We start from the raw sequence: 143,174 nt of genomic DNA, 5'->3' as shown, positions 1-143,174 counted from the left end.
GGGGACAGACATGACACGTACATAGTAGGTGTAAAAACATGGTAAATAGGTTGTAGGGTTCCCCTTCAGGACAGGTCCTGTTTTTTTTTTTTTTTTATAAACAGTAGCTTTCCTGGTTTGCTACATATTTATGTTTGTATGTATGCCATTATTGTCATTACAAGTATAGTGAATCCATACGACTGGACATCGGGTGACTGGATGTTAGAATGGGCATAGTCAAAAATATACTTTGCAGAACTTAAAAAAAAAAAAAAATAGGGAAAAAGGTTATGGGTTTATTGGTGACATTAAGCACAAGCTGTTTAATATATTAAGTGATTGTTCGGTATACAATGTGTAAAAGTATTTTTTGGGCATGGAAAATTGGGAAGAATTGTCATATTCTTTGCAGCAGCCTCCACTCTCTCATCAAGACTATTCATTTTTCTCCCAGTGGTGGGATATTGAGTGAAATGAAACACTGGGGGGGGAGAAAGAGATCAATATTTCAGGTGATTTGCAAGCATATGACACACAAGAAAAACCATCGTATTGATTTTTTTTAAAAAACATTTAATTTATGTAGATTACTATGTAATCATAATTAACAAGGTTACTATCATGTCAGAACGATTAAAAAAAGTGATACACCACTCATTCTCATGTATCGCATGACCGGATCTTCCTACTCCCATTAGTCTGGTCATACAAGCATAATCTCTAGTAACAAATGTAACCGTTCTCTTTGATTTTAGGGGGACCGGAGATTGCAGAAGAGGACATTCCGCTGCAGAAAACCTCAGTGCCCGATGGGGAGCAGAAGGACTGCAGCATCAGCGGGAAATATGTCGAAGACAATCATCACTGTCAGTCCACCTGAAGAGCTGATGCCATAACTGAGATGCTACTGATTTTCACTACAATCACTAAAATTATGCTAAAAGTGACATTTTGCGTCTTTTAAATGCTTTTTTTAAGTGTAATACTATATGAAGCAGCAAAATATATAGCTTTTTGAGCTAGGTGCAGAAATACGTAACAATCGACCTCAGCTGTCTTTAAATTACTCATGTATACTGTGACCAGATGAAGGCTGATATATGTAAACCTGCTGACTACATTGGCACAAATGTGTGTAATACCTGGTGTTACGGTAAGTCTCATTGTGGGATGAAATGTTAACTCAATCAAGCTAAGAATCTGCTGCCTGAAATCTTACATGAGAAGATCTACAGCTGCTGAATTACTTTGTCATTTTGCTAGGAGAATCTTATGATGAACCTTTTTAATGAGAACCTTTGCCTTGTTATTTTCCATCTGCTTAGATTGTCCTGGAGTAGTAAATTATAGCACTCACAAAGTGAAAAACTGAAGAACTGTCTGTGATTGTGAGACTTCTTATTTTAATTGTTACAAAGAGATTTTAGCATATAATTTGGCTGTTTTTACTGAAAATATTCCTTAATGGTAACTGTGAAGTCATTGTTTACACAGATTTTTAAATCTTAATTGCTATTGGTAAAATGTTACGTTTTACTCTTGAAGCAGTTTACGGATCCATGTGAAAATATTGTAAAAGGTGTTTTAAACAGTTTTTTAAAGTAGCATTCAGTATTTGAGGAATTGTAAAAACAAATTAATATATTAATATAGTTAAATTTATATTATATTAATGGATTTCTGGACATATATTATGCCCGTCTTTTGACCAAATGATAGTGTTGTTTCTTTTTAATCCAAGAATCTATGTTCATGTAACTCGCTTTTCAAAAATATTTTTTTCCTGATTACTGATTTATGATTTACACATGTATGTTTATAGTTTTGTTTCAGATCACATTACATTTGCTGTAAGGAAAAATCTTGTCACATGCAGATCTCTACATATTTGACTTACTGAAGTGTAATGTAAGTATCAATAGGTTAAGGGATTAAAAAAAACTAATTGTAATTATTTTTAAAAAAATCTTTTTATTAAATTGATTGATATAATAACCCATGTTTATGTTTCATTCTTATGCTGCAAAATTTTGCCTATTTATTCAGTCCCTGGGTTGTGGGATTGGATGTGGGTTCAAATCTGTCACGTCAGTCCAAAGACAAGTGTTTCAGGTGTATCAGTAAGTCTAAACTGAATTTAGCGTGTGTGCGAGTGAATGAATGAGTGAGCATCCTGTGATGGATGGGTGTCCCGTCCAAGGTGAACCTTGTTGCTTTATAAGTCCTGTGGTTCCAGGATAGACTCCGGATGGTCAAAACACATCACTGGAGAAGCAGTTATTCAAAAATAATTGGATACACTTAACAGAAACATACATGTACATCTGCGTATCAGAGAAAAGTGACAATTTAGAAAGAGAAAGAGATGTATATTACTTTAGCTTTTGAGCATGTGTTCCATTTGGATTCATTTTGGATGCACTTTTTTTTCTGAACACAAGGGGCAGAGTTCATTATTCTTTGTTGATCGGCTAGTGTTGTGGCAAAAATTTCTCCAGTTCAGAATTACTTAGTCTGTTGGCAGAGCGTAGTTTAAAACCGGGAATAAAATGATTTATAAGTAGTATTCTGCTATTTGTGGGATTATTTCGTTTTTTTTCGCTCTGGTAAAAAATATAATTGTTACTCGTATTGTGTCAGCCATACAGGCAGTGCAGAGGACACCTGGTTGAAGGGTCCTTACATGCCGAGGGACCGCCTTTGAGGGCGGGGGGGGGGAGAAAAAGTGAAGCCGTACCGTTGTGTACGTCTGAGGAGGTGATTGATTGTAACTCTAAGTCGTTTTTTTTTTGTTGGTAGTCACTGAAAAAGGAGGATTTTGGTGTCCTTCTTGAGGCAGATAGTAAAGGTAGCTTGCAAGCCTTCAAAATGATAACTTCCGCAGGTGAGTGGTCAACTTTTTAAAGTTTTTTTTCTCCTCCCTAGCTACTGTGTTTAGCTTGCGGGTTAGCCGGTTGATTTAGCTGAGTCACACAGCCAGCCTGCGAACTCTCTGCAGTTCTGCGTTACATATTACCTTTTATTTGTCAGTATGATATTATACTCTTCATTGAGTCAATATGTTATTTCTGAGCTGACAGCGAAGGAAGGCTTTTGTTTTTGCCCCACATTGCGAATGTATGGCTGCCGTAGCTAGCAGGAAACAGTAGCGGCATGTTAAGTGTCAATTCCTGTCTTCTTAAAGAAACATTTTTCGTTCAGCAGGAAAAATACTAGTTATCCTTTCTGCTGATGAAAACATGGGCAACGTTCAGTCAGGGCTCTACTTTAAGCACTGTTGTCCTTTTTGCGTGAAATCTAGGCTTGCTGCTAGTCTCTCTGGGCTCTAGAATTTCTCTGTTTATCTCGTTTTCACAAGTCACTTCAGCCAGGTCCTTCATTTATTCTAAGGAATTTTTTTTTCTGTCCAGATACTATGTTAGGTGTCTTTGTGCGTGAATAAAACAGTAAACTTTTCTCCCTTACAGCTGGAATAATTTCTCTCCTGGATGAGGATGAGCCTCAGCTCAAGGTATACTCATTCTTTTCGTGCTGTTTGGATTAATATTAAGAATCCTTCACTCTAATAGTGTGCTGTAATGTGTTGCTGTGTCCTTTTTCAGGAGTTTGCACTGCACAAGTTGAATTCTATTGTGAATGACTTTTGGGCTGAGATATCTGAATCTGTTGATAAAATGTAAGTAATTTTTTGGTGAGGTAACATGAGAAATACTGACTGAGATGTGATTTTAAGTTTGACGACAAAATTTTTTAACAGGGCCAGTCTTCTTTGTAGTTGTTTAATCAGCTTTTGTGTAAAATGTGGTGTTCCTGGAAATAAACTGGCCTGTGTTTTTGTGTTTAAATTGAATAGTTTTATAATCCTGACACAAGTTTATACACCCTGAATGTAGTTTTCTAAAACAGGAGATTGTAGAGTCTAATATGAGAAGATGTTAAATATTTAAATGTATTCATTTTAGAAGATAAGGTCTTATACAGTTACTGTATGACTTGCATTACTTTCTTTTCTTTAGTGAGGTCCTATATGAAGATGAGACATTCCGTAGCAGGGAATTTGCTGCGTTGGTGGCTTCCAAAGTCTTCTATCATCTCGGGGCCTTTGAGGAGTCATTGAACTATGCTCTCGGTGCCGGGGACCTGTTCAATGTCACTGATGATTCTGAATATGTGGAGACAATTATTGGTTTGTATAAAAAATGATTTTTGCATTTGTACCAAATGATCTTTTGTTGCAGCATTTGTGATATTAAGTGTGCTTTTCTCCGGTACAGTACGGACTAGTGAACCGTGCTGCTTGGAGTGATAGTGAGTTCAGTCCAGGCCCTGTTCATTTTTCCTGAAATTACTGGCCAGGCCTATGTAAAGCATAGTTCTGGATTGTTTAATTTTTCTGTAAGTGATTTAAAATAATCAACAATTGGTTCATGGGATGGCAGCTCTCATGGAGGAAAACAAAACTCACTGCTGAAGTCAAGCTGGAAACGATTGTTTGTGAGGGACGGGGCCTGATTCCGAGTGCCTTATACACAGACACAAAGAAATGATCAGAATGTTAACAAGTTATCACTTAGTAATCCTTCAGCACATCAGAAATTGGCAATGACTGTGTTTCAGGAGATATAATCACCTTTTAATGTGTAAACAGCAGATAGCGCATGTTACTTTAGATTAAAAGAATGCATATTTTTCTGGAGGCTATCATGTTATCCATTGCTGTAGGCAAGTGAATTTACAATAGTACTCAACGATATCACTAGTGTATGGAGAAACACTGGAAATTCAATGAACAACCCACTCCAAACAGGTTCTCTATTTTAGCTCTGCCAGAAAATTTCTATTTAAATGTATGCATCTAGCTGATGTTTTTACTCTTCTCTAAAGCAACATACATTGTGTTTTTTTTTAAGATATTTAAGTGATGCAGATATTGGGACTGTAACTGCACTCTGATTCTTAAAAATTTTCTGAGGATTTACCCTTTCATGGAATTTTTACTGTAATTTACTGTAATTAGCATTCACTGTAACTTCAGAGGGGGTGCGGTGGCGCAGTGGGTTGGACCACAGTCCTCCTCTCCGGTGGGTCTGGGGTTCGAGTCCCGCTTGGGGTGCCTTGCGACGGACTGACGTCCCGTCCTGGGTGTGTCCCCTCCCCCTCCGGCCTTACGCCCTGTGTTACCGGGTAGGCTCCGGTTCCCTGCGACCCCATATGGGACAAGCGGTTCTGAAAATGTGTGTGTGTGTGGTTCATATGTATTGTTTTTATCCTGTCTTAAGCAAATTGTTTAATTGTTCATGAATTATGAGTTATGTTTTTATGTTCTTGTATTAACGTACAGTTTTGTAGTAGTTCTTTTTTTGAAGGACATTGCTATGCCACCTGCACATTTAGTATAGACATTTTTTGTATGCAATAATTTTATGTTTTGCTTGCAGCCAAGTGCATCGATTACTACACAAAGCTGCGTGTGGAGAATTCTGAACTGCCCGAAGGCAAGGAGAAGAGGAGCATAGATCCCCGGCTTGAGGGCATTGTCAACAAGATGTTCCTTCGCTGCATAGGTGACCACAAATACAAGCAGGCAATTGGAATTGCCCTGGAAACACGCCGCTTGGACATTTTTGAGAAGACCATCCTGGAGTCTGTAAGAATGTTCTACAAAGCAACATGCGTCTTACTCACATTAATTGGTTCCTGGCCAGTTCATAATTATGTATTTGAGTTGCCTTTTGTGGTGTAGAGATTATCAGAAAACATAGAGTAATGGCAAAGTAGCAATTTAGGCTTTTCTTTTTCTTCCAACAGAACGATGTCAGTGGGCTCCTGGCCTACAGTCTGAAGGTGTGCATGTCGCTGATGCAGAACAAGCAGTTTCGCAATGAAGTTCTCAGGGTGCTGGTCAAGTTGTACATGAATCTGGAAAAGCCCGACTTCATAAATGTTTGTCAGGTATTGCCACCTGGGGATTTTGTGTTTTTTTTTGTAGAGGCAAGAGAGAAAAAGTTTTGCTTTGAAGTGCTTCTCCAAAAGCACAAACAAGCTTCTGCTAACATTCAGTATCTTTTGCACTTAATTGCTTGATGTATGTTTTAATTTTTTTTTTTTATTTCGAGGTTTTAAAGTATGTTTAGTCTTAAGCTGTCTTACAGTTTTTAGTGTTAAATTTTATCCAGTTCAATTATTTAAAAAAATTTTAAGAATCATTTAATATATAGAAGATGTCAGATAATGGTTCATAATAAAATAATGAATCCTTCCATTTTATGGTTAGCATGTAAGTATTTTGTTCTTTTCAAGACCATTGGAAGTGTTTACTAGCAGTCACTGTTCCACTCAGTTTAAAAAAAAAAAAAAAAAAAAAGGTACAATGTGTATTACAATTGATCAGGATTGGTCTATCCTGAGTTTTGCGCACCAACTCATGCGATGAACATCGGTGCATAAAGTGAAAGAAACAAACTAGGTTTACTTAAGATTCACATACCTGCAGCTATGTCTCTCTTTCTCCTAACGTAATGCACAAATTGTATTTGCTCTGAGATGTATGTTGCTTTGGAGAAAAGCGTCTGCTAAATGAATAAATGTAAGTGGTTGGGTATACACTGTACTTGACTTTAGTTTAGTTAGTCTTCTGAAGTTTTTATACCCTGACTGATGTCTTGACTAACACCCAGTCTCTGTTCTGTTTAGTGCTTGATCTTCCTGGATGACCCCCAGGCAGTCAGTGACATCCTGGAAAAGTTGGTGAAGGAAGATAACCTGCTCATGGCCTATCAGATCTGCTTTGACCTGTACGAGAGTGCCAGCCAGCAGTTCCTCTCATCTGTCATCCAAAACCTGCATACAGTTGGCACACCCATTCCTGCTGTACCTGGATCCACCAACACGGGCACAGTAGCATCACACGATAAGGACGGGTGAATGTGGGGAAAATGAGTTTGTGGGGTTTAAGTTGAATTATGTCTGCATGTAAACACTGAGGATTTAAAAAAAAATCTTTTTTTTTTGGTAGAGTCACCTTGGATAGGAGAAATCAATGGTTTTCCTTTCATAATTTGAGGAAAAATTTTTGTGTCATTCTAGTGATGCCATGGAAACAGATGACAAAGCCGGGAGCTCCCCTGCTGGAAGGGCGTCAGAGTCAGTGAGTGATGGGTCTATTCTTTTCACCTTTGAAGATTTTGTGGTATTGATTTTGATTGCATTGTTTTCCCAGACTGGAGTTCTTTTAAAGAGCTTAAAGTTTCTGTGTGCGCTACATAGTGTGTGTGGAAACTGTTTTGTATCTGCTGTGGTTAATGTTAAAATTTCTAGTTTAATATACATAGAAACTTGAATTTTTAAGGCCTCTGTCAATGAATAGGTATGACACTCCAGCTCGTAAGATTTTTCAGCAATTACTTAATAGAGTAATCTCCTCTTTTGTTTGGCTGACTGTAGAAGGATGAACCAAAAGACCAGAATTCCAAGATGATCAAAATACTCAGTGGAGAAATGACTATAGAACTGCATCTCCAGTTTCTCATAAGGAACAACAATACAGATCTGATGATTCTTAAGAACACGAAGGTGAGCAAATGAGGCCAACGACATTTTCAGCTCAAGATATTGAAAAGTGTAATTGGTCATAATTATATCACTTTAGCCGAGCCATTATTAATAGAAGAGGTGTGGTACAGGTCCTCATAGTAAAGTGGCCTGTCTTTATTTATGTAAGGTGTGACATCCTTTTCCTGTGCCTTCCTAGGATGCAGTCAGAAATTCAGTTTGCCACACAGCGACGGTCATAGCCAACTCCTTCATGCACACAGGAACCACCAGTGACCAGTTCCTCAGGTATGACTGCCTCTGTCTTGGCCACAGTGGTGCTCATCAACTAACTCTTTGCTTTTAAAGATCAGAATTTTAAAATTTATCGTTTAATTTTCATCTAAAATTGTAAGTGGGTTATGTACAGTGAAATGGTAAATATAAGAAAAATGATAAATGCCTGGTAATGCTTTTTTTTTTTAACTTTAAAATGGATTTATTGGTTCGAACCCATTTAACATATCAGTTACACATCAAGTTAAATCCTAAAGAACAAAAACATTTAAGCTAGGAAAAAAACAAAGGAACGCAACCTTAATTAGTGGATGAAATTAAACCTTCTAAAATGAAATGTTTCTTTGTCATTTAATGGTGAAGACCAAGAAGGAAAAACCTGAGTGCTGTCTGTTACTTTTCTATTCTCTTTGTTTTTGGACTCTAGAAATTTTCTTAGATGGGTTTCTTTCCTTTGTTTTTAAAAATATTTCTGTGTGCTTTTGTATTAATACCTTGTTGTATGACTACTGTTAGTGTAGAAGTTTTTCTCTTTTTTTTCCTTTTTCTGTGAACAGGGAGAACTTGGAATGGTTAGCAAGAGCTACTAACTGGGCCAAGTTCACTGCCACCGCTAGCCTGGGTGTCATTCACAAGGCAAGATAAACCATACTTGCCTTAAATATAGCTTGTACCTTCTATTATTTGGAAAGGTTCCAGAATGTGATGTTTGTTGTTTTTCTGGACAGGGACATGAGAAAGAGGCACTGCAGCTGATGGCCACATACCTCCCCAAAGACACCTCGCCTGGCTCAGCCTATCAGGAGGGAGGTGGTCTCTATGCCCTAGGGCTCATTCATGCCAACCATGGAGGGGACATCATTGACTACCTCCTTAACCAACTCAAGAATGCCAGCAATGATGTGAGTAACAACCAGTGTGATGTGAGATTTTCCAGAATCTGTTACTGTAACCTTGCTGAGTATTTTTATCCATTGCTCTTCCTAGATTGTTCGTCATGGTGGAGCTCTGGGCCTGGGGCTGGCTGCCCTGGGCACTGCCCGGCAGGATGTTTATGACCTGCTGAAGTCCAATCTGTACCAGGATGATGCTGTCACAGGTGTGTGAAGGTCACACTAAATGTACTAGTTAGGTGTATACCTTAGCATGATGGGAAAATTTTGATAAATGACAACTGTAGTTATGGTATTTATCTAAATTGAGCTGTCTGGCTGCTAGTTTATGTGCTATTTGTGTTTCTTTTGAGATTACATATGTTGCTCTAGAAAGCAGTAATTTTTTGTAACTAGTTCACTGGTAGTTCATTATTTTATTTTAAATATTCTTTTATTTATAAAAATCACTCTTGTTCATTACTGTGTATCCTCTGGAAAAGTTGTGGTCTACAGCAAATTCTGAAAGCATAGGGCACTAAGATAGGTACACTTCGGACAGAATACCAGTCCATTGCAGCATGGCCACACAAGTTATTCACACAACCACATACTATGGTCGGTTTAGAACACCAGTTTTTCAGAAACATGGTTCTTTGTGCTATGGGAGGAAACCAGAGCACCTGTGGCAAATCCACCCATCAGACTCCTCTTTCATGTAAACTCCAGAGTTCATATCGCATCCCGTCACAGCTTAGGCACTGTGAGGCACCTCCGCTACCTACTGTGCCACCATGCTTCAAAGGGACCACAGGGGACTCAGAATTGAGCAGCTGTTTTAAAAAAAAAAAAAAAAAATTATAAATATCAATTTGTCCCAGTTTAGTTTGTGTTCACTGTTCCTGTGTTCATTCTTTTGTGTGTATGTTTGTGATAGGTGAGGCAGCTGGGCTTGCCCTAGGTTTGGTGATGCTTGGTTCAAAATCAGCCCAGGCCATTGAGGACATGGTGGGCTATGCCCAAGAAACACAGCATGAGAAGATCCTACGGGGCCTGGCGGTTGGTATTGCTCTGGTCATGTACGGTCGGATGGAGGAGGCAGACACGCTCATCGAGAGCCTCTGTAGGGACAAGGTAGGCCACTAGGAGTGTGTGAGTGACAGAGAGAGTGTGTTCCACTGAGCTATGGATTAGTGACCCATTGTAAGTAGTGTACAGTACATTGTAAGTCACCTTGGTGAAATAGTGTGTGGGCTGATAACACTACAGAGTTCATTAGAAGTTGCTTTGGAGAACAGCATCTGCTGAATAAATAAATTTAAATGTAGGAGGTGCTGCCTGTGGGTTTTTTTAGGACAGTACTACTGAGGTAGTGGGTTATGAAAGGCAGATTCTGTCTTATTTGACTCAGTAAATTGCAGATATATTTTTTCTTTACGCTGAGCTCTGCCTCTTTTTCTACTTCTGGGACTTGTCAAAAATTATCCGCCAGGGCGGTAAAGATATAATTTTCTTGCAAAACGCTGTAGATATGAAGATACTTTGATTCATGTTTTAAGATCTTTGTTTTACAATGGTGTTGTACTATACCATTAGAATTTCAAATATCACCTTGTAAAACCCTTAAACAGTCATTGAATCCCGTGATCAGTATTTTCCTAACAAATGTACATGAAGTGAAGGAAGGCTTACTTTTATCCCCCCCTTCTCACGGCTGATCCAGGATCCCATCCTGCGGCGCTCAGGAATGTATACAGTGGCCATGGCTTACTGCGGCTCGGGGAACAACAAAGCCATTCGGCGCCTGCTGCATGTGGCTGTAAGTCTCGTCCCCACATTGATCCATCCATCCATTCAATTACAATAACTGCTTGTCCTGAGCATGGTTATGGTGAGCTGGAGCCTATCCCCAAAGCATTGAACACAAGTTAGTTACGTATTATCTTGTGTGCTGAATGACCTGCTTTTTGTTTGCTTACTCCAAAAAGGAGCTTTGCTTGCCTTTCCTCTCTAAGACAAGTTTGGCTTTGCCAGTCAGACTGCTATCTCTCCCAGTAGGTGGCGGCCTTAGTAAGTCTTAGTAAATGAAGGCAGCTACTCTTTTTAATGTCACTGTGAAAAATGTTTTTTGGAATAGATCATTTTTGAAATTCTGTGCCTAAATGCTTTAAACCTGGTATATGTTTTTTTTTTTTTAAGATGTTTTAATTTTGCAGTGCCTAACAGCATAATGCTCTGTGCTTATGACTTTTGAATAGAGATTGCTTTCTTTTAACCTTTTATACTCTTAAACTAGTAAAAAAATACTTAAATCCTAACTTTTAATTTCCATAAGGAGTGAGCATCCACACATTTTCTAGTGGACATCAGGCATGCATCTGATAATTTCTTGCTTTTCCTGCCATCTGACATCCCTGCTGATCATATGTCTCTTATTATGAAAGGTTAGTGATGTGAATGATGACGTGAGACGAGCTGCGGTGGAGTCAATTGGGTTCATCTTGTTCAGGTACGTACTATCAGTTCCCCTGGACCGCAACGTTGCCTTGGCGCAGCTGCCCTCTGATTCTTGTAAGCAGTCTGACTGCTGTGCACCTCCAGTGTTCTAATTCAGAAAATTTGATTGTTTCATATCAGTTATACACACAAGGACAATGCCTTTCATAGTTTTGTAGTACTTTCCAAATGCATTTTGTCAGTGTTGTTGCATAGGTCCCGCTAGTTTATATTATCTCCACTTTTTTTTAAAATTTATTTATTATTTTAAACATCCAATGGAAGCTCAGAATTCATCACTTCTTTGCAAATGGCTAACGTCTGGAAATGAGTTTTAAACTAACTATTGCTAGTGGTGCTGTATTTATGTGTAGCACAGCTATAAACCAGCACTTAAACTTTTTTGTTATAGTTAATCGGACATTTTTTTTTCCCTAATTCATGTTTTTCTTTTTAAAACTTATGAAATGGGTGCTTTTTTCCTAGTTTTGTAATTTCAAGGTTCTTTGAATCAAATTTATCAGAATGATACATTCATAATATTAAATCAGATGTCTGGTAGATCAGTGTCTGATTTTAAAATTCCATAAATTACTTAACTAATTCCATTTTACAGACATGTACAATACGACTACAACAACAAATTTCAAAATATTGTTGTGAAAGAACTTGATTGTTTCTAAAATAGTAAGAATGTGTCTCATTTATCTTTATGGTCCCAATGAATGTTGTTGTTAATCAATGCACAATTGCTGTTAACAGCTGTGGAATATGCGTTCAGTTTTTTCATTAGAGAGCCTGCCTACAATGCTAAATTTGTATGGCATTTGTTTTTATGATAGGCCCTTGTAAGCCGGTGCATTCTGCAACAGTGGACCACACATAAATATGTATATGGCATCGGTAAGCATGCATTCTCTCGTCTGCAGGAAAATAGATGGGTGACCTTTGCTGAATGGTTTTTGTCCATGGCTCTGCGAGCCTCGTGACGAGTGCTGCGGGGTGGTTTATTGCCGAAATCCGCTCTGCCTCTGCTTAACCTCCTTCTCTTGTGTTCCTCTTTTAGCAGTTTACAGAATCCTGTCCTTCATCTTTCAATGTAAATTCACGCAGCAGTATTAAACACTGCACTGGGCCAAGTGCAGGAACTGGGAAGCTATTTTAAGCCCAAAAAAGGCTATGCGATAGTCTTATGATCAATTGCCTGTAAGATAAACCTGGTGTAAATCCTGCCTGTGTTTAGAATTTCGGCTGTTCAGAACCACCCCCGTTGATTTTCAGCCTCTGCTCATTTGTGCTAGGAATGCAGGTATTGCATGCACAGGCGGTTTTTGTGCGAGGCTTCGTAAGAAAATCATTGTTAGGCAGTGGAATGTCTTGGTAATATCCCTGTATTCACAAGAAGTTGTTACTATCCTTCTGGAGTCACCTTGGTGATAGTTGGTGTAATAGTTAGGCACACGCACTTACTCTATACCCTCTAGGTTGGCAGTTAATTTTGGTTCCGCTTAAGGTTCAGTAATTGTTTAAATACTGTTTTTCTTTTGTGTGTATCCTTTGGTTGTGGTCCTACTGTACACTTGTGCGTTTTGTGGGTTCCGAAGCCTAGAATGTAGAGTTTGGTTTTGTGGATGACCTTCCTTATCAGAGCCAAAGAACAAGATCATCAAAGCACGTAGCTGGAATCCCCTTTTCCTGCTAGTCACGATTTTTAACTTGAGTGTCACAGAAATCTAACATGCCTTTACAAATTGGACCAAGCTCATGCACTTGCAAGATAACACAATAAATAATGAAATATTGTGAGTACTATGCGAAACATTCCTTCCATACGATGAAGCAGACTCTAAAATATCACACCTTTTGAGACTAATGCAAAACTCATAGTGCCATTAAATATGGTACTACCAAGCATAAAAGAAATTGTGTGTGGTGAGCCAGTTGGTTCATAATTAGTATGCTGTTTGTCAGTGCAGACTGCAGGGTTTGAACCAAGTACATGTATTTTTACTGTAAAACTCAGTGGAAAAACTTAGATTTCCATCGTTTTGTACTATAGTAAACAAAGAATGGGTTTCATTCAAATATTCATACTTACTGTCTTTATCAGTACCTGCTTTCAAATAATAAAGTATTACTTCAGTCTTTTATTGCAGAGGACTATTTGCTTAAATAACAGTGCTTCGTAACTAGCAGAGCTGTACGAATAGCGGTATCTTTATTTATTTTTTTGCCAAGATGCATGGCTGGTTGATTTCCCAACTGAATGATTGTTGTTATTGTTCTGAGATAAACGGGCAGTCCTTCATTACACATTTCTTACCCATCTTTTGAATTTCCAGTATCTGACTAGCCACTTATTTGCTTCGGTAGATGTGTCTGGAATAAATTGGATGAATTAGCTTTGGAACAGTGGAAAGCAGTTTCAAAATAAAAATCATACAACCAGACTGCATTCAAACTGTTTTGAGATATTTCCCCCCTCAATTTTTATTTGGTTTACTTTGTTTTTGTGTAAATTTGTTGCAAAAATTACTTATGCAATGAAAAAAAATCTTTATTACTTTTATCTGCCTTGATGCATTGGTTGTCTTACCTACCTTTATTGCAGCATATTATCTCGAGTCATTGTGTGCAGTGAATGTAGTTAGTATGAAGTTGGGCTGTTCGGTTTGTATGGTTTGGCATACAGGTTTTAAGATTTTAATCATTGAAGGGACATTTTTCTCTACAGTCTTTGACTAAATGTATTGATAGCAAAACTTTTTTTTCCTAAATGTCATGTCTTAAGTTTGTCTGTAAATTGTAGTTAGCTTTTTCTATGTGGTTGATACTGATTCCAGGTGACTGACCCTTGCTGAATTTTTAACTTTAAACTTTCCGTAGTATTTTTACGGTTACGGTTTTCCTGTTTAAAGAATGTATGGATTTTTACCCATGTTGGATTTTTTACAGAGTAAAGGTTGTTCTTGAGAAATATGATAAATTGTAGGAATTTATGTAAATGTAGAATTGATGTGACTTCTGAAAAATTCATGTCTGCTCAGGAAGTAAATGTAATGTTTAGCAAGTAGAGCTGCAGAATATCTGTTGAGAATTAAGGTAACTGCACAATGACTCCATTTTCAATTTTGATTCTCTGTCTTTAGTTTTTAATTTTTCAACAAACAAATAACCCCAATGACTGTTCTGCTATTAAAACAAGTTTTACTGGAAGTCTTAATTTATGCATACAGTGACAACTTCTTAAGTATAAAAATGTTTCTAAATTTCCAAGGCTTAATAAAGCATTAAAATTCAGTCCAATAAAAGGGCTCAAATTTTGGAGCTCTTAAAATAATTGAAATGGAATTCCTTGAATAAGGACAGGGTGTACTCTGTTTAATTATAATTAGGTTTTTATTCCCATTTGGCCCTCAGAACTAGCCAGTTTGCACAATAAATTATATATTTTCCATATTTACTGATGTAGTGTCAAGAAGGGGTTCATATGGTGGATTGATTATACCATTTAAGTTATAGGAGGAGGAGTCCTGTAGTTCGCTGGACCTCAACTTTAAATAGCTTGATTGAAATATGTTTTTCAATGGATTTTCAAAGCAAATGTTAAAAGCTCGTACTGAATGAGCTAGTAGACATTTTGCCCTTTGAGCACCAGAATTTCTTGCACTTAATAAAAAGCACACTGCTGATGATGCTTAAGATGCATCAGCAACTCTAATAGTAATTAACAAAAGATTGATGTTGTCTGAAGAGACATTTTTGTGACACTATATTTGCATGTCTGAAAGTCTACAAAAGTAATGCTGTGAAACATACAGTAACATCAAGTTCAGTATTTTTGTGGAAGTCTGTAGTAGTTTCTTGATTGTCCATTTAATAAGCATTGGAAATCTGAATATATTAGAGATATGCCTGAACTCGAGTTTAAAAGTTGCTAGTTGATTGCAAAGGAGAACTTCCCTCCCCTCTCTAAGACATGGGTATAGGAGATGTCAAGAAAAATACTAACAATATTCAAACATTTATCTTGGATGTTGAGTGAATTGTGATACAGCACCTTTTCCCTCTCTGACATGAGTATAATTTTTTTTTTTTTTTTTATTTGCACCTTCTCCATTTGCTGCTAGTAATCTGCTTCCAGAGCGGATGTGTTTTCTACACATAGTCAAGATGGTGATTTTTAAAATTTAGATGTTTAGATGTTTGCAATAGATGCAATAAGACCAGAGAAGGCACTTCATGTTATGTACCCTTTATTTGCTTTATATCTCAGGGCTGTGCTGCTCAGTGAATTTGAAGAAAGCAGAATGTATAATCTGAGACTGGAGTCCTGGTCTCTGAGAAAAGAAAAGCATTCTTGAACTTGTCTAGAAGTTTGTTTAGATTTCTTAGCTTTAAATTTACTGGACCCAAGCCAGTTAAGTTTTTGTTTTCAAGTGAATCAAGATGCAAATAGTCTGCTAAGTCTGTAAACTAACCCTGGAGCTCACTTATTTGTTGCAGCTCTATACAGTATCCTTTCTACAGTGAGCCTCCATGAGAGAGATCCTGATCAGTAATGTTTATGTTGATGACAAATGTTTACTGTAATTGAGCTTTTTAAAATAAACCCAGCTTTATGTAGATTGAACCAGTTTTATACATGATGTATTTCTTTCTGTACATACTATAAAAGCATCATACTTGCAAACCCTTATCTTTTATGGAATTAAATTGCATTCTGATACTTCAAGTGTAGTTTGGTCTATTCAGACATTTTTGGAGATTAGTTGCTGCTTTCTTCGATAACATAAAGACAAATGTTATATTCATTTCTTGTTTAGTATTATACTTCTTGGACAAATGAATCCATCTGACAGCATGTTTAATGGAGAGAGTTGTGTCACTGCTAAAAGTAAGGCATTATTGATTGGATGAACGTGGATGGAAATAGAAACGGTACATCTAGAGTTGTCACTGTTAATCATGTAAATGCATCCATACTCAGAGTCTTTTGTGACTCTAGGTCTTACTTGACAGCTGTCATACCTCAGTCTTTAAAATGTGCAATCTTTAACTTCTTTGTCTTATGCCACCACTTATAATTTTACTTGATTTTCTCATTTAGCTGTTACTTCTGCTGGATAACTTAGGTCCACATTGAACCAGACTTTGAGTTAAAGTCTTAGCGAGAAGAAAATTATAAGTTTATCCTGAAAAGATGAGATGGTTTTCCATCATCAGCCTTGTTGGCTTAGAGCAGTTGTGGTGTCCTTGCACACACCAGTCATAAGGTTGCTTTGTTTCCCGGTCGCCATTTAAAATCCATGGATGCACCTTTGCTTAGAGATGAGGCTACACGTAGCTGACCTGCTCCTGCTGTTTGCCGCTCTCGTTCTCAGAAAGGAGCAGAGTGTCCAGCAGGATGCTGGGGGAGGATTGCGGCGGCGCAGGACGCCGCCGCAAAGGGCTGGAGTAAGTCACTGGGCTGATGCCGTTCTTCATAAAAAGTTTAGAGTTCTCAGTGACGGATGAGTGGAAGGAAATCCTAGTTCGGTTCCGACGCTGCATTTTCGGGGCCCTCACCCCGCTGTAGTTGCAAGTAATATATCGAGTAAAGGCCTCGCGGAATGTCTTGTTGAAGAGTGTGTAGACCAGAGGGTTGATTCCGGATGACACGTAGCCGACCCAAACAAAGATCTCCATCAGCCGGCCCACAACGCTTTTGTTGCAGTTTTCACAAAGAACGGATGTAATGTTTGTGATGAAGAAAGGACACCACATGACCACAAACAATAAAAAGACTATTCCCAAGACCTTGGAAGCCCTCTGTTCATTGCTGAGGTTCTGCATGGATTTTTTGCCCATGGTGGACAACCTGCGAATTGGAACCTCTTCTTTTTTGGTGTGAATGTTTCCATGGTTTACTGTTTGATCCCTTTTAGCTCCTTCTGGTGTTCCAGAGTTCTGTGATGTCGCAATCCCTGACAGCTCCCTCTGGGAGACTGTAGTTAAGACAGGCCTCTTGAAGCGCTCAGACACTCTAGACTTGAGGAGGTAAGCTTTCTTGCGAAGCACATGGATGGTCAGCAGATAAATGACCATCATGATGGTAAGTGGAATGAAGAATGCTGCCAGGGAGCCAAACATGATGAACTCCCTGAAACTGTCTATCTTCAGCAGGCATGTATGGTTGCTGTTGAATGTGATGTTGTTTGGGAAAGGAGCATTCCACAGACCAATTATGGGAATGGGCATAGCAATACCTGTGAAAGAACATAATGCAGTTTACTTAAAGTATTTTGGTATGGTTTTGAGGCTTAAAATGTAAACACCCTTTAACAAAAAAAAGCCTTAGCAGTCAGCTAATGGAAGTTTCTGGAAAGTAGTGAAGGTTGTGGTAGCAGTGGTAACATTGCTTTTGTTTTTCTTGGTAAACAAATTTCCATATTGCCTGCTGTCTATTTAGCAGATGTGCATTAATTATATATACAAAAAATCCACAAGTGTTTCGCTCGGAAAAATAATGCCTTCATGTGCAACGAACAGACTTAAAATCTGACCCAGTGATGATTACAACAGTTAAGTGACCTTAAACTCATCTCTTGCTTTGGGTATCTTGAATTAGATTATTCCCTACTCGTAAATGAGTTGAGGTTTAGTGATAATGTAAACTTTAAATAAAGAAGCCCTCACAATTTACTTGCACTGCTTTTACTAAATATTTTATATTTTTGTTTAATGCACTAAAGTTGGAAAATAATGGTGTTGGCTGGCTGAAAGCCGTTTTTGTAGCCTTTACCTCCTTAAATGCATGAGACATTTGAGTTAAGATCTTATCAGTCTGCTTCTTTGCCCTCATGTTTTGCCAGCCGTTAATGGTTAATGCTTTGTAAGTGTTTGGTCATATGCATCTGGTTTTTGGAGTCTGTTTTACATTAATTTTAGGTAAAGGAATTAGTTGGATTTTTCAAACGGCAAACAATTTTATTTTGCTGGTATGAGGCTCTATAGCTGTACATCTGAGCAAATCCAAGTTAGTAACGATGTAACAGCTATGTCCAGAATTATTCTAGGTTGTGCCAGTTTCTCTGGGAGAGTATTTATATAAATAATTTTACAATCCCTTGCACCTATGAAGTAATACTTTTGCATTACCCAAGTTCTGTTCTACGCTACTACTGACAGTTGACATGTAGTCATGTAGTGGGTTGGACCGGGTCCTGCTCTCCGGTGGGTCTGGGGTTCGAGTCCCGCTTGGGGTGCCTTGCGACGGACTGGCGTCCCGTCCTGGGTGTGTCCCCTCCCCTTCTGGCCATACGCCCTGTGTTGCCGGGTAGGCTCTGGTTCCCCGCGACCCCGTATGGGATAAGCGGTTCAGAAAATGTGTGTGTGTGTGTGTGTGTGTGTGTGACTTAAATGGTTAAGATACTAAAAACTTACACATTTTTAGAGCTGGGTTTTTTTTTTTTTTTTTAAAACTGGAGCAGTTCAAGGCAAGTACTGCAGCAGAAGGTAAGATTCACATCTGATCTTCAAGTCTAAAGGTAATAGCTCTAAGCACTACACCACCTGCTACCTGCTTGATATCAGTTCTATGATCGCAGTAGTCTCTGATGCTTGCAGTTCCAGTGTTTCTGTGGTACACTTCTAGAGCTGATGAACGTACTGTTGTTTCACACCAACATGGCATTACTCACCAATGGATATGAGCCAGACTACAGCGATTTTGGCCAGGGCTTTGGCCCGAGACTTAAACTGACTGTGCTGAATTGGCTTCTTGATGCCGATGTAGCGGTCCAGGGAGATGGCACACAGATGCATGATGGAGGCTGTGGAGAACAAGACATCCAGGAAGAGCCAGATGGGGCAGAGGAACTCAGGCAGAGGCCACCCAGAGTCTTTGAGAGAAACAGGGGCAAGGGCATGTAAACATGGCACTCCAAGTATATCCCTCCACTTTACAGGCACTGACACATAGGTCATCTTCTCTTTCCACATACAAAGAGCAGTTTAATTACTGAATACTAATAGCAGTAATATTTAAGAGCTTTTTATTACCTCTTTTGGAATTTTGAATCTAAAGACAAACATTAGTCAAGTTTGTTAGTCTGTTTGGTATATTTATGCTTTACAGTGTAAACTGCAAAATGCATTATTGAACTATTAACCAGCCAATTTAATTTATTTTTTTAAAATAAATTTAATTTATGGTTCCACACTTCAGCATACACATCTATTGGGTATCCAAACCAATCTCTTGAGTTTTTTTTTTTTTTTTTCCTTTTTTCTTTTCCCAAGAGGGATAATTGAGCAGACACAGTTCTTTTTTTGCAGTTTAATTTACAGAACTTCAGTTTTATCCAGTAGAAATTCTGTATGTGTGTCAGTCTTTTTTGGACCTAGTGGGGAAAAAGTAAGGAACATGGGACATGAGCTTTTAAAGTTCCAGGAGTAACATTTAGAGGTAGCTTTGTCTCTTCCTTTCTCCCTCTAATCTTTTTAAAGTGATCTATTTTTTTTAAATTTCCATCACTAGCAGAGATTGTGACCTGTCTACTGTATTCCCATTGTGCCAGTTAAGCAGACGGTATAGGAGTGTAGACTGCATTAATTCTTTTACTTCTGTGATGTTTACAAAAAGTGTGCTGTCAACATAAAGGTGAAGGTATCAAAGAGTTTAAAGTGATGAGATGACTAACATTGGATGTACTCATGAGTATGTATTGAACAGTAGAAGTTTGTGAAATTTGTGACTTGTTTTCAGTACTTTAAATATTTTTAACTTCTAGCTATAATATAACTAATGAAACACCTTTTTTTTTTTTTTTTTTTTTTTTTTTTTTTTTTTAACAGCTGCACCTGAGGCTTTTGCAGAACTTAACCTGCAGATACACAAGGGACATCTGTATTTACTTTTATTGACTGATTTGGGTTAGTTTTGGAGTTAAAAACAAAAGTTGGAACAGTCGTAACTGTGTCTGTAGATTGAGGAGACAGTGTAGTTACTTATAACCTGTAATGGTCATTTAGCACAGCAGTCATTAAAAATTTGCCCCATTCAGAAAAAGTACTTTCACTTTACCTTTTCAGTGCTGGAGCAGGATTACTTTTTTTATTAGAAAGAAAATGACAAATTAAGTGGTTTTATATTGACCCCTCAAAAAAAAGACTTATTTTTCATAGATTGGCTGATGTACTTGAGAGAAGTTTTGGCTCTTACAGCATGAGAGTATTTTTGAGATTAATCACTTAAATATAGGCTTACTGCACTGTTTCTTTTTGGTGTCCCTAAGAATTGATTACAGAATGATCAGACCCCTTATTACTTAACACTCCACTAGTCTTTACTGTAATTAATTTTTTGCCATGGTATTGTCTGCCTTAAACTTCTATAATTGTTTCGCTTTTGCCTTATTTTTGTACGGTGCCTTTCACAATAAGGCTGCCTTGGGGTGGTTTACATGAGATCAGTTGCAGACAGTGCACACATGTGCAGTAGGTACCAGTAGCTGCTGCTTTAAGCCGTTGATAAGGGCACGGTTAAAATATAAAATGACCATAAGTGCTGGGGAAAACTGCCTAAGACAGTAGAGGGGAAAAATTAGTCTTCAGATTGCAGCAGAAGGGGAATAATGAAATCCCTGAGGGTTCAAGGTAAGTAGGCTGCCCTTTCTCCTGAGCTTGCTGACTTCTAACAGTTTCTCCTACTGCAAGACACTGCTCATGATGGTATCTGTTCTTGGCAGAAGTAATTGGAATGCCTTTAGTTAATTTATTGTTCCTGATTTTAAAAACTTTTAGCCTAAATGTATTCACAAGGAACCACGTGACAGCAGGTACAGTGGGTAGCACTGGTGCGTCTGGGTTAGAATGTCTGTCTATTTGGAGTTTGCACGTTCTCCCTATGTTGGCGTGGCTTCACACAGTCCAAAGACTGTTTTAGGTGGTGACTAAATTGTCTGTTGTATGTTCCATTGTTTTGTCACAGAAATGGGAAGATAGTTATGTCTTGGTGTAGTGAATCTAGCAATTTAAGACTTCTTGCATGAAGATGTGAGCTAAGTAATAATAGCCAAAGAATTAATAACTATGCGTTTGCAGTAACATGAATATGGTGTTGTTCGTCAGTTATATGCTTTTTCTTTCCAGGAATGTGTGTATTGTTATTCTTGACTACAGAATGGTATGCAGGACTGGATTTGTTGTTACAGCCCACATAAATCACTCTGCCACATATGTCAGTGTTGGGAAGTTTGACAAGTGGTTGATAAAATGGCACATGTCTGTCTACATAGCAGATGTTGAAAGATTTGGTACATTTCCTTCTGAACAAAAGCAAAAATAAGCTTAAGAATATGTCCTTCCTGCCTTCAAAGAGGGAAATTACACAAATATGACTCTTATCTCCCTATAAATATTATCTGTGAATAGTTTTAACCCGGCACCTTACAGTGTGTTTGTTTTTATAGCCAGAAATGGTCTGCAGATTTGAGCACAAAGTTATTTCTTTCCGCACAAATAAAGATGCGTACCAGGAGATTTGTGAGTATAAGAAAAACAATGAGACATTTGTTTGAGAAATTATCCCAACAAAACCAAGCTGTTATTTTTGTGTGAAAGATAATGTTGCATACATTAGCTTAACTGTAGGACTGAAGCATTTCAGGCATGAAAACAAGTTGGTCATATTGATGAGTTTACGTTCGTGTTCAGGCATGGCATTTGTTATCATTACGGAGATAATTTGATGAAATTCTTGTTTTTCTCCAGTAGATTGCTAGAACCTTCTGCATATTCTTTTAGCAGATGCCACCTGAACAGTCATTTATTATAATTTAAACAGCAGGTGCCTCTTACTTTCTTTGGATGGAATTTGATTTTGTATGTTAATAGTTTAAGTGTTTCCAGGTCTCTCTCTCTCCCTCTTGCGAGAGGCACCTCCCGGCAGTATGTTAATGCGATCTACACGGTACTTGCTGAACACACTCATATTGCTCATTGTCCTAAATCAGAGTCTGCATCATTTTGCACATTTATTGCTCTTATTAAAAGAATGAGTATTTCTTCAGGACATACAAAAAGGGCACAAGTGCTTCTTTGAGCAGAATTTGATACCATTTCTGACTCCATTATGAAGGCCAGCCTTTGGGGTCAGTGTCATCTTTAGCACTGTAGTTAATACCTGATGTATTTTGTTTCTTTTTCTTATGCCTTTGTTCAAGTGCTCTCTGTCACTGTGTGAGAAGAGCGCTGTTTAAAAATAAATCGAATTGAATAAGACAGACATTCGAACCCGTAGGCACCAGTGCTACCCACTGCACAGAAGAGGCAGTGTCATGATGCTGAGGTGGAGGATAAGACAAGAGTGCATGTGCCTGAGCATTTCTTCTCTGGTAGAGGGTATTTCTTCTGGTATTACTATCCATATGGTTTTTCCTGTGAGGGATTTTGTTTTTTTTTTTTTTTTTTTTTTTTGAAAGCTTGGTTTTAAGTCCAGTTGTGTTCAGGTCATTGAGTTGGCGTACTTTGATTGTGGCTGTCTTTCATCCAGTCTTGTTAATGAGTATTAATGCATTGTTTTATACTTGGTGGCAATATATATTAAGCTAAATGTGTAGATGCCCTAGGTGATCTTCTTGCTGCAACTTGTGTAAATGTGAATGCTATTTTTGAAATAGATATGTTTTATGGAATAAAATGACATTGAATTTTTTTTTTTATTTGAAGTATGCTAACGGTCTTTTTTGCTAACAAAATAAATGCAGATATTTCACACTTTTAAGTACTTAGCATAGTGTATCATGGGATACTTAGAAGGAAGCATAGCTTGACAAATTAAAAATTCATAAATGTTAGAACCTTTCAAGATGAAAGGTAGCAGCAGCATCATGGGCGTATGGGAAGTGTTACGGAACGGTGAGATTCGTACTTACTGTAGAGCACGGTGATGAGAGCGATGGGCATCACCAGAAGGCCCACGAGCAGGTCTGCCACTGCCAGGGACATGAGGAAGTAGTTGGTGGCATTCTGTAGCTTCCTCTCTAGGGAGACAGCCAGAATGACCAGGATGTTTCCTCCGATGGTGGGGATGATCACCATGACAATAAGAAGTGAGGCCCAGCGCAGCTGGCCTGTTGTCGCCAGGGCCAGCAGGGCTGCAGAACCGTTGGCGCCACCCTGGGCGCCAGGTGCTGGTGGGAACATGTTGTTGGCAGCCCTGTGGGTGCCCGTGGTGTTTCTCGCAGCTCTGCTCTGGCTCCCTCAGGAGACACCACCAGCATTGTCGCAGGGTTCCAGAGGTCAGGGAGAGAGGCAGGGCCTGCTACAGATCCAAATCCAGCTCAACACGGGCTCCTTTCCTTAGCTTCATCACAGTGATAATCCCGTCTTCAAGGCGGATCTGGGTTCCATAACCAGTGTGTCTCTTGTGCTTAGTTTTGAGGGTAATCCATCAGTGCAGAGAAATGGAGTCTCATTGAACGTCTTCGGCTTTTTAGGGGATGTCTGGTGGTCGACAGGCTGCTGTTCAGTTGCTCCTCCTAAATGATGGTACGAACAGCACCGTCATTGCCTGGTCTGTCTTAGTCAACATTTGTTCGAACTGACACATTTTCAGTTTTACAGAAAATAGAGCTGGGCTTGCTGTTTTGCCCGAATTTGTTTTAGATGTCAGCTGTGGACAGAACAGAATTGAAAAGCAAATGCAGTCAGCATTTGTAGATTTATTTGATATTGTTGAAATTGTATATAGTGGTACGCTGTTTGTGTAACCTTATTTATCTTTTGACAATTTAATACGAAATGGTTTTATCACAGAGGAATAGAGCCTTTCTTCCTTAATACTCTGTTTAGAAATTCAGACATTTTAGGCTTTTTCATTCTCCATTTTAAGTATGTTTTACATTTAATTTTTTGCTGCCAGCTGCCATTTGAGAAGCAAAATACAGTTGTGTTCCCCTATTCCAACAATCAATCTGTGTTCTGGTTATTTCTTCTAAGCGTCATAACTTTTAAATCACTTTTCTTCATATTTTTTGAAAATATAGCAGGGTTACAGTCTAACCAAGGGCTAAAATATGAGATTTCAAGGTCACTTGCTTCAGCTTCTTCTCGTGTTTTTATTCTTTAAAAGTTTTTTTTCTGTTTCATCTATCTTAAAGTTTTGCCAACTTTTTTCTTCCGCCATTGTCAGTGTTACATACGCCCATTGACTTCATTTTTACTTATTTTCATTTGATTTGCCATTCTTATTTTATTGTATGTACTGGAAATATAAAATTACACATTACACACTGGACATGTTAACTGGTATTTATTAGGAATAATGAAGAGGTTCAAAATAACATTTTGTAAGATGAAAAGATGCTGTTAAGATTACCTGGCATACGTTAAGTGCTTGGCTGGAAATGTTTCTAAGGACAATTAAGTTGATCAGCTTTTTTGTACAGCCCAGTTAATGTGAACTACATTCTGTTCAGCAGATGACAGACTGCAAAAAGCAAGATTTACAGTAGACATTCAGTGGTCCTTCATATATATACACACACACACTGTGTAGATGGGACTCTTAATTTTTTTGCAGAATTTCCTTACCTTCACCTAGAACTGTTAGAATTTAATGACCATTCACTGGAAATCTCCAAATTGGCCTTCGGGGAAAAGAGTCCTCTGAGATGTACAGAGCTTGTAGGAAGTCACAGTCCTTGTAACAGACAGATCTACCTTCCACGGCTCTAAAGCCAGACACACTGTTCCCCTGTAGAGCTCCTGTGCAAACTGATTCTAGTCACTGTATTCCTTAGAGGGAAGGTTCCTGGTTGCGGTTCCTTAGAAAATCCCTTGTGCGTTGCTGCATCCGATCATGTCGCCACAGGTCTTAAGCTTGCGGAGGTTTTCTGCCTTTCTCATTCTTGTGCTCTCCCCTGTCTGTCGTGCCCTCCCTCATTCTCTCTCACTCACATTGACTTCAGCAGACTTGCGTTTTCTTGTGCTCCCTCCCTTTGATTTGTTTGCTGGCCCCTGCACCAGGCCAGGGGGAAACGTCTGACACGTGCCAACAGTACTGGGAGGTAATTTCCTTTGACACCGTCAACCTGCTGTTTATATTTGTTACCCTACTGGCTCCTCTGCTGGGGAGGCAGGAGGGTGTTGCTGCTGGTGCGAGCTGGGGAGGTGGGTTAGTGGGGCACGCTGCTGTGATCCTCGCCTTTTTAGCCATTGATGGAATACCACACCACTGAAATCTGCCTTACTCTGCTGTCTTAAACATAGTCATGTATGTTCCATTTGTTTCAGCTGGCAGTCTTCAGCTTCTTGTTTACCGCTGTGAAGGGCCAGTGTAAAATGCTTAGCATCTCACTAAGCATGGAGGAAATCTGCACTCTTCCCTGGTGAATGTGGTGCTACCCACTGTGTTTCACTGTCTGACTTCTCTATACAAGCATGACCTCATCTCTGTCTTGGGCTCTACTGGTATATGTGACAGTGAATAGACTCTGGTACAAGTACTTTATATGGGTATCCTTCCTGCCATCCAAGTTTTATTGATTAACTGTAGGGAACTGTTGATGTTATTCAGACTTACTGTCTTTATAGGTTAAGTGTTAACTAAAAAAATTTTTTTAAAGAAATTTGCTTAAAGTGGTCATTGATTTGTCTTTTTTTATGGTGTGTTCCTGAGTTGATTATTCTTAAATTTAGTTTACTCTAGAAGATGGAGTGATAACACAAGAAATCCTGTTGTACTGATGTGCCTGCCTGAAGCTGTACTTTCTCATCATAGTGCTTTTTCTTAGCTTTGCTTGCAACACATGGTTTATTCTTTAAAGCACTTTGTTTTATTCTGCACAGAGATTATAGGTGTGTTTCAGTCATTATTTTTTGGCTGTTTCTACTGTGAAAGAGTAGGTTTGTATTAATGATTGGGGTAAAGGACAGATGGGTTCACCTGGAAATTAGTGTTCCAGGGAGGACTTGGTAGGTGCTGGGTATGTGGTGTTGAGAAAGGCTTTAGTGGTAGATTTGAAAAAGCTGCAGCCACTGCCATGTTTAGTGATTTCTGCCCTTACCTTATTAGTCCTTAAATCCTTTACCTTTTTGTAATTTTATTTTTTATATAGTTAAATATGTCAGCGTTGAGATGATTTTATACTGCATCTCATAGTCCGACTGAGAGAAAAACATTCTCCTTTTCTGTTCACTGAAAAGAAAAGTTGGGTTTTCTTAAATTGTTGCAGGTATATTTCTTTTAATGACATTGCTACCTGTTATTTAACATTTCAGAAAGAATAAAGTAGTGATGAAATATAATAAAGATTGGATTAATCAAAATTGGTAGATCTGATTCATTGCATGCTAATCACTGGTCACACGTAATCAACACTTAAGGGAAATCATTTCTGTCCTTTTTTTGAACAGGGTTTGACCTGTTCATTTTTTCACTGAACAGCTCATTCAGTACTGTTAGTTTGAGGACTAACTCTGTTTTAACAAAAAGCTGGAATGCCCAGAAGGCTGCCTGGAATTGGAATAGCAGACATCGAGCTCATAAATTGCAAATCAGTTTACCAAAATGTCATTTTTGGGGTATAATAGTTCTTTTTACAGAGAGTTCTTCAGGTACAGCAGGAGAGTGAGACTTGAGAGAATCAGATCAAGAGTGGGACATGAGGGAAGAGGTGGCAGAAGTTAGAATAGTAGTAATACTGCCACCAGTAGTTTAATTTATACTCACAGTGGCAAATGTTTATAAAAGTCCTTGGAAATATTTACAGTATGTGATGCAGACTCCACTGTAGTACAGAGGTGCCTTATTGTGGCTTGTATTATTTTACATGTCGATACAGCAATGATGGCCCAGACTGTACTTCAGTGTGAAAAGGTAAGATACTGTGAAGCAAAAAAAAAAAACTGTGTGATTCTCTGCAGAATGTGACATCAGCACCTGAATAAGAATTTGATGTATATGTTTTCAGTGGGATTATTCTCCTCTCCCCCCATCTCCCAGCTTGTTTTAGTCTGTTACAGGATTTAAGTAATTTGTGTTCATGAGTCCTTTTGGTGAACCAGGGGATAATGGGTAGCACCGTGTGCTAGTTCCTAAGAGTTCTCTCCTGTTTTTTGAATTTGCTAAAGCTGCAGATGGAAGAAAGCACTCATAGACCAAGCAAATGGCTGGACTGAAATCCATAACAATGGTTCCAAACCACTTAAACTGCTTGATTTTTGTCTTTCCTGTGAGGTATTGAAACACTTGGTTCTTCACCCCTAGACTGAGGTTTTTCAGTTCCAGGTTCTTCATGAATGTTACGATAGTTTGTGTTTTCATCCAGCCTAATTTTACTTAAACCAAGCATGGAATTTGAAAACATTACACTGGATGTACACTTCTTAGCTGTATGTGTGAAGATTTCACTTTTTATGGTTAGTTTCCTACTTTTGCCCAGCCTTGTGTAATCGTTCACCTTGTCGTCCAGCAGAGAACTGATGAGACAGATATGTTTGGTTTTCTTGGCTTGCAGGAATACAACCATGTAGCTTTGTACAGCCATCTTGGTTGGTGCTGTGTGTTTTTAGTGGACCACATTTCTGAAATTCTAAGATGGGTACGGTAGATCATTTTTCCCGTTACGGTTTTGCCCTGATTAATGTTTAGAAAGTAAGTTTGGAGGTGTGGCATAGCAGGAGCCAATTTGCCTCCGGCTGGGTACATGCTTGTGAATTTTTCTGTTGATGGAAACCATTCTGGGCCTCGAATATCGTCACACATTTAATGGTTGTTGAAATCCAGCCATGTTATTTTCTAGTTGGAGTACCTTTATTTTCAGACAGATGAAAAAGTTTGCTGACATAATTGTAGGCTTAAATTGGTCCAGTGTAGAACTGAAGCGTTCTGCCATTCAACTGAACAGCAAATGTCGCAGCATCTTCTCTAGGAATGTCACACTGTCTTTGAAAATGGTCAAGACTGAGTTTTTGATTACCTTATATTGTAATTTATGAACATTACAACTGCATGGGAAAAGAGGAATGCAACCCATAGACAGCGTTAGACTGCTAAAAATCACACGAGTGTTATCTGAAAATTCTAGTAGATTTGAATCACTGTTGTCAGTCTCAATCATTTGTGAGCTTCAGAAGCTGTGTGATGTTTTTTGCAAGGGCTCTCATTTGGAAAGCGCTTCTCTCAAACTATGCACACAGTTAATAACCTCGATTTGGGAGCTAAAACCCTTTATTTTGAGCAGAGAAAAAAAAAAAATTGTCAGAGTTGTCGTCTGCTTTTTCCCCTCAATGCATGGCTTATGTGGGGAGAAATCTAAAAGGCTTAGAAGTTAACTTGCAATAGTAATATGAGTAAGCATAGCATGGGAAAAATTTGGTGTGGTCATTGTTCTAGAGCACCAGGGAGTCTGAAAAGATGCTTAGGTGCATTGATAGTTTGCAAAATTCCAAGATGGTGTTACCCCCGTATATGCGGCTATTTCCGTGTAGACCAGTAATGTTAGATGCATTCCATGGCCTTTTCATCAACCAAATCTAAAAATTCTTGAACTTTTTTGCAAATTAAATAGGCAGGTAGGTAACACTTGACTTCCACAATAACATCGCCGTTTAAATAGTAGAGGATGATCTAGAGCTCCCCGTGATCACTGTTTGCGATCTCGTACACCCCAGATGTCAACTTCGCATGTCACACTCAAGCTGCCAGTATGGTTAATGTGCCAGATGTTCTATTTTAACAACTGCCTTTCTGTTAGAAGGGGAGCTGTCAGTAGGTGTCCAGTGAGAGGAAGTTAGAGAACATGCAAAATCAGTGCCATCCCTCCTTTCGACAGGCTTTTTAGTGTAATTTTGGACTTTTAAATGTTAAATATCTGCCACTTCATGTAGAAAGGGTATGGAAGCACATGCCATTAATGGTCACCTTTCAAATAACTATGACATTCAAAACGATCCTCTTTTGCCAGAATGGATGACAGGAGCCAGATGTACTGTAGCTGAAATGTTACTGCTTTTTTTTTTTTTTTTTTTTTTTTTTTTTAAATAGAAATTAAGAGGTTAAGTTCTTTCTGTCTGCTGAATTTTCAGTCACTGTTTAATCATGCAGCATGTTTGTTCTTGCAACTACTGTGGTAGAAATGGTTTCAGTTATTCAAAAATTTCTAACAGTCCTCACCAGAGTCAGAATATATGGTGTGTGTGTGTGTGTGTGTATATATATAGACAGATATATATATATAATATATATATATATATATATATATATATATATAATCTGTCTATCTATCTATCATCAGCATTATCTATGCATGCAATGACAAAGTTAGGGACAATGGAAACAGTGGCTCCATTTTGGACACTTTACGTTCTTTGTCACTTTGGATAACATGGCAGACAGGACAGTATTGCCATGTTATTTTCACAAAGCTCTCTGCCTCCTGAATGCATTCTGGGCGTTTTTGTTCGTCCTTCCATCTGAAATTTAAGCTGATGTTCCAAGTTCAGGCCACACCTGTCTCCCTGATCTGACTAATTCCCTGGCTGCCTTCATAACTAATGAAGAGCAATGAGCTGTGCTCCAGTGGTTTGTACCGTATCCAGTTTGCCATTTCCACTTCACTCATGTTAATGGCAAAGGCCATTAAGCTCACTTTGTGTTGCAGATTCGAACTGAAGACGTAGCAAACCTCATCTGAGAACTGGCTCGGTGCCACAGTCACCTTGTGTAAATTGTTTAAAAGAATCCTCTTGGTACAATTTATGCTCTGGGTACTTGAGCTTTACTTCAGACAAAAAATTGAAGAGACATTTTGTATTATGATTGACCTGAACCCTTTTGGGATGGCTTGCCATATGTGAAGGAATCCTAGTGAAGTAGCCAGTCAGAGATATGAGAGGGTGAACATGATGTGACTTAAACATTTCTTAGTGTACTGTTAGTGCTGAATAGGGTAATGACTACTTTTCCTAGCATTTCTGACTTATTTCTCCATAGTTCAGTTCTTATTGAAGTGGGTGGGCTGTACCTGCAGTGTGTGGTGTTGGAGATTTGGTGAACATAGAGCTGAGCAACTGTGTATGTTCTTTGTTCCCTCTGCAGGACTCCTGAGCAGTGCCCCAGCGTAGTCTCACTGCTGTCAGAAAGCTACAACCCTCACGTACGCTGTGGAGCCGCCATGGCTCTAGGCATCTGCTGTGCTGGCACAGGAAACAAGGTGAGACATGGAACCTGACAGACCTCATTCACAATGGCTTGGTGCAAACCCCTGGGTGGTGCTCTCCGTGTTCACTAATGTCCTTCACCGACACAAAGTAGAGGAACATATGTTCACATTTTTCCGCTTTGCCAGAAACACAGAAATAAAAAAAAAAAAAAAAAAAAAACTAATCTTTCCAAAAACAGTGACATGTGCGCGCGCACACACGTGAACCAGAGCCTAACCCGGCAGCACAGGGCACAAGGCTGGGGGGGGGGGGCACACACCCAGGACGGGATGCCAGTCCATCGCAAGGCCCATCCAGAGAGCAAGCACAGGCTAAACCTGCCGCGCCACCCTGCCCCCGCACGACAGTGAGATGAGAAGTTGTTTTTGCTATATAGCATTTAAGAACCAAGGGTCCTCCATTTATTCTGAGTGCCTCCAGTAAAAACCCATTGTGTCTGAAGTCACCCGACTGCACATAGTTCAAGGGGTTACTCTTTTTGTGTAGCTTAATAGTGACACAATATAAAAAATACACAATGTGCTTTGCTGTTAATTGCTGAAATTCATGTAGTATACTCCAAGTCTTATGGGGTAATTGTAAAGGCATGTTATTTTTATTGCTTAAACAGCAGGCCTTTTTAAATCGGTCTGGTTTCTTCATGGTGCTTGAAGAACAAAAATTGAAGCTGTTTGATGAGCTAGCTGTGTGAGTAGTTAAGATGATAGTTAATCTGAAGACCCATAGGCCATGCACCCATGTGTACTCTCTGTCAGAGGTCCTGTTGTGGGTGTGTTACAATTCATTGTGTATAGATTCAAACTGTTTCATACCATAAGGCACACAGACCCCAGCTGTAGCATTTCTGATTCCCTCTGCACAGAATTCCTATGTTCAATATGATCAGTTATGACTTTCTAGTGGAACTCACCAGTAAATATGGCCAGCTAAAGTCTCACAGCATATGAGAAGCAGCTCGGAAGAGGATGCGGTTCGCAAATGGCTTAATCCCATACCCTTATGGGTTACGGTTGTTGTCCCTCAAGGAAACTATTGGGTGCCAGGGGCCATTCTGGCTTATTTATTTCTCAATGTCCGTTTGTTTGTGGTGCTGGGACCCATCCTTCCAGACTGCACTGCTGGGTCCAGTTACAGCCATTAGCAGATTCACTTTTGCTAAGAAACGTGAGGACTGTTGGCCTTGGACAGGCCTGCCACCCTGTAAGTACACAGAGGTTTGAACAGGGGTTTGCTGTTCATGGATTCTTAGTCATTTCACCTCTGGAAGCAATTGGGGTTGTCATGACTCCACCCCTTCATCTAGAGGAAACCTTGTGACCACTCTGGCTTGATCCTTTATTCCAAGAGGTCTGCTGTTTTACAGATTCAGCACATGTGCATGTACTTGCGCTCGTGGTTTGTGCCCTTGAAGTGTATGTATAGTTTTAGGTTTTAGATTTTTGCCATGGCTCTCTTAAATAGCTTTTCCCTTAGGATTGCTCACTTGGTAGTTAAGCAGAGTAATATTAACACAAAAAGAGCCACAAACATAAGCTGGACTTGAACATCTGCTCAGTTTCTGGCCAGCCTCCAGCAGAGATGAGAGCTTGTTAAGGTGAGTCCCTCCTGCTCTAGCACTCAGATTTGAAACCCAGTTAATGTGGCAAGAAATGACATTACTAGTTACATACACTTTGAAGACAGTAATTTCAGGGACATTACCATGTATCACCTAAGACTGCATGCAAAGGTAGAAATGTACACTTTATAAACAAGTACCGTATTTATTTCAATATACATCCAACCTCTCAAAAAGAAGTTAACAGAATAATCAGCCAAAATGTTAGTACTTTAAAACATGCTATTAGCTGTAACATTATTTTGCCATAATTGATATTTGTACATAACTAAATATGATGTTGTAATATGGAATGCACTTCATGCTTACAAATAGGAAGCATTTACTTGGTCATTAATAATGATGATGTGATAATCTCATAAATAACTGTAGGAAATTCCTACTTTTTCAGGAAGCAATTAACCTCCTGGAGCCAATGACCAACGACCCTGTTAACTACGTGCGGCAGGGAGCACTCATTGCCTCGGCTCTCATCATGATCCAGCAGACTGAGATCACCTGCCCCAAGGTGAGTGAGTGACACCAACACTGAAATCACTGACATCAGATCTCAACTGCTACCAAAATAAAAAGGGGGGGGAGACCCAGTCTTCTTCACCGTGTCCAACCCATGAGTCCTGGGAGCTTTTCAGAATACTTGCTACACCGTAAATTAAATGACGTAAACCAATTTGTCTGAATCCAGGAGTAATTGTCTCACTATATCAGTTTTGTGTAATCCTAGCAATAAAGGAAATTTATTAGCACAAATACAACTGCAAAAATTGTCTGGGCCCTAGCTGTTAGTGCAGTTGAAAAAAAGACTTATGTTCTTGCAGCCTTAGTTTAACAGGAATGTAATTATGCAGTGCTTTTAGTCAAGTTGAGTAATGAACAGCTGAGATGGCACATTTGCATTACATTTACATTTATTCATTTAGCAGACGCTTTTGTCCAAAGCGATGTACAGCTCGGCAAAAGTACAATTTATGCATTACGTTGAGAGACACAGCTGCAGACATGTGACTCAAGTAAACCTAGTTTGTTGCCTACCACTTGCACCGAGGTTTATCGTTCAAGCAGGTTCATAAAACACAGGATAGACAAATCCTGATACCCTCTTACCTTTTTTTAAATATATAAATGTTATAAGAGACACAAGCAAACAGAAACAATGCCAGAGTAGTGGCTGAATAAAAGATCAGTACATCCCAATGCCTGCAAGGACGAGTTTCCCTCTAATGATGTAAAAGGACTCATTTGTGTTTCGTGTGCAGTACGTTGTTTGCTACTCTAATTGTTACCACAAAATTTCGTACATGAACCTTGAAACGGTGTCATAAACAGTAGAACAGCTACACTACCTGAATTTAAATAAAACAAGTATGTGTATTTAAAAATTTACTGTACATTAATAGACCTTAAATCCCAAAAGCAGTTACTGGATACTGTTTATTTGCATAATGAAAAATTATGATGGGTTGTGCAAGTTTGCATGCATTTACCATATAAACATTGCATTCCGCTGTTTAAAACAATTGTTTTTCAGTTGTGATTGTGTTTCAGTGGTCTGCCTTACTTTTGTATTTTCCTTTTTTGCTCAGGAATAGTTTAGTTAAGTTTTCCCTCCTTCCGTAGGTCAACCAGTTCCGACAGCTGTACTCCAAGGTGATCAATGACAAGCATGATGATGTTATGGCCAAGTTCGGAGCCATCCTTGCACAGGGGATCCTGGATGCAGGCAAGATTTGCCTCCTCCCCCAGTTCAGGAAGCCTCATTGCTAAGTTCCTATACTATAAAGCCAGCAGTTGCTGTGACTAATTGGTGCAGTTTATTGTGTTTTACTTTGTGCTTTGCCTTTTGGGGTCTGTTTTTTGTCTCTGTGTCATGACTGATATATACCTACTGATCGTGCTTGTCTTCTGTACTAATGTAGTTTAAAAAAACATTCATCCAGGTACAGTACAACCTATATAAAAAAGTGAAATGGCTTTACTTTTAAGTAAATTCTTTGCATGTTCAACATAGACTGTAAGGAATTTGTCACACTGAAAGGTGAATGTCTTGTATTTCTCCCTAATTTAAACATTTCACTGCCTTTGCTGCAGAGCAGATACAAACAGTATATCCATATTTCCATAAAAAGGTTTTCACATGCCAGGAAGCTTGGTTGGGAGGATTACCATACTGGTATTAATGCAGTTTTTACCAAATGGCTACAACTGCTCCTTCATTACATTTAGAGTAGCAAAAGTCCCCTCATTTAGCTCAGGCCCCTGTCACAGTAATAGTGGTGTCATAATTATAGTATTACAGTTATTAAATATGTTAATTATGTGCCCTGATTGGGCTAGTCGTTAGATTTTGATAAAGTGGTAAATTTGCTATTTTATGTGATGTACAAAAGTTCTGACAGTCAATTTGTATGTTCTTTGCCGTAGCAACAGTTCAATTCCTTTTTGCCTCTTGGAAAAGCTTATTAAATGCTGCCAGTAATCAGGTCACTTGGGGTGAGACCACACTGTCTGTGTACGATCATATTCCTATTACTGCATGTCAGTAGTATGGCTTGATCCATTTATTACACTGTTAATGATCTACTTTTTAGGATGATTCAGTAGACATATGAAGGGAAGTTCAGATTAAATATAATTTAGGCTGAAGGTAGAGCAGAATTTTTCTGGTTGCTCAGAAATTGTGCAGTTTGATTGTAAGGACGTACAGTGCCCTTGACACAGTGCCACAGTGTCAAGCTGTGTGTTTCTGCCTCTGTTCAGGACATGACAAAGTAATTAAAGTAGTCAAAGTCTTGAGTTAGATGGCAATGACCAATAAGTCACACAGAAATAGCAATCTGTTTAACCACCTTGTCAAAGGTCATCTATTGTCTGGGACAGTTTGAATTATTTCCATCTGTTTTTTGTTTTCGTTCAAAGGCTTTCATTAAAAACTTATGCATGGGTGGGTCATTTTCCTTTACTGAATACTCCTTAGAAACCTTTGTTTTCCCACATTGGGTTTCAAAACATGTAATAGAGAGAGAAACACCACAATTACCAGCAGGCTAATTCCTGGGATGGGCTCGGTTGGTCTCCGCATTCTCCCTTCGCCTTTTATCTGAACTCTTACTCCCATGTTCCTGTCCTGCCCCTTTCGGGGCATTTCCGAGGGTTTATTTTATCTTTCATCCACAGCCTTGGCTTCTGACCTACACATATTCTTCACATTATTGTCCCTTATAATTAGCACATTAAGACAAATCACTCTTTTAAATCTTTATCTTGACCAGGCTGGTTGTCTCACTGCATTGTCTAGTTTGGTAATCCACCCATTAATCTTGTTGTGCCCAGAAATGATGGAGCCGGAAACATTTCTCTAGAGAGAGGTTAGGAAAGGGGTTAATTTTCAGTCTTACCAGGCAAGAGTTTCAGGACTTGGCTGCTCCAGCTTCTTGTGTCCTCACCCTCACCTGTTTCCATTCATGTAGGTGGCCGAAATGTGACCATCTCCCTCCAGTCTCGCACAGGCCACACCCATATGCCATCTGTGGTGGGCTTACTGGTGTTCACCCAGTTCTGGTTCTGGTTCCCGCTCTCCCACTTCCTCTCCCTGGCTTTCACCCCCACTGCCATCATTGGCCTCAACAAGGACCTGAAGGTAGAGAAGGACATGCTGAGCATATCTGACCACCTGTGTGATTTGAAAGGACTCATTAGATATTATCAACATTTCAGTTTTGTCTTTACCCAAACAATAACTTTATAGGAACAGTGACTTTACTGCACAGTTGCTCTATTCTTATAGGTGTTTGGAGTATCTGTAGTCTAAAAATGTTTGCAAGTTGAATTCCCTAGAATAATTTCCAGGATAGTTAATTGTGGGTGGGATCATTTGAATGATATCCATTGTCCTTGGTAAAATGTAAAATGAATAAAGATGTTTGACAGCAGTCACAGAACTCCATTTAGCAGATTTTTGTAGAAATACGTAATATTTTCAAAACATGTTTCTAGATTGTTGTGTGAGGTGATACTTTGAATAGACATTGATTCTGTTCCAATAGCCAATGTTAGCTCCTTATAGCTTTAAGAGTGACCATGCCTATTGTTCCTTGATAGATGCCCAAAGTGCAGTATCGGTCCAACTGCAAGCCGTCTACCTTTGCTTATCCACCTGCATTGGAGGTGCCAAAAGAGAAGGAGAAAGAAAAGGTGAGTCTTATCCCCAGGTATTCAGTTTTAGTCCCTGTAAAATTCATGTGAAGTTACCTTTGCAAGCACACCTTTGTTTGGCTACATCTAGCTCAGTATTCAGCTGGTGGCTTGAACTTGCTTCCATCAGCTGTAAATTGTGATTTCTACTCCTGTTGTCCTGTCCTTGCGGTAGGTGTCCACTGCGGTGCTCTCCATCACAGCCAAGGCCAAGAAGAAGGAGAAAGAGAAGAAGGAAAAAGAGGAGGAAAAGATGGAGGTGGTGGGTACAGATATGCAACATATGTCTATAAGGTTTTGTGGTTGTCTGTTCCAAGATGAGATGTTTTTACCCTAGTTTCCCCTTTAAAAAAAAAAAAAATTTACTGTATATATCTGCTTTCATCAGTTAACAGTCAAAACGAACTATCCGTAAACAGTGAGCAGTAATTCAGATTCTTAATGGGCTTTAAATCACAAATATTTTAAAGAACTATATCCTGTATTTGAAATTGATGAGAGAGATGTTTGTCGGCACTATTCTGATGTTTTTCTTTTATATATAACGTACAGTTCAGATGAATAATTTGGTGAAGTGGTCTGAAACCTGGACTTATAAGCCAAAGGTTACTGTCACGTTGCATTGCATATGTGTATAAAAAGCTGCAGTGCATGTTTAATTTCCATTCAAGCAGTCATTATGGAACAGACACATAAGCATTTACAGCAAGTGGGGGTTTACAGCTGAAGGAGCTGTTGGAGGTCTGCTGAATAGTGAGAACTCCTGCCAACTCCTCTTGTATCTAGAAGATAAGGATGTTTTGCCTAAATTTCTTCCAAGGGTTTCTTACACTCCAGGAAGAATGCAGTATATCATCCGTTTAACTTGTTTTCAAGACTGGGCTCTCATTGAAAACCTCTCTTCTTGCTTTATCTATTTTTTTTCCCCTAAACTTTTGTGTGCATGTTTGCATTTTAAAACTTTATATGCAGATACTCGTGTATACTGGTTCATATGATGGTATGTGGCAAATTGACTATTTAATCACGTGTCTACATCCGGATCTCTCAATCTGTTGCTGTAGTGCACTTTTTGCAAAATGAATAAAAATAAAAAATGTCGATCGTGATGCTTTCCCCAAATGTGTCCCTGAGAAATGCATTGACCCTTGATGTTTAGCCAAAGAGAATGGTCACATCAAGCTGAGCAAAATGGACATTCAGCTAGTCAGAAGAGGTCATATTTTTTTCTGCTTTTGCCATGCTGATGGCTTGTATTGCAGACAGTATTTTATAAAGTTGAGAACGCATTTTTAATATAAACGGCCAAGAATTGGATCAGTGGTGGGTTATTGGCTTACTGCAGCCTAACAACGCTTGATTTCATATCCTGATTCATTGTTAGGTGGAGATGTGGAAAGGGCATACGGGTGTCTGACTTTTCCTTGTTGCTTGGCAATGCCAGGAACCAGTGGCCGAGAGTGAGAAGAAGGATGAGGAGAAGGAAAAGAAGAAGGAGCCAGAGCCCAGCTTTCAGCTTCTGGAGAATCCAGCCAGGGTGATGCCGGCACAGCTTAAAGTGCTCAGCATGATTGAAACATGCCGCTACCAGCCCTTTAAACCGGTGCGTAGACCAGAGACCAGTCTGAACTTCATTTATTTTGGTTTCTTTTTCCAGAAAATCTGTTGTCTCATTAATTGAAAAACATGACCATATGCAAGATGGTCTCATCTTTCCTGAAATTGTTAGTTTTCTCCTTTTTCATAATATCCAGCCACATAAACATAGGCATGTGTTCCCTGTAATGATGGGGTTTGCATGGAAGCATGTCCACGTGTGGTCATAGTGTTTGAGCTTTCCAGGACTTAATCCTGAAAGCTGAAAAGTGTACTCCACATGTATAATGGGCAGCACGGTGGCACAGCAAGTAGTGCTGCTGTCTCACAGTACCTGGGTGGTGCAAGAGGACATGGGATCGATCCCCACTCAGTTTGTGGGGAGTTTGCGTGTTCTCCCCATGTCTGCGTTGGTTTCCTCCAGGCGTTCCGATTTCCTCCCACAGTCCAAAGACATGCTGTTCAGGTTCACCCATAGTGTGTGAGTGATCGAGAGCGTGTGTTTGGATGAGCGACCGACCGATTGTAAGTAGTGCATCTAGCAGTGCAAGTCACCTTGCTGAATAAGGTGTGTGGGCTGATAACACTACATAGTAAAGTTTGCTGCAAGTTCCTTTGAAGAAAAGCATCTGCTAAGTAAATAATGTGTCAGAGTAAAAGACTTGCACTTCCACCACTTCCACTTAATGCAACACTGCAAAGCAGTTTTTAACCAAAGCTGGTATATGTTCTGCTATTCACAAACCTTAAACATGACTCTTCACTATTTGAGTGCACTGTACATGTCCACTTGTCTGCACTGAAACAAAGGGCTCTTGTTGCAGTCCTTCCCTTTTGGGCAAACACCATTTCCCTCTGTTGTTGGCTTAGCTTGGATGTTTGCACCGTGGTAGAAGTCCAGCCCTCGGACAGGGATGCTGACACACGGCGTAATGCAGTGTAGCGGATCCTAACCAAACATCCATTATATTGGCCATTGCAGGGACAGATGTGAAAGTTAGTTGCTGTTGAAGGGCGCCTGGCTATGTCCGGATCCCACAGTAGCCTGGAGTCTAGTGTTGTGTCAGGCACCTTCTTCCTACAGAGACACTGTTGGGTCTCTGTTTGGGTATGAGCTGGTGAGACTTGTAGAGCAGGAGATGCTAATTCCTTTAATGATGTTTCAGATCCAGTCTGCAAGGGGGTAGACTCATTTTATTCTGTCTCCTGCTGCACATTTCAGTAAACTGTATTTAAAGAGCCCCAAGCTGGCCATAAAGTGCTCTCCAGCTTCCTCTGTATGGCTTGCTTAGGTTGTCTTCATCTTATGTTTTTGTGGCTTAAGCTTCCTTCAGACATGTTGTACTTTATTTTGAAAAATTCCTTACAGAGTTGTCCTTAATCATGTTGGCAGGTGAAGCACAGCAATGGCTCTTAGTGTTTTGTGCAGGCAAATGGGCATGTTTGACTTCATGGATCAGGACATTTATAATGGTCTGGTTCATGTCATTTCCACTGTTTAAAGCTGTGCACTTTTGGGATGTGTGCTGGTGTGGTAATGCTTCTATATCAGAGGTTGCTTGATCTTTTGTAGCCACAGATCCCTTTAACAATCTCATGAAAGATAAGGACCCCTCCTAGAAATATGTCCATCGATAAATTCTGAAACTTTATTACCTCCACATATAATGGCGTCATAGATGGTAAAAGCATAGTAATATTTTTACTTTAACTTTTATTTAGTTAACGTTATTTTCAAAGTGAGTCTGTGCTTCATGGACCCATGTGGTTAAGAAGACCTGCATTTAGTGAAGTTCCTTTGTTCACAGTTGCACACTGGTGGCATTATCATCATGAAGGACACCAGTGAAGAGGAGGAGGAGCTTGTAGAGCCAGTTTCTGCCCACGGCCCCAAGATTGAGGAGGAGGAACAGGAGCCCGAGGCCCCAGAGCCATTTGAGTACATTGATGAGTGAACACATCTCCAGGTATATCACTGTGGTAATATGAAGTTATTTGTGATTACTTTTCACCTGTGCCTTCAGACATGGCCTGGCAGATTTCTGTACTGAATTGCAGTTGTGAGATATCATTGATGTTTGTGTGGTAATGAGGTATAATTTACTCTCTTGAGAGGTTACTGCCTCACTGATAAACAGGACTCATAAATGAATTTGTGAAATTTATATTTGGAATTGAGCGCTTCTCAAAGTCCCCATTTCGACCACTGTGTCCGGACCCCACAGGTATCATCTGTGCTGTATTGTTCACAACTTATTATAGACATTCTTTAAGAAACTGATATTAGCAATCAGCCACTTCACAGAATTTATTAGAAACTTTTAAGAAAACCACAAGTTTGTAATAGATTGAGATTTTGTTGTTACTGAGCTGCCAGAGAAAGTGTGTTCTGTTCATTTTTATTCATTTTAAAAGTCAGTTTCTTTAGGCCGATATATCCATTGATGAGCCGCAAACATAGTTGTTGTGTCCACAGTAGCCCATGACTACTAGTGGAGCTGGCATTGAGACACTGTGTTTGCTTTAAGTATGAACATGGAACACCAGGTGGTGTAGTGGTTACAGCTGTCACTTTGCTGTTGGAAGGCCCCGGTTTGATTCCCTGCTCCTGCTGCATTCCCTTGACCATGATACTTACCACAGTTTGACAAAATGCAAATTGCTCTACTGAAAAATAGTTTAATAGTTGTAAGTAGTTTTAATAGACAAATCTGAGTCCCTTTAGAGAAAAATGCCAGCTAAATGAGTAAGTAGTAGTAATAATAATGACGACGATGATGATGATGATGATGATACAACAACTTGGTGTCAGCACTGTAAGTATTGTTTTTAAAGGCAGAAGGCTCACTGATGACCGCCATGATGTACTGGGCATGTAGAGCTGCACCTTTTTTGGCACCGTAAGCCCAAACAGTAACTGGGTTTTGTTTGTTGGTTATGATTAAGAAAATCATGAAGAAAGACTTCAAATTTTCATTTAGTAAACAGGGTTTATTTTTCTAGACACATACGTTAAACATTGCTGGTCATATTTTTCTTGACAGTGGTATTTTTGAATTTACTTTAAAATACCACTCTAGGTGGTACATCTGGAATGCAAATGTTTTTCCAGGGTGCCTGAACGTATTATGGAAATTTGTGTTTGCAATTAAAGAGATTTAAAATAAATGTGAAATTTGGAGAGACACTTAAGTATAAAGAGAGCCTTCAGAATAGTTTTCCAAGTGTAATACCTTGGTTAAGGATATTCAAGCACATACATAGCTGTTTAAACAACAGGTTTCTGCAAATGTGCAATTTTGCCATTTGCCTGTGTCCCATATGATTCAGGATTATGTGGGAATAATCTGAATGTGTTACGTTAGATTTGAAGAGTTCAGAGTCAGTGTTTGAAGTTGCCGAAGGTTTCAGCTTGTCAAAGAGACAGGAGAACGGGAGACTCAGCAGGAGCCCACACTTCATCCCAAATGACTTGTAGAAGAAAATTTTAATGAGGCAAATTTTGAAGCCAAGTCAGTTAAAGTTTAAACTTACAACAGGATTTGCCCTTAAAAAGTTTTCAACCGTTTCGGACAGGGAGCAACACCTTGACAGGCTTGAGCTCACCTCAAACGGCTTTGTCTTAATGCATCTCTGTTTGCTCTCAGTGGAACCTGGACAGTTTTGTCTTCAAAACCATTATCCCTTTTGTTTGTGCTGGTCCTTCAGTTTGTATCAGAATCATATTTTGAGGTTTCCCTCCTTCTGCCTGTGCTGAAATCTTAGTTGTTCTCCCTCCTCTCTCTCTCCCTCTCTTTCTTTGCAGGGCCAACAACCAGAGCTTCAGCAGATGAATCCAGTCACCCAGCATGCACCTCTTTGTCCCTCTTCCTTTCCTGTCAGTGGGCTTAGTGGGGAATGTTTTACACTCTTGTTAAATGGTATAGTTTCTGTCATTGCAATAAAAAAGATGTATATTACAAAACTGGAGATGTCTGCTTATTATTTTGTCCTGGTGCAGATCTGCTGGATGTGTGTGTCCAGGGTTTCAGTTCTTCTAATCCCAAATGTCACCAGTGGTTTATGCTCACTTTTAAGGGTTTCCTCGTTGCAGCCGCAGTCAGTTCACAGCACTCAGTCTCGGCAACAGATTCTTTAGTTGCATTTGTTTTGCATGCAGAATTTGTAACTGCAAGGCTTATTTATCCATGTCAGAAAAGCACGAACTTTGGGAGTGTTATTCCAAAAGCTGTGGCTGAAAAGGAAGCTGATACCTAGAAACCTAGATTTATTTAGATGTGGTTTTAAAGAAACATTACACTGGCTTTGAGGAAGGAATCTATTAAATACCTGTCTCTCCATCTGCTGGTGAATTTTTTTTTTTTTTTTTTTTTTTATTATTTTTATTAAAAACTTGTACATCACCTTGCAGAGAAGCATATTCTAAATGAATAAATGTACTACGTGTGCATCCATGCTGTATTTTCAAAGTTATTGAAATGTGTTCAGTGTTTAACAATGATTTAGTTCAGTTTTTTTATGTACTTACACTTTTTTCATTACTGAGTTTCAAAGTCTTTGGTAAATATAGTACTTAATTTTACAGACAACTTAAAAATACAAATGTTGTGTGCCAATGCTTGTTTTATACTGTCATATAAGGTTCTGTTCATAATCTTTCACCTTCTGCACATCTTCCACTCAAGGAAATGACAGGAGAACTGGTGTTACTTTGTCTCTCCTTTCATACACTGCCAGAACAGAAAAAAGTATGCGATCAAGTTTAATACTGCTGTCACACACAAAGTAACCAAACACATAAATAAGAAGGAAAGTAAATGCTAGCAAGTGAATGAACTGGTAAACATGTAAATGCCAGAGAAGGGAGGAGTCAATTGCAGTGGTTCAGGGTGTGGTGGGATACAAATAAGGTCAGTTCCACACAATCATTGATAGATCATCCCCCTTGCAGAGTGAGGACTCATTGTAGAGCCTAATGGCCTCTGGTAGCCCCTTGAAACCAGTCTTGCTGAAAGTGCTCCTCTGTGAGCAAAGGTGGGGGGGAAGGCATGTCCATAATGGACCAGAGTTTATTTAGTGTCTAGCTTCACTCTCAAAGCCAGCCTTCATCATTAGCTTATTGACCCTATTGGGATCACCTGTATTCATGCTGCTGGCCCAGCATTCCACTGCACAGCACGAACCGATTGGTTGAACATCTCCAACAGAGTCCTGCATGCTCCAAAGGACCTGAGCCTCCTCGGAAGGTAAAGGTGACTCTGCGTTGGCAGTTCTTCTCCAGCCTGTTTTCCAGGTGCACCCCCCTTCCCCCCGATCCCAGTCCATCAATTCTTACCAGGCACACGAAACTCTTGAGCCTCCTGCAATCCACTGCCATCTCCTTAGCCCTTCCAGCATTGAGCTGTTTGTTTGCACTGCTCACAAAGGCCTTTATTAGGTTCCTGTGCTCATCCTCGTGCTTGTCCCACCCAACAATCATTGTCACCTGAGAACTTCTACGGATGGTATGACTCAACATTGTATCTGCAGTGAAGAATAGAAGCCCAGCAGACCAAGAAGGGAGGAGCTGGTTCTCATAATATAGGTACAAAGATATTCATCATATTCAGTGCAATACTTAAGAGTCAAGTAGGTTCCATTTACTTCAGTACTGATTCTGTGGATCCTGATTCTGCTCTTTGAAAGCCATCACAGAGTTCTAGTAATGTTATGGTCAGTGTGTGCTTACAAGGGTCAAATTCCTTGTTTTATTAGTGTTTAATTTCATTGACTGTTCCACCAATTCTGTTCTCGTACTGTATAGGGTGCCAGATCGTTTCATCTGGTATAATCTGTCATTCACGATGTGTTGTTCATTGTGAGCGGTGCCTAGATGGGAGTTGTTCGCTAATTTCCTGTCACATATGCTGATCAGCTTAGCGGAGCCTCAGCACAATGCTTGACGGACAGGAACGAACTGTCCGCGGAAGCTGGAGAGGACCGATAACCTCTTTATGTGCGTTCAGGACTGGCCCGGGTCATCTATTGTGACCGCCGTCAGTACATTTCAGCAGATCAAAGCCACACACACGCAGTATGCAGCAAAACATCCCAACATTAATTAGACATTTATTTTCCAAATGTGGAGAGATGGCAAATTGTCATTAGTTTATTTTCTTTATTGGCAGTTTACAGTAGACAATGAACAATACCATAGATCCTTTACGCAACCCCCTTCGCCATCCGCACTTACCTGGAACTAATAAAGTATAACCTTTAAGAAAAAAAGGAGAGATGCCATGTCAAAAGCCTCTGGGCAAGAGGGAAGTGCAATATGGCTTTCACCAGCATCGCTTCGTGACTTTTGCCATTGATAACGATAATTGTGGTCTCATCCCCTGAAAGTACACTGGAGAACATTATGGAACCTCATGGAAATGTATGAGACATTGATAAACGTAATACATTACACAGTGATGCAAAAGCCCCCAGCTTCAGTTACAGTTGACCTCAGAAGCTTTTTTGACAGTATTCTCAAATCCAAGCAAATAAGTCTGGAATAAGACTGCAGTATATAAATGTAACAGAATACACTCACAAATAATTAGAATTTTGGTAATAAGATGTAAGTAAATTAACTAAACACAATGATGTCATATAAATGCTGTTGAGAAATATACTAATATAATAATTAGTTGATTATACAATATAGAGTATACAATATTTGATTACATCAAAATGATGATAATCTATGTATATAATATATATAATTTAAATAATCCATATTTATATATAATTTTGTATAATATATAAATTTAATTATAACAAACATTACAGTAATGTAATGGGGCACAAAAATTGAAAAAAAAATGAAAATGATACAGAGATAAAAGATGCCTGCTGCTTTTTAGATCACTGTCTGCAGGCAGATTATTGCTTTTCCACTAATGTATTAGCCAATAATAATATTGATTTCTACTTTTAATTGTTTTTCATTAATTGCATTTTTAGTTCGCATTATGTTAGCAGAAATTTCCATGTAGGTTTGACATCATCAGCAAAGTGACTCCTGAGACAGTGATGAATACTGCAGGTAACCACAATAAGAGCAGTATTTGTGCAAATCATGTGCAAATCATGTGCAACCAATGGTTCAGACATTATATTAAATTAAAAAAACCACTAAGACAAAATATCATCAATCTGGGCTCCTGTACTAGATCTGAATGTTTTTTAGAAAAGAAAACAGATTTTTTTGGCCAGAATCAATAGTTAATAGGTTATTTATATATGAAGAGCCAAGTACCCGTCGGTCCAGCAGTGTGGAGCCCATATAATCCAATGCACAGAAGCGAAGTGGACAGCAGACTGTCCGGACAGTCCTGTACTGTATCATCGCGGAGGGCAGAGGGGCCCATCTGTTTCCTGTTAATGCTCTTAACCTTGTTGGAAGAGGACATCATGTCCACATGGCTGGAAAGTGCACTGCTGCTACCGCTGCTCCTCCACGCACAGCAATGTGAGCTCCACCGGTGTGCTCGGGAGGGACAGAAGCGTTTGAGCCGCCTTTATTTACTTGCTTGTCGGACTCTTGATGAAAGTGTCCTTCTGAAGCTTTCTGGTGCCTCGAAAGCATTGGTGTCAAATTGGACATTTGAAGACAGGTCCACTTCTATAAGGACACCGTCTGCAGTACTGGATAGGAAGGAGAGGAGTGAGTGTGGGACTCACTCCTCGAAACAACACTGAGAGGGTAACAGAAGAAATGGTACTGTAGCGTCCCGCGCTTCTGATAGGCACCCCCTAGGAGCAGGACCAGGGATAGGCTGTTAATAGCTGTAATGAAGAAGAGACTACTGGGAAATGTAACTAGTTTACATTTACATTTGCTCATTTATATTGATTCATTTAGTCGACGCATTTCTCCGAAGTTAACGTACATCACAGAGAAAAGAGGTTTGAATGCAGACACGTGATTCTAGGCTACAGTCAGTTTGTCACATTCCACCGCATGAACCAGAATCCATCACGCGAGCAGCTGCTTAAAAAGCGACTCCAGTTGTACAATTTCTTATACAAACTATTCAACAAACATTTACACGCTTATCATGTGCTTAAGAGATGGGGGGAGGGAGTCTGAAAGAGGTGAGTGTTGAGTCACTTGTTAGATATAGAGAAAGATTCAGCAGTTCTGAGTGACAGAGGGAGGTCATTCCTCCACATCAGAGACAGAACCGAAAACCTTCGTGCATTTGACTTTGGACCTTTTGTGAGTGGGACCACCAAGCTGGCAGAGGTGCAGGAGCGTATCAGTTTGGTTTGGGTGTAGCAAGTGAAAAAAATAGTTTTGCAACCACAGAGAGGTCTATGAGGGCCTGGAAGGGGATGAGTACCTGTTACAGGTGGCTGAAAAAGGGGAGGAATAAACAGCTGTCACTAGCCTTTGCTTGAGGTTCTTTTCAATAAAGAAGGCTCCGCACACCATTTGTTGTATAAAAATAAAAGAAGCACTTTAGTCAAGTCTAGGCACTGGGTAAAACACATATCAGACCTTTTGCTTACAGAGAATTTTGTTGGAAATCCATGTGTTTCCATTTGTTCTGGAAAAGGGCATGTTGACTTTTCTTGTCTCGTGTCGCACTACTTAACCCTAACCTTAACCCTAAGGTAGACCGATGTCAGTGGTTTCTCCTGTGTCAGTCAGTGAGGGAGCGGAGTGTTTGCACAGAACCTAAACTCCATCCTGGCATTCCCAACTAACTGCCAGTAGTATGACTAATGGAAAGTTGCACGTTTTACCATTTGATAGGGCAGTCCTCGAATGATCGAGCTGTGATTGATCAGGAGTTGCTGTGAGGCCCACGGCTTCGTAAACAGTGTCAAAAAAAGCTCTCAGTTGGACTCATAGGCAGAGCTGCATGATGAGACAATGTCTTTTCCAGACTGATCTCAAGATTTAGGGGCTGTGGATTCTGGTTCACGCTTAATGTTGTTTATAAATCTCCTGACACCACAATACATAGAAGGCTCAGTGGTCTAGACCTCCCCGAAGGCTTGATTCCATCTGACCACTGAAGGTCATCCCAACGATCCCAACTGCAGCCAAACAACGTTGTTATAACACTGCAAAATCCTCTTTCAACGTTTATTCAATGTGCCTAATTTCTGTGCAAACGCCATACCCCAACACAAGAACCATTTCTCCTGATGAAGGCAAACTGATGATCAGGAAAACAAGCCATGATATTGTAAGCTTGAGCATGACATTCTTACTGTATTTTCCCAAAGTAAATTGGGCTTCCAAGGAAAAAGGTCTGTAAAACATTGACCAACGCTACACTGCTCGTGCCAACCGATGAATAAAGTTGCAATAAAAAGTTGATTTATAAAACACTCCGGTTTGTGTTAAGTGGCTGCTCTCCTCCAGAGGAATTTTAACATGTTATTGTAAGGCCTTCGGCTGAAGTTTTTTCTGCCTCTGGTTCCGTTGCTGTCTTTAATGGCCCTGCTGTTTTCCAGCTGTTGCTGGAACCCTTCCTAACTCAAACTGGCTTGAGCGGCGCCCCTGAACAACTCGCTTTTGAAAGGGTCCTTACTTTTTCCCCCTTTTCGCTCAGGCTTCGTTCCGTACTGCGGGAGGAGGATAACGGTGAGGGTTTATTTTTCCTTGAAAAGCTCGAACCGTAAGTTCCCAGCAACTGTGTATTTATCCGGTGTCGGAGTGCGCCAGTTCTGGGCGACGGACAAGGTGCTAATGGACGCAGCTCTTGATCCAAATTATTTTTATCTCTAGGATAGAGGGGAAACAAATAGCAGAGGGAGAGTTGACAATATACTGATAGTGACTCCTTCAGCTCAAGGTGTTTTTCCTTCCGAACTCTGCAGCGAGTCCATGCATTGTGATTCTACCTCACTTACGCACGAGAGCTGAACGTGTGTCCGGCAGCTGACACTGGACACCACTGGTTAATGGGCATGGTGTTCCTCATAATGCAGTTTGGTTGGAATTTCGACAAATTGTTGGCAGGACCCGGAACACTGCATATAAAACTGTGTCTGGAACTGGGGACTTAATGCATCTCTTGGAGGTCATTTTTTTGATCCCACTATATTGGGTTTTTCACTTATTTGGTGCACAATGATTAGTTCCACTTTTAATCAGCCCGGATTTTCATTTACGTGGTTTGCAACATCTGCTCTGACGGCTGGCGGTGGATAGGTTAGGGATGATGACTTGCAACGTACAGGTTGTCTGTTTGAATCCCAATCGTCCCACTGCTCTATTGTCCTTGAGAAAGGTATTTATCCTAAACCTTTCTCGTGTAAATACCCTGCTTTTTAAATTGTAAACAGTTATAACAGCTAATTGATAAATGTATGGTGTAACTTAATCTGGGCAATAGGTGGTGTAGTGGTTATAGTTACCACCTTGCGTTAAAAAAAAAAAAAAGTTTGAATCACTGCTTCTGCTATAGTGCCCTTGATCAAGGTACTTACCCTGAACTGATACAGTATAAAATGCCTAGTTGCATAAATTGGCAAACTGTAATCTTTGTAAGTAGTTTTGTATATAAACCTAAACTTGTAAATAAACTTGGAGAAAGGGGTCAGCCAAATCATGGTTAGTAATAATAACAAGCAGACTCTGGTCTTTTACGTGTTTTGTGTATTTTTGATTAGTCTCATTGGCAACATCTAATTCTTTTCACAGCAGATTTAATTTACTGAAAAGATCAGTTAAATCCGAATGTTGTGGATGTTGACATTGCTAGCGGTTCATAATGCTAAAAAACTTAATCTGAATGAAAGAAACTCCAGGATTTTGTGCTTTATGACATTATATTTTTACTTCTACTCAAGTAAATTTTTGACACGTACTTTTATTTGAGTACTGAGTGTTGGCTCCTGCACCCATTTCTGCGTATAAATAATTGAAAGGTCATTAAAAAAGAAGAGCCTGCAGCTGTCAAAGAGGTCCTCACTATTACCATTGAATTTGAACATGCAACGGAGGTGCGTCCACTGGACGGGAGGTGAGGACTTTTTTTAACCGGCGTGTCCTTCCAGTCCCTCCTGCCTCAATATTGGTCACAGTTCACAGCTGGAGGCCAGACGAGTACGAGTCTCCAGCTCATTTTTCCAGAAGGTTTGTAGACTTGGAAGCCTGGCCACCATCCACTAACCAAAAGGGTGGAGGCCATGTGTCACGTACAGACGAAGACCCTCTCAGAGCTGGGGCAGAACATGCCAGACTGTTCTAGGAATGGGGACTGAACAAATAAACAGCCTGGCTGGCGTCTGCGTACACATGTGTATTTCCATTACCTTGTGGGGACGTTTTCCTTTAAAAAGACGTGTTGTGAAACGTGTATGTCGTACACCCCAGCGATACCTTGGTTGGGAAGATGGTGCAGAAAAACAAATGGGGAGAATTTTCCATCTCTCCATTTGTCACCATCGCTTCAAAATACACGTGACAGTTTAATTTTTTGGACACCTTGTCAAAGGCGGGAAATGTGAGGTGCATAACTTTAAATTCGGCAACTTTTTACCGAACACGTCGTGCCTCGGAGGGAAGCGAATCAAGAATGATGAAGCCACTCCGTAGGTTTTTCGGTACTTCTGAGGGTAATATCTCCTGTGGACAAGATAGTGCAGGTAGGAAGGCACCGGTGTCTGGTCTGTCAAGGCTCTTCTTGTCAACTCCATCACCTTTTTCACACAAAACATGTGGTTACTTGTTTTGGCATCATGTGATAACGATAATGATCCGGTCAATGTCTGGTTGTCCAATGCGAGGCCCAGAAGCACAGGACAGGAGGGAGTGCCTACCCCAGATGGGGCGCACAGGAAAACCTCACAAACACAAATACAAACACAGACACACACTTCCGGCATGGAAAATAACCACAGAAATAAATAACTGATAACTTTGGGCTTTTATGAAGGGAAAACTAATGATCTTATGAAATAATCCGACCGCAGTTTGCAGCAACATCGTCCTGACAAGTTCACACCTGAACCTAAGACTGGCAGCAAAATGAAATATCGGAAGTATGTAAAATATGTATGGCCGTTTCATCGTTTCCCCGAAAACTGTACAGTTCCCACCACCTCCTGTAAAGTTTGCGTTCGGCGTCCATTGAAGCCGAGGGTCTCGGCCAAACGATTCATAGTTTGGAGAAGAACGGAAACGGCGAAGGCCTTCGGCACATTTGCTGCTCTTTCGACGCGGAGAACAAAATGTAACGCGTCAGAGAACTGGAATTCGACACAGACAACTGCGTTTTACCCTGGAAAATGACTTTCCGTTATTGCGGTGAAAAACATCGCTCCTAAAATAATAAATATTTAGCGAAGCTGACTTAAATAATTGTTATTTAAGGTGACGCGGAGTGCTGAGCGCGTTCTGGAGAGAGATGAAAAACGAGCTGAAACGCGTACGTGGATAACATGGTTTACATGGTTTACGGCGGCCGGGCTGCCGTGTTGCCGCGGCTCCTTTCAGGGGGAGCCAGCAGGCGTCTGCCGCCGTGGCCTCAGCCAAGTCCTGGGATGTTCTTGCTCAGAACAAGTGGTATTAATGGGACTTGGCTTCCCTTGGCACGTGAGTCCTTTGTGCAGGAAAGCGTCTCCAGAGGCGGCTCTTCACCTCCCGGCGGGGAGGCGACCGCACGCTTCCCCGGCGCTGCTCCGAGGCCGGAAAACCGCCGACACCTACGTCGGCGGCCCGCGTTCGGCGCGCGTGCCACGTTCTGGGAGACATCGCGTTCGCAGCTAAGAGCTGTCATAATAAGGGACTTGACTCGGTTCGCTGAATTATTATGGGGAAGGAGCAGAGGCCGATCATTAATCTCAACAAAACGAGGAGGTGCTTCTTACATAGTGCTGTGGAAGAGCTTGAGTTTGGCGTAGGAGACAGTTTAGTGTTTATTTCATGGCGTGCCACTGATCGGGTGTTTGGTTCAAACACGGCACTAATAATCAGCGTGTCCTTTAATGCATCCATAATTCAAGAAAAAAGTAAACTGACAATTATATACAGAATTCAATTTACATAGGCTTGCATACAATGAAAAATCGTTATAAAGGCTTTTGAAAATATGTCCCCTCCCACATAGACAATGGACTTTTAATAAATTCAGTACAGTGGTACTTTTGCCCGGTTGGGTAAATCTCAACACAGGTCCCGTTCCTGGTTACCGATTCGGAGCAGTTTTAGATATAAACACAAAGAGAAAAATTCTTTAAAACCAGTATTAAATCAGGTTAACAGGTTTTTAAACCCAGGTTTTGCCAGTCACTGGGACACATGTGGTATGTAAAGGTAAAATGGGAAAATTAACAATGGTACCATGAAACATTTTAAGAATGTGTCAAAATTGGGCCATTTGTGTACTTATATAGCAGTATGATCTGCGCTTAACTGACTTGATTCTCTAACCATAACCTTTTCCTCTCATCACATCCTGTAGCACAAGACAGAGAACCATTTCCACTTTATTCTATTCACATGCGGTCATTGCCCAGTTAACGTCAGCGCTGGGGACTGCGCTTGTCTGCTGCTTGACCGGTTGGGTCCTATGATTAGTACCGCTAAGTTCAACAGTTGGGAAATGACAAAATAATTATTTTAGCATGAATATCTTCAAATTTAACAAGGCGCACGTGTTTCACCTTCACCGTGTTCGCTGTTAACGGGGCAATGACTGTACCAGATTAACGAATGAGTAATGGTTACAATGGTTACATGCACAGAGACATGAGCACATAATAAAAGTATTTATAAGAGAGTGCGAGACTGGCAGCACGGAGGGAGGGAGAAAGAGTTTCCCCAGTGTGAGTCCATCAGATGGGCCACAAACCCCTCCGCAATAAACAAGAGCATGTTCAATGTTGCCAAGAATGCAATACCTATATACACAGTGAAACAGAGCACAACGCAATGACTCACAAAGGCGGGTTCAGTTCGTAGCAGAGTTGTATTTAAAGTGCGTGTTTCGTGTACAAAAGTACAGCCGCGCTGGGCCGCGCTGTTAAGGAGAAGGCAAACATTTATCTCATGTTCAAATGCATGCTTTTTAATTATCATGTGTAAATATAGGAGTTCATAAGTGGAAATTTCACATAGCTGTTTTGTGAAGCTCAGCAATAACCAACGCCTGTCCTACAATGAGTTACTGAGAAAATTTGCTAAATAAATACATCAATGCAAGCATTGTGTGTGAGGGAAGAGATTCGTAAAGAACAAGAGGAGGAATGTTTTTAAAAAGTGGTTCGTTGAGGCAATAAAGAGAATGAGAACTGATCGAGGTGCAAAGTTACAGCTCAGATATTCAAGGCCACACAGGTTACTCACTACCTGCGTCTTGCTGTGGTCACACACTGTACAACAGAAGGATTTTCTTGTGCTGCCTAATTCCTAAAGTGAAATCGCTTATTTTCCTCTTAAGCCAAGGAATCACAATCTGCTCGTTGCCTGAAACGTATAAAGTGGACAGAGCGTCGGTGCCGAGAGGGTCGGAGCAACTATTTACAGCATCTTTTTTCCCCAAGTGACCACGTTCGTTCAAGCGTCACGACCTCCTATCCGCTCCAGAAACTTTCACCACATTCTCTGATCATCTCTTCTATTCACAGATCTTCCTGTAGCGAAGTATGTACGCTGGCAAAAACAGTGGTACTGAATGGAGTTATTTGAACCGTAAGAATATGTTGACGGTTAACATGCATGAATGCTACATTGTATAATATGGCTTTGTTATTTTTCCCTCTAATTTCACACGTTACTGACGTTAAAACAATACTAATATAGAATAATAATAGTAATATACGGTTGAAAATATTTTCATTTTACTTTGAGAATTATATGTCTGTGTATCTCTGTCTATTGGTGATGCACTTTTCTTTACTCGGAATTGCACGCTTTTGTCCAAAGCAAAACACTTGTATCCTAAGATGTTTACAGTGATTTACCATTGATACAACTGGGTAATTTTTACTGTATCGATTCGTGGTAGGTAAGCTGCTTAACATTAATGCTCACGAGCCTCCAGCGACCACGCTAGCGTAGGAGACAGGCCCCCTGCCGCAGAGACGAACGAGCTCGGGCGCGAGGCCTCCGCTCGGTCTCGACCCGCAACGTTCTGTTTAAACTCTTCGGAGGAGTCGGTCGCACGGTAGCTAAGACGCAGGAGTCAACGTGGCGTCAACCTGTCCAAATACACTTAACGTCCTCCTGCGAATATATGACGGCGCGCATGGAGCGCAGCTATCTAACAGGGATAATATTTAGCTCCGGAGCGTGCCCAGAAACTGCTGCGACCTCAGAGCTATTAATACACCGCGTGTGCAATTATGGAAGGTCGTTTTTACACGTCTGGTATCGGGACGACTGTGAAGCACAAGAGACTGCCTCTTGCAAACTGAGAAGGTCATGTGGCTGAGTGGTTAGCAAAACGTCTTTAGCTTCAGTTTTTGGCTTCGGTGAAACTAAGATCTGTCAAAGGTGTCAAGAGACATAGGAAGCTCTTGTCGGATTCATGTGGGCAACGTGGCTGGTTAGCGAGGTGCTGCTGCATTCAGTTATACAGGTAGTAAACGAACATGGGAAAAAGTGGCTGACTGTGGAGCGGTTGTCAGACAGCTGGGTTTGAGTGAAGGAGATCCAGGGTTTATATCCCAAGCCAATCCAGGTGAAGTAGTACCTTCCAGGTAAGTGTAATAAACCCATTCTGCTAAAATATACTGTATGTGATGAAGTGTCAGGGTGAAGCAGTTAGTAAGAGACCATATCGGAGTGACTGCCATTATGTCTTGTCACTAGAGAACAATAGTTGATTTAACAGTTTTATACAACAGGCATAGAAAGGACTCACCACAGGGCATTTTTCTCCCTTTGTCACATTCATTCCAAAGTTCCTCACATCTCCATCCCTCACACCATAAGATCCTCAAGTGCTGGCACCACAGGCTCAGGTGTACGATCAATACTTATCCCCCCCGGTACAGACCTTTCGGTTGGGAGTCAAGCTCCATGCCTGTTACACCACACAACGGGCCCCGAACGAGGCCTTCTGACAGCTCAGTTATTCCTCTACAGCTCAACGCTTCAAACGGAAAAGAAAGTTAAGATACGTAAGGAATATAGGAACATGGTGCTAAGACTCAGACTAACATCCCTGAAAATTCACACCAGCACCCTTACATATAGAGCTATAGAGCTACACATGGTCATGATTCTTAGGCTTTTCAACTAAACCCAAGGGGAAGGGCCACATAACTAAAAAAAATACTCAAAAGTAAATTTACTTAAATCTGAACACGGGGCGGGATGCAGCAGCAGGTTTGGCCAGGTCCTCTCTGGTGAGTCTGGGGTTCCAGTCCTGCTTGGGGTGCCTTGTGATGGACTGATGTCCTGTCCTGGGTGTGTCTCCTCCCCCTCCAGCCTTACACCCTGTGTTGCCAGGCTAGGCTCTGGCTTGCCGTGACCCCGCTGGGGACGAGCGGTTTCAGACAGTGTGTATGTATGTATGTGTGTGTGTGTGTGTGTGTTTGTGTGTGAACACAGAGGGCTTGCACCAGCAACCCTAGAAATACAAGCATGTGCACACTGACATGATGCTAGAGGGCCTTACAACCTTGTACCCACACCCAGAAGTAAGAGCCAGATTGCTGAAAAAAACTCCATTAAGTTGCTTAAATAAATAAAAATTATTTATATTTAAGAAAAAAAAAATATTTTAACAGTCAAGACTTGAACGAGGGACCCCATAAATACATATAGGGAGTCTTACCCACTGCACCACAACCCAACTGAAGCAGTAAACCTGCCCTCAAGAGTCGGAGCCATATTATCCGAATGCTGCATCGGCCTTGATTAATTCCAACCACCGGTGCAACAGTTCAGTGTCTGTCAACTAAACCACCGCAACACAAACATGTACAGCACAACAGTCACATAGTCACGTATCCACCAATTATTTCTCTACTAATGCTGACCGAGGCTCACGAAGGAGGTGTTAACAGTTGTCTGAGAACCCACTGAGACAATGGTATAGCACAACAGGATTAAATAACCATGAGGAGAAAACACATGTCTGTATGAAAATGCACAAAATGCTCAGTGAACAAAATTCGCAATCTTCAAAGGTCACATAGTGAAGATGAGGACAACACCCACACGAGGAGAAGAGTTCACACCTGGGTGTTTGTACCATTTAGAATGAAATCCTCTTTCCACTCATGGGAGTTTTTTCGTTTTTTTTTCCTCACCATAATCTTTTATCATTTGCTTCTCAAGGTTTTCTCTTTCGATTAGCTTCTAGTCGTCTAGTCATTGGTGTGGCTGTAAAATCCAGGTCACCGTGATTTGTCAACTGTATTTTAAAAAGTGACCCAAACAGGTTTCTGGGAAATGAAAAGGCGAACCAATTGCTGTCACTCTGTGGCCAAAGCGGAAAAGTGCAGTTTAGTGAAAAACTCGCAAAAAAAATATGTGTTATTTTACCTTTGTGAATAAGCGCTTGTAAATGTACTGACTTGGCATCAGTTTTCGGGTACTTTGCGCCACCTTGTGGACGCAAAGAAAACCGCAAACGTCTGCGAAAATGTACGTAAGGAAAATGTGCGGTAACTTTCTTCGTGTCCACGAGGTGGCAGCAAAGTGAGGGGAGAGTTACCCGGAATCAGCCGATTTGACTTCTGCAACTTCCCGGCATTGAGACAGATTCACTTTCATCTATGAGCACTTTATAAAATAGAGTTTTAGTGGGGGCGCTGTGCTGTAGTGCTTTAAACACTGTGTCCTACTAAATGAGATCTGTTTAATTTCCAGTACATAAACTGAACACTTTTCACCCGACTGCTTCAACAGTGCAATATTGCTGCACCGGTGTCGGTACTGTACTGTACTCCGGATTACCTTTACTGAAGCGATCTGTGCGGTAAAGGTGTCAGAGACTCTTTCCGGGGCCTCACTCTACTCTCTTCCTTTCTCCCCTATTGTGTTTTGGAGGGAGGAAAAAAATAAGACGTATTGCACCTGTCGTACTAACAACACTTTTCTCACAATGAATAAAAAGTAGCAGAGCTCAGTCCAATAGGAGTGGAATTAATTTGTGTTTCAAATTAAACTGCGATGGACTGGCGTCCCACCCAGGGTGTAAACCCAAACCCTGCTGGATGGGCTCCAGACCGCCGCGACCCTGTCCAGGGCAAGCGCTTTTGAGAAAATGACCGAAGGTGAGTTTTGTTTTAATTAATAAGGTGAATGGCCTTATGAATCACTTATGAATCATAACTCGGAGCGAAGGCAGCATGTTCGATAAAGCCACTGATGGATTATGCGCGGTTTAGTTTAGTTTAAATCCTGAGGTGCAACAAAACTGTGCATATGTAGTTCCCCGAGGTGTGTTGTGTCGTGGTGAAAGTGCTGTGCTCTAGAGGTTTAGAGGTTTTAATTAAAAAATTTGAATTTTGAATGGGGGGGGTCCGTGTACGTTGCGTTCATTGTTTTTTTTTTTTTTATTTAACGTTGAAAGCAGAAAAATAAGAAAAACGGTTTTTTTTTTTTTTTTTCTCTGAGCACACACAGACATATAAGAAAAGGACTTCTCGTTGAATCATGCAAAGTGTAGAAATGAAAATGTCATAATACCAAATGTGATGGCCTCAAGTAGCCGAACCTAGAACTTGAACGTAGAACTTTGCGGTGCTTAACAGCTGCACTTAATTAGTAATAAGATTCTCAAGAAGCAGCAGCTGAAAAATAAATCCTGCCGATCATGATTTTCGTGAACATTACCCGTGGACATCATGTCGTCCTCCTTACCGTCACTCTCTGTCTTGCCGCTTTTGAAAAGCACCTCGTGATCCATATTCACTTAATGACTTATGAATCATAACTCGGAGCGAAGGCATCATGTTCGATGAAACCGCTGATGGATTATGCGCGGTTTAAGTTAGTTTACATCCAGGTTGTTCAAGAATACCACAAAAGGAAATAACTCAAAGTTAAAAAATTAGACGGCAAGAAACTATCATTGAGGCATATTTTAAATATTTCACATTTTACATTAATATTGTTTTTAAACATAGTTAATTCATGTTTTTTCAATTTTAAAACAAAAAAAAAAAAAAAACAAATTAAGGTATCGTAATTCGAGGTTTGCTTTTAAAATTCGAATCTAAAAACGAAAAAACGCAACGCAGACGGACAAAACCACTCATAGGATTTATACAATATATTTTCGTTTAATTTGTCTACAGTCTTTTGTTTTTCCTCCACACTGTTCTCAATATTGCAATACAACTGTGGACCACAATCTGTTCATAACTCGATTTGTTTGTAACTCCAAACACTGCATCGCAATGAATGGAAACCTACAGAAATCTCTCCGTATCCACAGACTAGGGTCTGGAGAAAACCTCAGATAAATTTTATGATAATGTTGAAATAATGGTACATTTTCATCAACTGCTTCTCTAGAACCTGTCCTGGAAACATAAGGCAGGAGGCAGGGGGACACCATGGACACCATGGATGTGAAGCCAGACTAGAAGGACTTTAAAGTTTAATTGTCCTGTATTGTCTCATATGAACCATATTATGCAACGTTTGTCAGCACATTTGCAGTACATTGGAACATGTGCAATGGAGAAAGAGAAGTGAACATGTGTGAAATGTGCTGTTTGGGAGCGCTGAAGGTCTCTGAGATCAACGTGAGAAGATGTGCGGAGACACGGCCGTGAATCTCAAGAAGATATCGCTCTCGCTCTCGCTCTCGCTCTCGCTCTCTCTCTCTCTCTCTCTCTCACTCACTCACTCACTCACTCACTCACACTTCTCTGTCAGCCACTGAGGAAGCCGACCCTGCCCGTGCTGCCTTCCACGGGAGATACAAAGTACCTCTTTTTGTCCTTTTCCTTCATTAACGCCAATTAAAAAGGAAAATATTATAGAAATATACAGATCATAGCCGACATGCAACTCAATATACTGAAAAAAAAACAGGAGCATATGAACAAACACGAAACACCAGATATACATGACGACACAAATACAAAGTAGCTGTGCGCACCCCGCCAGTTTTCGAAGCTCAGCGATGCGATGACGCGACAGGACGTTTGGCTGAGAAAGAAGTTCCGACACACGCAGAGTCACGGTGCGTCACACCGCAGCACTGTGCCCCTCCGCGCGCTATTGCAGTGACTATGATCTATAGCTGCTCTTTGGTCCTTCCCTCACCGAGCCGGTAGGGTCCTTGAGGTTCGGTAGTGATCGGGGATGTGTCCCAGCAGCCAATCGGCGTACAGGGCTGCAGAGTTGTACAATGTCGCGATACTTCAGTGTCAGTCATGCTAGTAATGCATGACGTGTCAAATTTTATATTCCGATACCAAGATGCCTTGCGAAAGACTTATTGGTTTTAGTAAAAGCCACCATGAACGGGACAACTAGATGCAAACTATAAAGGAATCCCCATGAGCGTGTTAGGGACTGGGCTGTGTGCCTCCCTGAGGACGATCCCGGAGATGAGACTTCTTCTGACGCTCCAGGGTCTTTCTTGGGAGAGCCTTAAGAGAGGCACAAAAGCTAGGAGTGGGGGGGAGGAACAAGGGTCTTCAGGAAGTTGGGACTGGCTCCTTAAGCAAGATGAAGGTTAAAAGAGTAGCGGGGGGCGGCAACACAAAAAAAAAAAAAAAAGCACCTCAGTCGCTTTCTTCCCCCCCCCCCCCTCCTCTGGGCAGATTCAGTCATTCCCCCCCCCCTCCGGAGTTTTCGCCTGGAGAGGGCTTTCTCTTCTCCACCTATCGCCCTTTTAATTCTTCTTTGAAACCTTCACCTCTGCTTATCACCCTCTTAATTCTTTTTTGACCACCACTCTTAGGAGATGCTAACCAACATCGCATTGATTGTTGAGAACACAATCAATCACGTCGGTTTACTCTGTCGCCACCAGAGACTACAGTAGCACCTCGAGCACACTAAAAATAGGCTGCACCTTATTATTTATGTCTCTCTTAACGCCTATGTATTGGACTCATGGTAACTATGACTAGCAACTGATAGCGCAAGGGTTTCTGGGATACACAATCTGTAACGACATAATTAGATGATTATAAAAAGGGAGGAGTTAAACTGCGTGCTTTCTGTTCTTTGTATCCATCCGCGACAGTAAGAGCGCTTCTTCGGAGACGGAGCGCGGAGTAAACTCGTGAGCATTCGCATTCTCATTCTCACCTTCTGAGTTCTCTGGCTGTCCATTGGCATTATTGTTATTACTGTTACCGTTATTTCTATTGCATTACTCACTGACATTGTCATTATTTTGTTTTGTGCAGTATTTGTATTGTATCTGTCTTGTTCATAGTCTGAGAAGCTTTCGAGAAGAATTTCATGATACTTGTACTCGGTATTTGTACCTATGACAATAAACTTGAAACTTGCGATCGAATAGTATACCGCGTCGGATCCCCATCAGCGTGTTCCGCGTTACCGTGTGTTTGAGCGGGAAAACGCAATAATTTTAATTGTCTAGACTTGGGTGACGTAGAGGGAATTCTTTTTTTCCCCACGGATGAGAATGGATCACCACCCCACCAAAAGTGTCTGGTTCCACACACTGTCCAACTTGACAGGAAAGTATTCCTCCATTCATCATTTCCGATAATTAAAATCTTTATTTCAGAAATAAATTAATCCTAAAAACTGCCATGCCAATAAATAAAATTCAAAATAAAACAACACTCAGTAAGACCAGCTAATATAATAAAGACCGCATGGCAGAGCCTTTAAAACACTAAAAACATACCCCACGCACGGGAAATAAGGGGGTAATTATGTTTGCCGGAGAGCAGAAAGAGGAGAAGCCCGGGGACGCCAAGGAGGCTGGGAAGGAGGGCTTGAGACGCAGGTCCGTGAGGACCGAGAGAACATTTTTTTCCCGGTGTGTCGCTGCTCTCATGAAACGTTCATTATGAACAGTGTGTGTTAAGGGGTGTGTGTGTAAAGGAGGGGTAGTGTGAGAGATGCCCTCATCTCAGGCTGCCAGTGCGGGACCTTTTTAAAACTAAGAGCATCGAGGCGAATGAAGGCGGCGAGGGAAGAGCCCCCGCCCCCGGCGACCGACCACCAGGGGGCGCCGCTGAACTTCCGCACCGAATACAGACTAAGCGCGAACGGGTTTATTAATAAGCGCAGCAAAAGGTGACGTCACAGTTTAAGTTCTGCTCTCAGTGTTGCCGTAGTCTTCTCGTTCCGTCGTTCGGGAAGCAAATCGCTGGAAAAATTTTTTCTTGAACAAACCACACACAATATAAAAACGTTAATTGAAAACAGTGAACCTAGCCAGGGGGGATAAAAAAAACCTTACAAATTACAAAACACTCAACAACAAGACAACCAAACGCCCTCTACGGTAAAACCTAATTTAATATTGAGCACTCCCATGCATACCGAAATCTATTTCTATGATACCGGAAACCACGAAAACAACCCTCTACTACTAGAAACTATGTGGTCGAGAAATCCACAGCTAGCAAATTCGCAAGAACCAGCACAGCCTCCATAAAATAGCTTCCTCCTCCTAAGAAAACCCTTTTCTTAATCACGGAATTTCTTCCTACCAACTTTCCCAGCGACACCTCCCTACAGGCCACACACACTCAACTGACGGTGGGCCCGTCGGAGCCACACAGCTGTCGACTGCTGTTCGCGCCCCATTTCTTTCCTGTCCCTCTTCGCTTTTCGCCGCACCTTCTGTTCAAGGTGCTGCGATCATTTTCAGTCACAGCCGTGTCTCTGATTTCCCATGATGCCTCAGCGCTGCCGATGGTGCAGCTGCGAGGGGCGGTTCAGCGGAGGAAGCTGTGCGCGCAGCAGGGCCATGACAGACCAACGTGGACGGAGGCGCAGTGCCAGGCGCGGGCGCGTGCTCGCGCCAAAATACCAAATGCCTCGTCTCGTGGCTTCGCCGAAGCAGCCTCGCGGATGGTGCTCGTCGGACGCGAGCACGTGCGCTGCGTGACGCGTTACAGGGATCATATTCATCGCTGGTGAGCAGTAAATCGGCATCAGAGTGAAGATGAGCGAGTAACGATGGTAAGAAGAGGTGGCGCAAGGCAAGGCCACGTTAACCGTGTTACGAAAATTCACTACTAAACGTTCCTACTTTGGCAGCAGAGGTTTTTCTGCCACCTTGTGGACACCCATGAATACTGCAGTTAATATGAAAGGTTTTTTTTTCCTTTCCAATAAATGAACGAGGTGTACTAACCGTTTTTGTCCACACGATGGCAGATAGTGCCGAAGTCAATCAATGTAGTACAGCTCTTGAAAGGACTATGTTCAAGGAAAGGAGACCTTTCACTTCCAGCCTGACTCATGTGAGCCGGGCTGGCACAGTAGTTTAGGTGTTGGTCTTGTCTTCGAGAAGCCTGGAATTTGAGTCCTTCATGTGGAATTTCTGGGAAAAAAAAGGCCTTCTTCAAATACAAGAAGAGTTTTGCTTTCAGCAACAGGGCAGGAAGCGGTTGTGTAGCTGAGCGCTTGGAACAGCAAGCTTGAATTCTCATTGTTCTGAGGTTCTAAACTGTCTTTGGATGGGTTTCTTGATGGTTTGACTTCTGCTAGACTAAGGTCTATCAAAGGTACACAAGATATTTGAAGACCTTCACCACTCAGTGAGGGTGATGTGGTTTCTGTGGTACTTTTTTAGTGTGCACCCCTCGATATCAAATCCTGTAGAAGCCACCCTGCTCTTCTTGAATAGCCCTGCAACATACTCACGTTTAATAACACACGTGCTAAAAAAAAAAAGAAAAAAATGAGATGATACGGCTGGCTCTGCGGTGCAGTGGTTAAAGCTCTGTGCTCCTGTAAAGGTGAGTCAGGGATTAGATCCCAGTGCAGGACAGGTCAGTACCTTCAAAGTAACTCCAACCTTTTAACCTGACCAACATGCGTGGTGAAATGTGTTGTTGTCGATGAACTGAGTCAGTTACAACAACGAAAAGTAAACCAGTTACTTTTATGTTTAAAAAGTAGAAAGGCAGATGCTTTCCTCCAAAGCAACAGTCAACACGCTGTGTTTTCAGCCCATACCTTAGTCACCAAGGTGACTTACAAGTCACACACTCACCCGTCACCGGAAGGCATGCTGTATCACCCACACAGTGCGGAAGAACCCGAAGAGCATGTCTTGGGATAGTGGGAGGAAACCAGAGCCACACAGACACACGGAGAACATGCAAACTCCACACAGACTGAGGAGGAAATCAAACGCACGTCCTCTCCCACCCACCCCCGGTGCTGCGAGGCAACAGCATTACTCACTATGCCACTGGGAAAGTAAAGGAATTATTTTTACTGACATTGTAAGATCCAATTTACCACAGTATTTCTGGTGAACCACTGCCAACCTTTTGGTAATTTACTGAAGATCCTATTCGGTCAGTTCCTTTGACACTGAAACTGAGTGTATCATAATATATGAGAGAATACTATATAAGATTTAGCATGTATGATTTAATAGTAATAAAAAATGTACAGCTGCTTTTGATGCTAAATTGCAGTCCAAATGTTGTTTGGAAAACTGTAACTTAACATTCTAATTTGTTTTCGGAAAAACCATCTGCTAAACAGATAAATGGAAGAAAGGTGAGCACAGGGACAGCTGGTAGTGTAATGGTTAGAGCTACTACCTCTTGGTCTGAAGAGTCCAGATTTGATCTCCAGCTGAAGTCCCCTTAAGAAAGGTACTCACCTTGAATTGTTCTTGTAAAATTACCTAGCTGTATAAGTGGTAAAAAATTGTAAGCTTGTAGTAACTGTAACCCTAACATGGTAAGTTACCTTGGACAGAAATTGCCTAATAAAACTAAACAAGCATTGCATTTCCATACTTACATGGTTTAAAAAGCACTTTGGTAGGCCTCAGCTAGTCAAGTAATAAGTTTAACACATGGAAAATAACCACAAAAGTAAATAACTCTGGGCTTTTCTGAAGGGAAAACTAATGATATTATGAAATACTCTGACCGCAGTTTGCAGCAACATCGTCCCGAGAAGGACACACCCGAACCTAAGACCGGCAGCAAAATGAAATATCAGATGTAAAATATGTATGGCCGTTTCATCGTTTCCCCGAAAACTGTACAGTTCCCACCACCTCCTGTAAAGTTTGCGTTCGGCGTCCATTGAAGCCGAGGGTCTCGGCCAAACGATTCATAGTTTGGAGAAGAACGGAAACGGCGAAGGCCTTCGGCACATTTGCTGCTCTTTCGACGCGGAGAACAAAATGTAACACGTCAGAGAACGGGAATTCGACACAGACAACTGCGTTTTACCCTGGAAAATGACTTTCCGTTATTGCGGTGAAAAACATCGCTCCTAAAATAATAAATATTTAGCGAAGCTGACTTGAATAATTGTTATTTAAGGTGACGCGGAGTGCCGAGCGCGTTCTGGAGAGAGATGAAAAACGAGCTGAAACGCGTACGTGGATAACATGGTTTACACGGTTTACACGGTTTACGGCGGCCGGGCTGCCGTGTTGCCGCGGCTCCTTTCAGGGGGAGCCAGCAGGCGTCTGCCGCCGTGGCCTCAGCCAAGTCCTGGGATGTTCTTGCTCAGAACAAGTGGTATTAATGGGACTTGGCTTCCCTTGGCACGTGAGTCCTTTGTGCAGGAAAGCGTCTCCAGAGGCGGCTCTTCACCTCCCGGCGGGGAGGCGACCGCACGCTTCCCCGGCGCTGCTCCGAGGCCGGAAAACCGCCGACACCTACGTCGGCGGCCCGCGTTCGGCGCGCGTGCCACGTTCTGGGAGACATCGCGTTCGCAGCTAAGAGCTGTCATAATAAGGGACTTGACTCGGTTCGCTGAATTATTATGGGGAAGGAGCAGAGGCCAATCATTAATCTCAACAAAACGAGGAGGTGCTTCTTACATAGTGCTGTGGAAGAGCTTGAGTTTGGCGTAGGAGACAGTTTAGTGTTTATTTCATGGCGTGCCACTGATCGGGTGTTTGGTTCAAACACGGCACTAATAATCAGCGTGTCCTTTAATGCAGCTTCCGGAAACGTGTAGCTTTTTAAAACTCAATACAGTGGTACTTTTGCCCATTCGGGTAATTCTCAACGCAGCTCCGGTTCCTGGTTACCGATTCTGAGCTCAACAACACAGTAAGAATGTAAAGTTGCTTAAATTTGAGTGTTTACATTGTTTCAAACACTATAGCGCAATGAAAATGAATCATATTTCTGTGTAATTTAAGAATCAGCCCAGGAGAGTAACATACAGCAACAAAAAAGATTTCAAAAGCACTTTAATGACCCCAGTAGCACAATCATTTACTTAAGCAACATTTTTTTGTGCATATACTTATATAAACAATATCTACATATTTCACATTAGAGACTGTTGTCTTGCATAAATATTTCTGAAAGTGACACAGAGATGATTCACCCTGTTATCCTGCCACGCCACATTCATTCATTAAAGCTCATTGAGGGATATGTTTTCAAACCATCACATTTTCCAAACCAACTACTGCAGTGGTCTGCAATCATCCTTCACAACAGCGCTACACACTGGCCGTGCTACACCTGACACACACCTGCTCCTGTTGACCAGACCCCACTGCTCAATCACCGCCCTCGATTACACCTATAGCGTGGAGTTACCACACGTTCAGCTCTTCGGTAACATCTGCCACGCACTGCGCTGTACCCCATTATACGAACAGAGCGAGCGAGAGGAAAGCAAAAAATAAAGAGCACAATGTAGATACAAACACAAAGGGACTAATTCTATAATTAAAACCAGTTTTAAATCAGGTTAACAGCTTTTTAAACAAGGTTTCGTCAGTCACTAGGACACATACGGCATGTGAACGTGAAACGGCAAAATGAAAAAATGCAGTACAACTCCTCAAACAAGGAAACCATATAAATAGATAATCTAAACTAAAATTTCAAAATATGGCAAAACAAACAAAAAGGACTAACGCCAACAAGATGTATTAAACATTTTCGGAATGTCAAAATCAGGCCATTTGTGCACTTATATACCAGCATGACCTGCACGTAACTTACTTCACTGTCAAACTGTAACCTTTTCCTCGCAACATACCCTGTAACACAAGACACAGTACCATTTCTGTTAACACAGACGTGTAAATTATGCTAAATAATGTGCTACAGAAAGCATAACCATGACATTTTAGCATTCACATTCAAGATAATATAAAAAAAAATGCACATGCAGACAGACAAAAAAGGTAATGAAAACATTTTGAATATCCTGAAAAAAGTAGAACGATAAAACTGTATGAGAAATGAAATTTGTACCGTGTTTGTTTTAATATGAGTCCCGCCGCTGTGAGGGATCTTACGATAAAATTAGGCATCTGAGATGAATATCTAAAACGGTCTTTGAACAAATTAATTTTCAATTTCAGTTTCTCAATAATATTCATTGTCTTTTTCAAACTTACTCAAGTATTACTATTACCTCCAGAGTCAAAAAAGGCAGTAGTGTAGCTTCTGCTGGAAACTTTCAGGTTAGAGGTTCATGTGCTTCACCTACCAGCCTGTGGCTACATTCCGATCTTTCCCACCCTTACTTTAAAAGTCATATAATTAAAATAAAGCCATCGTGTCTCATGTCAGCTTTGGAGAGGTTTAAGTCCTGGTCCTGCTGTAATCTACTGTACTGTTTCTCTGGGCTGAAGTGAAATTCATACCAGACAATAAAGAACACTGTTTGCTGAGCACCCTGCAGGTCATGGCTGGTGAAGGTGGGTCTTATTCCAACATGCTGCTCATAACCGATGGGAATCGTTGGGCTGGAATCGGTTCAGTCTGTCTGGATCGCTCGACGCCATTTGGGAGAAATCCCGGAAGATGTCTTGATAGGTTTCATCGCCTGCCGTGGAAAAAACAGATTACATAAAGAGTCTGTTGTGGAGAATTTCACAACCCTTAAACATGCAACATGTGTTCAAATGCTGACAGTGACATTTCAAACCAACGTACGGTCGTTGCCCAGTTAACGTCAACGTTAGAGACCAAAGCGCTGCACTTGTCTGCTAGTTGACCCGTTGGGTTCTATGACTCGTACCATTAAGTTCAACAGTTGGGAAGTGACAATATACAGTTGTTTGAATTTGAAGTTTCTTCAAATTCAAGACATAATACATTAAAAATAGCAGCAGAGTTACAAAATTAATTAAAAAAAAGAAACCTAGATTATTAACTGCACCTGACCCATGTCTCTTAACCAGAGTATTTGATGGACTCATGAAGGACAGGGGTCGTCAAACAGCAGGACTGGTGTTCATCTGGCTGCTGCAGAACACTCTTTTCTCCTGTTTTGTTTTATTATGTGTTTTATTTATTTATTTCATGTTTTTTTTTTACATTTACTCATCTAGCAGACACTTTTCTCCAAAGCACCTTACAACTACTTACCCACTTACACAGCTAGACAATTTCACGGAAGCGATTTAAGCTAAGTACCTTGCTCAATGGTATTACAGCTGGAGGCAAAACTCGAACCTTTGGGTCCAAAGGCAGCAGCGCAACCAGCTGCCCTTTTATTTTCGCCACCAAAAATACAGACAACTGGGAAGCCTTACCTTCTTTATTTAAAGTGCGGTATACATTATAGCGTATGTTTCAGGTCTGCGTTTGCAAATAATCTATTAGTTTTGATATTAATTTCTCATAAACCTGTAAGCAATGAACACGTGACAGCCGTAGCACCTCTGAAGAGGCAAATTTTGTTGCTAGATCGTGTAGGATTTGACAAAGCCTTGAGCTCCAATGAAAGCATGCGTACGAGCGCGGTCTCTAACACGGTCCAGAAATAGTTCCGTCCTTCACCGTGTTTGCTGTTAACGGGGCAATGACTGTACCAGATTAACGAATGAGTAATGGTTACAATGGTTACATGCACAGAGACATGAGCACATAATGAAAGTATTTACAGGAGAGTGCGAGAACGGTCGAGAAGACCAGGCGTACCTGCTGGAGGGCAAGAGCAGCTCAACAGAGAAAAGAAGAAGAGTTAAAGTGGAAGAGTCGAGGAGCTGAGAACAGAGCGGAGTGGAAACGCGGAGAGAAATGGCACCGCTGAGGTCACACAGTAACTCAGTACACCGGTGGCACGCAGAGAGGGAGGGAGGAAGAGTTTCCCCAGTGTGAGTCCATCAGATGGGCCACAAACCCCTCCGCAATAAACAAGAGCATGTTCAATGTTGCCAAGAACGCAATACCTATATACACAATGAAACAGAGCACAACGCAATGACTCACAAAGGCGGGTTCAGTTCGTAGCAGAGTTGTATTTAAAGTGCGTGTTTCGTGTACAAAAGCACAGCCGCGCTGGGCCGCACTGTTAAGGAGAAAGCGGAGGGACAGACAAGACTCAGACGCCAAGGTGACAGATGAGAAAAGAGGACGACCATCAGCGACAGGGAGCGGCGGCAGAAGTAAATGTGTGATTAAGGAACGTGAAACGTTCGTATCTCTTACTACTTCACCGCGACTTGGCATTTCTGACAGCGTTAAGCTACAAATAATTTCAGTTTTAAGGCAAACACTTATCTCATGCTCACAGCTAAGAAATGCGTACTTTTTAAATCATGACGTGTCAGTGTAGGAGTTCATAAGTGGAAATTTTACATCGCTGTTTTGTGAATCTCAGCAATAACCAACACCTGTCCTGCAATGAGCTACTGAGAAAACTTGCTAAATAAAAAGAGTGTTGTGAAATTTCTTACATACATACAATACACACATCCACAAATACATCAGTACAAACACTGTGTGTGAGGGGAGAAAGACAGAACCCTAGTATCACTGCTGGCTCAACACTTGGGGATATGAGGTATTTTACCTGCTGTGGTTCCATAACCACATATTAATCACTTCTTCATCTACTCAATGTAATGCACTAATTCCCCTGAATTTATAAAAACAGAAGAAAAAAATATGGCACATTTGCAGTATAAATTCATTTGTAGACATTTATACAATAATCTGCTTCATAAATTACTGCTAAATCAGTACAACATTCAAGGATTGTAAATATGGCAAAGGGGAAATATTTTCCCCCCGCATTTACTCTTAAGGAAGCGACTATGGCTATGTTCACTATATATTTTTATTGCTAAACCAAAACAATCTATCTTTATACTACTGTCCACATTATATAGTTTCATAAAGAACAAGAGGAGGAATGTTTTTAAAAAGTGGTTCGTTGAGGCAATAAAGAGAATGAGAACTGATCGAGGTGCAAAGTTACAGCTCAGATATTCAAGGCCACACAGGTTACTCACTACCTGCGTCTTGCTGTGGTCACACACTGTACAACAGAAGGATTTTCTTGTGCTGCCTAATTCCTAAAGTGAAATCGCTTATTTTCCTCTTAAGCCAAGGAATCACAATCTGCTCGTTGCCTGAAACGTATAAAGTGGACAGAGCGTCGGTGCCGAGAGGGTCGGAGCAACTATTTACAGCATCTTTTTTCCCCAAGTGACCACGTTCGTTCAAGCGTCACGACCTCCTATCCGCTCCAAAAACTTTCACCACATTCTCTGATCATCTCTTCTATTCACAGATCTTCCTGCAGCGAAGTATGTACGCTGGCAAAAACAGTGGTACTGAATGGAGTTATTTGAACCGTAAGAATATGTTGACGGTTAACATGCATGAATGCTACATTGTATAATATGGCTTTGTTATTTTTCCCTCTAATTTCACACGTTACTGATGTTAAAACAATACTAATGTAGAATAATAATAGTAATATACGGTTGAAAATATTTTCATTTTACTTTGAGAATTATATGTCTATGTATCTCTGTCTATTGGTGATGCACTTTTCTTTACTCGGAATTGCACGCTTTTGTCCAAAGCAAAACACTTGTATCCTAAGATGTTTACAGTGATTTACCATTGATACAACTGGGTAATTTTTACTGTATCGATTCGTGGTAGGTAAGCTGCTTAACACTACTCCCGCAAAAGGTGGAACTCGAACATGGATCCTCCAGTTCACCTTAAGGTCTCAGATGTCAATCGCTGACTGGGACGTAAGGGTAGAAGTAGCTTCCGAGTTACAGTTTTCCGATCCAAACGTGCTTATAAATTGCGGAGCCAGGGTATATTTCATAAAAAAATCATTCCAGTTTCCTATTTTATACAACTCTTCAAGAAATACACAAACTCATATACTACATGTATGAACGTTGTATTTTCCTGATGGGTATAACGTGTAAAAACTGTAAAATTACTTAAAAAAAAAAAAAAAAAACCTTCATGTTACCATAGCGACAAACTAATCAAACCATTAGACTGATAACATTAAGACTGAGTAGGGAAGAATTACGCAATGTATGGCGGGATCGGAGCATTTGCAGTTTCATAGCGCTACTGCGGCTGAAAGACCGAAACTGACATGACAGCTGTGGCTACGCAGTTATTTTTAAGGAACTGACAGTACTATTCTACACACTGATATGAGACGAAGCTTCCTGAACAACCAGAATCTAGAAAAAAAAAACACAGTATTGCACACAGAAATGGCATCAGTACATCTCCGATTTAGGCGTTGCTCCAGCTTGGCTGTTGGCTCCTACTCACTTTGGTTATGTCCAGAACCACATAGCAGACAAAACATACTAAAGTACCGCAAATTACATAGTCTGTCTCTTTTTTTTCCAGACGTGTAGTCCTACACGCTGCTCTTCTTTCCAAATACATGTGCTATGTATTCGTGTGACCGCTCATATGTTATCGAGCTTTTATTTGCTAGCTATTAACTAACGGCATCAATCGTTTAATTCAGCACATATTATAAAATTAATCTAGTCTGTCGTTGCAAAAGTGCCCTACCATGTTTTACATTCCCCTTTCATACACATCTTAATGCCATATTCCCTTTTTGACCAAATGTAGGACCTCACTGTGTCTTTTTGGGTCACTCACACCGGTATTTAGTATGGAAGTACAGTAATGTATGCGGTTTTGGACTCGGCCTCAGTCTGTCGATTAAGTCTCTTCCAGCTGCCGGCTTATGAACTCCTGCATACACTTCCTGTACTGCATCTCCGTGTGGCTGTTGGCTGCGTATTGACCTGACTGGCCGTAGGGCCCCTCCGACTCCCGCATTTCGTCGTTCATCTTGGCCAGACGGAGTCTGTTGGTGAGGAAAAGAAGGGGACAGGACCTCAGAGGACAGGCCGTTACACATGTAAACTACAGCTACTGAGACGTTACACAAAAACTGCCGTCCAAACTACACGGCAGTAACCATCTCTGTTTTTATCGACAGGAAAAAGAAAAAAAACATTAATTCATTTTACGTCAATAAGGTACTTATTTATTGATTTATAGAATGAGCTGTTTATCAAATTAACTGAAAGTATGCTCATCAAGGGCACCATAGCAGGACGTGGGATTTGAACGTACAACCTTCAGGTCGCAAGGCAGCAGCTTTATCCACTATGCGTACCACTATACACACTACAAACGACACATATAAAATGTGTAACAAATGTATATTCTAAAATATTTGCCAGATTATTTTATGGAATTGCCATGGTATCCTGAAGTCCCAAAGCAGGACAAGTGAAATAAAAATGTATTGCAACTTCATATTTATTTCCAGTGTCTGTAGAATATATATGCTGTATATTTTAAACACAGAGCAATTTCAGTATAAATCACAGAAGCAACGACTGCACAGTGAGCTGACATACAAAGTGACTATGTCGGCGTTGGCAGCCTCCACGGCGATGGCCAGCGGAGTCTTGTTGTCGATGTCCACTGCGTTCTGACTGGCCCCTCTCTTGAGAAACAAACACACCTGGCTGATGCACACAGCAAAGAGAAAGAGGACAATGGCGTTAGAGCATCGCCACCGCGATGACCCTGAGCTGCTTGCCATTCATGAGCAAGGCATGCCGGTTCCTCACATTCCAAACATGTGCACATTTTCAAAGACGCTCACATTTTTCCCCGTTTACTCTTAATTGCATATTCTTAACGGAGCTGTTTTCTGATGTTTCTGTCTATTGTGGCGCGGAAGCCACCTTTGTTTCTGGTATAGCCATTAGAAGCCGGTAAAATGCATTCAGACAGAACATGAGTGTGGGACCACCTTCATCCAGCTCGCTTTAGCGGTGTTTACAGCTTATGTCTGGTGTTTACGGTTGGCGATGAGACAGCAGATACTGGTTATGTTCACGGCATGACCGATGGACTTCATACATACCGACAAATAAGCCACGCTATTATGGGGAACTACCAAAGTAGCGACATATGACCCATAGAATTTTTTTTTTTCCACTTAAATGTGAGATTTTGTTAAATCAGAGTCTATTCATTCAAGGATTTCCTGTAACGTAAAGAAAAATAAACTATTTCGGACTGAAGGATCTGTTAGCAGGGTAACGTGGGCCTCGCTCTGACTAACAGTCCGGTTGGACCCACCCAGTGTGGCCCAAGGTGGTGGCGTGGTGCAGCGGGCCTCGGCCGTAGGCGTCTGGCTGGTTCACGCTGGCCGCGTTCTGGAGCAGGAACTCGCAGGTTACCAGGGAGCCCTGGAGAGGGAAGCGTAAACACAAACACACAGAGGCCTTTGTGAGCTGCATCTGGGAAGGTGACAGACACCAAAACTCACTCAACACATTCGCACAGAGGATCTTCAAAGCCCTTAATGCTCACGAGCCTCCAGCGACCACGCTAGCGTAGGAGACAGGCCCCCTGCCGCAGAGACGAACGAGCTCGGGCGCGAGGCCTCCGCTCGGTCTCGACCCGCAACGTTCTGTTTAAACTCTTCGGAGGAGTCGGTCGCACGGTAGCTAAGACGCAGGAGTCAACGCGGCGTCAACCTGTCCAAATACACTTAACGTCCTCCTGCGAATATATGACGGCGCGCATGGAGCGCAGCTATCTAACAGGGATAATATTTAGCTCCGGAGCGTGCCCAGAAACTGCTGCGACCTCAGAGCTATTAATACACCGCGTGTGCAATTATGGAAGGTCGTTTTTACACGTCTGGTATCGGGACGACTATGAAGCACAAGTCACGGAACAATCAGAGACACTGCTGCTGCGCTCCGGAATTTCAGACGAAGGCTGACACTCACCCCCTGCACCGCCATGATCAGAGGCGTCTTCTTGTCATCGTCCACATTGGCCCAGTTGACCTCTGCGCCGTGGGCCATCGCCTCAGCCATGTCGGGCAGACTGCCAGCGCAGGACGCCCAGAAGAGCTGCAGGCCAGGGGAGTATGGCTTGGGCTCCCGGGGAACAGCGGACCCCCGTGCGTGTGGTGGCAGGGGGGTTGGATCTGGGGCTTCTGTCACACGCAACACGCGGCCATCTGGGTTGGTTTCAGGGTCGGAGAATCATGGCAACGGCACAGCTTCATTCCGCAATAATGTCTTTGAGGATGTTCCTCGTTCACATTTATTCATTGAGTAGACGTTTTTCTCCAAAGAAACTTACACTGATTTACTCTTTTGTAAAGCAGAGCCGTTTTACTGTACCAGGTCAAGGTAAGTACTTTGATCAAGGGTGCTACAGCAGCGCCAGTCAGGGTTTGAATCTTCACTGTACTATAGAATCACGTGCCTGTATCCTAATCTCTCCTCCTGTTGATGCAATGCACTGTGACGTACGTCGCTTTGGAGAAAAGCGCCCGCTAAATGGATCGATGTAAAATGTAAATCTGGGTCCTTTGAGTACCAAGAGTATGTGCTAACTGCTGCACCCCCCGCTGCCCACTACACTTGATCCGCCTCACCTGCTTCGCTGAGACTGTTGGCGGACGGTGTGGAGGCCAGCATCTCTCTGCTGCCTTCAGCGCTGTTCTGGATACCGCTATCGGCGCTCTTTACTGCAACAGAGAATAGTGCGAACCCGTCAGAGCTTCCTGCAGCTCGCATCCCAGCGGGAGAGGCACATGACATCTTCACAAAGCAGAAGGTTCACCTTTTTACAGCAAGGGGTTCGCCAAAGGGGGACGCTCCCTGCACAAAGATCGCACGACCAGTTTATTCATTAGGATGTGCACTGCCAGTCAAAAGTTTGAGTACAAGCAATTAAATTTTTTTTTTTTTTTTTTTTTTACATGGTATGCAGTCAATAAGTTTAATCAGGAACTGACCCCACGTGTCTTCCCAGCCCAAACTGCAGCGGCTCCCAAAGATGCATGACGCTGTGTGTTGCTCTGCTTTCGCTCGCCTGTCCGGATCCTCCCGTACAGGTGTTGCACGGGTATGCTCAAACTTATGACTGGTACTTGTATACAGTACAAGGGTTTGGAATCATACAACACAAACCTCCGTGCGGGTGTTTACGGGGACACTTGAAAACCGTTCTTGTGCGGAAGATGCATCCTCTTTCCGAGCACATTTAAATAATAAATAGTTCAGCACTGCCTGTCGCTTTAGAAAACACACAGCTCAATAGATAAATTTGAATATCAACAATTTTGACTTTTTCTAGATGGTTTCACACTGCTTCATTTTATTTGGAGGAGGGCTTCGTGTGACAATAAAAGCAGCAGATGAGAGGGGTGAGATGAACAACAGCTTGAAAGGAGAGGGTGTGAGAGGACCAGAATGGGACAAGTGAGTACTTACTACTCCTCAGCTGGGAAGTCGTGTCAAAGTAGGAGAAGAGTGAGTCAAGCTCATCGGGACAGAAGAGAGACTCTTTGCCTTCCTCCTCACCGCTGGCCGCTGCTACGCGTGGTCAGAAGTCAGAGGGCACGGGCCAAGAGAGGGTTAGTGCAGATGCAAAAAAAAAAGCCGGGGTGGGGTGAGCCGGAAAACAAGGGGAGGGTGAAGGTGTCTACGGGCTTGGAGGGAGTAGAGGAACAATGAGCAAACTGGAGAGCAGAGAAAGGGACAGACTTCTAGCAGGGCAATGACACGTGGAGAATGCTGGATTCTTGCCGGATAAAATCGTGACCGTATGAGGTCTCACCTGTCACACTGGAGGCAGGGCGCAGCTGAGGTGTGGGAGGTGGTGGCCGTGGGGGCAGGTGACCCGAGCTGTTACTGGACCTCTTCTCCTGTCTGCTCAGGGCGAGGAGCTTGGCCTTCTGCTCGGCAGGGGACGGCCTGTGCACGAACCTCTTCTCCACATACTTTGCCCTGATGTAGGACTCGGCTTCTTGTCTTGGGAAGAGGAACACAAGGAGGATGTTAACTTCTGACGCCATTAGACGAAACCGCCGACCCTGAGAGGACTGAGGAGGATGGCAGAAGAGCACCTTGAGTCTCCAGCCCGTGGCTTCCTGGTGGCCAGTTCCTGTCGTCGCGCTTCGTATATCCCGTTGATCACCGCGTTCCCAAGCTCACACATCAGCTGCGGCAAACACACGTCCCACATCAAGACCGGATACCCTAAGGCCATGGCAGTCCGCTCAAACACTGCAGCCACATCAATAAACCCCAGACACATATTACAGGATCGCCTATTGACCGAGCGTCAAGCGAGCAGGTTCGGCCGATGTTCGGAACATTGGTTTGTAATGAAAATGTCCCAGGTTTGAGTCCAAAAGGGCCCAGAGAAAAGTATTTAACATGAAAAGCTTCAATAAAAATGCAGCTGCAATTCATCCTACCATGACTAAGAGTGGGGAGGGAATGCTCTGAGTCACTGCTGTGCATCTGTGCAAATGGTAAAATTACTAAACGTAAATAAAATGCTTTAACTATACACAGCATAATATGAAAAGACAATAAAACAGACATCTGCACAGTGATGGAATAATAAAATACAGAAATAAAATGAATACCTTGCCAATTAACCAACCACTCCAGAGGAAAATTACTATTGATCAGGATACCATGTTTACAACACTTCCTCACAAAGTATGAGCTTATAAAAATATATTACTGGGCAAGCACATAATAATAATAATAATAATAAAATGCAAGAAAATCATATCAAAATAAAGTACTCTTCTAAAAAGAAAACAATTTGTCTTATATTTGCCAATTTTTTCCCACATTTTTAATTCTGGAAATTATAGCATGCTGCCCTATATTGCCCCGTCATTTGAATATCCGGTCACACGAGGTCCAATAATGTGCAGATGAACTGAATATAAGTGAGTGAAGTGAGTCTGTTCAATAAAGCATCTGCTGTGTAAATATGATAATAACAACGGAAATGCAGGTAAACACGCCTGTCTAAACAGTGCAGCATCAGGACCAGAGGTGGTTGCTGAGGTGATGAGGGATGTTCAGCTGGCAAAGAGGCGGGCGTGCAGGCAGGCAGGCAGCCCCACCCCCCACCCCCCTTTAGGGCCTGTCCAACCTTCCCCACCTTCCCCACTCACCTTGAGCAGCTCTGGCTCCCAGGTGTCCAGTGTGAGGGACCTCACCTTGGAGAAGTGGACGCCCAGACTCCTGCTCATGTGCAGACAAAAGGGGGAAAGGAGTACAGTGCGTGTCAGCAGGAATTAAAAATGCAGTAAAATAAATTGGGACATTCCGCACGCTGCATCTTTAACTGAGGAAAATGTGAAACTGAGCATCAAAAATATTTCGGTTATTTAATCTCTTCTAGCCTTATAAAATTCTATAGCTTTAACAACAAAAACATCACTGAATCCAGAATTAATAAATAACATGTGAAAGTGAGTGAGCTGGTGAAGGCAGGGCTTTTTAAAGAATGAGGAAAGGCGGAGCCTAACGTTGCAAACAGGATACCTGTGGATGCCGGAGCACTGGATGCACAGCGTGATACCCAGGTTGATGCTGGCCCAGCGCGGGTCGGCGGCTCCGCAGTCGCAGCACCTGTCGTTGCCAGGGATGGCCAGCACCCGCTGCAGAGCGCTCTCCCCTTTGAGGGACCTGTCCTGGGACTCGCTTCCCGACTCCAGGCTGCACGCCGACGCGGACGACCTTCTGTCGAGCTTCTGCAAGAACCAGCACCTTTGGACCCAGATTCTACAAATGCTGCAAAACCCTAGGTACTTCCCCTGAATTGTTCCAGTAAAATTACCCCGCTGAATAAATGGATAAATAATTGCACAAATAAAATTAAAATTGTAAGTCACTGTGGAGAAAAGTCAGATAAATAATAAGGTATATGTAAAATGTGACTGCTCACATCCACATCCTCGCCTTTTTCCCGGAAGGCCGTGGCGATGCTGTTCTGGACGGCCTTGATCCAGGCCTGTCGGAGCTTCTCCGAGTCTGCCTGCATCATGCAGCTCCTGCGGGACGGAGGACAGCGCGTCGGCACTACAGCCGTACGTTGGGAAAGGTACTGATGGGTTACCCGCAGAGCTTTGTCACGACACGAAAATCAGGTGCAGATTATTTACTTTGGCTAATTTGTTTATTTCTCCTGTACTGGACTCTCCTCAGAATGTTTCTGTTCACTGTTTTCTCAGTTCAGACAGGTGTACGCCAGAAACTAAATGTGCTTTGCGCTAGTTCACGTACAACTAATCAGCCTAGTGCTGCACCACACGATAAACACAATTCACCCATAATCCAATAATCCATAATCCAGACATGCTGATAAATACGATTAAAACAACACCATCTCTCATGAGCCCTACCGGTGAACCAGTGGTCATCGTTTCCGTGGTAACAGAAAGGTTAATACAGCAGATTTAGCCATAAAATAGCCAGACTGGGGGACAAAAACCTTTGAGATTTGAGACATAAGTGTGTCTTTGTCCCAAAACATGTGATATAAGCCTCTGATACAAGCCGCTGCACACAATAAAACACCTGCTGTGGAAGTAAAATGACCATTTAATGAGCAAAAATTGTGCTGTATTAAATAAGGTATATATTTTCAGAAGCCATAGCAGTTCATCAATGTTATACAAAGGCTGGGTGTATAAGACCCTTCACGTTTGGGACGGATTTAGATCTTGTTCTGAAACCCCCGGAGAACTGCCCGGTGGCGCCCGTGTGTTCCGTCACTTATACTCACTTCGTCGGAGACACCACCTCAAAGCAGAAGCGACGCTCAATGTCCTCGCAGTGCTTCACCGTACACAGCCGCAGGTCCTCCACCACCACTGTGGGGTTGTCCTGAGAACGAAGGCCAACACTTTGTAAAAGCGGACATTCAACCCGTCACGGAGTACTAAAAATTTTGTCACGAAAGTATTAAGGATGCATTGCTGCTGATCGGGGGGTGCGGTGGCACAGTGGGTTTTGCCGGGGCCTGTTCTCTGGCAGGTCTGGGGTGCCTTGCGATGGACTGGCGTCCCGTCCTGGATGCATCCCCTCCCCCTCCAGCCTTGTGCCCTGTGTTGCCGAGTTAGGCTCCGGTTCGCCGCGACCCCACTTGGGACAAGTGGTTTCAGCCAGTGTGTATGTGTTTCTCATGAGCAGGCAGTAAATATACTGTTAAAATTTTACGTGTATATGGGGCACATCTACATTTGTGTGTATATTTTACGCAGCAAAATAAAAATATACTTACACAGACAGAAAGTACACTTAAGCTGATAAAGCTCTGGTAAAGTGTAATACCAATTTAAACAAATACCATAAACACATAATAATCTAATAATAATACAAGTAAGAGACAAACAAAACACACACACTGTTTGAACTGCTTGTCCCATACAGGGTCGTGGGGAGCTACATACATAATACAGCTGAGCAATTTTTTAGCCTCTATATAGTGGCTTAACATAAAAATCTAGTACTGTAAGTCCCTTTGGAAAAATGACAGGTAAATGAATAAATAATAAGAGTAATAATATTAAATTACTTACTAACATTCTTTTATCGCTGCAGCCTGAACAGCGGTAACATGGATTTCCCACGCTTGTAATACAAAATATGCCAAAACTAACCTCACATATTCATCCAGACATCAGTTAAATAGAGTGTGTGATATTTTAGTCCAGCATTCAAAGCATAAATTTTTCAGTATGGAATAGGAAAATGCACTTTACTGTACATACCCTGAATTTCTTCTGGTAGACTAGCTGATTGTTTCGAATGGAGAACCAACGCCTAAAAAGAAAAACATTGCAGTATTTTTAATATTCAGATATAAAATAAAACACTCACCATGTATCCAAACATGTAAACTAATGAAATTATAGTGGGGAGCACTGATTCGTAGTATTTGTAAAAGCTGTTAAAACAATAAATAAAACTGGGAAAAAGTGTCGCCACCTCTGACAACTCATAACTGAAATGCTTGGAAGATGAGGGATCCAGTGCATTACAATTTAGAGCAAATATGCCTGAATTGCAGTAATAATCTGACTTTTCCTTGCATTTATTGCTAATTATGAGCAATAAAGGAAAAATCTGATCATTCCTGCAATTCAGGCATATTTGCTCTACATTCTATACATGTCTGCAGGAAAAACTTCAAAGGGAGCACAAATTCATATATTAGGCCACCATGTTTGCATAAGGACCAGAGAGATACAGCGATACTCATGGGACAGTCATGGTGCCAGGAACGCTTTCTAAGGCAGCCAGAGAACACGGGCATCTTATTCAGCGTGTAGTCAGGAGAATCGACTGAATTTCATTAAAGTATGTTAGCATGCAAGATGTCAGCAGTTGATGCTGGTGACGACCGAGAGCAGACGAAGGAGACTGGGCGGTGAGAACCAGCACGAGGGTGCCAACAACTTCACGGTCTGACTTTTGGCCCTCTAAGGGAAAACGCACACCTATTCCATGTCTTGAAGGCATTGCTGGCCCTCTTGAAGAGATATCCCTCCATGGCAATTCCATTGTCTGCATCCACATTGTACTCCAGCTTGGTGTCGTCATTCGAAAAGTCCTGGCCAAGGGGTGGGGGTCACAGAGGGACAGAGAAAACAGTAAGGACGTGTTCATGCGGACGTTTGCAAGGAGCAAATGTAGAGAGAGAGAGAAAAAAAAAAAAAAGCAAATGATGTGTCATAAATTCCCCTAAAGACAGAATGACATCTAAATGAATGACCTTTATTAAGACGGTGGCCACAAAACAGTAATAAACTGTCCTTCTATAATTCCGTCATTTTCAGCCAAAGCTTTTGTCTCGATCCAAAAGAAACCTCATTAAAGAGCCTCCGTCAAACACCACCTCGATGCATTTAATTAATCGAGAGGTACAGGCGAGAAAGGTGAACCGAGCCGTTCCGTGAAGTTTCAGGAACCGGCGGGATGTCAAGATCGCATTATATTCCAATCTAGACTTTCGGGTGTAGAACGCCAAATACGGCAAGATGAAGACCGGGACGGAAAACGCAACCTTTGGCCGGCTTGACAGCTGGTGCATGAATTATACATCAAAACATGAGCCGAACGAGGCCGCGAATCAATTCCTGCATCTCGGCTGTGAAAATTTTCTTAGCAATTCCTATCATAAACACTTCAGCTTGGTATAAGTGGACCCCGGAGACAGCAGGCAGTTACGGTTAAGCCCTTACAGTAAGTCCAAGGTCTAATGACACCAGTTACACAACGAGAGCCATGCGTAAGAACGGCAGCTGAGCGGACGGAACCCGCGTGGGCCATTCGGTACACATTACTTATCACACCACTCACCGAAGGGCCAAAAGTGGCCCCTGGGAAGCATCAGACCACCGACGGCAGCAAAAACTTCAAAGGGAGCTTTAATATTTCAGGATTAGTTCTGTTAACACATGCCAGGTTACAGAAGTTGTGCCCAAACACACGGCACTGTGCGTTCCTGTGCCTGGACCCCAGAACAAGCACGGTAAACTAGGGCCTTCGAGAGCTGCGCCCTGCCGGCTTCCCAAAATCCGCTACTAATTAGCTTCTGATCTGAGAGTACAAACAAAGTACTTGGTGCAGTAAAGAAATTGAGAGATGAGATACGGCGAAAAGGGCAGCTGGCAGCACAGGAGTTCGAGCTGTTGGCTTGAAACACGTTTGAACCCGGGGTTGAAGAGCACCACATAGTAATACAGTAAAAATCTGCCTGATACTTGTAAAAACTGAACTGATACTTGAAATGATTCTGTAAAAAAACCACCTTCACGTTTAAACTGGTAAATAAGTGTTGGCATCTTAGCGGGCAAACCTGAGCAAAGTCAACTAGATGAAGAAATGCAAAAGAAAAATGTAAACACCGTGGAAACAAGTTGAATTAAGGCGGTCTTAAACACAATTTGCTCGAGGGCTTTGGAGAAACGCATGAGGTAAAAGAATGAATAACAGCCATAATAATAATAACTAATAATAGCATCAACAGTAATGATAATAATAAAAACCAGAAACGTTACAGCCGTAGAGGAGAACAGAACACGTTGAGAAACTACGCACAAAATAAACACGACGATCTCTTCCCCCTAAACTCGAAGCTCGACAATAATCTGTTTTAAATGATTCTGCCTCCTTTTGTATAACAAAGAACAGAAGGGGATATAAACGATAACGGCTTACAGCCTCTTCATAAACATCTCACTCATAAAGTTGAAAGAAAGCCTACAAAGCATAACAGCCTCCCAGACAATCAATGTTTAACTTTCCCTGACATGATAATGATATCGTATTATATTAGGAAATATGAATATTGCATTATGACACAACCAACCGCATAAAAGTGCTGATAATTCTTCTGTTCAATTTATAATAAACTATCTTGAAAACCTAAGAGTCTGAAATGGGAAACGACACTATTGTATTTGAAAACATGTTTATTTTCGATATCCCATAACAGAATCAGCAAACAGCTGTTTCGTGAAATTAGATATAACTGCGAGCTCTACAGCACAGACGGTTCTCAACGAATTCCCGAAGAACTCGCCACTTATTTGTTATTCACTTTTGCGAACAGTTATTAATAACACTGATTGTTATTACTTATTTATGTTGCTGGGGGTGTGACCGCGCGCCTCGTTACGTGTCACGTGGTTAAGCTGCCGTACGTGAGAACGTCCCTTCGGGGGTTAACAAAAAGCATCGTTCTATCCGAAAAACATCACCTTCTGCGTTCGTAAGGACCCTTTTTCTTCGAAACAGGTGAGCATTTTTTACGATGGGCGAAGCCCAAAAAATAGCATCTGCCCATGATCCTGCACAGGCATCGGGACAAAACGGCAGTTATTTCTTCATAATGCAAACTCTCCGGATCCCGACAAGCTACGACTCTGAGATTGGAAGTCACACTTTACAGAACCCTGAGGAAAATGAAGATGGTGAAATAAGACATGACGACTTGCAATGACATCGGTCTGATTACGAATACAAGTAGTCCTCGACTTATGACGTTCACGGCTTACAAGCACCAAAATTTACGGGACAGCTATTCCACGAACCTTAGTAGTATATTATTTAAGTCCCGACGTTTCGTCGTAAAGTCGAACCTTTCCATCTAATGTAGGATAACATGATAACAAGGCCCCGTATCTGTTATTGTTTTGCTCTCGGTCAGTGTTTGGATGTCTAACCTCGATTGCCAAAACTTCGTGCTTCCGATTCCCTTCAAGGGTTCCGGTGGTGCCGAAACGAAAACGCGGGAGACGACGGATTCAGAAAAGAAAATATTAGCGCGGCACAAAATTATAACTATTTACATTATAATATCTGCATCGGTATGATTTCAACAAAAATAATGTGTGGAATTAGGGGAAAAAAAATACTGTACGAAAGCCCTATTATACAATCTTAAGTTTTATGCATGTTAATTCTCTACACAGAGTTATCTTTACGGTTCAAGTCATCCAGTGGAACGAAGGAACACCACAAAGTCGAGGACCACCTGCACAGGGCGAAAAGACACGCAGGAAAGATGTTTAGGCATATTATGCAGTAAGAGCTACGTACAATGGTGGACCTCCACGCACAAAAGCAGCGGGCGTCGGGCAACGTGTCGCATTCTGTCGCCTCCTGGAAGTGGCAGTGGGACAAATACAGAGTCTCACTAGAGAGCTCAGCGACCCACGGCTGGCCATTTGCAGCGACGCGGTCCGTCGGCCAATATGATAATATAATATTGACATAGTAATATTTCAACTTTGGACCAGAAGTGATGGGTAGCCACCGATAGTTAGGCCAGCGGAGACATATTTTTATTGGTGTTCATGGATTTTTTTCCCCCCCGTTTCTTTGGTTTGGAAGTGTTTTGTGTTTTCTTCTCCTCAGTTGCCAGTTGGCTTTGTTAGCAACTGTTTGTTTTTACTCGTCGCTCGTGTGTCACCCGCGCCCAATAATTCACTGCTCTGTGCCACTTTCCTGAGACCTTTTACAAAAAACTGACTTGGGCCCCCCTTCTGACTGCCAAGCACTGTGTGAAGGTCACAGAAAGAGTGTGTGGTGAGCGTGTGTGTGTGTGTGGTGAGCAACACTGAGTCGCCATGCAAGCGACTGTTCAATAGCCGCTTGCTCTCGCTCCACTTAATAACAAGGCTGACCGCCTGTAGCGCGTCGATTTTAAACATTTATAGCTCCAGATGCACTTAAAGCACTTTGCACCGATGCAGCTTGAACAAACACTCCAGTTTACCTCCGTGTCACACATTACACCTTCACTTGTATGCAAAGACCCACTTCACCCCCGGCACATCCCTGCACGATCGATCCCAGTTAAAATGAAGAGGTGGTGATATTCATACATAGACAAGGATGTCATTCAAGTTGGGGGGTAAAAAAAAAAAATCATTTGGATGAACAAACTGCATTTTTTTTTTTTTGGTTTTTAATTTAGGGAGCTTCACTTTTTAATGTATTCTAATAAATTAAAATAAACAGTAAACAAAAAGTTGTTAGTTTTACTTATATCGCTATAAACAGAAATGGTTACATTATACATATATAGTGTAGTTTATATATGCTGTGGAATTGTTAAAAATCTGTTTACCTATTATGTGTGTTTGTATATATAATGGAAATGTAAATTAAATATATACTCAAAGAAAACAGAAAATTGAGGACTGCTTGTTATGTATGTTTATATAGAGTGTGTGAGTGAGCCCCCCGCCCCACACACACACACACGAGTCATAGGCATGGCTTTCATTTCCTAAAAATATAGCCCAGAGCACACAGCGATGTCTCCAAGCACACAGTGCATACGATGAGGCGGCATGCTCCTCCAGACGGCTGCGAAAAAAGCGAAACCTTTTCAAATCTTTACCTCTACGGCTGCGATGAGAGGCAGCGAACCAGCAGAAAAAGGAGGATGAGAACAGGTCTTACCTGCAGGGCAGCCTGAGAACAGGAGAGAGGAGAGGAGAGGAGAGATCTGGTTAGACACCGCAGAAACAGCCAGAGAGAGGGAGCAGAGAGGAGAAGGACAGCGGCAAAACAGCATCCTGTTGGGGGGTGGGGGGGTGGGGGGGCACACCACGCTGTGAGCGTCGGCACTCAAGGGCGTGCAGGAGGAGCAGAGCCCCACCCTCCCTCATCTTAACCCCTCCTCCAAATGTCCTGTGCCAGATGTGCGGGTTCGACCGCCACGGGCCGGACGACAAGCCACGGCCAAATCAGAAGGCCCGTTCTGTACGCCTGTGTGTATGCGCGTGTGTGTGTATGTGCGTGTGTGTGTGTGTTACATTGCTCCGTAGGGCGACTGACAGCAGGGAGTTCAGTGCAGTGTATCTAGCACAGTAAATCACCCTGCATAAAGCTGTCTGACAAAGAAGCACTAGTTAATGATCACCGTACGTCGCTTTGGGGAAAAGTGTGTGTTAAATGAATAAATGTACGCGTAACTACTGCCCTGTGCTGCACGCCAATAATAGAGAGCATCTGCAACACAAACACCCACCGCACACGCTCCTCGAGACAGCGCGTGAAACAGTTCCGATGCAACAAACACCACGTCGCAGATGTGCGTGCGGGAGATGAGAAGATCCCCACCAAAAGGTGACGCCCCCTTCCAGTGGTCCTTGGCGAAAACCACGAAAAACATAGGATGGGGGAGTGGCTCTCCATGCAACTGGCAGCAGCCTGAGAGCAATTTCACACACACACAATTCCAGGATCCACGGATACCCTCCTGTGGCGTGTGGGATCTGCCCCTAAAACCAGCCGGTTAACCGAGCAAGCGGGCCTACGCGGTCGGCGTCTCCATGAACCGCGGACCTGGTCCGAAGGAGAAACAAACGCAGAGCGGATGGTTTCAGGTGAGGAGGCCAAGGCGAAGCCTGCGGTAAACATCCCCAGCGTGGACCGCTTTAAGGTGGTTGGGGTTTGGAGAGCGACCGGAGTTGAGCGCGCCACGCTTGTGCCGCACGGGCAGCGCAATTAATGGGCGGTGGGAGGTCATGCAAACGCCAGCTATTTTTAGACCCTGCACTTGACTGGCATCATGCGCTCTGCCCCTTCTCGCAGTATTGATGTGGTACATGTACAGCACATTACTGACATTCTTTGAATACTTTTCTCCAGAGCCGCTTGAAAATGTACCCATTTATACTGCTGAGTAATTCTTACTGGAGCAATTCGGCGTAAGTACTTACTACAGCACGAGGGGATTCGAACCTGGACGATCGTAATGGGACGCAGAAGTCTAACCACCTCGCCAGCTGCTGCGCCTCCTCGCATCCAAAGTTACGTTACATCCAATACAGCGGTACTTTGCCTTACAGGACTTTTTCAAGTTCGCCACTTTTCATGAACGGTCACGCTGGTCGTAGGTTTGAATCCCGCTCAGCGTGTGCAGTTTGCAACCCGAAGACATGCACGGAAGAAGGCGACGGTAAACCGCTTCCACACCCTCCATTACCATGACAACCATGTGAGTGGTGTCCTTGGGTCCTGCTTTCCTAAAGGGTACAAGAGCACAGCCCATCCCAGCACGTCAGGACTGGACGAAGTGCTCCTACCTACTGCACCACCTACCTGTAGACAGGTTCATTACCTTCTGCTGGATGGTGGAGTGCTTCAGCTCCATGTCCCGCTTCTCTTTGGCTGCATCAATCACCAGCTGGTCCAGCTGAAGGAGAGCAGTGCCGAATGAGTGACCACCCCCACAAAACCAAGCACGCCCACCACCTGGTCTGTCCATCACCCACCTGACCTCACCAATTACACACACTTCCATGAGCGTTTGCATCCTTCACTGCAGCTATTGTACATTTGGCTGAATTGAGGGCCAAAGTTTCTCTGAATCAACTTACAATGTCACGCTCGTTTACCCATGTGTACAGCTGGGTAATTTTTACTGCATCAGTTCATCATCGATCAAGGGTTCTGCTACACAAGATAGGACTCAAACCCAGACCCTTCAGGAGGAAAGCAGCAGCTTAAAGCAATACACCCCTTTGCTGTTGCTTCTTCTTTACAAATGTGCCACAATATACTCTATATCCATTTATTTGATTCTAAGGCCTCCTACAATAGCAAATATGGTCTCTTTCGAGTTCATCACTACATATTTTATGCTAATGACTTAGAACAAAGACACAAACGACTCCCGAAACTGGTGGTTCAGAGCCTGTGAAATTAGACTTGCAGGTGGTGTCAGATAGAGAAGCACTAAAAAATTAATAAATGCATATATGTGTATTTATATAAGTGTACATGTGTATATGTATACGTGTGTGTATATGTGTATATATATATATATATATATATATGTGTGTGTGTATTTGTAAAGTTCTTAAAATCATACAGAGGAATTTAAAAAATGGCACTGCTTTCAAAAGCAAAGTTACTCTTCTTTTAAATGTTATTATATAAACGTTTACGTAACGCACTCATTGAATTTTTCTGCAAGGTGTGCGTCGCTTTGGAGAAAAGCACCTGCTAAATTAATAAATATCAATGTAAACACATTTGCTTTGAAACAATCACAATTTTTAAACGATAATTTTGTCAGCAGTAATTCTTTCAGCCACAGTGGGACAGTTTGGGGTTCCAAATGACCGGATCACATGAGACCCTGTTTATTATGCAAAACGACATCCTTTAAAACAGTGCAGAAAAAATGCTATTATCACATTTCCAGAACATTCTGGTTAAGCGCACGCGCGCGCACACACACACACTGTACAACGTCCTGTTAAATCTGGGGTCATAATCTCACGTGCCAAATGAGAATCCATATTTAGGGATCATTATTTGAAGCCTGGGGGGAAACACAGGCTGCTGATAACGTCGGATGGGAAATGTTTTTCTTCTCTTCCCATTTCCACCGCAGCAACACGGGACTCCAAACTAAAGTGAAAATTACCCGTAGAACATTATATTCTTTAATACTCGGTGTCAAAATTCACATTATTTTAAAAGCATCAAAAGTTCTATTTATTTATATATTTTTCAGAATATAAAAAAATTGGTTAATCAACAAAATGAAATTCAAATTACTTAAAAAAAACTTTAAATATTAAATGTTATTTCATGACACGCTGAAAAACATTGAAATATTACGCAAATATATACGAAATGTAAACTTTCATCACGGCTGCTGGAGTGTGAAAGTGTTGCCGCTGAGCAAAGGGAAGAAGCTGTTTTGAACACCAATGAATGAATGAATGAATGAATGAATATGAATTTATGGGTCACACCACTCAGCTTCCAGAGTAAGGCAGGTCTGCAGAGGAGTTACTACTGTGTATAGTATAACTGTCTCAATGAAAAACATGCAGTTTATTGCAGAGCCATATAAGTTATTTAATTAAATTCTTCCCCTGCAATCAGGACTCAGTCGTGACATACAGTAAGAAGGAGAATGAAAAACAGAATATAAAACACTCTGTACACTGCAGATTTTTCAAATGCAAAGAAATAGCACAGACACTCAAAAATCATACTACTGAGATGGTTTTGTGTAATTAGACTGGGGGGGGGAAAAAAAACACACCATTTGATGTAACCCATATTCTACATTTTTATTGAGGCAGTCATTACGTGAACTTATGCCTACCCTGAATTTGTGTACAATTGTAACGATGGTTCCCAATGCAGGCTCCCATTTCTTTACGTATTTATTAATTAACTTGTTTATTCCTTTATTCAACACTTTCTCCAAAGTGACTTACACAGCACCACTAAGATACTTACACTCATTTATCCATTTCTACAGATGGGTACTTTTTACTTCATCAAATCACGGTACCAAGTACCAAAGTACCATGATCAAGGGAACCACAGCAGAAGGTGGGATTCGAACCCAGGTCACTTGAGCATAGAGCAGCAACTCTAAAGAACACTCCACCTATGCCCTTTCAGTCTTTTAATAAACAGACCTACATACGCCGCCCGTGAGTTCTTACTGCGTTTTAACCCTTCTTCAACCACGTACAGCCCTACGGCCTCTCTGCCCACCTCACCAACCTGCTGGCAGCTCCTCCACAGCTCCCCACACACTCGCTCCACCTTCCTCAGCCTCATGGTTGGGCGCCAACGCTTCCGTCAGTGCCGACAGTTGAGTCAGATCGCAGTCCCATTTCCCAACGGTCTGCGACACCAGTCAGCCACGGGCCGCAAGCCCATCCGACTGCCTCGACGCACCAGCGCAGGAATCCCGTGATTCTCCGCCCACCACACGGCCGACGCATCCCACCCCCTGCTCCACTCGACCCTGTGACACCAGAGTTCCTCTTTCTATTTGAGGCCAGACATGACCACAGGGGCATCGCAACTGCCATGGTGATATTCCCAAAGCACGGAGGAAGGCACAGTTTAGACGCTCAAAATAAACATTTGCGGTCAGAATGAGCGGCGGATGCGTGGAGTCAGCCTGGTATAGCTGCGTCCGAGAAAGAAGGGATGCGGGAGTCCTGCTGGTGGCGAAGGAATTCCAACTCGATACACGTTCTGAATGCCCCTATTCCAAAAACTAAACTCTTCCATCACCCCCCCACCCCCGTCACATCTGGTGACCACACCGTGTTCAAACACGGCACTTCTGGATAAAGGTTTCGGTATGAATGCGAGCGACACGGGCGACGTGTTTTTTCCCCGGACAGGACCGTTATAAAGGGCACGACAGCTTGTCACGCGTTGGAGGAACCAAAGAAACATTAGCAATACAAGTAAATGAAAGATCTATGGCTGGCATTTAAGGCAGACTGTACACCGAGTCCTGGAGTTCTGAATTTTCAAAGATAAACTTTTTCAGCATCTTTATTGATTTCTATTGTATTTTCCAAAACTTGCAGAGCAAACAGCTGTCCTTCTGAAAACTCCCAGCAGCATTTTTTTTTTTTTTTTTTTTGAGTTAGTCATTTTACATTAAACTTTCATGTGAAAATGTCAACGATAATGTTGAAATTCAAAGCTGTATTAAATATTTTGTACATATTATAGTTATATTCATGACTTTTACGCACCAAGCAAGTAAACAGGTAAGTGTCTACTAGTACACTTTTATTGCATAAATAAGGGAAAACGATAGTGGACAAATGTTACTGACAAATGTTTCATGTTTATGAATGAATTGATCAACACTCAACAGGAGGATAGGACACGTTCATCGCATCATTCGCTCAATTTCATGAGCGAGACTTCTTTCTAACATGGTTAGAGATCAAAAAAGCTGATAAAACAAACCATTGTTGAAAGGGAAATAAAAGTCTTGCGCTGAATTTTTAATTCATTATAGTTTCGTCTGAGATTATTAATGAAGCCGAGCAATGGCTTGGTGACCATAGGTGGGCTTGCGTACCTGTCCCCCGAGCTGCTTCATGAGTGGCTGCAGCTCGCTGAACAAGTCGTAGCCTTGATGGAAGAAGGTCAGGTGAGCGTACATGAAGGACAGCATCTGAAAGGCATACACGTTTATTGCATCATTCACTCAGTTTCATGTCTTCACACTTTTTTTTAACTCTATGAATGAATGATTGTCAGCGGAGGGGACAATTTCTGTTATATACACCAGTCTACGGTAAACTATACTCAGTTTGCCATTCAGAGATTTAAATGCAGCAATTTACCGATTTAAGAATTTCAGATCTTCTCTTTGACTGCAGGACGTTGATCTAAAGACGGGGAGATTTTCAGTCAGTTGAATCATACGTTCGATTAATAGGAAAGTCAATTAAAATGGCACATTCTTACAAATGCGGCAATTCTGATGAATGAATGTCACACATTAATAAATACAAAGCACAGAGGATGAGAAAAATCTTAAGGAAGAGAGATTTTCCAAATATCATGATAATTTGGTAAAATGCCTGTGCACTAAAACCACATCTACAAAATAATACATTTATTCTACTTTAACATATTTATGACAAACCCTCGCATAAGCACATCACTAAGTTAAATGAAATGACAATGAATCCCATATTTATTTAGATGGCCGTAAGTGCAGCAGAAGCCAGCCTCTAGAGCAGAATTTAGGGATATCATCTTGCATCGAAAGGTTCCGGATTTGAAAAACTGCTCCTGTTTTGGTACCTTGGTCCAAGAACAGAAACTGCCTCCTATATAAACACGTAACTCATTGTAAAGGTGATTATCCACTGTGAGATTCCTTGAAAAGGTGTCAGCTTCAACTAATAAAAATAAAATAATAAAAAATTATATTTTCTCATTTTCATATTTCCAAGTCTTTTTCATCTCCTACCACCAGATGGCAGAACCTTGCTGTTGACAGTCATAACACAAGTCAACTGAATATACATTTATTAATTGAGAACAAAACACTTCAACACATTCCTCGAAAGGAAAAATAAAACTAAGAGTAAACAAGTGAATTTCAACAGCAGAAAACAGCATCAGATACAGCCAAATGATTGTGAAAGCACAGTTAAATACCTTGTTTTGCAGGCACTCATTACATGAGTAGCTGCATATAGCATTGAGTGCGAGAGGAAATACCGAGACAATCCTGACAGATAGTGAGATGGAAATTTATGGAGCCGTTAGGAAAAAAGTGGTTTCGGGAGACATGCTCCGAGACCCTTGTTGAATATTAAAAAGGATTCAGCAGCTCTGAAGGACAGAGAGCTCATTCCACCATGTTGGAGACAAAAACACAACATACAGACTTTTGGTCTTGGAACTCCTGTAAGTGGGACCACCAAACAGCAAGAGGTGGTGATCACACCCTATAACCCCTCAACACTCTTGGGGGGGTGGGGTCTAGGGTGTGATATCAGGCCCTGTGGTTAATCCACTGACCACCTTGCTGGCCACAACTAGAGTGTTTGATGCAATACGGGCAGCTACAGGAACCCAACTGCGAGAAAAGAGTAGGGGAGACGCATAGGAATGCTTTGGCGTGTCAAACACAACTTGCCCCATGGCATTCTGGCTCAACTGGAGAGGTGTGAGGAAGGAGGCCAGAAGACCAGACTAAAGGGAGTTGCAGCAGTCCAGGTGGGATATCACCAAGGCCTAGACCAGGAGGGTGTGTAGAGTGTGTTGTGACATAAGGGCAGATCCTGCAGATGTTACGCAGGATGTTTTTGCACCATTGGCGCAAAGGCTTTAATGTTTTGCAATCATACTGGAAACATCAGTTCACTTCTTAAGTTTTGAGAGCTCTGAAGCTGAGAATGCACCATTTTGTGTTTACATTTAAAAAAAAGACATCTCCCCAGAACGCTCACTGAGCACATTATTTATTCAAACTAGACAGCATACCGGCAAAACTACTGTGAATAAAACTTAGCGGTTGCACTTCCTCTTACATTCTATTATTATAAACAGCACAATGACAGATAACTGCAATGCAGTGGAAAATGTTGCTCTTTCCCTGTAAAAATGAATAGCCTTTTATTCATGGTCAGCTGTCAAAGTGCAACAATAGATCCTTGTAACAAATTCTGAAAAACTGTGTTTGACAGTAGTGAAAACAGCAAACAAATTCATCTCCAGTAGAACAAAAGATGACAGTCTTAAAGGTCACAGAGAAAATACAACCAAATGACCTTCTCCACCTGGCCTTGAACTAATGCTGTTCAAATTCAGGAGAGCGAAAACTGAATTTAGTCACTGGAAAAGCAAAAGAAATTATCTTAATACCTAACTTCTGAACATCAGACGTTTAATAGAAAAGTGGAAGAAGCAACAGTAATAACCGGATACATAATCTTTTTATGTAAAGGCTTACACTAATCTGACTATGGATGTCATTACACCTAAATAAGAGACTCTGAGAATTACAACACTAGTTTAATTCAAGGCAGATTTGCAAATGTCTAATGTTCACAGGATGATCCTGCCATTTTTCATTACATGCCACACATTCCAGAGAATTGAGGCATTAGCAACAGCCAGGAAATGAAGTACAGAGCTGGGCTTTGCAAGTGTATTGTTGTGATGGATCAGTGAATGGATGGATCGATGGACGGAGACAGCGTTTCCTTGTGTTACAAAGATTAGTGTTAATTTGCGGAAAATACAAACATTTTTCAGTTTACTTTAAAATATTTTTATTTGTGAATAAACTGAAACAAAATTGTGAAAAAGCTGCACTTCTGCTTTCCGCCATTAGTTGGCAGCAAAACACACTCAGAATAGACAGAACAACGGGGGTCATTCCAGTGTTTACCGCTCCATCTGGTATTTCTCAGCACGGGAGATGAGTATGAGTAACGTTAGATATTGATGGACTTAATCAGACAACAATCATTCAGCTGGGTTTCATCAACAGTATGGATTTTTCAGTCATGTTAAATTAGTTTTAATTTTAATGTAACTTGCTGTTTAAAAGGGTTACACTACAATGTAGCGGCACCACATCCAGGGGCTGGGGGAAGTGTCAGACCTGCAGCACGTAATCCAGGACGACGTGGCGGAAGCACTTGCGTGTGGCCGTCAGGATGTTGGTGGCCTCCTCCACCTCTTGCTGCTTGTTACGTGCTGCCTGGGCATTCTTGGCCAGCGCCACCTCCTTTTCCTCGCTCACCTTATCAAACTGCTTCTTGGCCTCCCTGAACTTTCGCAAATCCCTGTGGGTCACAAGAAATACCCTTTAGTTCAAGGGAAACTCCCACGAAACGTATGGAGAAGAGTAAAGAAAAAATTCCCGAACAAAATGACCTGTTCTTTTCAGAGTAAGCTCAAAAACACTACGCATTTACATTTACATTCATTCATTCAACAGATGCTTTTCTCCAAAGCGATGTAGATCTCATGGAAAATTAAAGATGCAAAACAGTAATTTACATTAGAGTGAATCTTCTGGCCAGCTACTGCTTCATGTGGATTTGAAACATACATGAACACAGGAAGCGCAAGGAAACACCACAGACTGAGGATTCCAACTTAAAACTGAAATCACAGCCCAGGACACGTGAGGCACTAGTGCTACCTATTGTGCCGCCATACTTGATCATACTCACTCTTTCATAAAAATCTGAAGTTGTGATCTGATAGATCTTTGGGCTTGGTCAAATAAAATCTGAGTGGAAAAAAGAAAAACCTTGTAAGCAACAATTTAAGAAAAAGTATACACTGGCTCCTGTGTTACAAAAATTTGTTACAAATTTGCAAAGACAGACATTTTTCAGTTTATTTGTAATTGTTTGTTCTGATCAATTTTTTTAAATTTTAGTAGAGTGAATGGGACAAGAATTTACCCTTGAAGCCGATAGATGGCAGTAAAGTGCACCAGAACAATTAATTGTGTGGGGTCACCTTAATTCAACTCCTATCCACAGTGTTTACAGCACATATCTGGTAATCTTCAATTTTGATGATCAATATATGATGATGATGAAAGCTGCATGTTTATAGAATGAACTGAAACACAATCAGCAGTAAATATGAGTTTGTGGAGATAAGGTGTTTTTCACCTCTTTAAAAACTGGTTTTAATTTTCACATCACTCAGTAATATTCAAGCAAAACATATTTATCTTCTATTATAGCTCCATCAGTGAATTTCCAGAACCTTACCAGTGAATAAACTGAAGGATGTCTGTTTTTAGATTTTATTGATTTTGAGTTCATCGGAACAAGTGACTTGTACGATGCAAAAGTTATTCCCCGTCGTGTTCATAAGCTGAGAAGCCAGTGTATACTGCACATCACATGAATTACAATATAAAAATGAACAAGAACCTTTTTTTTTTTTTTAAAAAAAATCACCAACATATGAAATAGTGGAAAAGAAGTACATTTGTAAAACTAAAAAAAAAAAAAAAGTTCAGTTAATTTAAATCCCCTAGGTTCCATTAAGGTTACATCTTCAGAGCAACAAACCTATCATGTGGCATAACATGGTCAAAGACATCTCAGCAACGGTTTACACACGGAACTGCTGGCAATTAAATTGCCAGTGATATTATTTAAATTTTCGAGAGTGGTAAGATAGAGCAAACAGCAGAACGACCTTCTCTGGACTGCATCCGTCAATTGCCCTTCGAGCTGAGCTGACTCGCTACCCCAAATGGCTAGAAAACACATAGTCTTCAAAAAAAGTTACCACTTACTGTGTGATAGTTGATCATCTCCTGCAGAGTTTCTGCAAACTTGGTCAGGTTTGACTGGAAGGGACAAAAAGGAACGAGAAGAGCAAAGAAACTCAGGACAAACCCAAAAGTCCCACCCATCACTAGCACAACCCTAACCATTCTGCCACCCGCTGCACCACTAATGAATAGAATAAAATAAAATGACACTTAACAAATATGACCAAAAAGTGCAACCTTTTTGCTTTGTGTCATTTTTATGAAAACAGTCTTGACTAGAGACATTTTGTAGAACTTAGCGGAACAATAACATCACCACTAAGGAATAATGACTGCATCGCACTGTTAATCCTCACACGTTTCTCCCACGTGCAAATTCCCATATCTCACATACCTCTACGACCTCGTCTTTGGCAGACTGCTGCGCTAGCTCCTGGATCCCGTGGACAAAGTGTTTGCTGGCCACGTTATAAGCCTTTCCAGCGTCGATCATTCCTATGCACAACTTAACCAGCTAACACGGGGAGAGAGAAGAGAGGCAGAGAGTACATCGTCTTCACAAATTCATAAGTACACTGATTCATTTAGCCTGATGCATTTTCATACAGACTTTACAATTTTAACCTACTTATAATTATTTACCAATTTATACAGTTGGGAATTTTTTTTTCCTCCTCCTCACTGAGCAATTTAGGGAAAGTACCTTGCTCAAGGGTACTACAGCTGGAGGTGGGTTTGAAACCTGCAACCTTTGGGTCCGCTATAACCGGTACCAGCTGCCTGCACAGGTCAAAGAGCACTTCGAACCCTGTGCTTTTCGCTACAGTTGTGAAGCAAACTGTAGATTCCTCCATTATTCAGACTCCCGGTATCTGGTTTATCGCTTATCCAGTCTGTGATTCGTAAGACCTCATATTGCTAACCGGTCCAGATTTCCATTCCTCGGGGTCATGGCCTGTAACGTATAGTCCAGCTTGCATTTGGAAACTGCACCATGTGGCTGTGTGACAGAGACTTTAAAATGCACCGCACTGTGGCAGCAGTGTGTTTATTACAATTTAATACATACTGCTATTATTGTTATTCATTCTGTATTACAACTTTTTCCTTTTCCTGATATTAGGCATCACTCAGGGTGATTTTATGGTGAATTTAGGATGGGCCTGGAGAGAACTGGAATTTTTCCCCATAAGAAATAATGGAATAAAGAACCGCACTCTACGGGTTTTCGATATTCAGTCCATTTTCAGGAACAAATTAGGATTTGATAACAGTGACAAGTGCACTTCCCTGAGGTAGGAAAAAAAGAACGTACTTTCACATCAACCAAAACTGGTCTCCACAAGGACGGATGAAAAATAGCGAAATACCACACTGACAATCCTCACAAAACCAATGTCCCTTCTGTCGAAACTTCAAACAAAGAGATGTTTGTCTAACTGTTGAGCTACAAGGACGCTGAAAGTTCAGTTTGCGGATCAAACGAAAACGGTGGCACGGCTCCTTTCAGCAAACGGGCCTTGAAATTCACGCAAAAGGAGCGCGGAACTATTTCCCAATTAACATTTTCAACTGATCACATCGGAGGCTTACAAAATAATAAAGTTGCCTCTTATTGCTTCTAAGCTCGCATCAAGTTCTGTAATTTCCACATGTAACGTGCAGGGAACTAACTACATGGGCAATGAGTTCATAATGCTTCTTAAATGACCTCTCAAGACAGCACAGGTCAACACGGGTTCCATGAGTGTTATTCAAGACCAAAGTCAAAATGAAGGGGATAAACATTTCTTCGGGGTCTTGAGCAGCTACATAATATTATCTTTTATCATACATCTCAAAAGACTCCACTGTTTGTCCTACATTCTAAAAGCAGAGATTTAATCAATTTTAAGGCCAAAATAAATGGTAAGGGAATATATCCGATTACCGTGCCCGCAAATGTTTTTGTCTGCAGCATATTTATTGTGGCGGAAGATTCGACGTGAGATTTAATATTAACTAATAAACCTATGTTATCTTAAGATTTGACCAGGTCAAAGTGAAAGCGCTACGGTCTATGACTGTTTTCTCGAAAGCAGGGTCACATTTCTCAGAGACAGTGCTCCAAGTTGTGTCAGGACTGTTAGTTTTCTGGCCAGAAACCCTGAGAAGTCACCCTTCCACAGCACATTCAAAAAAAAAAAAAAAAAAAAAAAAACACCAGTGTATCGGTATGCCGCCACTGATCATCCTGAATTGGTGTATTTTTTGGTTTACGAGCATTTTCCACTGGGCGACATGAGGCACATATCATGTATTATGTTACTATTCCAAATCCTCAGGAAATTACTGAAAAGGAATGATCATGATGGGCTCTGAATGTGTACAGAAAGTTGTCTCGCGCTGGTCACTATCGAGGACCAACAGGGTATATGACGTGCCCAGCGAAGTGCCGAGTGATGCGGTGGAACCTTGGTTCAAACAACGAACTAGTCGTAAAGGGTGCACGGACCACAGCAGTATTTATAGTAAAAATGGTCCCTGATCAGTGCCCTCAAAGAGTGTGGTTCACGCTTCACCTTTCACCTCGGATCAAGACCGGTGCTACTGAAGGCAGTCAGGCACTTCATAGTGTCCCCGGCTAACAGCCACGGCCCCAGTTATATGCCGTGTTCCCTTTGCACACTCACCTTGTCCAGCTTGGATTCCAGCTCGCAAACATCTGCCTCTACCTCTTCTATCGTGGCCCTGTCACATAGGAAACAACGATCGTGTTATTTACCATGCTTCGACATTCAGCTTGAACTGGATAATCTGGGGTAGGAGGGGGGGAAAAAAAAAAAAAAAACAGACTAAATGCTTAGGACTTAGTGTACCACCTGTCACTAAAGAAATAATGTAGAAAAAGGGAAACAAGTAGATAAAATGTAGCAGGTGGTGAAGGACTAACTTATAAAGGTCTCAGGAGCTCAGGGGGAAATGGATCCTATAGAGATGAGTTTTGAAACTCTACCTGACTGCTGGAAGGGATTCAGCAGTTGTGAGGGGCAGAGGGAGTTAATTCCAGCACACTGAGGCCAAGAATGAGAAATGGCTGGTTTTGAGCCACCTCTGAAAGAGATGACCTGGCAGCCAGATGCAGAGGATCCCAATGTTTTTATTGGGGTATAAATAATGATCAGGTCCCGTTGGTATCAAGGTGTTGGTCCTTTGACCATTTTCTAGGCCTCAACTAGAGATCTACATAACAATGTCTCTGAAAAAACACTGGGTCACCAGGTATCGCAAACAACTTTCACAACCCAGTGTGATGGGAAATTACAGCATGTTCACTGAAGCCAAGGAAGGACACGAGCAGCAGGGGAAAGCAGAGCTCCAGACATCCATGGAGATGCACAAAGACAAGTGAGCATCTCGGGGTTCTGGGCAGAAAAATACGACCACAAGGCTTACGTCCGCCGTTCGGTCATGTGTGCCAGCAAGCGCAGCGCGGCCATCTGAGGGGTGCCAGGCACGGCGAAGTGCAGATGGGGTCGCAGCAGAAGACCGTGTGGATGCAATGGCGGGGCAAGTCCCCGCCTGGGATCAAAAGAACTAGAGCTGAGGAAATCAGATCGTCGTAGCTAAAATACAGCAAGGGTGTGTATCCGATGTGGTCTAGGAGCAGGACTGAGAGTGAAGCCACAAACAGAACGCTCACACTACCAGTACAACAGACAATATTCCTTATTTGCACAAGACAAACGCTGTCATTTATACATATTCATTTAGGGGATGCTCTTCTCAAAGATGACGGAACGATCGCTCATTTCACAGCAGATAAAGAAGATACATCTTATAGGAAGCGCAGAGGTGGTTGCAACATATAAGTGTGATACGAGCCTGTCAAGCTGTTAGGAGATCAGCAGGGTAGGATCAGGTTCAAGAAGGTATGGAAAAAGGTGTGCTTCGTGACCCTTCAATGACGAAAGGGATTCAGCAGCCACGAGGGACGGAGGGAGTTGACTCCACCACAAACCGAGCACCTACACTTTCGATTTGGACATCCACTTATCCGGAAAAAACAGCTCACTGCTGACGACGTAATCCTTTCGTACCGGATACCCTCAAAAGTAGGCGAGATGCTTTTATGAGATACGGACACAGTAAGCTTCAACTTCAAACAAGCTGACTGTGATAACCGACGCCCTCAATTCATACAACTCACTTCAAAGGATTTTTTCTTTAAAATTCATTCCCCTTAGGTAGCTATACTGAAGCAATGAGAGAGAGTGCAAAATAAAATTGGAGGGGATCACAGGTTTAAAATCTAATTAGAAACTTCCTAGCTACAATGGGTGCACGGATGTTCCCACAGCTTTTAGGGCGAGCCAAAAATGAGCATTTTCTGAAGATGTTTGTGCTTAAGGCTTAAGATTGTTTAATTTCCTTCCGAAAAACAGCATGCAAACATACGATAAAATGTCCACATGAAATTAACTCCAAGTATTTCCAGAAATACAGTGCATAAAGACATTTAGATTCTGCATAACACACACTTCCACATGACTAGGGAAAGAAGGGAAATTCATCTAATTGATCCATTCCTACAAAGCAATTTGCATTGTTCAACTACGGACAACCATTTACGCATTTTACCCCTTATTAAACAAAGATTCTCAAATTCAGATGTGAAAAAAATCTATAACACTGAATGGAGCAAAACAAGAGTGCGAGGGGAATCTAAACAATGTCATAAAATGTAGAATCAATGGTGTTCATTTAAAGCTGGGTGCAATTTCAATGTAATTAATCAAAGTGACAGACGGCATGGTGGAGCTGGAAACTGTAGACGGTCTGTCTGCGTGTGTGCGTATACTGTATTTGATTGGGTGCACAAGGGAGGAAGAGACTGGGCGGAAAGCTGCCCGATACAACGATGAACGCGTGGGCTCCGCACGGCAAGCCCTGGGACTAAAGTGATGCCGAAGGATGCGGACACACCCTTTCATAGTCTCCAAGGTTACCCAGCATTGTCCAATAATATACTATACAAGCCTGCAGGGAAAGGAACTGTATGGTTGAAGGCTTGCAGTTAATGAGGAAGAGGCTTGCGCCCAGCTTCTTCTTCAGCGTCCGCATGGGATCCTTGCTGTATCACACAGACAGACACAACTGCAACAAAAAGAAAGAAAAATGATTGTGCTCCACTCATAGCTTCATCTCGTTCGATTTCCATTAAAAAGGACATCAATACATCTAAAAGTCGTAATTCTCAAAACGAACTGCCACAAGACGGATAATCCGACATAATTATTAAATGGTTCAAAATCAACTAACTCGCACGGAATGGATGGAAGTGCCATCAAATTCAAGGTGGCTCATGGCATCCACAGGCTCGGTTCCCAAGCTGGGGGGGGGGGGGGGGGGGGGGGGGGTGGAAATATTTACATTAATTCATTTAGCTGACGCTTTTCTCCAAACCAACTTACAACATTAAGATACTTACAACTATTTACCCATGTATACAGCTGGGTAATTTTACTGTAGCAATTTAGGGTAAGTACCTTGCTGAACAGCTAGAGGTGGGATTCGAACCTGCAACCTTCGGGGCCAAAGGCAGCAGTTATAACCATTAGAGTACCAGCTGCCCAGGGAGACTGCAAGGAGAAACAAGCACACTTCACCCACCCCGATGGGTCTCACACCCCATACTCACCAAGCGCCCTTAATTAATTAAATATTTCCACAGAGTTAAAATATAAACTGTTTCACAATTTAAAAAAAACAGCAAAGGAACACTATCACTGAGTGGCAAAACTTTATTTATTACTAACCATTCAGAAAGCATAATACGAGCGCTCGATGTTAGATTCTTCCACAAGTTCTGAACCGGAAAAGTTTCTCATTGACATCACCACGTGCGGGGTGAGGTGGCTCTGCGGGTTTGGCCGGGACCTGCTCTGCGGTGGGTCAGGAGTTCGAGTCCCGCTCGGGGTGCCTTGCGACGGACTGGCGTCCCGGCCGGGGTGCGTCCCCTCCCCCCTCGGCCCTGCACCCCCCGTTGCCAGGTTAGGATCCGGCTGAACCCGGAGAGAACGCGCCCTGTATGCTCCACCTTCAACTGTTCCCGTATGTGACATTTCCCCCCTCAAAACAACCGAAGAATTCATGTTGTTTCCCCAGCAGAGCAAAGACAATGAACGCAAAGTAATTTTCCTGCAGATAGTCAAAGTGCCGGTTCCTTCCTGCCGGAACGGGAGGGGGTCGGGGAGGGACGGGAGCCAGAGCTCTATCGTCGGACACAAGGCGAGCGCAGAATTACCGCAGGACGACCAGGGACCGTTCACACAGAGGGTGTGGTTCTGACGCCGAGTTAGTCTCTGAAGCATGCGCTGGACTCCCGCCAGGAGGGCCTTGGTTTGAAGCCCCTTTACGCCAAATCAGCACTTTCACACACACTCCCCCCCAGGAGGACACAGGTGACAGCATATTACATTCTGATGAGTCAGAGGACAATAAGTACTGCTTTGTTTTATTCTGCTGGTAACAGCAGCAGCCCAGACAAATTTCCATGCCTATGCCATAATTGTTCAGTTTTAACACAAACAGCAAAAGGGAATCCAACTTCCCTACCGGCCTGGTTTCCTGAGACAATGCATGTCTTTTCATGTGCATATTTTATTCATTACGCCTCCAAGACGGTTATTTCATTATAAATTCCACAGATTTACATATTTAACAGACACTTTCCTCCAAAGCAATTTCCAGTGAACACTATGTAGTGTTACCGGCCCACACACCTTATTCACCACGCTGACTTACACTGGGTCACTCATCCATACATCAGTGGAACACACACTCTCTGTCACTAACACACTATGGGTGAACCTGAACAGCATGTCTTTGGACTATGGGAGGAAACCAGAGCACCCGGAGGAAGCCCACGCAGACACGGGGAGAACATGCAAACACCACGCAGACTGAGCGGGGATCGAACCCATGTCCTCTCGCACCAGCTGGGTGCAATGAGACGACAACGCTACTCGACTCCAGTCAGGCAGCATCCCCTCCGCAGAGAACTTGGCCGGAGAACTTCTTCACAGGAATACATTCACTCCTTTGCCATTTCACTCTTATTATGCTCCCATTCATTACATTATCTCTTTATTCTTTCATTACTTATCGCATAAATTACTGTGACACTGCATGTTGTACAAGGTTCTAGAATACAAAGCATCTCTGTAACGGGTGAACTTCCACACACAGAAATAACACACTAAAACACCTTAGGTGGTTCTTGTTTTGGGTGTAAGTAGATAATAAGGTTGCAGGTTGTATAAAAAGACCGAACGGAGACATGCAAACACTTGTGTGCTGATGCCTGATGGACGACAAACAGCAACAAAGCATTTTTTTTTTTTAATTTTATTTTGATTGTATTAATTTGTGTTTGAAGAATACCTTTACGGGTGAAAAGAAAGCCGAACACTAACGGGGTTTAGTCTTAAGCGTGGAAAACAGATGGTGAAAAACAAGATCCCACAAAGCTGATCTCCTTACATCAATCGTAAGACTTACCCACATCACCCACCCCTTTGATTCAGGCTCGTCTCCATTTATTTTTACAGTAGCGTTAAACTCCTTGACATCGCTATTGGATTATACCGCAAGCACATCCTTTTATTAAATGCAATGCAGCAAATGATGATTTACAGTATAATAAATAAGCAGACACACTGCAGTTTAAATTAAGGGATTCCTCACCTACATTGACTGTTACTGTATGGTTATCGTACCACTGCGGTGATGTATGCTGAATGTGTCTGAAGGAGCATCCACCTTGTCAGATTTTTGTATGTGCAAATAAACCTGGCCATTAAGGTTCTTATATGAAAGTGTGTAGCACAAACACAAAGACAAGCATGGTACTGCAACTACTGACTTCGCCATGTTATTTCCGCGTTAAACTGCTCCCATCATTTACAAGTCAGTACAGATCCATCCTGCTCAATACCATATAGGTGATCATTTGCCAAATTCTACATAACGTCTCTTTGGGTTTTACTCCACGCCTGCAGTGGCTAGCCGATCTGTTATAAATGTAGTTAACTTGCAGAGAGCTGCTGAAAAGCAAAGTTTCTTCTCCAAACTGTGATAAAACACAAACAAAACACACCTCAACGAAACAGTTACACATAATCTCACTCAAAAATAAAGAATACCAAATAACTCAAATACAAATTAAAAATAACCACCACATTTACATTTATCCATTTTGCTGACACTTTTCTCCTTTATTAGATACACCTGGTCGGTGCAGACCGGTGGTGGGGGTGTAATGGTATGGAGAATGTGTCCTAGCACATATTAGGTTTTCAGTACCTACTGTACGATATTTGAATGCCACAAACTACACAGACCTTATCACTGATCAGGTGCATCCCTTCATGACCAGACTAGGCTTTCTCATTATTGATAGTTCCGACAGGACAATGCAATTTAGTGTTGTCTGACCATGCACATATCATGTCAGTATGGTTCCATAAACATCACAGCGCTTTTACTTTACTCCTCTCACTGCAATAGAGCATCTTTGAGATACCGTGAAACAGGATGTTGCAAGAATGACTGTGCTGCCAACAAATTTGTGTGAAGTTGTCAAGCCAACATGGACCAATGGATCAAGCACCCAGCAGCATGAGTCCGGGACCCTCCCGCTGAATCCGTGCTGTTCTGGAGGCCAAATATAGTCCCACCAATACTACAGCCCAACAAAGTGTCCAAAAAGTCTATTATTATGGCTAAAACCCTGTAGGTTTTACACTGAATACAGTACATGATGTTCCATCAAACACAGGACTGGCTGACGACACCCTCCCAATGTAGGTCTTCTCATATCTACACTGACCAAAAAATGACCATTTTGAATTTGCCATGTGGGAAATCTGTCAGTGATACAACCACCCTCTGGGGATCGACCTCTAGCCCCTCGGCAGGCAGCCAGTTTGATAATCCCCTGGGTCACGCCGGAATTAGCACAGCATTTACGCTTACTATTTGCCCATATATGGCAGGTGCACGCTTTTGGCAAGAATGAGCACAGAGAACCAGATGCTGGAGTACAGCCTCGTCTCTCCTTTACTGTTGTGACACGATCCTCGTGTGCACTACTCCCCGACCTTTGTGTTATCACCATGAGCGCATGAGGCCACCTACATCAAGAAAAATGTTAAGAGACTGGAATTAAACCCAGTTGGTTGACTTCTCATCTGCTTTTATAGACTGTGGTTTTCAGCCAAGCAAGATCCTGGTATGACAAAGAGCAACGCCGTCACATGTTCAGTAGGTGTGGAGTAGGCCTCGGTTTTCCATCAAGACATCAGCTGTTACACGCGAACCCCTAAGGACTATTTCAGGGTCGTCTGAGAATTCACACTTCTTGATCGCATCACTAGAAGCTCTGCACACGTAGGATGTGACAGCACCTGAAGGCGAGTCCATCCGATGTTCAGGGTCATGTTCTTTGGCTCCAAGCGCTAGCTACTTCTTGTAGTGTTTATCCTGGCATTGTTGGAGAGATCTCATGTGGGGTCACCGCAGGGCTAACCACGGGATATGCAGACAACACACACGCGCACACGAGATCGGATATGTGATGCTCATTTTCACGTGAAGTGTTTTCAAGGTCTTGGCACGCTCTTTGTTGAGGAATGCGAACTAGGATGTGTAATTTTAAGAGAGCTATTCCTTCAAAGGATGCAAAGCAGATCATGAACAGATTAAAGGCTAAAATCACGGTAAAAGCGGGTGAGGCATTACATCCTCCTCCACACAAGAATCCTGAGGGAAAGCGAACGCTTTCGCCCAGGCACATTATGCCTTTTATCAGTGCTCATGGCAGGAATAGCTTCCACCATTAAGGATATGCTGCCAATAGCATCATGTTGTCTTTTGCCAAAGCCCTAGATTCAGTAAGGCTGGAAATGAGACCTTCATGACAGCTTTCAAGATACTGTTTTATGTCGCTTTAAGTTAAGAAAGATAATGAAATACGGTTATACTCCTAAAGACTATTTTTACCAAGACCCAAATCAAGGGACATCTGTATTATTCACCTTTCACCGATTCAGACTTTTTGGCAAAAGACACATTTGATTTATGAAGACATCGAGTTAAACGCACTTCTGCTCTCACTTGTGTTCATAAATTGAGGAGTGAATGTATAGCCAGTTCAAATTAAATACTGCTTAAACCTATTAATTCTGTGAACACACACCCCTTTGTTCCAACAGTGCATTTCAGGACTCATCTGCAACGCTGAAAAATTCCTTCGTAAACCCTCTGCGCAACATATTCACATTCATAACATATAAACGTTGAGCTCGCACCGTGTCTCTGAAAAAGGAAACGCACAAAGGCTAAATTAAATACAATATGTACTTCATCTGCCATCTGTGAAATCCTGAAGGAGCAGGGTAATGATCACCGCGAATAGAAAGATGACACGCAGATGGACTGCTATTCCGCGCTCTGCCGCATCCCTCTTTTCAGCCAGTTCTCCTTTTCAGCGCTGCTCGGCGTGGAAAACAGGAGTACGACGATCGGGTGCTGGGGCAGCATCTGCTCGTGTGGGTGTCTCGGTGACTTCGCGTGACCTCTGTTCATGGAGATGGTCAACAGAAGGAGCCTGGTGGACCAGCAGTCAACTGACAGCATGCAGAGGACCGAGACAGCAGGGCATCGGGAGTAAGATTCTGCATGACACCCAAACGTCGGTACATCGTCGATCAAGCCACTGTATCCACTTGAAGACTTTGTCAAAGATGGCTAGAGAATATAAAATAATAACAAGCTAGGAGATCTTACAATTGGTGTAACAAGACCTTAAGAAAAGCCTCAAAGAGTTCAGACCACACAGCCTATGTTGATATGGGCACAGGTCCAGTCTGCACACAGTACAGTACTCACAGTACAATGCCTCACATCTTGGTAGGGGGTAGTAATGAATGTAGAACCTCACCTCCCATGTCCCCTAGTGCAGCTGCACTGCATCCTTCTCCAGGGCGACTAACAATGTTATGCTACTGACAGCGATTTAACCATTTATATTGCTGCATAAGTTTTATCGTATTAATTGAGCAAGGGTAATACAGCAGTAGGTGGGATTCAAACCCGGAGCCTTCGAGTACAAGGCAGCAGCTATAACCACTACGCCACCTGCTGGTCTATATCTATACTTGTTGGAAAGCAATGCCGATGCACAGTGTCACTTGAGTGTGCATCAATATACCCGTTAAAATCTAATTAAACTTTAAGATGGGATCGCATGGGGGAAAAAAATTCAGTAAAACCGTGCTGCAGCCGTGACCCACAGACTCAGCTGAAAAAGTAGTGAACATCATCACCATCATCATTACTATTATGCATGACCATCAAGGGTCTGGACACAGCTGTTGAACCACTGCAGAGTTAATACAAAGAATGCAACAACTATGAATAACTCAAACTGCCTTGAACAAGCACAGCTCCAGAGAAAAAGAAAAAATTCTCTTGGTAGACACCCCAAGACCAGGCCACCGAAACTCAGGTTATACGCAACGTCTCGGCTTTCTGACATCGGTCGCTCATTTTCTGGATGAGGATGCTGTCCTCGGAGGTGCTGCCGGCCTCTCCAAGTCCACAGAGCCAGGTCTTCCTCTGCTGCAACCCAAGGAACCAAGACAGATTTATACAGAGACCCAACCGTCACACCGATTCTGACGAGCGATGAGCCTGAAAGCAACCAAAGATTTCTTTTTAAGACAAAGTATAGGGAACTCGGAAATCAATCATAAATTGTGCGCTTTCACATCACGGTCAAAGAGCAACACTTTTTAGATGGGAATTAACATCGGAGTTTCCCCGACCTGCATTACACTGAATTTTCTTTTGGGACTGGCAAAATTCCCAACTAATCTTTATTACAATTATACTGAGCTGTTGATGTCCAAGGCCTGTACAGTAGGTTCACAGCAACATAACCCACACAGATCATCTGGTGTGAAATCACAGTCATTTACCTCTCAGACTTTTCAGTGGAAAAAATACCAGGAATCTCCTTTCATGGACAGTTATTAAAATCTATCCACTTAACACTCTCTGCACTCCTTCAAACAGTCCATAAGCCCCTGCACAGAAATACAGCACACTATGTATGTGCTTAAACAATCATTTATACACGAATTACATCTTCCACTTCCCAGCAAAGCCACACACAGACAGCAATATTATGTGCAACAGCTATAGCTGTTAGATATATTTATAGTTTTTGTGTTTTCATATTACAACGCTGGCAGACTGGGAGATCTCTTGCAAGAAGAGGCAAGAGTCTAGCATGCGCAAATAAAATCTCACATTTTCACAGGCTGAAAGTGATCATTCGAGGCAAGTTAATTAAAAGAGCAAAGTAAGTGCGTCAATCCACGTTTGTGCCGATCTGCGCGTCCGCAGTAAGAAACGGGCAACAGCGGGAGCAGCGCCGTGTTAAACGCAGGGCTTCAAACAGTTACCGGTTCACCACAGTGCCGCTGCCTGCGCAAAAGAAGAAGAAAGCTGCGCTCTAACTATAGTAAAGTAGAGTGAAATACACACGACTGCTCAGTCGGAGCGGAGAAGCGGCGCGGGAGTGGAGACGGACGCCGCTGGGAGCCGCTGCGCGGGGGGCGCGCGCACGCACACACTGTCTGGGGCTCCCGCTCCTCCGGCAAACCCCAGCAGGGAACGAAGGCCGTCCGGACGGCGCCCTACCTACCGGAACCTGGGAGAGTCCTTGAGACACTCGTCGAAATCCACGGCGACCTTCATCTCGGCTGGCACCAACTGCTCAGCGTCACTCACACTGATCCCAGCGGAGGAACAACAGACACCTGCGGGGCCTCGAAGCGGAGCCGCCAGCCGGCTGTGTGGCACCCAGTCACTGTATGTTAGCTCGCTGCTAGCGGCGCCTGGACATGGTCCGCCGGAGGGGAGCAGCCGCAGCTGAGGCGATCGTAGCGAACAATCTAAACGACGTGCGCGCGGCGGACGCGCATCGTGCACGGGCACGCACGCACATTAATCCGGTGCGAAGCGCTGGCGCTGGCGCTGTGCGGCGTCCTGTCGCCGGTCGTTCCGGCCGCAGAGGGCGCCAGAGAGCAGCGCTACGCACGTCGCCCTTTTCGCATTGAACTGCGTCTCTGTCCCTCTTTTTACCTACAATGTCATATTTTACCCTTCTGATCTTTTTAGTTGCTTCGTAACTTTGAGACGATGTACGATTCCGTTTATTAACTCCGGAAAGTTGTGTTGTACTGAAACATTATCTCTGTGAGCAGGTGGCGTCTGTATGCGTGAGCGCGTCTGGCTCCTGTTACAGTGTCGCCATCTAGTGGACATCTACCGAAAGGACTATGAAGAAGAAAGTGTGGGCTGCACGCTGGTTCTTTGCCTCAAGAGCACAACCTGTTCAAAAACCTAAAATTACTTTCACCAGCGATTGTCTTATTCCAAAATTCATGCACTGCATAATACAAATGTTACTTAATTTGTGGGACAGCTGGTAGTGGTTAGAGCTACTACCTTTAGACCCAAAGGTCACAGGTTTGATTCCCACCTCCAGCTATAGTACCCTTGAAGAAGGAACTTACAAATGAGTAAATAACGAAGCTACTTTGGAGAAGTGTCAGGTAAATGTGATTTATGCAGTCTAGTCTTTAAAAACCTTTAATAAAGCTGTAGAAACATTGAGCTACATTAAGTGTAAAATGAAAATAAAAATACCTTCTCTCCCCAAAGTCCTATTAAGTACTGACTGTTGACCAATAAGCGGTCAAAATATGGCTATCGATCGACAACACTCACAAACATGAGACACCACACTGGAAGGCACCTGAATTAAAGTAGTCCTTCACTCGTACTGCATCTCAGTGCATTTTACTGTGATGGCTGGGTGGGGAAAAGCAGGCGACTTTCTCTCTGCAGCACATTGGTTTATGACAATAAATCAGTGAGGAAAGTTTAAAAATAAACTGGAAAATTTGCAACTTGACTAACGCAAAGACAGAGTGTACTAGGAAAAAAAAAATGTTGAGGTTCCTCAGCTTGTGAGCATAACAGACCAGAAGGCTGTTGATAACTCCAAAGTCCCTTTTTCTTCCCGTTAGAATCGATAAAAGCTTAATGCTACACATGTTCCTCACTTATTTCTGGGTTAGGTTCCATAAAAACTTCAGATATACAGCTGTAAGCATTTTCTAAGACATACATTTTAAACCTCTACTGCACTGAAATTAAAACTTATCAGAAGAAACTTATTTCAATCAAGTAACCTCATCAATTGATCAAGTTAACTGTATCACCAATTTAATATCTATGGTAACATTACCCATTGATTTTAAAATCTTCAACACCAGAGATGCGAAATGTTTGAATTAAGCAAAGTAAATGCAACTAAAAACAAAATCTAAAGTCTGTATCCTCAGAAAATGTGTAACTCAAGTTAGTGTACCCTGAAACAAGGGGTGAACATTACTTCCAACAGTTGTTCTAGTACTTCAGAACAAAACAGCAGTTTTCTGACACTCAAGGTTGCCTGATGTGTTAGATGCTACATGAAATACTTTTGAAAACCAGAAAAAAAGTCCAATTACAGTTTGACATCTTAATTTATTGGACACAAAAATAATTACACACATCCTTAGGTGTAAGAACATGCCAACTTAAAATACTTAAATCATTTCAGCATAAAGAACTGTGGCCAGAGGAGAAGCACTCTTTAAATATTCTTACAATCACTTAAGTGTAACAGTTAATGAATCCTAGAGCTACAGGGCAATGGTCAGTCTCAGAAGGTACTCTGGAACCTTCTTTAATGCGCTGCCAGTAATTTTCATGCCACATCACTCAAACTTGTGTGATTAGTGACTTTGGATTCCCTTAAAATTCTAGACTGCTCTCTAGACCTTCACAAAGAAGGTGTGTGATTGCACACATCCAGCCCTTAGGCCTTCTCAAGAATAACCTCTCCTAAGGGCACATATAACTCGCTGCACACGCATGTCAACATACCGTCAGACCCACAAAAATATCACAATGTGTTTCCATTCCCAGGGCACATAGATTAATTCAGATTTGCTTAATCCACGTGATCCAGCCCAAAAAAAATAATTCATGATTGCAAACACTTTAACGTGTTCAAGCCAATTTTATTATTTCATAAGAAAGCAATAACGAACTTATTATACTATTAAGAGAACCAAAATTAGAACTCATTACAGTTTACAGGAACTTAACACACTAACCTCCAGAGATCTGTTTCATGTTATAGTGTAGCTTTAGGTTATTATGACCAGTGCCATATGTATTTTTCAAACTTGGGTTGGTCATAGGCTGTTTGTGCATACAGTTTATCCTCTGTTATTCATTGATCAGCAAACAACATCATATAATCCTCCATTATAATATTATATAGGCATGGTGATAAATGTTGCAAAAGCAGAGGTTCAATTAAAAAAAAAAAAAAAAAATCTCCATCTCCATCCTTAAGAAGCAGGATGTCCAAATCCTGAAAGGACAAAGTCCCCTTGGGGAAAAAAAGCTTGATTTAAGAAAACATGAGTGCAGTCTCACTTACAGTAGTTAGCAGTTGCTGGGATTAGATCCAGGCTATTTTTTTTTTTGGGATACTTAGAAGGCTAAACAACAGTTTCAGTGCAACAACTACTGGATGGTACTGCCACACTTCAGTAATAACACATCTACAGCAGGGTTTTCACAGGATATTTAGAAACAGATGTAGTTTCTTTGTATATATTCTTTTTAATTACATAATGTCCAAATTTTATACACTAGCTTTTAACATAAGAGTGTATTTACAAAAACATAAATATGTATCAGTAGATCAGGCCTTCATATACAATGAAAGCTGTAGTACATCAATAATGTTTTAAGTGCTCGCTGTCATCGCAGTGGTTGTCAGCTCTGCTGTTGCAGTAACCCTGTTCATGCTGCTCTTCCATCCAGCTGAAAGCAAGTAGCCAGGCAGGACCTACTTTGCCCTCTTTACTGTTAGATAGACTTCTGGTGTGGTAGTACCAATTAAAATAGTAAAATACAAGATTTACAAATCACATTTGCGTAGTTGCATTATTTAGTTTAAAGCTCCTTAATTTAATAATCTTAAGTAACCACAGCATAAATTTGTAATTTTCACCAAGGTTCACATGTGAGCAATACAAAGTGGAACATGTTTCACTGGCACAGGCAAACCTATACCCATCATTCTGCATCCTGTAACTGTTACTATAGTCACACACTAAGTAAAGAACTGTTTAGCTGTTACCAAATGAAACCTAACTGTAACCTTGCTGTAAGCACCAGCATTCAGAGGAATTCCTCCAAGACCAGGGTTTAGTGCGCCAGGCTTACATTTGCAAAAGGCATATTAAACAGGGGAATAAATGGATCAATCACCTTTTATTACTGTTCCCACAAGCTAGCTGAAAGCGGTCTATTTGTTACAAAGGAAGTAGGATAGAATACATCTTTGAAGAAATGAGAAAAATTAAAGCATAATAAAATTATATCGAACACAGAAATCCTACTCATCACAGGGGAAAAAAAAATCACACACGGTGGTTCTGGTGGTCGCTGAGCAGGCATTGAGGGGGGCAAAAGAAAACAAGAAAACAAAAGCAGCTTGTCACCCCTAACATCCCCACCTCACCCCCATTGCGAGCAGTTCGGCGGCGGTCCTCCAGGCTGTGCCGGGCAACACTGGCCCTTCGGGAGGCAGCGAGGAGGAATCAGTGAAACAGTCCACTATAGCAGTTGTCAGGTTTCACTCCACTTCCTGACAATAAAAGGATGACTCTTGGCAACAGAAACAACTTTCAGACTGATATACTTTGTATTACAGTGTTCATAAACACAAACTTGGATGGCAGGGTTGTAAAGAAGTGCTCTTTGACCGACTCTGAAGCGACTACCTGCGCCCAAATGTTTCACAAGCTGTCGGGGAATCGACAGAGCACTCCATCTTCTAGGAATCCAAAGAATCAGCTGCAACATAAGAATAACTGTTTATATACGACTGTATACATAAGAATAGCTAACACCAAATATTTGCCAAATCACCAATATAATTAACATTCATATTTATACTATTAATATAGTACAAAAATTCTGTCTTCAGTTTCTCTCCGGTTTAAAAAAGATTTTCAAACTGACCATTTTATTCAACTACTGGTAAATGTGACATTACATAGAGTTTAAATATTAAAATGTCTATTTCAAACAGACTTCAGGATCCTGTTTTACAGGACTCTAATTTTAACAGTTGTTTGTTGAATAAGCCATTTATGTATGCAAAGAGGGCATTCAAAAATTCATACAAAATTCTGTTCCAGCTAGCCTCTCCTACCTTCTTGTGGGGGATCTACACTGATGTCTTCCGTCTCTGTGTCATCCTTCATTTCTTCATCTTCATCCTCTTCCTCTTCAAGCTCACTGGCTATGAGCTGCCTGGCCAGTTTAATGTTGAGACCTTCATTGTAATGCATTTTCCTCATCATCTCAAACTGCTTCTTTTTGGCTGAATGAAGAAAAAAAATTTATTTAAATACTAGGATGACACCAAGAATTGTCAGCTATAACTAACCTAAGAAATAAAACCTATATTCATATAAAAATAACATCCGAGTTACCACGCAAAACAGGAGATGAAGGCCCAAGGATACATGAAAAATTGTTCCTAAACAGCCGTATAATTGAAATGCGACTGAGATCACTAATACATTGCAAGTCAAAGTGCAAGTAAATCAAAGCCGAGCATAAGTACGTTTACCTTGCACGTGAAAAGCAGACACTCATGATATGAAATCACCGTATGTGGCCATTAGTACAGACTGACCAAGCAACTTACTAAATCATATTCTTGTGTTGGCTACCATCAAACACCAGGAGCTTTTCACTGCAGCAAGGCTGCTTTTATCTGCACAAACTATTTGAGATTAAGCAAGACATCTTGAATGGGACAAGTGCTGTTTCAAGAGATAGATTAACAAAATGAGCCATTAAATATCTGACATTTATTAAAAACACTTCACCTGCTTCTGCTTGAATTTACCCCATACTTCCTTGAACAGTGGTAATGTCTTCAGGCTGTATAGTTAAACACTTAGAAAAACTGCTTAACTACATGAACTGACAATTCATACACACTATGTCCCTGAAATCCATGTATGTGTCCCCTTTACTGACTTGTGGACCATAACCCATTACACCTACCAAATTCACTTCGAGCAAACCAAGCAAAACTTCATGCCATATAACCCAGTGTATTCTCCATTGCTCTTCGATGCATCATAGAGCAAAAAAAAAAAGTTTCACTGTAAAAATAGACATTTTTCTTTTCCCTCTTCACCTTGGTGTGGCTGAAAAGGCCAGAGCTGTGGTTGCAAAATTATGTGCAAAATTGTAGAACTCTCGCTGATAATGTGACATTATGCTCAGTCAGGTGAATGAGGGTAGACTAAGAAAGCATAATGCAGACACAAGTTGGTGTGGCCATTGAAAATACAGTCATGTGTAAGAATGTCACATCTATTACAGAAACTCAGTGAACTAAAAAAAAAAAAACAACCCATTAAAAGAAATCACAAGGGCCAAGGGGGCACATTATGATAGTTGACTTTGTTAGCAGGTTAGTGAGGTCATGAAGGTGGTCTTTTTTTTTTAATAAAAAAAAACCTACCCTGTGCCTCTGGGCTGAGTTCCTCCTCTTCCTCACTGCTCTCTTCCTCTTCCTCATCTCTCATGAAGTGAGGTTCCTCCCCCTCTGCTGCTGCCAGCCTAGTGAAGAGAGTACCATGCGTGACCTGGCTGACGAGAGGCCCACTTTGGAGCAAAAGCGGGTCAGGTATTTCCGTGTGGCCCTTTGAGTGCTTACTCTCTGCTCCTGGGCAGACACCACAGCACAGCTTTATTTGTGTGTCAGTGCCTCTGCTCCACTGAGGGGGGAGCAACTGGAGGTGATAAATCATAAGACTTAGTTACTGATACTTGTAACCATCAGAACTGATGGGGGCAGGACATCCTTAAAAGTATACACTGGTGACAGGACCTGCATTGGCATCTCCGCATTCTGAAAAAGATCTGAATAATCTTGCAGCAAACATATTCAGAAACAAATACATAAGCTGTTTGCAGGTCTAACAAGTGTCTAAATGGTCTAGAGAGTAAAACAGAATAAAAGGTATTTAACCCTGGAGGAAAAGAACACATCTTCTGGCGCAGTGAAAAGCCCAAAATACGAGGAGAAAGGGAGAGACTTCATAAAGAGACAATGTGCAGTGAGCTGCTTTTCCACTTCAGGCTCAGAGAGGAACAATGAAGCATGTTCGGTGCAGACATCAACAGTAGCTGCAGTTTCTAGCTACTCACACAGGCCTGGAGCTACCTAGCATTTCAGTGAGTCAGCCACAAATAACACAGAACATAGTCAATGAACAGTAAATAATGAGAGCAAATATGCTTTCCTGTAGAGTGCTTTGCATTTGGCCACGAGGCACTGAAAGAAGAGCACTGTCAAAGCCAAAATATTATTTACGCCTGAACCATTATCTAAATATTTACAAAACCTTGTCATTAAAAATAATTTTGCATTACATTCATGTAGCACACAGCTCACTGATTAGAAGTGATTGCTTCAGTTGCAGGGACTGAAGATCAAAGAGGACTTCTGTAATTAATATTTCTCTTCTCATTCATCGATTAAGAAGTCAATGCATAAGTTGATGGGTACCGAGAATGTTTTATATAATAAACAAGTAGCATTATCCCGCTACAAATCACTGCATCTAAAAGAACTTAACAGATTCTGTATCACCTGAAGGAAATAAGCAGCAGGACATGCTATAGCAAGTAGTAAATCAAGCCTTAACTTTAAATGTCGCCACACTATGTCAGTATCATATTCAAGGTGATTTGCTTCCCCCCCCCTTTCTTTCTTTTCAAATCAGAAATTGGGAGAGCTGATTAGATCCCACAAAATTTGAATCAGTGTACGCATGCACGGACAAAGTGGCTATCATTTGTTCTTTCCTACTTACATTTATATTATTAATCCAGCTGACGCTTTTCGCCAAAGCAACTTACAATGTTAAGCTACTTACAATGATTTACACATTTAAAGAGCTAGGTTATTCTTACAGGAGTAATTTGGGGTAAGTATCTTGCTCAAGCGTACTACAGTAGTAGGTGAGATTCATACCAGCAACCTTCAGATCCAAAGGCAGCAGCTCCAACCACTACGCTACCAACTACCTGACACACATGGGAATTGAGAACACACAAAAATGGGAACATTTCAAGGAATCATGGCTGAAAAGTAGTGGAATCCACGGCTGAGTTTGGCCTGCCTACACACAGCAGCGCGGTGTCTGTTCCATGTCATAAGAGCAGAACAGGCACTCTCGAAATGCTGCTTCTGTGCAGACTAACCTTACTGTTTCACTGTGTTTGAAGTTACTTTACACCAATAAGTAGACACAGAAATACACATTGTTTCCATTTATACAACAAATGGAGTGATTCAAATAACTGCTTATTTCAGATACAACTAGAGACAAGTAGCTCACAATGCATGTGGAAAATGGAACCCCTTTCATAGCAGGACAACTTTACACTGCAAAAAATAAGAGCATGCCACTATGAGGTATTTAACATTTTAAAGTTTCAAACAGAAAAGCACTGCTTGCTAAACCCGTTTGGCAACTTACTATACTTTTGGTTTAAGTATCTTATTAAAGCTTCATGGATAACCTCAACAATATGTTTTATTTTTCCTTTCACCAAGGACTGATATCTATTTTTACTGAAAAATTGAGAGCAGTAAGACTACACTCCAGAAAGAACTTTTAGCCATTCTTCAGAACCTAAAAGTAGTTTTTCCAACTTAAAGCATGTGCTTTTTCTACAAATAAAATACAACACCTTGAAGTTTTACTTCCATTACTTCTTTTATACAAAAGCATACTGATAATTATTAGAGAAAACAATGGTCTACATAGTGTTTCACCTTGATTTTAATTTGCACAATAATCCTTTCTATAAATTCATTATGCAGTGACAGATGTCTTGCATTTTCTCATAACTATCTTTCTACACTCTTCTAACCTTCACCTCAATGTGCTGTTCATCCCTGCCCACAGGTACACTGATAAATGGGATGCCCTTGATGTTTGTGCCTGAAGATCGATGAATGCAAGTGAGATGGTGTCATGTTTTGAGCTTCTATACTTAGAGTACATTTCTGGACGAGCTCTTCGCAAGCTGCACTGTCACTTTGGCAGAAAGTCATAATAATCAGACAGCATTAAAAAAAAGTCACCTTGCGAGAACTTACTTCTTAACTAGGTCATCTGCCGTGAGGCCTGCGTTTGTCTCCGTATCACTGTGTGTCCCCTCGTCATCTTCATCCCCTACCATCCTGAAAGACAGGGATCATGGGAAAGGTGCCCATAAATGATTAACGAGTGGCGCACGTGGGTCCTGAGTCACCGGTGGGGGTGACCTTTTCCTTGGAGTTCGCCCTCAAGATTGGGTTACATGTTACACGCTGCCTCTTTGCTTCCAACAGACAGGAAAGGAGCTAAGGAAGAACTCATAAAAATCCTGATCTCAGACTGGATTCAGACTCCAGTGGAGTTCAGGTTTGAGAATCTCCTTCACAAAGGGTGCCTTTGTCAGACAAAACAGCAAACAGAAGAGCTATCACTGTCAGAGGGCCTTTATTATTACATTAGTCCCACACTGAATAAATATATATACACATGCAAATTACAGTAAAGTTCCTTGTGCAAATTATAGCAGTGCATATGTGCATTGTCTGGATAAAAATAACACCATAAAGACAAAAAATATGTTGTATGTATACACACAGCACTCACCCAGGCTGACAAAGTATACAAATCTTATTCCCAACATAAAGTAAACTGCCATTCTGTGGTAATAAATTTGACAACTTTTTATTTCTGCAAATAGGGGGTGCAGCGGCGCAACGGGCTTGGCCGGGTCCTGCTCTCTGGCAGGTCTGGGGTTCGAGTCCTGCTTGGGGCGCCTTGCGACGGACTGGCATCCTGTCCTGGGTGTCCCTCCCTCCCCTTCCAGCCTTGCACCGTGTGTTGCCAGGTTAGGCTCCAGTTCGCCTCCACGCCACTCAGGACAAACAATTTCAGACTGTGTGTGTGTGTGTGTGTGTGTGTGTGTGTTTCTACACACATAAAATGTGAATTAGGTACACACAAAGAATGCCTAAGACAACCCTGTTTTACACTGACTTTATTGTTTCAAGGAACAAAGGCTATATAAACATCCTAAGCTACAAACAGGGTCTGTTGCCTACCTGTTATATGGTGTGCTGGGCTCATCAATCTTCATCAGTCCATAGTCCTTGTCTGCAGGGTGGTAAGTAGCCAGTATATTCATTTCATCCCACTTCTGTGACTTCTTTCTGAAAGAATGGGCCAAAACAAGAGAAATGAGAGTAAAAAAGGACAAGAACTTGACAGTTCCCAAAAGTGCATTGCTGCTACACCCCTGAAGAAACAACTGCCAAAAGTATCTTAATATATTATTGGTTAAAATTGATTTTTCATGTTTTCTAACGTCAATATAAACTAAGTAAGATGTTAATATTACTTATGCACATTAACTTAAAGTGGTAGGTGTCTCAAAACGCAATGGAGGACAGCCATGATTTTCTCACTAGTGAATATTTTCAGCCAACAGAAAATTCATCTGAAAAAAAATTCCTGTGCCAAAATTTTCCATAAAGTTTTTAAAAGATTAACATTCTTTTGTAACAGTTTTTACCACAAACTCAGGAGTCTAACCAAAAATGCAACAAAGATAGTATGTTTAAAAAGTCAATCGGCACAGTTCTGTGGCTGTGTGTATGGACATGTGTGGGAGGGCGGGTGAGGAATACCAAAAATAGGAAGGTAAAGAGATGTACTAGAATTGAGGTCACATGTCCCCCGAGTCCCATCATCCCATGTACTGGTATTTTTGTGAACAACGGCTGGCACAGCCCTTCATCTGCATTCCCTTCCAGCTCAAACCATGGCGCACTTCAGGTCTCTTGCCCCTTGATGAAGGGGCCGCTGGACATGCCAAACCCCTGCAAAACCACCACCCTCATCCCCCCCCCCCCAACATACAAATCCTAGACTTGACTGCCAGAGACCTTTAAACCTCCAAATAAATAAAAAAAAAAAAACAGAAAAAGGGGACACAAATCTCATTTCCGCTGTTGTAATCTCAAGCAGCGTTCAGAGAAGAGGAAACTCGCCAGCCTACACTTGGTGGCATTTCAGTGATGGTCTGATTCTAACAAACTGCCGTAAGGACCTCACAGCAACCATGACATGCAAATACCTCACCAATAAAAGGGAAATAAAATGTGTATGTTTAGTGTGAATGTGAATCCTGTCCCTGACGCAGCCTTGGAGAACAATGCAGACCTCAGAAGCAACGATGTGTGCTGGCTGTTGCTGGCCCACAGGCAGGCCGCCTGTTCCGTGACCGGCGACGTGACGGAAAACCGTGGTGCCGGTGGGCATCACAGGGACGCTTATAAAACCTGGCGCAGGCGCAGCAGTGTGGCCCAGTTAGTGCGTCAGCTGAAACATTTTCAAATCCACTGACTTCTAATGCACACTGAGGACACGGCAAAAAGCAGGATTTTTCATTTTAAATTAAAAGGGGGGGGTATCTTTGTGGGTTAAAGCCACTGCTGGCAGACAGAATGTGTTGAATGCAGTCCAGACACAACCAAGACAACTCAAAAGGACTGCATTTAAATCTTTAGTTCAGCAAAGCAGAGCAAAGCAATAGTATATCAACTGTTGCAGCGTACAGCAGTAAATACCTCTTACCAGGGCCCCTAGCCAGACTTCTGCTGATTCACGGACAACATACCTCAAATTCAACTACAAAACGCAAGACACTTTCTCAACATAGGGAGAAAAAAATATTGATTATTATTAGCAAATGGCTTTAAAAAAAAAAAAAAAAAAAAAGAGCAACATACAAACCTTATGTCAAAGTCAAACACCAACCATCATTTTAAGAAATCAACAGTAAACACTGTAATAGGAAGGCTAAACAGTGCCTGGATAAAATACCAGCATGTTACAAGAAAGGGCTAAGGAAGGCAGGCATCATTTTTGCAGCAGATCAGTACACTTAAGGGAAACTGTGGCACACGTTTAGTATTTTCAAGCATTAATTTATCCGAAACCTTAGTTAAAGCACTTAAGTGCAGGGTATTTCTACTGTATAATTCACCGTAAGTACTTTGATAAAGGCCACTACAGCAGGTTTTGGATTGGAATCAGAGACATTCTGATCGTAAGCTCCTAAATACTGCACTACCTGTCTGATTGCTCATTTAAATACAGGGTGGCAGACACTGAGCAAATGGTCCTTTAATGTGCAATAAAGTCAACAACTACACTACTAGTACTAAAACTATTACACCTTTACAAATTACTACAAACTAAGACCAAGTACAAGCAAGGGTAGATTTGAAACAAAGATTCTGAATTCTAAATAATGGAAGCAACTTAACTCAGACAGGTGAAAAACAAAAACCTGGGGCCTGGAGCATACCCTATAATAAGAAAAACAGAGATGCAAACAAGAAGAAAAAAATTTTTGATGGTTTGCAAAGAAGGAAAAACCCATTCTGAATTCGGCATATTTTTATATATTTGGTAGGAACCAATAAACAAAAGCCTGTCAAAGTTTGAGCGGTATGGATGGTCATCTTCCTCTTTTCCAAACGAGTCCTTCGCGCTGGCACCCAGGTGTGGTGCAGTGATGGTTCAGGAAGACTCTGCACCTGAACGCAGTTCTGTGCATACACAGCAAGAATACCAAGTAGCAGAGCATAAACTACAGCTGCATGGGAGCAAGATTATACGGTCGTTAAAATGGATGAGGCACAAGATTTACTGCATCTGTCACAGCTCCGTGCTAACAGTAAATGTTTCTTCTGCAGCAATGTCAGGTTGAACCGGGGAGAACATGAAGGAGCACAATGAAATGTGCAGACGTGTACTGTAGCGCCGTTGACTTTGGCCAACTGCTGAGAATGGTCAACCAATCTGGCCAAACTACTTTGCACCTTTTTGTTCATGTAGCAACACTTTGATGTTGATAGATTTAAAAAAAAAAAAAAAAAAAAAAAAAACGGACCTATTAACAGACAGTTGATGAGACTAGCTCGACATGAAATATTAATCATGTACCTAAGACCATGTTACTTGAACTGTTTCAGTAAACATACAGCTGGATGAATCAGGGTTCAACATTAACAGCTGTCTGACTGTCTGCAACAGTTTAAGAATTAATTTTCATAGAGAAACTGGTAGGTGTTCTGCTAACTGTCTGATGGGCAGACAAAATTTCATGAGCCAGGTAAACTGCTTTTCTTTGGATAATCAAACAAAACATTTCAGCCCTCAAATAGGTGACATGGAAAACTGTAAACCATACATACAGTATCTTTATAACTAGGTGTTGTTGGCAAGCTATAATAATTTATAATTACTCGTTGCAAAATGTTATGTCATAGAGGCAAAAAATGAATAAAACAAAAGCAGAATGTGTGCAATCTGAGGAATAAACTGGCGGTAAATATGTTCATGAATCAACACGCTCATGCTAACTACTATGTCAAGGAGAAGCCCAGACCTCTGCCTCCTTAATGACAATATGTAAAACTCCCCCAGAAACATATCAAAGTGCTGTACAGTACCATGATATCAGTTTTACTTCCATATCTCACTATTTTCAGATAAATTAAGAACCATTAGTCCACTAGTAAGAACAGAAAGAACTACTGCAATAAAGATACTTGACATTTCTGTAAAATTGTCAGGAATCTGTTGTTCATAGTGTAACTAGGCGCTGGTAGTGTTGTGTTTAGGCCTGTCACCATGTGATCTCAAGATCCTGGGTTCAAATTTCACCAATGATCAAAATACTTACCCTGCACTGACAGAGTAAAAACACCCTGCTGTATCAAGGTAATATGTTTAACAGTGTTAGAAAGCTGCAACAAACGCTTCAGCAAAAGGTTACCTAACTATAACAACAACAATAATCGCAGTATCATAACCTTAAAAAAAAATCTGCATCGCCATGTCTGTGTGATTTCATTTCTAAGTATTTACTGCGGAAACAAAGAGGGAAAACAAGGCAATTTCCCTAACCTGCAAACATCACTTTAAACATTGTTTTGTCATAACTATCCAACTGCTACTGTGGATAAAATCAATGCTCTACATCCAAGATGACTCAACTCCAGGCCACCATGTCCATCCTGAAAAGCCACCCCAGGGCAGACTCCATGGGCCACTACTGGACATCCCTGAATCTCCCAGAAGGTGGGATTTGAACCTGGGTCCTTAGAGTCCAAGGTGGCAGCTCTAACCACTACACCACCTGCTGCCCTGTGTGTATTTCACAACACTACTGCTCCAGTCCCACAGATCAGCATCAAGCACCACACTTAACACTCACAAACCCCACTCACATGAGCAAACAAACTCCCACTTTCTTCCGTTTGGGCACCGTTGGTTTGTGTTACCGACAGATTACTCTGATTTGTCCAGCGGATACTTACTTTTCTCCAAACAAAGTCACTTACACAGTTACAGCACTATGCGACTTAGTCATTTTACCCCATATATAGACTAAGCAGAGCAATTTCCTGCATGATCAGGCCTTGATCCAGGGTACACAGGACGTACGTACGTTTCGGAGCTTCGTCGAGGCGGCGCGTGAACCACTGCGCCACGTGCTGCCTCAAATTACACCGTACTGAAGTACGCCGGGTCACTACTATCAGGTGTATAATTTACCTGTACAAAACACTTCACAGTACCGCATTTAATAACTACAACATACAAGGTTGTATGCAATATTTATGTTCACCTGAACCGGAGACCTGTGACCTACAGGTTAGGTTAAGTAAACTAAAACCTGCGTTGTTGACTCTAGTCTAGAAAACCGCGTCAAATTTGGTTCCACAGTTCCGAAAGAAACGTGTGAGGTAAAAAAAAAAAAGGGGAGTAAACGAACCTGGCTGCGGCGCCCGGAGGCCGGAGAGTCTCCCGTCAGCCAGAAAGTTTGCCGACCGGCACTCGGCGGTTGCAATGGCGCCCGAGGAACCGCTCTCCGCCTCCGGGCGTCTTCACGTGCTTGTTCTGAATGTGACAGTGTGTGTGTGTGTGTGTTTCTCCGTGATCCGTGCGTGTGTCGCACTCACTGCTGGTCGTCATCGGCGGCCCCACACGGCATCGTTCGCTCCGGACTCTCGATCAGCGCCACCTCCGGCCCCGGCGTCCTGGCGCCCGCGCCGCTGCTCTTCTTGTTCTTGAGGATGCCTTTAATGGGGCGGGGAGCCGCCATCCCGCTCCGCGCGTGCCTCTCCTCGCTCCGTGCGTAACTTACGGCCTCCTTCGTCACTGACCACGAGCGGCCCTCGAGCCCCGTGCCCGCGCACCTTCTCTCGCCCCCTCCCGCTTCGTCTGCTCCGTGCCTTTCTGGCTACCACGCGCCCACTCCCTCGTGAGGCGATCAGTCTGGCAGATCTCGAAGCCGCGAGCTTCCGCGGGGCGGTGACAGAGAAGGCGGTGCTGGTAACATCGCGAGAGTGAGGAAAGCTGTTGCTATAGCGACCAAGACCGATAGAAACGGCGAGCAGAGGCGGCCATACTTTTTGTGGCAGAAGAAGAGTGGGAGATATTTTGGCCTGGCCTGGCCTGGCCTGGCCTCTGTCTTCACTTTTGTTGTAACAGCATTTTGTTAATTAAAACAGTAAAAGCTCAAGGTAATCGGTTAAAATAAACTGGGTAGTGTTTTATCCTATATTTGTACATCTTAAAAATGCATTTACTTGTAAGAATGGAGCAGCCACTGCAATCAACACTAGCCTATAGGCCTACTGGGTCCTACAGGGTCCTACACCTTTTTTTAAACCTGAAAATTAATTTGTTCTCTTTACATATGACCCTTTGCACACATTTCCAGTATTTATAAAGTGGATCATACACATTGGGCTTCTTTTTTGCAGAGGTCTGCAACAATACCTTACATTTACTTTTTAACAATGACCCACCACTATACTGTCATGTAGTAATTACATTAGAGACATAATGAAGTATATTTTTAAATATTCAGTAGTTAATTACTGCTTCATATAACTTCTAGAAGGTTAAAGAAATTAGTAAATTTCAGTCATTTTAACAATACATGTGCTTTTGACAAACTGTAAACATTGCAATATAATTCTGATTGTTTGAAAACAACGGGGGCGCGGTGGCGCAGTGGCGCAGTGGGTTGGACCACAGTCCTGCTCTCTGGTGGGTCTGGGGTTCGAGTCCCGCTTGGGGTGCCTTGCGATGGACTGGCGTCCTGTCCTGGGTGTGTCCCCTCCCCCTCCGGCCTTACGCCCTGTGTTGCCGGGTAGGCTCCCGTGACCCCATATGGGACAAGCGGTTCTGAAAATGTGTGTGTGTGTGTTTGAAAACAATTTTCAAACACAATCTCAGAACCAAATAACCAAGATATTTTTGCTATATTATCAGCTTTTCAGTTATATTGCATATGTACCTGTATGTCAAAACTACATTCTGTACAAGATGCTTTCCTGATGTGTCGTAAGTATAGAATATACCAACAAGTTTACACTGCTTCCTCTTGAAGACTCTGACAGTTTTATTGCTGAAGTACAAACTTTATTGGAAAAAAATGTTATCACAATGAAAGTAATTGTCATATTCATTTTTGCATTATCATTATGCTTTCTCTTTCATTGCACTGTGTACTCTATATTTCGCTATTTTGGTTTGTGTTTTACTATATCTATCACTGGCCAACTTCAATTACAAAATAAGTTTGGATGTCCTTATTTTGCATTAAAGCACCACCTTATATTTTAATAAATAATTGTCAGTACTTCATGTAAACATCTTTGTTGATAAAACATATTGTTCTTCATTAGGGAAAACATGAAAAATCATCTCAAAGCAACATTTTAGGAACTTTACACTTAAGTTAATGGGCTGTGTTGCAGACCACGTGCTTGAATTATGAGCAATATAGTGAGAGCATTGGCTGTAGATCATTTAGACCCTCATGTTAAGAGCAGCGAGGGCAGAGCAGGCAAGATGCCCAGCAGGATGACAAACAGCTTGGAAAGCGAGGGTGCAGCCTGGCCATTGTCTCTAAGGGGCAGAAGGCAGTCGGTGTAGGGCTCGATGCAGGCCGCATAGGCCATGACGTGAGCGATATAGCTCTGCTCCTGCACACTGTGGAACAGGTGGGCCATGGGGCCCTTAGCAAAGATGACCACGTCCTCGGAACCGTGGGTCTCAGAATCGAGTGGAACGGCGGACTGCTGCATATAATCGTTACTCCCTGAGAAAACGAGAGGAAATGAGAGTAGAGAAAGAAGTCATTGAAGTAATTCTTACTCTTCACACATCCATCACAGGTAGTTACACACCCTAGCTGATATGTAGCATCACCAGTCTACCTGTACTTCATGTCTTGGGAGTATAGGAGGCCCCACCACACACACACACACACACACACACACACACACACACACACACACACACACACACACACACACACACCTTTCATGTGCACCCGCAAGCAGAGTTATTGCCACAAGGGGGCGACAATATCTCACTTAAATATAACGAGCGATCGACTCGACTCGACATTGCAACCATTGATTGGTTGACTGACTCATCCGAGTGCTTTCAGCAGAAAAAAAATCAAATTCAACATTTTTTTCTTTGCCTTTTGTAGCCTCATGAATAGTAGTGCTTGCTATCCATGAGCACCTCCTTACCTGCCACAGTGCTGTTCACTTCTTCGCGACTTCCGTTAATTACTTTGTATCCGGGTCCATTTCCATACAGAGCGGTGGTGAATGGCTTTAAGTCCTCTGCTGTCCGACTAGACAAACCTGAGAGAGACATTCATAAGACCAGTATAAATGGCACTATCTATCTATCTATCTATCTATCTATCTATCTATCTATCTATCTATCTATCTATCCATCCATCCACCAACCTACCTACCTACCTACCTACCTACCTACCTACCTTCCTACCTACCTAAAACGGGATTTCCTCTGGGAGAATGCCCTCCAAATGAGAACACGTGTGAGTGGTCAGCAGTGGCCACAAAAAGAGTGTCCAGCTCACTGGTCAGCTCCGTCGCCCTCTCGATAGCTCGGTCGAACTCCACAGCCTCGGTCAAAGCGTATTTTGCCTTGCTGTCATGGTGACCGTGGTCTATTCTTCCCCTTGCAGGGAACACATCAGAAGAGCAAATGGGAACACTGCTTACATGAGACTGCACACAACACATCCCACCTTTCCAGTGGGGTTTGAACTGGAACCTTTGAGCTGTGTTTTAAACAATTAAAATACTTTTTAGTGTCAGTCAAGTTGAAGAAAAAAAAATTCTCCCTTGCCCCTAACTATTATTAGTTTGACTGAAATGATGCTTCAGCAATGCACTAAAGAGGAAACCTGTACTTATCTTCAACAAAGAGGTAGAACCCTTCGGGGTTCTTCTTAAGGATCTTGATGGCTTTCTCTACCATCTCTGTAAGCGAAGGGTCCATTGTATTATTGCGATCCAGCTCATATCTTGTGTCCTTTGGCTCAAATAATCCTGGTAAAGCATGGGAAAAAAAACATACAAAGATATACAGATCATATCATTAAGTGGAGTAGAGGGAACATGTGAAGACACTGAAATAATGATGCACTGCTAAATAGTGCCTCTTCTGGCCATAAACAGAAATTACAACGGCAATTACAATGGCAAACTGGAAAAGACATACGTTTATTTATTTGGCTGAAAGTTTTTTCTAAAGCGACTCATAATGTTAAGTTACATATAATAATTTACCCATTCATAGGGCTGGGTAAAAGTTTTACTGAAACAATATTATGGTAAATACCTTAATCAAGGACACTATAGCTGGAGGTGGGATTCAAATCTGCAGCTTTTGGGGTCAAAGGTAGCAGTTCTAACCACTACGCTGCCAGCTGCACCCAATACAACACAATATAAATAAAATAATTTTGCATGTTATGAAACTGTTGAGGTGACCGATCAAAATGATCCCGTGGTCCCTGTACCTAATGTGTGTAAAATTTAAGCGATTCTACAGTTGCACATTTTACATTCCAAAGGGAGTTCTAGTTGAACAGCCTTCTAAATATGTGGAATTTCTTGTCAAATTAGTATAATGTTTCATTCAGACAGCTGTCACCTAGATAAATTCATTGAGCATTCTGGACACGAAACACAGGCATTTCAGCTGGATTCACCAGGAACATGGAACTTCAAACTTTGAAAATTACAGGAGACTAAAAGTTGCTCACTGATGCTCTTCAAAACGCACCCATCAGGTAGTCTGTTTCCCAGTCCTTCACAGCATCAAATTCAGCCTTATTCCACACGTATCTGGAATTCTACGATGAAGGAAACCATTACATAATAAGATAACAAAGAAAAAAAAACATGGCAAATATGATGTATAAGGAGTTGTAGTTCATCGTACTGGTTTCATGCTGAGCCACTCTGTGATGAGGTTCCTTTTATCTAAACGTTCTCCTGTCCTGGAAGAGTACTCAGGATCGTTTGTCTCCTTGGGTAACATATAGGCACGGCCTCCTCCCAAAATGACCTGGAACGGGATTTTTTTATATAGATAGTCAGCTGTGCGATGTAAGACATGACGGTAATATTTTAGGTGCATATAAAGACAGGTTCCATACAGAAGGCCAGATGTTATGTGCCAGTTATTCGGGTGTGTTATACAATGCAAAAAAAACAGTGCCCACATTTATGTCAGTATTGTGGATGAGCTGGTAGGCGATGTCTCGGCAGCCACCGTTCACTGCATCTTCAGGGAGGTCTGCATCGCTGTACCAATTCCGGTCAGCCACGTGGGCGTAGCCAGCAGCCGGGGAGGCGTGCTGTACCCGCGCTGTGGAGACGATGCCCACCGACTTGCCTGGAACATGGTACACAAAGTGTCCGCATTGTTTTCCGCCCAGGTTACATATAGTGCTATTCGATGACCTCTGACGCGGCACAGTCCGGTTGCCATTTTTACATTTTCACATATCTTTTTGAAAAAAAATCAAAAGAAAAAATGACCAAATTAAACAAAATTATTGCAATCATATCCTAAGGCTGAGCGATTCATTGCCTCACTCCAGAACACCTTTTACTTGTATGATGGAAAAAAGGTGTCTACATTATGATACGAAGATTATACGCAAACCTGGTGAAAAAACTGAACCGTGGACACGCTGGAGACGAGTGCTAAGACACGATTATTAAAAAGATAATTTCATGTTTATTTTGAATATATTCACCCAAATGAGTTTTATACACTAACTCTTGCACAGTTGAAATAAAAAGTGAAAAGACGCTATGGTTGTAAAACCTGCTGTCTTCAGGCTCAACGGGCCCTGATTTGAACCCCCTTTCCTATAGAACTGAAAGTTTTTCAGTTATGCAGACATTTCTCTCGGTAGAAATTACTTAAAATAATACATGTAGTATCAGATATGTAGAATGTACAATAAAGGAAATTTAGATTGGCACACAAATTTTTAAAAATTTTTTTTTTTTTTTACCACTACCCAGGAACTAGGCTAGATTTGGCAAAATATCCATGCCAGCCACAAATTACAAATGCTTGCTATTATTATTGTTGTTGTTGTTGCACTATATTAGACATACCTGCCTTCCTGGCTCTGTGCAGGACCGACTCGACCTCTTTGCCCTTGGTCATTTTACAGTCACTTCTTTTTACAGCGGCGCTGACACCCAGGGTGCCATAATTGGCTTTGACACCACACATGTATGCTGTCCCTGTACCCGCACTGTCCGGCATCTGCTGGTCTACATTGTAGGTCTGCGGGCACACAAGTGGAAAGCAAGGAAAATATGTATAGGTGGTACATGTGCGTATAGGTTCCTGTGGATGAGCCGCAGAAGAGGCTGACAGATTCACACATGCACACTCTAAGAGAGATACTTCTTTTTACAGCAAATGTGCTTAATAAAAATTTGTTTATGCATTTACAGCTATCCCCTGAGATAAAGCCATTTGGGTTATGAGAGACAGATTTTTCAAGGAGTTTAATTCAATGCCCCTTCTTGAGCTCATGAGGCAATCTGTTTCATTTAGATTTTTTAACGTAATAACACTGTTAGTTCTATTTCAGACGCGGAAAGGAAAAAAATCTGAGACACAGTCACAACACCACTAACCCTGAGTTTTCCGAATTTTAATTTTTCTTCGAAAGAAAGAAGCACCCGCCCTGGAAGACCATGGTGCAATTACTTTCAAGGAAGTATGAACTTCTAAGATGATTTCTAAGGCCATAGTTCAAGGTCAATTTAGATCTGAAGGACGAAACACAGGCATGTGGGTGTGAAGCCGGAGTGAATATTTAACCACTAACACTCTAGTAGTCAAAATTTATGCAAACTACATTTATGAGGACCGAGTTTCGATTTTACGCATCTCCTGGCAGTTGTCTGGCCTGTCGGAACCACGTCAAGGTGTTCGATGAATCTGAATGTATTTGTATTGTTTTCATTGATTTCTTTCGTACCGATCTTTTTTCGAATTAAAGGTTGAACTAATACAGCAACATTGGGTATCATCTGTATGAACATTCTGTTTGTGAGCGCTTCTTGAATGTATGGTACGGAGTGGCTACGAAAGAGCTGAAAGACCACAGGTAGACGGAGAAACTGCCACATTGCGTTAAGGTAACTAACGAACGACCGAAGTAGCTCGTGTCCATTTAATTGGGACTGAGAAATACCATTGACACATATGGTAAGTACATCTTCCACTGATGACAATTCACCTTAAGAAGGAGAAGAATTTCTCCCGATGCAAATTACTTTCCAAAATATATTTCTGCACATAAGGAAGGAAAACATCCTTGCGAAAAATCAGAATGTGATCTTTAAGTCCAGGACACTAGAGCGACACCCTGAAACCATGTACTAACGTATTTAGGTAACACTGCATGATGTGAATATTGCTGGGACCACAGTGTGGACTGTGGGGTGGTGCTGGTGTCACACCTTGGACAGGGCCACATAAGGAAAGGTGTCCATTTTCAGTGTGGTCTCCTCGCCCGACTTCCCTGCCATCTGTCCTTTGAGGATCCGAGCTGCCGTTACTGTGGTGACACCCATCCCTGGTGAAAATACATGCTTGAATCAGCTAAATCTGACACTGACACACCAAGCAGATAAAAGCCATTTTTTTCAGAGCAGCTTTGGACATACTAATGACCCAGCCTTGGTAATATACTCCCTTTCCACATGTAATTCTGGGATGCTTATCTTTTCTCGCATTTCTTCTCTCTCTGTGACAATCTACAGGAAGATCCCAAAGGTCAAGTTTTTTTGTCACTTTTACTACGGTTACAGAATGGTACAAAGAGCGTGTGCAGTGCTTTTGACAACATAAACACAGGAGTCAATGAGTGAAAGGCAGTTCTTGGTTAGATGTCCCATAATCTAAATTACAGTGGACTATAGAACAATGTAAAACTGAAGAGTTAATATTTTAAACCTTTTCCAAAATTCAGCTTTGTATACCTGCTTTACAAACTTCATTTACATAATGAATTAAGAGTTGATGGTAAACTGCCTTATTTGAGAAAACACAGACTCAGACAAATGCATAGACTTGTGGAGAGGAACAAAGTGGATTCTTCAAAAATGTGAGGTTAAATGGAGTAATGCGATAAAAAATAGAGTATATACGGGGCAGCAGGTCGTGCAGAGATTAGAGCTGCTGCCTTCCTCTCGCAGACATAGGTTTCAGTCCCAGCTCCTGTTGTAGTACCCTTGAGCGAGGTTCTTACCCTGAATTAAGACAGTAAAAATTGCTACACTGAGCCCATCATTGTAACTTGTTTAGGAGTTACATTCCAGCTACATAAAATTTTTTTTTATACATTTAAATAAATAAAGAAAATATATTAATAAATGCACATAATAAATAAATAAATAATTTTTCTCAGCACATATCTACTGGTTAGGATGAATACAATTGATTCTTTGTTTAGAATTTGTTTTTTGCTTTTGAATGAAGCTTCACGTGAGAACTGTTTGATATTTCAGTGGAGGAGATTTACACAGAAACGAGATTCTGCTCTTTCCTACACAGATCCAGAACAAACCCTTGAGTACATCAAAATGTTTCTTTTTATTTTTTTGCATTAGAATAAGTTTGCATGCATGACCTCAAGAAAGATCACCAGACGTATTTAGAAACAACCATTGGTGCTGGAGTGGGCTCTACAGGAAGAAAAGGGTAGGTCTCCTGTATGGCCAGCATTTCTTCTTACCATCTGTCATCTGAGCAGATGTTTCCACAAAGTGGCTCTTTAATGGTTAGTGGCTCTCTTTTCAATTCAGACATATTCACACAAATTCCAAAGACATGCGGTTCAGGTTTACCCATAGTGCGAGTGACAGAGAGAGTGTATTCCACTGATGTATGGATGAGTGACCCATCGTAAGTAGTGTATCTAGCAGTGTAAGTCACCGCGGTGAATAAGGTGTGTGGGCTGATAACACTACACAGAGTTCCTTGGAAGTCGCTTTGGAGAAAGCGTCTGCTAAATAAATAAATGTAATGTAAATTACAGGAACCAGTCTGGCCCTGGTGCTGATATCCCATCTTACTCACCATCCCCCAGGAAGAGGATGAGGTTCTTTGCCCGGTGCACGTTGGGCTTCAGGTCCAGTGCTACCCTGAGAGCTTCCTGCCCTTTCACATTCCAGAAACTGGGGTCCTGCTCCTCCTCTGTAGAACATGAATGTGTGCGTGAGACATAACCGATGTAATCAAGACAAGATCCTGCAAATAAACTATGGCCTTTCAATCCATCCTGCTACATGCACCAGGCTATGTCTTGAACATTATGTACAAACCATGTGGCAACATAAAAACAAACACTATATGCCTCTGTCTATACATTTTTTTCTTGTTTATTTTGAATTTTCCATTAAGTAAGCATATACATTTATTTGTCCCGGTCACATTCTCTGAACTGTATTCAGATAGATGTAAATTTCCTATATGTATGTACAAGTTAGAAATACAGCTGAAATGAAAACTTACGCAAGATTGCTGAAGTGGACAAATGAGCTGTGATAAAAAGAAATATTCCAGTAATCAGCTGGCTATGGTTGTATGCCATGGTGTGTGATTCAGTAATGCTTCATTGAATAAGACTCTCAGGAGGGCTTGTTGAATGCCTGTCGGTGCTTTAACAGCTGCTCAAAGGTCAAAGGGATTATATATTAACATGTCAGCAAAAGTTACTTATCAGTCCCTCAGAATAAAACATTTATTGCATGTAGTTTGGAAATATAGTACTGATGGAACAGCGCGTGCTGTTTACTCATATTTGAGTAAACTAACTCACTTGTCACCGCTTAATTAGACAAGTATATAAATGTTTTTGGTAACTATGAGTGGCTTGTAACAAGTACACACACATTATCTGAAACCGCTTGACCCATGCTGAGTAGGAGGGAGTCAGAGCCAAAGCCGGCAGCACAGCGCGTAAGGCTGGAGGGGGAGGGGATACACCCAGGACGGGACGCCACCGCACCACAAGGCACCCCAAGCAGGACTTAAACCCCAGGCCCACCGGAGAGCAGGACCCGGTCCAACCCACTGCACCACTACACCCCACTCTTGTAACAAATACACAAGGCATATTCTTAAATTTATCAGTTCATTCATTTTTTTAAACTTAGTTGTAAATCTGACTTTAGTAAGCAATGCTTCCCATAAAGAGGGGGGTGTGGTGGTGCGGTGGCGCAGTTGGTTGGACCAGGTCCTGCTTTCTGGTGGGTCTGGGGTTCGTGTCCCGCTTGGGGTGCCCTGTGACAGACTGGCGTCCCATCATGGGTGTGTCCCCTCCCCCTCCAGCCTTTCGCCCTGTGTTGCCGGGTTAGGCTCCGGCTCCCCGCGACCACATATGGGACAAGTGGTTTCAGACGATGTGTGATGTTTCCAATAAATACATGTTATATGTCATGGCTTGTTATTTGTTTTTATCTGAAACCTTGCGAAAACAATCTGGGTCTGTCTTCAGAATAGAGCACTGTGCCAGAATACATTGCATGATAATATTATTTATACGATATAAATTCTGCTAGTAATGAATAATGTTAATCTGCCACATAATACATTCTTATAGTACTACAGGCTTGGACCATGTTTCTTTTTTACTTCTCTATTTACTTGAGTTGTGAAAGCTGCTGTATTTGGTCATGATGCTGCCACATCGTCCTTATCCTGTTCCGCTAAAACCTTTTCAAGCCCACAAATGTATTTTAAGTGAGGTTTATGGCATTTTCCTCCAAGCCACTAAACGACTACTGCGAGCATGTAATCAAAAAGCATGTACAATTATGGCATGAAGAGTCGTGTGACAAAAAAGGCTGCAATATATTTCGTCAGCATGTGGCTGCATAAACACAACATTGGAGATGGTGCTTAGTGATGTTATTACACAGGACAAAGGAACAAGTGGCACTAGGTAAAATGTATTTTTAGATATAATTTGAAGAGATTACAGAAGTGCACTGAAGAGATTACAGAAACCTTTGGAGCTGTGAAAGAGAACCGGGAGACGCAGTGCCAGGTCCACATCCAGACTCGGACCAAAGGTACATCACCTGGGGATCCTTGAACTGTTTTACACAGCCTGTGATAGCCATCCCTAAAGCATTACAAACCTTGAAGACTTCGGGATAACTGTCCGGTGATCTTAAATCCACCTTCCAGAAGGAAATATCTTTAAACAGAATCAATAAAAACAGATTCCAAATAAAAGTGTTTTATTATTCAAAACGATTATTCTAACTAAACGGAACACAGGGAAAAAAAAGACAATGGAACGCTCCCGGGTTAAACGAAAGAATTAAATTGGTTCGGTCCAAATGACTTTTCCCATTCCTTTTATGTGTTTTATGCATTGATGTTTCTGAATTTTAAAAACTTAAGAGAATTAAAGTTATTTGAAGTATCCCTATACAAAACACATTTGTTGAGAAACTTAAAAACACAACCCCGTTATTTGATCGTGGCGAACAGGCTCAGAGGAATGTTATTTATTGAACTGACATTTAAAAGGACTTCTGACATTTAAATGCTTAGATTCCGTTTAAATATTTTATGTTCTTAAGTTTGATCTCTGTTTGACCTCATTAATAGCATGGGCATAGTCACGCAATATTTACATGACAAAATGACTTTTGCAAAAACTCCACCTGAACAACAAAAGAATCTGCTCGTCTGCAGTTGGCTCTTCCGCTCTGCAAAGAAGTTCATCCAAGGATTGTGGTGAATCTCTAATGCCATGAAGGAAAAAGTCTGGCGTCTCGCATTGACCAAAAAAGTCTGGAATTTGGACGTAATGGGACACGTTAAGTAGTGAGAAACCACGGCCCACAAGAAGGAGCCGCACAGGACATGCCTGAGCAAAGATCTCCATCTCACATGTGCAGGAGGTTGCACTGAGGGCTGGGAAGAGAAGGTCTGATGAAGGGATCGAGGGGTGTATGGTCATGTGGATCCGAGCCAGATTATTGTATTGAGGAAGAAAATCCCCCAGGGGACAGAAGCTCTGGATCCACCAGAGCCCGGTGTGTTTGGAGGACAGTCAGTGTAGGGCTCCAGGCAGGCAGCGTAGGCCAGCACGTGGGCCACGTAGTTCTGCTCCTTCACCCCATGGAAGAGGTGGGCCATGGGACCCTTGGCATAGATAGCCACATCCTCTCCACCGTGTGTCTCTGAGTCCAGGGGTACAGCGGCCTGCTGCATGTACTCCTCATCCACTAGGATCACAGAGAAAGAGTTAATAAGGAGGGGGATCAAGACACCAGAAAGGCAGAGAAAACTCAGAGGGAAACACCAACACAGATATCTCATGGTGTGTATGTGATGGTTGACATCGGCATGGAGGCTTGACATATATCGCAGTTGCATCAAAACTACAGGGTCATGCTTCTGAACCTGGCCTCAGGCCTGGCTGCATGAAACCTAAATGTGCTCCATTTGTTTTTGTCATAAACTATGACTTGAACACATGGCGCTCATTGGAATCAGTGGAGCCAGATTACATTTTATGTCTGATTCTGATTCTTGATAATGGATGGATGGATGGATGGATGGATGGATGGATGGATGGATGGGTGCGTGGGTGGCCAGTGTAAAGTAGAGACTTACAGTAATCCACAGAGGTGATGTTTCCTCGTGTTCCGTTTACATGCATGTATCCAGGTCCGTTGGCATACAATATACTGGTAAAGGGCATCATGTCATCTGCCTTCTTGGGGGCCAGGCCTGCCAAAAAGAACAAAGAATCTTTTGTATTTGGAAAAAGGAACAAAGAAATTAAAAGAAATTAAAGAAAATGAAAAATTATTTGCGCTATCAAAGCTCGAGTTACAGCACAATATGGATTTTATTATTAAGCTTTTCTAAGAGGCTCCAGAATTCTGCCAGGATAATAAACCATACCAAAGATTGGGTTTCCCCGGGGGGTGTTTCCTCCAAAAGTGAAGACGTGAGAGTGGTCAGCAGTGACAACGGTGAGGGTGTCTGACTCATCAGTCAGCTGGGAGGCACGCTGAACCGCACGGTCAAACATCACCACTTCTGTCAAGGCTAGCTTGGCGATGCCATCGTGATGCCCGTGGTCGATTCTCCCTCTTACGCCACAAAAACATAGAGCAGTTGGTAAACACTATGGCTTGCACCGTTTGATTTGACCATAATAACATTTAAGTATGAGCGATGCTACTCATGATCCTTATGGGTGACTGATGGCTGCGAGTGATCTGTTTTGTGGGCTAGACAGAACACATTACTTCGCAATTGCTGTTTCGTACCTTGTAATTTGAAGTGTGGTTGAGATACAACGATTTACCCATTTATACAGCTCGGCAATTTTTACTGTATCAGTTCAGAGTCAGTACCTTGATCAAGAGTAGTACAGCAGAAGATGAGGTTTGAATCTGGTGCCCTGATACATGTACTGAATCTAGCGCCAGTCGGACTGTCAGGTTGCAGCACGGCGGTTAACGCACTGACTCGTGGTACTCGGACAGGAAATTACTTCAAAATACACAAGCGTGCCGTGGAGTCTACTGTGCACCTGCCAATGGTACTTTTTCTAAAACACACTGTAGAAATCCTTCTGTATCATTCTATCCCGCAGTTTTAAATCCCAGCACATGCTTTTTTTGTGAATTGAACAGATTTCTGGGCTAGTTTCCCACATAAAGCGAGTGAAGCCTCCACAAGAAGCTTTGAGTGCTGTACTTATCTTCCACAAAGAGGAAGAAGCCTTTGGGGTTCTTGCTGAGGATCCGAATGGCTTTCTCTGTCATGTCAACAATAGACGGGTCCCGAGTTCTGTTACGAAACAGCTCAAACCTCATGTCTTTGGGCTCAAACAGACCTGAAAGAGGGACATGAACACTTCAAGACATTTCTCTGGTGGCTCTGCGCTGTTTCCTTTGTTCATAAGGCGGTGTAGCTCTCACACTGTCCTAGCAAGTACTCTAGCTTACAGATATAATATTTATAATTTATTACTATATCTGAAAAGAACATGTTTTACACTGGGTAGGCGTGTTAGTAATGCATTACTTAATTCTCTAAGATACAAGAATTTTCTGTATATTTATTTTAATGGTTTTTTCTTCACGTCACTGCACTTCTTCACTTCACTTGCATTTCCACACCCAACCATCAGCGGACAGTAAAAAGAATTCAAAACAACATAGGAGTGTGGGAACACCTTCCTTCAACACCTTCCTTCAACACCCTTCCAGTGTTTACAGGTCTGTTTGTAAAGCAAACTGAAACTGACCAGATGCTGATGATTACTGCACAAATGTCAAATTAACAAAAGATAATAAAAGTCCTGCAATGGACTTGCATCCCATTCATGGTGTTCCCTGCCTCACATTCTATGTTTTCAGGATAGACCCTACATACAGGATGAATGGTTGATGAGAATGGAAAGAAAAAATAAAAAAGTTTTTAATTCATCCAGGCCTTAGCAGAGATTTTCTAACAGAAACTATCCTGTGGGACAGCTGCATGAAACCTTTATTGATTGTGAAGTAGTCTCTGGATTTATAAACAAGTCAAGTTATGAAAAGACATCAGGTCCTAGTTACGTCTGTAAGCTGAGGCTCATGTGCACAATTATACAAACATCCGTGTACGTGTGAGTGCGTGCGTACATGGCATTACCCATGAGGCGGTCAGTGGACTTCACATCTACAGCATCAAACTGCTCCTTGTGCCATACATACTGGGCATTCTTTCCCTGAAATATAGAAAAGGTTAGATACCAAGACACCATATCAGGCAGCAACAGAAATCAGTGGCGTTTCCACAATTTTCATCTTTGAATCTGGATTCCATTACACCTTAACAAAGGACGTCTTCAGCATTTAATGAAAGATGGCGCGATTAAGTAATTTTTGAGTACCTGCCTGGCCTTCAACCAGACATCAACAAGGTTCTTTTTGTCCTTGCGGTGCCCTTGGCGGGAATTGGAGGAGGGATACTCAGGGTCAGGAGTGCCCTTCGGGGTCATGTACATGCGCCCACCGCCAAGGATAACCTGTGAAGGAGGCCACATTAGTACTGAGCACCCCCGGATGATGGCCATGTATTACATATTACAGTCTTGCGGTACAGCAGCCTGGAGACACCCTGGCAGTCCGAGCGGCTGGTGGGTGCGTACGTCGATGTCAGTGTTGGAGATGAGCTGCATGGCGATGTCGGTGCAGCCCTCCCGTCGGGCACTGGACGGCATGTCGGCATCACTGTACCAGCTGCGGCTGACCGAGTGGGCATACGCGGCGGCTGGCGAGGCGTGCTGCACGCGGGTGGTGGTCACGATGCCGACTGACTTGCCTGCAACAGACGCAGCGCGTGGCCGAGGAGCCGACGCCCACACAGAGACCACGCACATTCCCTGCTCTTCACTCAGCTGCTGCTTGGTGCCACATTTATACACATAGATAGAAATTCACAGTAGAGTCTCGATTATCCGACCTAAACGGACACAGCAATGAACTGGATAAAAAAAAAAAAACCAGATGATACGGGACCATATGCAAGATAAGGATTATTTGGAAACCGATTGTTTCATAGGTTCGGTAATAAAATAAGAAGCTTTAAAAACCTTCATATACAGGTGGTCCCCGATTTACGTTGGGGTTACGTTCCGCGAAACCCATCGGAAGTCGAAAATATCGTAATTCGAAAATGCATTTAATACACCTAAAACACACCTCTACGTGACAGACTGAGAGATGCGGATCGCTGCCACCGCCCAGCATCCCAAGAGAGAATCGCACCGCATATCGCTTGCCACGGAAAAAATCTGAATTCAAAATTCAAAGTACGGTTTCTACTGAATGTCTATTGCCAGCTCACCATCGTCGTAAAGTTGAAAAAAGCGTAAATCGGGGACCACCTGTATTCATTTAAAACCATAGTAATCATTATTTCGATGTTTTTTAAAATAAATCCTAAACACGTAATTTACGGAGTTTTTTCATTCTTATGATTCAGCATACATACAACAGACAAAAGTCAAAAAAGGGAAATTAAGGAAATGAGTCTCTGTGTGGAGTAAGATGTTTTGAGATTGGACAGGTTTTCATACAAAGGCATTTTCCAAGGAAAAAAAAACCTTTATAAGACATAAGGCCAGATAATGAAGAACGAGATAATCAGGACTCTACTGTACTCTATTACTCAACTCTACCGTACTCAAAAACGTATCTCCAAAGCGACTTATAATAAACTAGTTTTTAGCTAACACCTTGTTCTAAGGTGACATAACATTTATTCTTACTAACTCATGGACATGTGTTCTACAGCTTCATAAATAAACTTATTTTACATTAGATGGCTAGGAACACAACTTATTAATCAGGCATTTGGGGGATTCAAATGGCCTTAAATATTGAGAGGCTCTAATCCAACCCTCATACCGCGATGAAAGAAATTAACATTAACCGACTCGATTTAAACTTCAGATAATCTCTCAAGAATTCTTTATTGGTCATGCAAATAACACGGTGCTCCGCCATGGATTTAAAAGCAATTATCTTCTCAATTTTGCTTCCAATGACTCCCACACCCACTGAAAGCCATTATTCTTATCTAGCTTTATGCAGCATTATCTTTTTATGTCTTTACTGCCGATACGTTCAACGTTAATGCATACGATCAGCAAAAATGACGTGAGAGGGCAGCTTAATCTTCAGAGACAACCTGATATTAGACGAACATAAAGCCAAAGTATGCGCGTAAGCTCTCGTGTCCCGCGTGACCCTAACCCGCGTCTGCTTACCTTGTGCTTTCGCGCGGTGCAGCACAGAGGACACCTCGTTGCCGAACGTGGTGTTGCACTCGTAAGGCGAGGAGGCGGCACTCAGGCCCACTGTCTTGCTGTTGGCCTTGACGCCGCAGTGGTAGGCCGTGGCTGTGCTCGCGCTGTCTGCCACCTGCTTGTCCACGCTGTACGTCTGTCCGTGGGACACGAATTGGCTGTTGCATCTGCCCGAGTCGCTCAACACATGTCCAGCATTTTCAATATTGTACAATTGCATAACAGGATTAGGGTCAAGGTCAGGACACATAAGATCTGAGCACCATTACAGGGTAACAGATAGAGCAAATGGCAAGCCGTCACATATTATATATTTGCGGAGGACGTGGCATATTAAAGTAAACAGTTTTACTAAAATTATTCTTGTTGCAATAGTAATAACAATAATAATACATGTTTTTGTGGGCTGCAGGTAGTGTAGTGTTTAGAGCTGCTGCTTTCCCTTCAAAAGCCCAAAGTTCAAATCCCACGTCTTGCTGTAATACCCTTCATTGTGGTATTTACCCTGAATTGACACAGTAAAAATTCCTTACTGCATAAATGGGTACATCAGCATAGTTGACCTAGAAAAAAGCATCACCCAAATATGTAAATGTACCAGGAACAATCGCTAACAATAACATCTGAATGATTCCTCTTTGTTTCGTGCCAACTTGTTATTTTTGCTGAAGGTTGCAAATAAATCAAGTAAAAGCACTTTTGAACACACTGAGCGCGTACATGCATAGTGTACGTACGTGTGGAAAAACATAGCCCTCCGTGAGACTGCGAGCAGCAGATGACTATGCTCTCATCTCACCTCGTCTCCTGTGTGTCCGGTGCCCTGCGGCTGCCATACCTTGGAGAGGGCGAGGTACGGGAAGGAGTCCATGGCGAGTACCGTCTCCTCTCCCGGGTGACCCTCCATCTGTCCTCGCAGGATGCGTGCGGCAGACACGGTCGAAACGCCCATCCCTGCAGAGCAGCGGCAGAGCTCGGCCTCAGCGAGACTACCATCTGCAGCCGAAGCCCTCCCGGACACCGCGCCCTTGCTTGAAAACTGGGTTTGCTGAATTTCCCCCCGGCATAATTGCATTTTATTTATTTGCCAGACAGCTATCAGAGTCAGTAAAACAAACACAAAAGCAAAAGACTATCGTATTCCCATACCCATTTTAGGTTTTACATATAATTATTATTCTAGATTGGAATTAGGCACCTGCTCGAATTTAGAGCAACCCAGACGTTGTCTGAAACAACAAGAGATATCACAGATGATATATATGTTCCTCTGTAGATTGAGTTCAAGAAAGTAAGGGTCTTGATATTGTATGTCCTCATCATTATTTATTTCAGCATCATAAATTATTTAGTGTAACAGCAGCAAAGGTAAAGGTGAGCAATTGCAGTCCTCGGGGAGCACAGATTGTGCTCCTTCTAAGTGTTTTCTTGCAGCTGTTATCTGGATTGAAAGTCAGGTCAGGTCACTTGGTGGCGTGAAGTGCAAATTAAGCGCTAATCGACAGGAATCTCTCAAACTTGCTGCATCTGTTCATTGGCGATGTCGCGTGAAGGGTGTCACACCGGGCAGCTCAATGTGCCAGAATCTGGGCCTTGTGTTTTTGTTTACTGCCGCAATCCAAGAAACGCATGACTCACAAGAAAGTTAGAGTTAGATCTGAATCCAGATCTTTGTTGAAATTCTGACGTAGCCATCGACCGACAATGAAGCCCTTGTGAATTTGATGGTATCGGGTAGCTTGCAGTGCCTTATTGCTGCTCCCAAATCAGAGGACACAATGCTGCAGAGGACAGGTTTATGCAAATAAGCTGGGATTTTGTCCAGTTAGACACAGTATCCCTCTAATGACGCGGTGTCCGCGATGGTGAGTGGTTACCATCCCCCAGGAATAAGATGATGTTCTTGGCTCGGTGGGCCTGCGGGCGAAGTTTCAGCGCAGCCTGCAGGGTCGCCCTGGCTTGGGTGTTCCAGTAAGAGGGATCCTGTTCTTGGTCAACTGCTCCAGCGAGAAAAAGAAGACAGGGAGGACCTGTCACCCAACCAGTCCTTCAGAATCTCCAGAATGCTCAAGGGGGAATCATTATTGTTACTATTATTGAGCTGACACCTTTGTCCAAGGTGACTTGCAATGCTCTACTAGCTTAAGAAGCACAATGAGGAGTACTTGTATCACCTTCTGGATGCCCGTCCACCCACCCGCCACATGCTTTTCAGTCATCGCAATGCAAATAACAAGAAGAAGATCCTTCCAGTCCCATCCCGAATGTTGTGCAGTGAAAGCGCCACCCACTCCAAGTCCAGCCCTGAGGTCACCTGAGAAGCGCTTCTGCGCAAGTGTTCCCCCCCACCCACCTACCACGCAGATGCTCCACAATAGCGCTGCTGGATAGCTCACCTGTGCGCTGGCACGCACCTGGGCCACCGAGAAGGAGGGAGCCCAGGAGAAACCATCCACAAGCGCAGCGCCGTGCCATCTGCATTGCTGCCTGGAGCACCTCCCTGAGCCGCTCGGGAGGAGAGTGCCTCCGCGCACCTCCAGCCGGGGCCTTTTAAAGGCCGGCTCTGTTGGAAGGGAGGCCCCCGGCAGCTCATAGGCTCAGAGCGGAGAAAGGGGAAGCCTGGACCACACAAGACTCAAGCACAACGTACTCGGACGAGACCCTGATTCATAAACCGACCCCGTGTTTTGGTTTTCAGCACTGCTTCCCTCCTCAGGCACGTCCTGAAATTGAAAGGAAGCTTTCTGATGTGGCCGGCACTCTAAACGTGTGTTTTTATGCCTCGGTTATGATGAATGAAAAAAATTGGTTTCTATTGGCATATTCTTATCCCGAGGCTTTTTTTCTTTCCAAGGTAAAACAGTGTAATATATTAGAGACGGTTATTATTATACTTTTGTGGATCATTTAAAACCAAGTGAAGACTTAAATAAAAGAAAGAGATGAACAAAGGTAAAATAAACAGTGCCGATGCATCGACCTTTTTTCTGTCTGTTGTTTAAACCTTAAATAACAGCTACCGCTGTAAACTTGAATGCACTTGGTTGGAAGTATGGTCTGCTGCATTCTTCTCTCGTGAGATAATGGAGACCGAGTGTACTATAAAACTATTTTACGCAAACGCTAGCCTTTGTGTGAGCCACGAGCAGGTTCGAGCCAACAGGTCGGTTTCGGCAAACAGGCTGGGAAGCTCACCGGCAGCGGTTCGGCTCGACGCGTCAGACGAGACATCGGTTCTCCCTGGGGGGATCTCAGCTCTGCTGCCTGTGAGTCACGGCAATGAATCAGACCTCCAGCACGTCTCTGAGCACGTGTGGACGATCAAACCGTTAGGAAAACCAAAAAAAAAGGAAGTGACCATCGCAGGGGGTAAGGCCTCACACGATGCGGCCTCCCCGCACGAACCAAAACATGAACAGGGGAGCTCAAGGCGGCTCAGACGGGCACGCCAGGACATTGTTTTAGCAGGATTAATGTGACGGGAGGCGGCTGGAACAGCGACTGGCTGCGGTACGCAGGGTCTGCAGTGCGGTTCCGTCTCAGAACTTTCAACGTGCAATCACATGAGATCCACATGTTGCCGAAGACTGAGAAGAGCTCTCAGATGACAGTGCTGACTGCGCTCCAGGGAACGCGTGGGGTTAAGACTCAGAGGCCTTACTTTGAAAAGTGTCTGTGTTAACATTGTCAGTACTAATGTGTGATTTATAAACCCAGATGTCACATAGCATAATCCCACAGGGTTGAAAACTGAAAGCCCCTTATGGAATATTTTATCAGTCATATTTTTTAGTCACTACATATGGGAGAAAGATCAACTCTAAGCAAACTGACAGATACCATATATACATATATACAGTATATATGTGCAGGAAGTATTGGGCACAAAGATGAGGTGGGGTATTCCCTAGACAGGATGGCAATCCACCACAGAGTTACCAGACACACACACACACACACACACACACACACACACACAGAGTCACTCATCCATATCCACAGTATAGTCAATTTAGTGTCACCAATTATACATGCAGTGTTATTCAGTAGGGGGCGCGGTGGCGCAGTGGGTTGGACTGGGTCCTGCTCTCTGGTGGGTCTGGGGTTCGAGTCCCGCTTGGGGTGCCTTGCGGCGGACTGGCGTCCCATCCTGGGTGTGTCCCCTCCCCTTCTGGCCATACGCCCTGTGTTACCGGGTAGGCTCCGGTTCCCCGTGACCCCATACGGGACGAGCGGTTCTGAAAATGTGTGTGTGTGTGTGTGTGTTATTCAGTATATATGTGGAGGATCTCTCTCTCTATATATATAAAATATTTCCAGCTATTCTTCTTACAAAAGCCTTCTTCCATGAAGTACATTTCAAATGACTTTTTTCTGGCCGACCTGTGCGGTCCTGGATTCCGCCCGATATGTTACCTCCTCCTCTATCTCGTTCTCCTTGGTACCTCTTATTAATGCCCATTACTACCAGAAACAAACCGACATGGGTCAGGTCAGTCTTTAGGTTCCGGTCCAAACTGGACCCTTGTTAGAAGATGAGAACATGCTGGGAACACTAAGCAATAGGAGGCGCTTTGAGCTGACACAGTCACAGATGTGTGTAATCCCCTGACTTTGGAGTCACAACACACACAGACAAGGGCCATGAGTTCAGGAAATTCTTTCGCATATATCTTCACGGAAGGACGACTGGGCTGTAAATCTGAATCAGTTAGAATCAAGGCGCTATAAACCGCTGACATCTCATAACAGCAATGCCCTTGGCGACATCTGAAAGGAGTGGATAGATGCCAAGATGTTAGCTGCGATGCGGTTGCACAACAGCCTTATAAATCCTTCACTCATACAGTCAGCAGGGACAAGGACATCGTCCAACTTTTTAGAGCATCTAAAATGAAACTGAGAAGCAAGGAAAAGCCATAATGGCATTGATTGATTGCTATCTGGCTACACCTGGTGCTTCCCTTTTTTCAGACCTTACCTTGTGATTTTGCTTTGATCTCAAGAGGCCCTACATGACAATGAAAATTCTGGTAGACATTGTGCAATAGCATGCTTTGTGGGACGTGGGAACTGAAACAACATCCAGTCTTTAAGTCCAATATAGGGGACAAAATCATTCCGCGAGATGCAAAACATGTACTTGGCTTGTAATTTAGGGATCATTACCAGTTGGAAAATAAATCAGACTTACCTCCAACAGCAAGACTGATTTGACCAACCACAATAAGAAACTTTCTTAGTCCGTCTTCCAGCCTCATTTTTCACTCGTTCTATTCCAGAATACCTTCCAGTGGATCCCTTTTGGGTCAGTCTACAGTGCTTTCCAACCTTCCATCTTGTGAGAGTACCACCAGAATTGCTTGCCACACATTTCGCTTCGAGGGATTACAGAAATAACGAATGGATGGTGCAGATCAGTTCCTTCTTTTTCTTCTACTTGGCAAGAGGAAAGAAAAAAGGAGAGAAAATCACGACAATGATGAAAATTCCCTTACTGGAGTCAAGAACATCCAAGAGTTTTCAAAACATGTTCCTTGCTGTTCGCGCTTCCATCTTAAGGTGATGGAAAACCAATCTGCAGGCTTCTTCAGGCGCCGTCCTTCTTGTGCATTTTCATCTCGCCTCTTTGGACCGAAACGGCCCGGGGGAGCTGATGAATTGCCACGTGAGGCCTATGGGTGAGTTTGAGGAGGAGCTGCTGGGGAGTGTTGGTCTGACGATAGTCTGAAACAAATTAGTCTCGCAGATGAGTGATGAGCAACATAATCGTTATGAGAAGTTTGGTATTCTCCAAAATGAAAGAGAATGCACGGCACTCCAGTCCTCCCACACAACGAGACTTTCTCTGCACTCCATGTTTGCACGTACTGGAAAAGAGTCCTCATCAAGATGCACTTAACATGCGAACGCAGTCTCCAAACTCGCCGTGTGTCTGCTGAACAGAGAGAAGTTGTTCCACAAAAAGCCACTTCAAATACTATTGCGGCTAACACGACAGTTTAACAAAGTGGAGCAGGCACAACAACACGAAGCACAAGAGCAAGTATTACCAGGAAGGTGTCAAAACTATTTTCCCTAACTCTGTTTGTGAGACTGACGTTGGGCCCGGGTGAGTCTCACATGAGATGTTCAAGCACATTGTTAAAAGTGCTCTGAAATTACATTTTCCTCATCCAGTAGAACACCCATCTAGGATGTGATGGTGGTCCTTCCCCACTGGCGTTTGAGCAGAATGTTCCTCCTCCGCAGCGCTCCCTCCCTATGCTCTAACCAGGTTGAACATCACAGCAGCATGAGCGAAAAGTCGGCTCGAGATTTATTTACTCAGAAGGAGGTTATGCCAGGAGCCAGGAGGGCAGATCCACACTTGTGTGCTTTCCAAAAACATCGTCCGCTTCAGGCCTGACCAGCAGGTAGGTCCAGACAGTGGGGAGTCTGAATGGAAATGGAGGTAAACATTCACACATTGAGGTCTTATTTTTGGCCCTTGGTTTGGGGGGTGACTGCTTCTGCAAAACGAA

At 42.2% G+C, this 143,174-nt stretch overlaps 7 protein-coding genes across 15 annotated transcripts in view; 2 read left to right on the top strand and 5 right to left on the bottom strand.

Moving 5' to 3' along the window:
* Nucleotides 1-1,362, top strand: part of LOC114911093 (uncharacterized protein C2orf72 homolog) — a 3,675-nt gene extending 2,313 nt beyond the window's left edge. Inside the window, exon 3 of the mRNA XM_029254349.1 lies at nt 738-1,362. Coding sequence (XP_029110182.1) covers nt 738-862 — 125 coding nt within the window. The 3' untranslated portion in view covers nt 863-1,362. The remainder of the gene's footprint in view (nt 1-737) is intronic.
* A 1,345-nt stretch (nt 1,363-2,707) lies between these two features.
* On the top strand, nt 2,708-41,758 carry psmd1 (proteasome 26S subunit, non-ATPase 1). The gene is made up of 25 exons (XM_018757352.2): nt 2,708-2,866; nt 3,450-3,493; nt 3,585-3,658; nt 3,999-4,168; nt 5,421-5,629; nt 5,791-5,934; nt 6,676-6,902; nt 7,069-7,129; nt 7,426-7,554; nt 7,733-7,821; nt 8,367-8,445; nt 8,538-8,711; nt 8,797-8,908; nt 9,619-9,815; nt 10,405-10,500; nt 11,126-11,190; nt 30,265-30,379; nt 32,399-32,515; nt 33,625-33,727; nt 35,475-35,644; nt 36,106-36,198; nt 36,374-36,460; nt 37,643-37,801; nt 39,603-39,761; nt 41,600-41,758. Exons 1-24 carry the CDS (start codon nt 2,851-2,853, stop codon nt 39,747-39,749), a joined length of 2,877 nt encoding a protein of 958 aa, XP_018612868.1. The 5' UTR covers nt 2,708-2,850; the 3' UTR covers nt 39,750-39,761; nt 41,600-41,758.
* htr2b (5-hydroxytryptamine (serotonin) receptor 2B, G protein-coupled) lies at nt 16,515-23,366 on the bottom strand. Its single transcript, XM_018756981.2, has 3 exons — nt 23,096-23,366; nt 18,860-19,060; nt 16,515-17,425 (listed from the first exon to the last, which is right to left on the bottom strand). The coding sequence occupies exons 1-3, from the start codon at nt 23,364-23,366 to the stop codon at nt 16,515-16,517; spliced, it is 1,383 nt and encodes a 460-aa protein (XP_018612497.2).
* A 22,265-nt stretch (nt 41,759-64,023) lies between the features above and the next one.
* Nucleotides 64,024-106,556, bottom strand: LOC108937329 (arf-GAP with coiled-coil, ANK repeat and PH domain-containing protein 2-like). Of its 8 annotated transcripts, none has more exons than XM_018757174.2 (25): nt 105,821-106,556; nt 95,739-95,796; nt 93,461-93,580; nt 93,088-93,141; nt 91,997-92,055; nt 91,420-91,603; nt 88,637-88,681; nt 88,369-88,464; nt 84,619-84,693; nt 82,953-82,964; nt 78,476-78,588; nt 77,747-77,798; nt 76,759-76,859; nt 75,919-76,024; nt 75,516-75,724; nt 75,143-75,212; nt 74,069-74,163; nt 73,780-73,973; nt 73,434-73,535; nt 72,593-72,685; nt 71,934-72,169; nt 71,275-71,384; nt 70,542-70,652; nt 69,918-69,979; nt 64,024-65,701 (listed from the first exon to the last, which is right to left on the bottom strand). In XM_018757174.2, the coding sequence occupies exons 1-25, from the start codon at nt 105,871-105,873 to the stop codon at nt 65,598-65,600; spliced, it is 2,514 nt and encodes an 837-aa protein (XP_018612690.2). In that variant the 5' UTR covers nt 105,874-106,556; the 3' UTR covers nt 64,024-65,597. The 8 variants fall into 8 exon arrangements, 6 of the variants coding, with proteins under 6 accessions (XP_018612690.2, XP_018612689.2, XP_018612691.2 ...); XM_018757172.2 differs by having other exon boundaries at nt 64,025-65,701; nt 71,934-72,145; XR_001966335.2 differs by having other exon boundaries at nt 65,627-65,701; nt 66,802-69,979; nt 105,821-106,555.
* A 1,136-nt stretch (nt 106,557-107,692) lies between these two features.
* On the bottom strand, nt 107,693-120,732 carry ppp1r2 (protein phosphatase 1, regulatory (inhibitor) subunit 2). Its single transcript, XM_018757434.2, has 6 exons — nt 120,386-120,732; nt 115,451-115,558; nt 114,452-114,535; nt 111,800-111,897; nt 110,468-110,638; nt 107,693-110,106 (listed from the first exon to the last, which is right to left on the bottom strand). The coding sequence occupies exons 1-6, from the start codon at nt 120,526-120,528 to the stop codon at nt 110,087-110,089; spliced, it is 624 nt and encodes a 207-aa protein (XP_018612950.1). The 5' UTR covers nt 120,529-120,732; the 3' UTR covers nt 107,693-110,086.
* A 1,115-nt stretch (nt 120,733-121,847) lies between these two features.
* On the bottom strand, nt 121,848-129,434 carry alpi.2 (alkaline phosphatase, intestinal, tandem duplicate 2). The gene is made up of 11 exons (XM_018757052.2): nt 129,327-129,434; nt 128,892-129,008; nt 127,271-127,386; nt 125,906-126,080; nt 124,996-125,168; nt 124,713-124,838; nt 124,554-124,623; nt 123,680-123,814; nt 123,250-123,441; nt 122,981-123,097; nt 121,848-122,538 (listed from the first exon to the last, which is right to left on the bottom strand). The coding sequence occupies exons 1-11, from the start codon at nt 129,403-129,405 to the stop codon at nt 122,255-122,257; spliced, it is 1,584 nt and encodes a 527-aa protein (XP_018612568.2). The 5' UTR covers nt 129,406-129,434; the 3' UTR covers nt 121,848-122,254.
* A 1,668-nt stretch (nt 129,435-131,102) lies between these two features.
* Nucleotides 131,103-142,029, bottom strand: alpi.1 (alkaline phosphatase, intestinal, tandem duplicate 1). Of its 2 annotated transcripts, none has more exons than XM_018757038.2 (11): nt 141,845-142,029; nt 138,528-138,647; nt 137,489-137,604; nt 136,612-136,786; nt 134,989-135,161; nt 134,731-134,865; nt 134,490-134,565; nt 133,552-133,686; nt 132,744-132,935; nt 132,450-132,566; nt 131,103-132,058 (listed from the first exon to the last, which is right to left on the bottom strand). In XM_018757038.2, exons 1-11 carry the CDS (start codon nt 141,909-141,911, stop codon nt 131,787-131,789), a joined length of 1,578 nt encoding a protein of 525 aa, XP_018612554.1. In that variant the 5' UTR covers nt 141,912-142,029; the 3' UTR covers nt 131,103-131,786. The 2 variants fall into 2 exon arrangements, with proteins under 2 accessions (XP_018612554.1, XP_018612553.1); XM_018757037.2 differs by lacking the exon at nt 141,845-142,029 and adding an exon at nt 139,047-139,161.
* Nucleotides 142,030-143,174: the final 1,145 nt, after the last annotated feature.

Source organism: Scleropages formosus, chromosome 8, assembly GCF_900964775.1.
Source record: "Scleropages formosus chromosome 8, fSclFor1.1, whole genome shotgun sequence".
Classification (NCBI taxonomy): Eukaryota; Metazoa; Chordata; class Actinopteri; order Osteoglossiformes; family Osteoglossidae; genus Scleropages; species Scleropages formosus.
The sequence above is the reverse complement of the archived record's forward strand: the minus strand, read 5'-3'. Positions and strand labels throughout refer to the sequence as shown.

Excerpts from the sequence above, each read along its gene's own strand:
- alpi.2 (XM_018757052.2), bottom strand. The coding sequence starts at position 129,405 with ATGGCATACAACCATAGCCAGCTGATTACTGGAATATTTCTTTTTATC. Across the intron at positions 125,169-125,905 it reads GCACAGAGCCAGGAAGGCAG|GCAAGTCGGTGGGCATCGTC; the intron begins GTATGTCTAATA and ends ACCATGTTCCAG. Across the intron at positions 124,624-124,712 it reads AGTGGCTCAGCATGAAACCA|AATTCCAGATACGTGTGGAA; the intron begins GTACGATGAACT and ends CCTTCATCGTAG.
- alpi.1 (XM_018757037.2), bottom strand. The coding sequence starts at position 139,131 with ATGCAGATGGCACGGCGCTGCGCTTGTGGATGGTTTCTCCTGGGCTCC. Across the intron at positions 135,162-136,611 it reads GCACCGCGCGAAAGCACAAG|GCAAGTCAGTCGGCATCGTG; the intron begins GTAAGCAGACGC and ends CGTCTGTTGCAG. Across the intron at positions 132,567-132,743 it reads CCGGGGAAACCCAATCTTTG|GCCTGGCCCCCAAGAAGGCA; the intron begins GTATGGTTTATT and ends TCTTTTTGGCAG.
- psmd1 (XM_018757352.2), top strand. Across the intron at positions 4,169-5,420 it reads ATATGTGGAGACAATTATTG|CCAAGTGCATCGATTACTAC; the intron begins GTTTGTATAAAA and ends TTTTGCTTGCAG. Across the intron at positions 36,199-36,373 it reads AAGAGAAGGAGAAAGAAAAG|GTGTCCACTGCGGTGCTCTC; the intron begins GTGAGTCTTATC and ends TCCTTGCGGTAG.
- ppp1r2 (XM_018757434.2), bottom strand. The coding sequence starts at position 120,528 with ATGGCGGCTCCCCGCCCCATTAAAGGCATCCTCAAGAACAAGAAGAGC. Across the intron at positions 115,559-120,385 it reads GCCGCCGATGACGACCAGCA|AAAGAAGTCACAGAAGTGGG; the intron begins GTGAGTGCGACA and ends CCATTCTTTCAG. Across the intron at positions 111,898-114,451 it reads GCAGATGACCTAGTTAAGAA|GCTGGCAGCAGCAGAGGGGG; the intron begins GTAAGTTCTCGC and ends TCTCTTCACTAG.
- LOC108937329 (XM_018757174.2), bottom strand. The coding sequence starts at position 105,873 with ATGAAGGTCGCCGTGGATTTCGACGAGTGTCTCAAGGACTCTCCCAGG. Across the intron at positions 76,860-77,746 it reads TCTACCAGAAGAAATTCAGG|GACAACCCCACAGTGGTGGT; the intron begins GTATGTACAGTA and ends CTTCGTTCTCAG. Across the intron at positions 72,170-72,592 it reads CAACAGTCTCAGCGAAGCAG|ATGGCCGCGTGTTGCGTGTG; the intron begins GTGAGGCGGATC and ends AAACCAACCCAG.
- htr2b (XM_018756981.2), bottom strand. The coding sequence starts at position 23,366 with ATGTTCCCACCAGCACCTGGCGCCCAGGGTGGCGCCAACGGTTCTGCA. Across the intron at positions 19,061-23,095 it reads TCTCATCACCGTGCTCTACA|ACTCTGGGTGGCCTCTGCCT; the intron begins GTAAGTACGAAT and ends TTTCTCTCAAAG. Across the intron at positions 17,426-18,859 it reads AGTCTGGCTCATATCCATTG|GTATTGCTATGCCCATTCCC; the intron begins GTGAGTAATGCC and ends GTTCTTTCACAG.